We start from the raw sequence: 137,691 nt of genomic DNA on the forward strand, positions 1-137,691 counted from the left end.
TTTAATCTCCTTCTATGTATTCCCATCTCAAATCGAGCCGTTTCACCGTGTGACGTCACACGGCGCATGACGCCCCTCCCACGGTTGTTGATTGACAGTAGTGTTTCAACACAGCCCCGCCCAGGGAGCTGTCATCATAGTCCGTCATTGTTAATACACTGGAGAAGAATGGCGTCTAAGCGATTGTGTTGTTCTGTTCTTGGGTGTAATAACAAACACAGAAATCATTTTGATGTTCCTAAATTTCAACCGCTGAAGACGCAGTGGCTGAGTTTTGTTTACGATGGGAATATTCCCCACGATCAACGTAAATGCGTTCATGTTTGCGCAAATCATTTCTCAACAGACTGTTTTTTAAACGAGGGTCAGTATAAAGCTGGGTTTGCTAAGAAGCTGCTCCTGTAAAAGGAATCGGTACCAAAACTACTCGTGTTCCTGCTGCACCTCCTGAAGAAGTGAGTATAACGTTTTATTAACCTTTTACGATACATACTAATCTTTGCAAATCACTTGTATGCTTCACGATGAATGCGGCTAATGTTTACACTCAGGGTATATTACGGCATGTATTCTATGTAACGTACGACGTTCTCAGTATAATTCAGAATCCCACGTTTATAATGAACAACGCGTTATGGTTATTGTGTTATTAAAAACTATGTACGCAGGTGTTGCAGCTAACGAGCTAACACTAAGTAAAACATAAAACATTTTCGTACTGCACTAAACATAAACATACAAAAAATTCTTATATATCCTACAACTACTTCTAGAATCATTACTGACATGACAGGACATGTTTCAGTCACGATAGTTGTACCGGACACTGAGATAACGTTACGCATCACTGACAAGCCTACATTTACCAAAAAAAAGTTTTTCAACATAAATCTGTCAATGAACTAACTTATACAGTAAAGACTGTTGTAAACCTTGTTCTTCTTAAGTGTAGAAAAACTCAGAAGCGAAGAACAGGAGACTTGGCTTATCTTTTAAGCAGGATTCTTTATTTGCTGTAGTCTGCTTCGTCCAAAATCTTACCCAAGTCTAACTCAATATCTAAAAACACAGTGTTTTATCCTTCCAAAGGGGGAGGGATTTACATAAAAGGGGGGAGGCAATCTGAACAAAGCATGTAAATGTGAAGTACAGGAATCAGCACTTTATCGGAAGTTCCACAGCCCTGATCTCGTCAGAATAACAGGGTGATTCAAATGTAAATATCCTAATCCAATCAGCCAGACTCTTCACCGACTGGGACAGTGGCTCCGAGAGCCGTTAGAACAAAAGGTGAGAGTTTCAGTAATCTGCCCGACTGTATCACCCATCTTAATGGCCAGGAAGTGCATCCAGACAAAAGCTAATGTCCGACACCTGAATTGCTTGATTTACAATAGAGAGATCAGGACTGGCAATGAATCTCTTACTGATAATTCTGATATCATCATTTATACTTCAAATGCTAAATTCAGTCTACTAAACTTTCTCAGTGTATATACTATTGTATTGGAACCTAAAAATATTTAATAAATTTGTAACACTACAAGACATAGCGTTTGTATCCCACTACTCTACCCTGACAGTACATACAAAAATAGATCAAAGTGACATTACGTTAACCAACCATTCAGAAACGTCCTGTTCGAGCCTTAATGATCGAACTTCTTCGGTTCAAATTGATATGGCAACACTACAGATGTGTCCTCAGAGACTCCCTCTGCCACTCTTTCGCCAAAATATACCATCAACTGTTGTCAAGGCAACACTCCACGTGCGTTGTGTCAAAAACGCCCCAAAGAACAGAGGGGCGGAGTGAGCGAAGCTCATTATCATTTAAAGGCATATGAACTGAAACGGCGTGCTGAAAACAGAGCTGTTTTTGAGCAGGTAAAATTAGTGTTTTCTTAAAATACTAATGAGAATTTTTTATAAAAGTATATTACAAAGTTTTCATTTAGACCCTAAAGATTCATATTAAAGCTCCAGTAGGTCACTTTTGTAAACAAATATTTTTTAAAACTGTCATTATGTCCTGACAGTAGAATTTGAGACAGATAATCTGTGGAAAAAATCAAGCTCCTCTGGCTCCTCCCTGTGGTCCTATTGCCATTTGTGGAAATACACAGCTCCTGGTCAGAAACAACCAATCAGAGCCAGGAGGAATGTCTTAGCAGTGTCAATCACGCTCGTGTACACGCTGATCACCCCTCTCTTGCACAGCGCGAGCGCGTACCGTCGTTCGTGACTCTCCTGTTCGAACTTGTTCATCCAAATGAACGAATCTTTTTTCGAGTCATTTCGTTCATTCAACGAACGAAATGACTCAAAAAAGATTTGTTCATTTTGATGAACGAGTTCGAACATGATTACGAACATGCATCACAGAACAGAGCAAGGCGAGCATTTGTGCTTATAAAACTTAAAGTTTTTTATTTATTTTTGAAATGACCGATCGTTTCGCTAGATAAGACCCTTATTCATCGTCTGGTATCGTTTAAAGCCCTTTGAAGCTGCACTGAAACTGTCATTTGGTCCTTGAAACGTTTGTGTCCTATTGAAGTCCATTATGGAGAAAAAGCCTGGAATGTTTTCATCAAAAACCTTCATTTCTTTTCGACTGAAGAAAGAAAGACATGGACATCTTGGATGACATGGGGGTGAGTAAATTATCAGCAAAAGTTTTTTTTAAAAGTGAACTAATCCTTTAACGTTATCTTACTAACTATTTATAACTTATAGAAAGAGTGCAACGTTATAAAGTTACATGTATTGCAAAATACATAATGTTTGAGGACCAAGTTTGTAGTCAAAGTATGGGCAGGCCATAGTCAATGTAAAGCATATTGTTGATGTTTCGTCCCTATTAGTGAATGTTCCATAACTGTTTATAATCCGCCGTCATCGGTGGCCCTGCTTACTAGCCTGCGCATTCACGGCAGGCTTCGCTGTGGGGGAGGAGCTGTGGAGGGAGGGCTGTAGCGCAGCAGAGAGCAAGGGGGTTGGACCTGTAAGTTGTGCTTGTTCAAATTTTCAGGCTAAGTCAACATTTTCTCAAAACTCCCTACTGCAACTTTAACTTGTACAAAAATGGCATTATATGACCCCTTTAATTTAACCATATTTTTTTTTACAACAATTTTTTCCTTTACAACAATTCACAAATTTTGATTTAAAAAAGCTGTTCATATTAGCTCAAAATGAGAACAAATGACGATTTTTTTGCAATAAATAAAAAAAGCATCTCTTCCTGGAACATTTTGTTCTTGATTTTGTTTTTGGGGTGTACTAGAATATGTTTCCATGCTTGATTGTTAAAAAAATTCATTATATTTCACATGTTTTACATTATTACAGCAGCTCCGGAAAAACTATGTTAATACAAACAGTAATCAATCACAAAATCATGGATAATTTTCCTAAGGGGCGAACAGTCTTACAAAAACAAGAGCTTACAAAAGCTCAAGTAAACACTACATCAATACTGTACTGTTAGTTAGCAGGCTAGTGGAGGCAAAGCTTTGCCCTTCCTTATCAACTACATAAAAATGGAACTGTTAATAGAAAACACAACTACAAATAATAGGACATACTTATAAGTTGTAATCCGTAAACAACAGACTGTCCCGACAAAATGGAAATGGATACGTCTTTCAGGAGAAGCTTTTGTATGTATAGCCTGCATTGCACTCTCTTCTGAAAGCTGTTTTCGGTAAAATGTGCAGCGCACAGACAAACGTTGAGGTTATAATGTTCAGAAACAGTGTTAAAAATTAATTTGAACCTCCCAACCTGGGAAGAAGCTCGTTGTAGTCCACAGGAGTCCTTAAAAAGCAATTTCTGTACAAGAAAATATCTCTGTTTGCATTGAACTTTGAGCGTTGTAACTTTGCAGATGTTGTTTATGCTCAAACAGCAACATTACACACTAACTAAAGTTACAGCAACATTACACACTAACACAATAAAAAGTGAAATCATAATCAAGGACCCCTTTAAAGGAAAGTTCACCCAAAAATTTTAATTAATTTACTCACCTTAATCTTGTTCCAAACCCGCAATACTTTTTTCTTCAGTGGAACACATAAAAATATATTTTTGATTCCATACAATGAAAGTCATTTAATTTTTGTCCACACAATGAACATTGGTTTAAGTCTAGTTCTTTGGACCCCCTTGACATTAATTGTACAGACAAAAACAGCTGAAACGTTATTCGAAATATCTGTTTAAGATGTGCAAACAAATTTAAGAAGTCAGCCTGAAATATCCTCTATGCAAGTACTACACAAGCTTGATTTCATGCATCCCAATTAATGCATTAATATATATATATATATATATATATATATATATATATATATATATATATATATATATATATATATATATATATACCTTGGAAGCGATTTAAGTTTCTTTGGATAAAAGTGTCTGTCAAATGCAAAAATGTTGTGTAAATTATGTTTAGGGCCATAGGGCTTCACCTTTTTTTCCAAGAAATGTGACTGTCATTCAGTTCAAATATTTAAGCTAAGTGTTAAACCAGAGCAGCAATAAAAATGTTTGACATCCTTCCCCAAAAAGCAGAATAAACACTTGTGTCATGTATCTCTCCTCATCCTGATCTAGTAAAGCTAGAAGTAATAATTATTTTGTCATGACCATTTTGGTCCTGTGGTCTAAGGCTTGTGTTGTTCAAACTGCAGTACGGTTCTGAGTCACTCAGAGTGACAAACTATGTGATGATCTGCAGCTCCACTCGCCATCTCCTTCCATGTGCACAGTCCCATCTAACGACAGGCAATTAGGAAGAACCATCATCATCATCATTATCCAGCTAGATCCCTGTGCTAATTTAATCCGGCCACCCTCCAGTCTTATTTTAGAACATGACACAACCTCCTTCCTACTCAACCGGTAAGATTACATGTTGCTAATTGAATTTCTTTCCTTTATTTTTACCAGGTTTGTTTCCTATTATAGCTGTATAATGGAAAAAATACAACAGCATAAAAAAAGAACATATCCACAATAATGTGCAAACAGATGTTAAGTGTTTTGTAAGCACATCTGCCTTAGTGACTAAACTGCACGTTTGAAATGTGTCATGTGTGGCTCAATTCCCAGCATGCACTGCTGCATGACTGTAAAAACGCACTAGCAGTTATTAGATTATGTGTGAGTGTTTGCAAGGACACAACATTAATCAACATGTTTTCGAAAGCCTTGTTGCCAAGGGGGAAAAAAATAAGATAATTCTGCCAGCATCAAAAGAACATCACTTTTTGGAAAAAGCTCATCCTACGCATTTATTAACACAGTGCAGACACAAAAATGCAAGGTTCTTATTCTGTCCTTGGAAACACAGGATTAGGAAAACCACCTGTTGTACTAATAAATAGGGTTGCTAAAATGTTTGAGTGCGCTCTTATATCAAGTTGACATTACGCAGCATTAAGTGTGGTCGGATTTAAAATAACTCTGTCAGAACTGTGATTTGTTTCTCACATCACAGACATTGCCGACACTGATGTATGGATGGATGCAAAGTGAATGATAGAAATTTCAACCAACCTGTGGCACTCTGTCTCCTCCTCGCCTGCGGTAAGACTTATCTCTGACCATGTCAGGTAGCATTCATGCCAACTGGGCTTTTTTTTGAGGTTAGTAATGGGTGTGAATACAGCATCTATCTGAGTTGTCACGCGTAATTGATGCTAATTTGCTTATTGCACTGCAAATTTTAAGCACAAAAAGAACTATTCACATGGAAAGAAATCTTTTTTTTTTTTTTTAAGAGGAGAAGACTTGACCAAAAAAAATTTAAAGCATCTTTAAAGAGATAACATTACTCGCCCTCATGTCATTTTAAACCTGTATGACTTTATTTCTTCAGTAGAACATAAAAGATATTTAAATTAGGGCTGTTAAGAGATTATTTTTATAGGCTAATTACAGTTTTTCTCGGTCACTTTGGTGCATTTCTCAAATCATCCTTAATATTTGCAAAGTAGTATGTGCATTCTCAAAACAATTCATACAAACAGCACAACACATTGGATTACCTGCAAAGGCCTGTAACTTCCTCTAAATCTTTAGTTCATCTCTCAAAAGTAAGTATTTATGTCAATGAACATATCAGTGCCATCAGAATGAAAAGTCCTTGTGCCACTGTTTACAAACAAGATAGTCAAAATGCTTAGTCATGCTGTCAATAAAACACTGCACTCTGATAGTATTACCTGATGTAAACTATGACAACAGTTTGGAGTTACTGTACTGAAATGTACAAAGCTGCGTCACTTTTATATGTCATATATCCATTTCAAAAGTACAAATTCACACACCACTGTACGCGAGTTATTGACTGAAAGAGACTGGATAGGATTCAGTTACACTTTTACTAGTGGTCTGACAAAAAAAAAACATTAAAATATTAATGTTATATAGAAAAGAAAAGGAAATAAGGGCACAAAGGCGAAAATACAACATTAGAAAGGCAAACACAGGAAAGACCCCTTAGGCAGAACTTTGCTTTTGCATGCAATGTATATGCTTACCACTCCTTCACTAATGAAGAGAATGTACAGTAGCTCACACAATGAGAAACCAGTTCTCTGAAATAGCTCAAAGTTGCATCTCATGAACCTCAATTGGCAAGCATATACAGTGCTGCATGCAAAAGCAAAGTTCTGCACAAGATTCAGTCAAGATTCACCTGCACAATTCATCAATTCAAGGCACATTTACAAAAAGTCTAATAGAAATATGTACCAAAGCAATCGCAACTTGTTCAAAAGAATGAGAAACTGCTTTTATGATGTGCACAAGTGACTAGATAATGACTTGGAGGTTGAACAAGTAGTTTTGAGAATTTAATTTCTGAAAAATGCGCCAAAGCGACTGAGAAAAACTGTAATTACATGATATGCTGATTAATCAAAAAATTACCCCAAAAGATCATTTAAAGTTATTGTGTTAAATGAGAGAAGCATCAAATAGACATTCCAAAAAGTAGCTTAAACAAAATATTTAATTTAATTCAATATATAAACTTTTAAGCTACAACTCAGCTCAGGAATGGCATGAATGCATTTGCACTGCAATTACAATTAAATAATACCATGAGATTAACGGGTTTTAAAGGGGCATTAAAGAAACCGTTTACCCAAAAGTGAAAATTCTCACTCTCAAGTAGTTTAAAACCTGCATGACTTTCTTTCTTCTGTGGAACATAAAAGAAGATAAACTGAGAAATGTCTTAGTATTTTTCAGTTTGGTTACCAACATAGTTACCATTGAATCATTGCTTCACCCGATTTCATTCAAAATGCGGAATCATTCAGAAACCGAAACTTGATGCACAACAGTTCTGCTCTGGTTTTATGTCATTTTTATGGTCAATATTGAGCAAAAATAGACAATATTGTGATAAATATAACATGATATTAACTTCTTTATTGAACTGTTGTATAAAATCAATATCACATTTGCACTCCTGCATTACAACAAAAACAGTACTCATGTGATATTGCACATAATTCTCATGTGATATTACTTAACTACATCATATGATATAAATTTGATAAAAAACCCCACACAAGGACATTTTTGCACCAATATCTTGAATTTTAGGGCCCTTCTAACCGCATTCTACAGGCTCCATCACACAGTGAGCTGTCGCCCTGCATCATGTTCGTCAGCAATCAACTTTATTAAATGTAAGATGGTCTGGGCCATGGTGTGTGCGTTAAATGCATTAATCGTTACAACGTGTTAATTTTTTCCCCATAACTTATTGGTTAATTTAATGCGTTAAAGCTAAAGGTAAACTATGCCTTTAATTGCAGTATGTGAAAAGTAATCTAATAAAGATGGTAAAATACTCTTTGAAGCAATATGGCATCTAGTCTGTGTCTATGGTGTGTAAACTAGTGGCCAGACCCCTGACAGCTGGGATCGCAGAACCAACAGTGTGGGTGGATCACGTCAAACAGAGGGGGTCATGACGGGTCAGGAATTTCATGAACAATAGGAAGAGCTTATTCTGTCTGCGGGAGCCTGGCATGCTTTTGATCGAAATGTAAAATGAGGATGTGTTTAGTGCAACAATTGTTTGGTTGCACAGGTAGCATGCTGTTATTTTTATACCATAAATTTTATTGGTTATTTTAACCATTAGAAATACTCTCATGATGACTCGCGAGCAAAAGAAATTAAGTCAGTATTGTGAAAAAGAAAGTATGTCATGCAGATGAATCCGATCTCTGGGACAGATCTGAAAAATATGCACGGCAGCTATCAGCTCAATCACATGCGCTAGAGTTGTTCTTTTCTTTTACATGGCTCTCTGAAAACAGATTCATCCGCAACGAGGGACTGTATTCAACCCGCCCAGGACCTGACTTCTAAAACAAATGTTGACTAAAAAATAAATCCTGTAAATTGGATTAAGGTGTCATATCATGTAGGCAAATTTTATATGGCACCATAACATTTGCATTGCATTTATATATATATATATATATATATATATATATATATATTTATTTATTTATTTTAAGTTAATACATTTTAATTATAAATGTTATGGTACAGTTTTGAAAAAAAAAACTCACATAACTGGTTTATGATGAGAAACATTTACAGTAATAATGCAAACAAACTACATTCTCTGATGCACAGGAAGGATAAATGACATAGATAAGCTATCCTAATGCAAATCCTTTGCTCTTCATTATATTTCATTAGCGCTAAAATTCCTACAGTTTTAGACAGTAAGTGAAATAGGTTCAGAGAAATATATTGTCCAGCGAGTCAGTTTTATTCCAATTCAAATGACTTTGATGAAATGAAAGAATCTCTTTGCAGGGGCTGTATACAGAGCCCAACATGTGACATGGAGACAAAAATACATATATCGTGGCCACAAATTAAGAATTCATTCCCACAAATTAAGAATTTGTTCTCTCGTTTGAGTAAATCGAGTAAATGAACTAAAACAAGGAACGAATTATTACAACATGGCCATGGGTTTTGTGAAGGGAACTAATTATTATATTGTGCACATGATTTACTTAAAACGAGCGAACAAATTAGCAAAGACGTATAAGTAAGTCGTGGGAACGAATCGTGATATGCATATGTTTTTCCAGCATGCCATGTGTGGGGCTCCATACTTTCCCTATCAGTTTGCTGACAAGTTTCTTATTTATGAGGAGGAGAAGTTAAGCCTTCCCAGGGTACCCTTACCTATAAATGAGCTGCATTTCAGCAAACCCTAAACTGACCTGCATTTAAACACTGACCCCCAGAGGTCCTGCTGACCTCATTTACAGCACATTAGCATGTGTGAATTTCTATGCGATTGTATTGGTTTTATACCGTGGTGTTTGTCTATAGGGCTGACCGGTTGTTCATAATCATAAAGTGTATGTGTCAGTCAGTGTGAGAATGCATCACTTCTTTCTCACACGGCAGAGTCTGATCTGAGCTCCATTTGACATCCGCAGAATTCTTGGCATCTCTCAGCAGACACTATAATTTGAGCCACGCACGCTCTCTCTTTAAACCCCCCTCTCTCTCTCTCTCTCTCTCTGGTTTGATATCAACCAGGATTACCCACAACGCATCTGATACTTTTATCAACGGTGACAACAGTCATTTAGGCCACAACAGGTGCCACTCGGTATTAAAACCGATACCTTGGATAACTTGGATAATGTCAAGGACATGAAGGTTTCTCTGTCAAGAGAGAAGCCATTCTGGAAGGATTTTGGGAAATGTACTTGTCCTTCCAATGCTAGCCATCTAGAGCTAATACAAAGATGACAAACTGATCCCCACTGACAGTAAACAACACGTAGGTCAGGCTGCTGGAAAACTGCCTTTGTGTGACATTAGAAGTTAATAAACCTCTTCCAACCGACCGATGTATTCGTCAAGCCAGATGTAATCCTGTTAGTCCAGTCTGTAGCTGTCTGAAGTCTTGATGTAAAGATGTAATTCTGGTTTCGGATCTGTTTAAAAGAATGTAACGTGTGTGAGTTTCCCCTGTTGCTGAGGGTGAGAGTTCGGTCACTAGTGTAAAAATAACGCAGTTGCATTGATACTTTGTGAGCTGCTCTAAAGAGAGAAACATCCACAGCTCTGACTGTTAAATAAACTTAAATGGGTTACAAAAATGCGCATTAAAACAACTTTAGTTGTTTTAATAACCTCTAAGCAGGAGAAAACAAACATGCTCATTTACTGTTTACATGCACTTTTACAGAAAAGCATGAAATGCATGTTTGAGAGAGAGAGAGAGAGAGTTAGAGAGAGAGAGAGATGTGATTATCGCAATTAATCGATTTGACAGCACTAACAGGTACATTAACAGGTATATTATTCTGAAAGTGTTTGAACTTAAAATTATTTTTTTAATAGTATTTATGGTACTGTTTATGATATGATATAAGTGTACATGACAAAATAATGCTTAAATGTAATTGTAAAAAAACAATAATAATAATAATAAATGATATATGGGCCGCAAGTATGTTAGAGCCTATACAGCAACTATAGCATTTAAGCAACTAAAAATAAATTAATAAATGTTATTTAACATTATATTTGTAAGCCAAATTACATGCATCGAGTGATTTCAGAAGTATCAATACTTATAAATCAGTCTGATTAGTCACAGATGATGTTTGCCACGACAGCTTTAGGCCATTCAAGGAAAAATTTTATGTTTTATTAAATGTATTCAAAGTAGATACATGGCCAAATGTATGTTGTATGTTGAGTATGTTGGTCAATGTCAGCATGTTGATGTGAAAATCCAGTTCATTTGGGTAACAGGAGCTCAGTGCAAATACACGATATGGGAAGGATGGGGCGTGGAGAGAATACAACAGCTGTAGCGAGGATGGGATTGTTTTGGAGAGTAAGTTCAGAGTGCCAGGAGTCTGGCAAACATCTCTGATCACACCTTTTGTGTGGCCATCGAATCAGTTTCCTGGTATATCATCCAGCTTTGACACTGCCGGTCTGTAGCAGACATACTTTATATGACAGCTGCGAACACGGAAACATTCGCAAAACAAACTATCGTGGGTGTTGCTTGGGGTCCTGAAGGAAATAAACAAATAAATATATCTTTCATTGTTCAAATGACAGTGACTATTCAAAGCACTCCATCATCACATGAGCATTTACTAAAATGTCAACAATTTGCATTTCAATGAGATGCCGCTTCCTAGCAGCATAGCAACAAAGTTCCCACTGAGAAACTTGAATTATGAACTTGACACATGTGTATTCATGTTTAAACGGAATCACTCCCACTTGTGCACGTCTTCGTTACTGTGGAAAATACGCCGATAGTATCGGAGCACCAACAACTGTTCTGCCAGCTAATTTGGAGTTCCTTAGAGACTGACTTAGCCACCGGAGAGAGGGAGTGAAAGCGAGAAAGGTGATACTGGTTAAAGAGACACAGAGGAAGATAAAACTGATGTTCAATTACAGAAAAAGAGAAAGATGCTAGAGGTAAATTTACAGATATACAATACAGAAAGAATAGAGAATGAAAGACAGGTTCGGGGTGCTTTAAGAACAATTGACAAAGGCTTCTGGATAATAAATACATGAATAAAAGAATAGGTCATCTTTAAATATCTGATAAGCCCAGAGTAAAGCCTGAGGTTTGTAATTACATATGAGCAAGAGAACAGGCCTGCACATGTTTTATTCACTTCTTTGATATGATCTATATATATATATTACAGGTCACGTTTTCATATTCATTCCATTCTGAAGGTCTTACACTCAATATTGTTTATGGAAATTTAATAAATGGGGGGCGGTGCTGAAATTACATATAATCAGTTACTACCTAGCAATGTATACATTGTTGAAAATAAATTTATTTTACTATATATACACATGAATTATATTGTATATTTATATTCTTAAATCAATGTAATTATATTAAAACAATAATGTAATTATATATTTTTATACTAATAAAAATATCCCTTATAATTTATTAAGTTCTATTCATTTTTACAAAAAAAATTTTACATGTATAACACTCAAATACAAGATATCAATTAATATCTCATGTTGTACTCTTGCACGTGTGTTGATCATTTGAAACTCATGATAGAGGCAATTCAATTATAAAAATGTTCTTTCTATTCTTCAGCTGTGTATGAGACCATTGTGTTGGTGTAAATGAGAGACTCGGGCCACCTCTGGACCACCTCTTAGATGTCAGTGAATCATCATCTGAAATTGTCGTCATTGGCTCCGTGTAAAAGTGGCACTGAATGACCCAAGACCTCCTCCATTCTCTTCAACCAATTAGCCATCCAATAATAGCATACCCAGCGCCACGGCAACACATGCCACAGTTAGAGTTGAGGAGTGGGAGGGTAAGAACAAGGTGAGGTAAGCAGAATAAGCAGTCACATGTGAAACTAATATATTAGAAATTTGATGATTCGCATTCAGACTTTGCTTAACAGCAATGCTTAATCCGACCAACACTGCAGGATTCTCTATGAAGCTAAACTTTTCTGACGCACAAAGCTTGTAACAAACAGAGTCACACGGACACACTTGGAAGATGAGAACAGGAGCATCTTGTACACTTTTGTTAAAGTGTCCCTACTTTACAGGTCTGAGGTAGATTAATGTCGACATGTCAAGCGGTTTTAAGCACTAATGGTTTGGTATGAGTGTTTGCTCCCTTTCACTGCTGTTCTCACCATCAGCTCAATCTCCCCTCCATCAACCATCACACACACACACACACACAGCCATAGCAACCAGTCCCAAGGGAGGTCAGGTAAACACTGCACTCACCAGCACTCAGGAGAGAGAGAGCGAGAAATTGTGAAGAAAAGTCACGAAAAAGGCGGGCCAGTGAAAGTGTTATAATGGGTTACATAATGCATAATGACACTTTTTGGCCGAGCCATTATCATATATGAGCTAAAATGCTAGTATTTGACTTGTATATATGTAATGGCTGCTGAAGAAATGAAAAAGATTTGCATTTTCTTGCAGGTTACTTTTATTTAAAAAAAATAATAATAATAAATGATATATATATATATATATATATATATATATATATATATATATATATATATATATATATATATATATATATATATATATATATATATATATGGAAATGCATAATGATCATCCATGTGGAATATTTTACATTTATTTTCAAAAACAGAAATGCAAAGGAGTGTACTTTTTTGTGTGAAAATGGACAGCTGTTCATTTAATAGTGGGGTTAAGTGTTGACGTATATATGGTTCTGTTGTATGTTATGTAATGCAATGTTTAGAGCAAAGCAAAACACACAGGTACCCTTAAAAATATATTGTAATGTGACATGGCCATGTGCTGATGGGTTAAAAGCCTACAGTGTGGTACAAAAATCTGAGACCGCTATTAAAAATGGTTCTGTTTTATTAAGCATATTTATAATTAAATATAATATATAAAAACATTTATACAGTGCTAGGTGGATTACTCACAAATTGTATTCTATTACTCAATACAAATTACATGATGTAATTTATTACATTACACATTTTAGGTGATGTAATCGGAGTACATTTTGAAATATGTTTAGAATACTTTTGACCTAACTTGTTTATAACAACCTTATACAATATTGGGGGGGGGGGGGGGGGGGGGGTTTAGAAAATATAAGAAGTAACTGTAGTCTGATTATGAGTATGTTTAAAATATATTATAATCTGATTAAAAATATTTCATTTCTGGAATCTGATATTAAAAAACCATAATCCAGATTACATTTATAAATGGTAGATTACATATAATCAGTTACTACCCAGCACTAAATAATTGATTCTCATTACTATTTTTTTTTATCTTTTAAATTTTCCATCCTAAAAGGCCTAATGCTGGCCACAGCCACAAGTCATTTGACTACCACTGAAAACTGAGACCCACACAGCATTTGATCAAAAATGTTATTTCATTTTATATATTTTACAAACACACACACACACCGATGTTTTCTAATGTTTTGCTTAAAAAACATTTTGTTGAACGTGTTCTCAATCATTTGTACCCCACTAAATGCAAGACTGGAAGTTATTAGAGCACCAGTCTGAACCAGATTAAGGCTATTGCATTGTAAGTAATCATATTTGTAATCATAAATGACAAGGTAATTCTGCTCATATTAACAGCTCACTTGAATTTTCCATCAATTGATATCACAGTACATGGCACTGCTATATTAATTTCCTGTTAAGTACTATTAGATAAAAAACCTTAAGTAAATGTTTGCACTGCTGGTCATTGTGAGAAGTGCAGCAAATGGATTGAATTTATTGATACCCGACACCATGGTCTGTTACTGTCGTATATCATGTTTCAGTGGAGACAATCACACCGGTGAATGAAAATGCGGTTCCAAAACTGGGAGGCTAAAGTAAATGGGGATTAAATATATAGCGCTGATACCAGCTCAGCAAACTATGAGATACATCTTATTTACACAAGCCTCTGTTGATAAACGAAAGTGCTTTTTCCATGCAGAACAGACCAACACACCCACTAAGTTAATGTAATCTGTAAATGTAATGTAAACGTCATTGGCTCAGACTGTGTATAGAGAATCCCATTAGATAAGAGAAGTGCTCGAGATGCTAAAGGTTGGTTTTCCACATCTAATCAGCAAGCAGGTAACAGGAGAGGCCAAAGAACACGGAGCTTCCCTGTGTTAGTGTGTGTGTCCGTCTTTCACTGCTGAAATACACTATCATGTCCCCTACTTGTGCTTTCATGCGGAACAGCTTCCTGGGTCCCTGCAATACATGATCAATGTGTGTGTGTGTAAGGTCGGTGTAGGATTCAAACGCTGACGTGAAAGGGAAATTGAGAGAAGACTTCAGATCACAGCAGTCAATCTCAAATGTTCCCACATCCTTACTTACATTAGTATGCTAGGATGAATTACTTCTATTCAACCCTTAAAATATACTGTATATTATCATTTATTTACACTGTAAAAAATTGTATGATCAATAAGTTATGACAACATATGTTTTTAGATTGCTTTAACTCATCTTTTTTTATGTTATACAAGATTCAACTCATTTTTAAAGTCAGTATAATGTAATTTAAGTTGAAATGACTTAAACATCCAAGTAAAAAATTTAAGGCAGCAACTTTTTTTTTCAGTGCACTGTGGCTGAAAACTGTAATTTAAACCTTTTAACCAGTAAGTTTTATTATTTTGATTTTTTTTTTTAAAGGTATTGATGTAAAACAAAGATTCGTTCAAAAATGCAGATTCATCCAGTAATGAAACAAGCAAAGTATTTATGAGTGAGTCATTGAATCATTCTTAATTTTTTAAATAATTCAGATTCATTAAACATTGTAAACAGGCTGACATTTTGTCAGAACCTCTAGTAAATTACGTAATTTTGTTAAGTTGTTTGTTCAGAATCGTGGGAGAATCGTTATCTCTGTTTGAAACTATAAAATCGAGAGCCTCAATTTATCCAGAATTGAGCAGCTCTATGTTAATAACTCTCATTAGAGCATTAGTAAAACTTAGTAGAGTAAGTTGACATGTACTTGCAAAGATACTTATAATCAGTATAATGGCTGTTGGGGGAACATCAAAATAAAGTGTTAGCAGATATTAAGCAGACAAGAGATCTTAGATTTTTCCCACCTCTCAATTTAAAACACCAGCCCTTGAAATATTAATGCTAATTTGATAGCTGCTATTTTAAATATTCTTTTCATTTTAAATTAACTTTTCTCGCTCCTCAATTTCCAAGAATGTCACTCACTTCTGCAAAAGCCAGTGCAGTTTTTTTGTTCGGCTGCTTTGCAGTCATTGTCTATTACTTTGTTCTTTGTACACTATAGGCTACTTTTCCTTTCCAGTCTCACGAAATGTCTGACAGAAAATCACATAGCTTAGTAAGCAATCCCCTTACGTTCTCCACAAGGAAGAAAAACAAGAGCAGCGTAGTTCTGGAGAGCGTCTCATTAGGTGCTGAGCTCACACAAGTGCTGAGAGGTGCTCTTGCTCTTGCTCTGGTCTCCATGACAATGGCAGTGCTAACGTGCCGTTAGAGTGTCCAGCTAATGGAAGTTAATGAGACATTAAAACAAGCTGACATACGCTTCCGTGCAGCCACGGCAGAATCCGTGTGAAGGGTCTGGGAGAAAACCAGCTGAAGATGAGTTTTAACAGGCTTGGATTTTATTAAATCACAACAGCTTAATTGTTTTTGATATCACTTGCTATAAAGCAGAATTCCTGGCATGCCAGATCACCGCCAATATTAGTATCTGAGAGACTGAGGACTAGATTTACCACATTAATAATGGCAAGGCCCACATGGAAAACTCTAATTTACACAAAATTAAATTATCTCTTGTCTCAAAGCACATAACATTACCATAATAATGAATGTAAACAACTTACAGAGCTCTATTTGTACAGTAGTTGACAAGTTACTTATAGTTAGTAGAATGTCTAATGTGGACTATAAAAATAAAGTGTAACCAATGATCTTCATTCTGAAAGCTCTACAAATTCTCAATTTGACATTTGAGAATTCAATATTTATGCAATAGAACAGTTTTTATAACCTTTTTTGGAATCTAATGAAATTTGGCCTTCATGGTCAATGTAGTATGATATATATGAGAATATGGACCTCATACTCGAGGAGGAGTTTAATTAAAAGGCCTAAACATGTGCAAAAATATGAAAATTCTGTCAATAGTGGAGAAAGAGTTAAAATGATTATTCTAAGTTTCTTCAGTCAAATAAGTGTTCATCTTGAAATATTACCAACGACATAAAAGTAATTTCTTGTGTTTTCACATTTCACAGCAAAAAACAAAAAACAAAAAAAAAACGCTTGCACAGTACCACAACCTGAAGGGAGTGTTTTTATAATTGCATTAAATGCCCTTTTACTTAAGTATGAACTATCAATCAAATGGCAGAAGGCATATAGTAGATAGTAGTACAACAGATTTTTCAGCAATGTTTTGAATCAGTTGATAAAGGCCTTAAAGTTGTGCATCAAATATGATACAGTATGCATTATAAGCTTAATATTTAAAGATTCATTCTTAATTATATAATCTGAAGGGCTCTAACTAAGCCCACCGGTCACTTATGCCATGAATCAAACTGCAATGTTTTGTGTTACCATCCCATTGCAGTCTGTTTCCTGGAACTTTATGCTTTTATGCTGTGAATTTTAATTTAATTGCATATTTGACCTTCTTCAAAATGAATATAGGCTTTTTAACAGGTTAAGTGTACACAGCAATCGTATTCAAGGACAATTGCTGAGCAAAGATATTCTAAAACAGGTCTGTGAAAACAACATGTACCCTTGAATTTTCAGTCTGTATCCTAATTATATCTTTACTGGTAAAGCAGCAAGGTTATTGCACAAAGAGTTCACTAGGACATGTTTTGTACAGAAAATGGATAACAGATGCTAACCTCCTTCATTGTTCTATCTATGTGAGTTCAGCCTGACCAATGCTTGACCAGAACTGATGGTTACTTATTATTGGCTGATAGAGTATCTTTAGCAAGAATCAGATTTCAGCCACTTGTGGAGTTTTTAAAGCTAAATGGACCCAGGACAAAGGTTTGATACTCCCAAAGGAACCTGAGGACCTGCTTCAGACTGTCATTCAATCCTGTCCTCTGGATTGATCTTTTTTTAAGGGTGATTCTAGTCTTAATTTTGAAACAATGCTCTCTTTGGACAATTGGTTTGGAGAACGTCACCGTCTTTCACATTACAACCTCAGCAGCAGTTTCCGTGCAAAGACATCCCTCTTCACTATGTACCAAAATAGTTCCACTGAGGTTTATTTCTGGACACTGAAGCAGCAAAATCCACAGTAATCAAGAACATAAGACAGATTCCATCTACTTAAGAGCAGGGAGTTTTTGTGGATCGGACACCATGTGGGAAAACAAGAAGATATTTTGGAGATGTCAGTTTGCTCTTTAACTTTCACTTTCGGATGTAATTGCTGGAATGCCAGTATTAACCCTTTAAAATACATTTTGTGGGTTTATTGTTAAAAGAATGTTTAAATAATTTTCAGATAAAACATAAAAAATCAATAATAAAAAAATCACAGTAGTATTTCCAATGCAATAGAAATGAGCGAATGAATGAATTAATAAATAGTTTTTATGCAGGTATTCTCCACACAATAACAGTCCCATGACTTTCAAGAATGGATGGATGGATGGATGGATGATTGAAAAAATAAATGAATTTTTTTTTTGCAGTTATTCTCCACAATAACAGTCCTGTGACGTTTAAGGATGAATGAATGATTTACATAAGCAATAAAAAAAGAGGTATATTTTTCAGAATATTCATAAAAATCATTGATAAAAATATACATTTAAAACGTGTTTGTTTAACTGACTAAAAATAGCAATACATGTTTAGAACACCAATTATAACAGACTTTATTTTTTTTATTTTTGAGTGTGTCAATTCTCTGAAGATAACCTTAAAATAATATTACATGGAATATGATATCAGTCAGGTCACGGATGTCATTCACGTGACCTCTTACGTCATCCGCTCTTTTTCAAGTTGACTGCCGCCATCTTGAGTACCTGACAAGCATTAGCTATCTAGCTTGCTTCGATTTAGAGCTTCCTATGGATACAGTAAATGGCTACGAAAGACAATATTTCGCACCTAGATTACTATGAAAAGAAACGCTACTTTCAAAAAATATAATCGTTAGAGTGTGATCCCTTACGCGATACCTGATGCGTATAAGCTTCCAGCCTCTGACATTTGCCAAGCAGATTTTCTCTCTCAATTTTCTCTCTGTTTGTTTCACTTTAAACATAACCGACTTTGTTTATGTAAACCTTCTGTGTATTTGACAGTATTAGCGCAATAAGACTAGAAAGATAACTTGGTTCAGTAACCAGGCGTTGTTAGACAGGCTTATCGTTAGTGCATGTGCGCTTCGGGTGTCTGCGCTCAGAAAAGCGTACGTTAGAGCCGCGCATCAACACGTGAATGACTTGTTTAACCGGCAAGGCTTTAAAGCACATGCAAATAATTAACTTTTGTGAACTGCAGTGTCCTTTCCTCTGCGTTAACATTTGATGTGAATGTACGTCGCGTTTTAGCATATGCTGAGACGGAGGCGCCAGAAATGCAACTGATATAATGCACGATACTAACGTTACCACATTTCTTCAAAAGCAGATCGTGGAGATATTTTAATCGTCCACGATCATAAATCGTGATATGGCACACCCCCAAGCTAGCGTTAGCTCATTAACAACAATATATCTACATCCACTCACCACAGACAAAATGAATACTGCACAGATAGTTTGCACACACAAACCACTGTTATAACATAAAAGCAAGCAGATACTGCATGCATGGTTTGGCATGACTGAATGCGCGCAAAGTGCGCTCCCTTAATAATTCCTAAAAAGCTGATGTCAGTTCATCGCAATCTCACACATCTCTGTTATTATCAATGAAGCTGACTGCACAACAACTCTTTCATAATATATACGCTTTGTTTGTTATAATTAGAGGATTTGCAAGCATACAGAATTCAGCTATGAACAAAAAGTCCGTTTTGAGCAGTGAGTCTATCTTAAATGCTTCTGATTGGCCATTGCGTTCAAGAAATCAACATATCTGTGATTGGCTAAATCGCTCCACGCTGCAAACATGTTATAAAAATAAACTCTGCCCTGTAAATCGTTTCTATTTTTTAATGTACAAAAATGTAGGCTATTAGTTTTTATATGTTTTATTCATAGATATTTCTAGTTTGGGGGAGTTCCGTGAATCGTTTTATTCTCCGCAACCCGCACACTCAGAGTGAGTGCATTACCCGCACTCGCTTTCGGCCATCAAATCTAGTCCCGCGCCGCACTCTTTTGCGTTGGGAGTGCACGTTTCTAGATCAAGGGCCCGGCCCGAGGATAGTGACGGGAAATATCGGGTCGGGTCAAGTTCGGGCTCGGGCAGATAATATACTGTAAGCTCTAGTTCCTTTGCGACTGACGTTTCGATCTTGCCGAATCAGGTACTCAAAATGGCGGAAGACAAGTTTTAGAAGTGAGTGACGTCAGTTAGTGACATCATCTGATATTCATGAATAGAAAAGGAGTATTATTAAGACAATTAAAGGAAGACCACACTTTCCCCCCTAAATGACCTTTACATGATAAAAACAACTCTTCTAAAGAAGAGTTCTGATACTGTTTCAGATTACATCCCAGCTGTCTCCTCTTTCCCGCTCAGCTGTTTAAAATACTTCCCTATCTGGCCTGCATGGAAACTGCACTGAAAATGGGACACACCGCGTTTAAAAACAGCAAGCGAGTCTCAAATAGATATTGTCCCTTTCAAACCCACGCACAATCCAATACTCACTCTCTCTCTCTTAACAGCTGTCCAACATTGCAGGCAGCAGCTGTCTGAACTGACACACACTTAGCTAAGGTCAACATGGTGTTTTCCTCTTACACACACACACACACACACACACACACACACACACACACACACACACACACACACACACACACACACAGAGACACTATAATGGGAAATCCCATGGTGGGACAGACATCATTGACCCTTGTGAAAGCAAAGACACATGTTCTCATGTCCATAGACTTCCCACTCTTTCATTCGGCCATATTGCTTAAATGCTTAAAACAGATGATAGTAGATCACAGATCAAACTTACTGGTACTTTGTGTTTTATCACAATGTGCAAAGGGTCTATGTCTTTTGAAAACGATTCTTTGGTGACAAATTCGGAGTACAAACAGGATTACGTAGATTCAGATTAGTCAAATATTTTAATATAATGACCACTAAACTTGACATCCAATCTCTTATTCTAGTCTGACCTGATCAATCTTTCAATATTATTTTAGCAATAATATGCAGTTTACTGTTTATTATCCCTTGCAAAACTCTAAGATATAGCATAGTATCTGACAAATCATACCGATAGAGGTATATTACACCCATAGTAGTACAATACTTGCATTTATGATTTTTGAAGAAATTGTGGTCTTACCACCCGTTGGCCACAGGGGGCCTTGAATATTTTTATTATGTTGAACAGCTGTGATCTAAATATAAAGGGCCACATTCTACATTCAGGAAACAGAGAGAGAGGGAGTCTGTTTGTTTACACATTTCTTGATTCCCTCCAATCGGTTTCCTGAATAGAAGCCTTTACCTTGCACATTATCACATAGCACATTTCACTAGGAAACCACACAAGTTTTTTGTCTTGTTTTTTTACTTTGTAGTTTGGCTTTGACTAGGCTGTCAATTTAAAGTGTTCATATATTATAATTAATTATATAAAAATAATGTCAAAATTAATAATTAAAAATTAACAGATGTAGTTCCAAATGCAACTAATTCAAACAATCAAATAAATGGTTAAAAAAATGTATATCAAAAATCAATACATAAAAAAGACATTGGAAGCACTAAATTGCATGAATATATGAAATTAATTAGAATAATTAATCAGCATAAAATGTAATTAAATGTAGTTAATTAAATAAATGATCAAATAAAAGTCAGCTTACACATTTTTAGCAAATCAGAAATCTGACATCTGATACATTTTTGGAGTGCAGTGTTTTGGAGAGAACTTGTGTGGATGAAGTTAGCAAAAGCTAGCAAAACAGCAAAAATGACTTCCAACACCTTTAAAGCATCTTGAAGAGCAGTGGCGGCTGCTGGTCTCTCAAAGAGGGGAAGCTCATTTTCGGCCTATAGAATTGTCCATTTATTTAAACGTAAATTCTGCCCTGCGTTCCTTTTCAAGAAAATGCTCTGTGACCCTGTCGTACCAACTAGGCATCTTTTCCAGTGACTATTTATATTTTCATATTTAGCTAATGTTTCTGTGAACTCCCTGTAATTCCCCTTGTTGGATGATTCACTACTCTCATCATGTCCCCTAAATGACAGCACCTGCCGGCCAAGCAAGGCTGTCACATCAATAAGGCGGTTTAGGAAGGCCCTGTTTTTTTTTACTGTTTCATTATGTTTAGCCACTTGAATGCCAGCACCTTTATTGATTGCATGCTCAACCCTGATCCTGCCCATGCAACTTAATCTTGCACATGCACTCACATTTTCATGGCTCTTTTCATGTTTTTTATATGCCCTGTCAAAGTTAGACAGATCTTCAAACCCCACATTTGACCAAACAACACATCCGTGAGATGGTTTCATTAAAAGGCATGGCCAGCAGTACATTTTATTTGTCACAGCACTTCCAGTCAGCCAGCTAATTTTGTCATACCAGGAGAGCTGAAAGGACCTGTTATTTTTCCCTATTTTTTGCACTAAATCAATCTTAGGTGTTGATCTGCCCTTCTGTTTAATTTTAAGCTTTTCCTCGTAAGGAAGACTTTCAAATGACTTCGCCAAAATCAGGTCGACAATATTAGCACTGTCTGACATCGTGTGCAGTTTCACCCACGCTAGCCTTGCCTACTATATAAATGAATGAATGACGATCAAAAAAAATGTATTAAACTCGCTAAAACTCAAACAAGGGATGTGGTGTGTAACTGTGAAATATATAAATGAAAATTGGCAATTTCGCACGCAAATATCAAGAAATAGGTTGCAGCAGTTTGTCTTTTGACTACACGTGAGAAATCTGCGATGGGAGTGAGCGCGAATAGCTTCAGCGACTTCTTATAGTAAAAAATAGCTGTCAGTCAAAAGGAGATGCAGTCTTTCGACAGATCCTCCAATCATCACGCAGACGCCCGGACTCCAGGCCAGCCCACTGCTCTATTCACCCCAGAGACGCTGAGCGTCCGTGGGCGGGACATAATCGCAGCATTTATCCAATGACCGTCTAGTTTCGAAGCACTGAAAAAAACTGTTCTAAGCAGCCCCATTGAAGTCAATGGACGCTCAGCTTCAATGGGGAAATGCCATAGGGAAATGCACTGTGATGCTCAAGACTGTATGAGAAGGAAATTGAGTCAGCCGACCTGCTATACGTTGCTGATTCTGAACGAACTCGCCTTCGAGATTAACTTGTTCTAACGCATTTTTAGTCAATAAAATATTAACACAATAGTAAATATTTGACCATTATTTTTTTGACATTATACAGGGGAAGCTGAGCTTCCCTTGCAGTCTTGAAGAAATCGCCTCTGTTGAAGAGTAAGCAAGCAGGTAAATTAATAAACAAATAAATACATTAAATTGCCTGGTACCAGAAGCTGAAGGCACAAGTCTCTTCTCGCATCTGCTTCACCATTCACCGCAACTGAAATTTGAACATATTAACAGCTCAAGGGCTTCATGAAAACTGTGCACAGTACAGCTGCAGCTAATTCAAATATCACCAGCCATATGAATAAATCTCCAATAGACTTCTCACTTCACTGAAGTGGGATATGAAATGTACTTCTATTGCCATAGACATGATGATCAGCTTTGATGTATACATCAATGCATCTATAACCCAGTAAAAACATTTAATTCAACTGTTCGTTATGAGTTCAAATTAGCTGCATTGAGGATGAATCATATTTAAATAAGTCTCTAAATGAAGACTGAGGATCAGGTGTCTTACAGTAACTGCTTGATAGTGCTTCATAGTGCTCATTTTTGTGCGCAGTATGCGGTCAGCGAATGGACTGCGGGTGGGCGTGCCACCACAAACAACAACAAACATGTAATTCAGGTCTCTTTGTTCAGACCTTCAAAAAGATTTCCGCTGGCTTTGTTGTTTACTGTAGACAAGAGAAGGTGAGAAGTTGTGGTGACAATGACAGCAGTCAGCCTGCACACACCGAAGAGGATGCTTGATAAAGTAGTGACGGAACTGATGTGTGTGTATGTCCGGCCTGTGCACGGCTGGAAGATACACGGGTAAACAGGTTCTCAGTCGGGTCCTTGGTGTTGTAGTGACTCTCACAGCAGCAGCTGGTTCCGTGTATTGTTCTGGACGGAGGGAGAAAGCGTCACTGCCGACCGTGCGACATCTCTCTTGGGTTGTCCCCCACATGACCTGGAGAGACATCACCTTCCCCTCTCACACACCATTAATCTCAATACATCAGATCCTCTGCCAATGCTTCCAATTAGATGCCATTTCCATTTCCATGGCAACTCGATATAAATACAAAACAAGGAAGGATAGTTGAGGTCATATAGTGTCCCATACTGTCATGTTGCAGCAAGGAGAGTTGAGTAGAGGATCTTTTGCAGCATTTTAAGGGTGTGTTCACACTTGAAGTTCGGTTCGTTTGGTCCGGACCAAAAAACAACAACAATCCTTGTCCACTTAGCATTCACATTGGCATTTTAACACCCAACCTAAAGGCATAGGGATATGTTCACAACCTGATTCGTCGACTTTTATTACGTATATTTTGTGACAGAACTTAACGAACATCCAAAACAATGCTGTGTGCTGGGATAAATGCGCTTGTTGTATGTGCGTATCCTACATAATCATATGATGGTATTTTGACCAGCTTAGAACTCGTGAAGAGCTTAGAGAATGTGTAAAGAAAGAGTCAAAACAGCAGCAGGAATCCCTCTGTCACACACACACAAACAAAGATCTGCTGTGTGGTTATGATACCTGTACCGAACTTTGATTGGTAACATCGTGACTATGAAGAGAGAAAAAAAAAAACAGGTATGCTTGTATTGAGCATTCTTTAGGGTTGCATCTAGATGTCATGTCCCGTTTTTGGTTCGTTTACATTTCTTTGGTCCTTGTTGCGGTCATATCTCATTCGAACTACACCAGAGTTAGATCACCAGAGCACTTGTTTGGTGTGCACTGGTGTTCAGATGGCAGCATTCACACTTATTCAAATGAACTGCACTAAAGGGCCTTTCACACAGGACGCGGAATGCGCTGCGCTATGAAACCCCTTCATTTCAATGGCTTGCGCCGCGCGAAGCCGTTTTGTTGCTGCGTCGAGCAAAGCGCAAGCGCAGCGGTGCGCACCATTGACTTGCTCACGCGCACGCCGCGGTCAAAGTTCAAAATAGTTTAACTTTTGCCACTGCGCTCTGTGACGAACACCAGCGCGGCCAATAGAAACGGGACATCCAAACAATCACGGAAATCAAAATGGATGAACGGCTAGTATCGGAATTTCCTGAGCTCTATGAATGATACAAGTTTGAGGTCGTATAGGGACATCGGCAGAAAAGCTGTGTCATGGAGACATATCTCCATTCAAGTTGGCATGTCAGGTGTGTTTTAATATATATATAATTTGTTCCTTTGTGTCAGCTTTAATGTTTGAATAAATGTTTTATTGTAAAAAAGAACTGAGCTCATGATTCGTGTGTTGATTTCGATGTCATATGTATGTGTGTGTGTGTGTATATATATACTGTATATATATATATATATATATATATATATAGGCGGACCTTTAATTTTTGACGCGCTGAGAACGCCAGAGAGCCTGAGCACATACTAGTGTTCGCATTCTCTGTGTTTATTAGTTTACGATCTGTTTAATATACCTGTCTAATACAATTGTTATACATAGAACGTAGGCACGTCCCTATGACACCTAACGTTACACCTGTTCAATTTTCTCACGTGGGGGAGAGGTATAGTTTTCAAATGTGTTATTAAAAAAATATAAAACATTTTCCCAACTTATTTAGAGGATGAGTGTAAAAAGATACATAATTTACTGCTGACCGAAAGGAGGAACAATCAAAATAACTAACCTTATTATACTGACATAGAACTCCCGCTTAAAAGGTTTTTGAAAACTCTGCCTACTCGGCTCTGGCATAGCGCAGCGCAAATCGCGTTGTACCTGAAGGGCAATGCTGAACCCAGCGGCCAGCGCAGCGCATTCCGCGTCCTGTGTGAAAGCCCCTTAACAGAGCAGTCGCACCAGGGTTCATTTTAATCAAACCAAACATGCCAAGTGTAAACACACCCTTATTGAACAAAGATAATACTAACAGGTAAATCAAAGCAAAATGCAATGTAACAGTTTTGTTAAACAAGAAATTAACCGACAACTCAAGACAGAAAAACAGGGGAATATATATAGCAATGAGTAACCTACAAGACACCGGTGAAGAACATAATCAGTAACCAGTGAAACAATCAGTGACTAAGGATACTCAGGGCAACAGGAACTGAACACATGCAAAACAAGGAAATACAAGCAAAAAGTCCATGAAAACCGAAACTAAACCAAAACGTGACACATATTGTAAGCAACATTTTCAATTATTTACAATCTAATTTGTGCAAAGAAAATAACATTTCTATCACCATTTATTCACACTTGATCTGACTGTTAATTTATATTAATATTGTAATAAAATTTTAAAAAGTACAGATACAGGAAATGCTTTTAATAAGCAATGATGCATGAATTGAAAAAGTGGCAAAAGTGGCAGTAAACACATTTATAATGAAGATTTCCATTTCAAACTTTATCTTCATCAAAGAATAATGAAAAAAAATTATCGGTTTCCACAAAAATATTACAAAGCACGTTTTTTAAAATTATTAATAAGAAATGTTTCTTAAGCTCCTAATCAGCATGTGACACTGAAGACTGGAGTAATGATGCTCAAAATTCAGCTTTGCTATCATAGGAATGAATGAAATTAAAAAATTTAAAATTAAAATAGAAAGGTTATTTTAAATTGTAATAGTAAAAAAGTTTTTACTGTATTTTTAATTAAATAAATGCAGCATAAATGGTGAGCATAAGAAATTTATTTAAAAATCTTTTTTTTTAAATCAAACCAGCCCCAAATTTTTTAACGGATGGGTTTATATTAATCATTTTTGGTGCTAAATAGCGTGGCTATGCACCAGACCAGGGGCCTCATTTATAAAACTGTGCGTAGGATCCTTACTAAAAGTGAACGTGTGCCAGAAAGCTAAAAATGGCGTACGCAAAAAAATATTCAGACTTATAAAGCCGTGCGTACACCAGAACCTGCGCAGAATTCACTTTATAAATCCCAGTTAGCGGAAGATTGTGCGCACATGCGTCTCCATCCCGAAAAAACCATAAATGGAGCTTACAACGCCCTACTTACTATGCATATCCTCATCTGCATATCATTTGCATATGATTATTCATCCACATGATAACATGTTTAACGGTACAAGACAATAGGAAAATATGAAATGCGGCTGTGCCGTCACATTAGTAAAATTAATAAAAACTAGTAGCCTATCCTTGCCTTGTTTTTGAATAAATAAATCAAATAGTATAGAATACATTTCGGAGAAAGTTTTTCTTAATATTTTCCACTGGCCAAAGAGTATTTTTAATTGATTTATGTTTTTAATGGAAACAGACAGACCTTGTTGTGCATTATTTGCACGAAACCATTTTCTCAGACAATCTGCTATTATCATGATAAGCAATTATCTCTTTAGTTAAAACATTAAAACACAGCATGCAAGAGGAAAAGTGTTCGAAAGCATTGCATCCACAACAAATATTTCTATTTATTGAATATAAAAAATGTTGTAACTGCTCAGTAATGATTTCATGTAATTTAAGTGGTTAACTACATTAATCAGAATGGAATATTTAATCTAAATCTTTACAACAGAAGTAAAACAAAGTTTAAATCATTGTTTTATTTATTTAAACTGTTATTGCGAACATGAACTGTATTTATGATTAGGACTTATAATTAAGATTTACGGTTTTAGATGCGTTATGCTGTGCGGTCAGTTTCACTAAACAGCCAAATGCGCTCGCTGGCGCGGACATTTAACAAGGGATGGATGTTTGCTTCATGTGATAGGCTTGGTTTGTGAAATTATATTTGTATTATCTTTCTGTATATGTATAATTTTCTTTAGATTTTCTGTCAAAAAGTGACCAAAAAGACATTTAACTCCAGTTCACCATTGGTGTCGCCAAACTGCTCCATCTCCAAAATATTCGTACGCATGGGTCAGAGTTTGCGTGCAGGTGCGCAAATTTTCCCGTCAAGTTTGTTTTTATAAATCACAACTTGTGCGTCGTAAGTGGCGTACGCCTCTTTCAGGGCCTGTTTTGTGCGTACGCAATGGTTATAAGTGAGTTTATTTTCTTTAGCTTATTTTCTCAGGTACAGATCCTGTTTCATCCTCTATAGCAAAAATAGGCAAAAACAACTTGGCTCATAGATAAAGAGCTCTGTACGTGCATGCCGGGGGTCTTGTTACTGTACCTCACTTAGAGGCTCAACCCCATCATTAAACCCATAGGACCATTAAAGTAGTCTGATGAGAACAATGAAATAATCGAAGCCCTGTTGCCCTGCGGTTTTGGCAAAGGTCAACAGCTGTCTATCAGGAACGACTTAATGGCAATGTGTTTACAGGCATATCAGATGTATCCACTCACCCCAAATCTATCAATGGAAGACTGAGTGAGAAGTTCAGAGCTTTCAGGAGGCTATAAATCACACGTTGCTATCCATTTCTCTCAGGGTAATGGATTATGACCTCATAACTGTAGTAGGGCTGGGAGGTAAACCAAAACAAGCTATCACATGGAGATGACAGAGGTTTTCAGGGGAAGTGCCCGTGCTGGCAACTTTACACTTTCAGTTCAGTTGCACGTGTTAAAAGCAAAGTGTATAATTTCTACTCATAAATAATGTTCAAGCAGGTTTCCCAAAAACCAACCTTGGCTGCCTAAACAGATAGTACCATCCCAAACTCATGCCATTGGCATTAGTCAATGTTGCTGTGCTTTTGGTCTCCAACAAACTATATACAGTATTATGATAGTACCACTTTATGGTAGAATATACCCAAGAATGGTTTACTTACAGCTGTCTCTGCTGGGATAGAGGTATTTTAACATAAAAAAAGACATCACCTTTAAGTAAGAAAAGTAAAATCATTGTTGAAAAGAAGACCATGCGCTCAATGCTTTTCAATTGCTTTTGGTACTAGATGAGAAATTGTTGTCACAGAGTCAAGGGCGTAGGTTTGGTTTTAAGATTGGTGGGGGCTTTCCCAGAAGCTGAGGAATCAGGCAATTAATAGGATAATATTGAGTTTTTTTAGTCTATATTGACCTTAACAATACGTTAATGAATTCTGTAATGTTATGGTAACTATTAAAGACATGAAGGGAGTTTAACAGAGACTAACTTTACTCCGTTCATAGTGCAGAGCAATAGTGCAAATTAAAGGGATAGTTAAGGGGATAGTTCACCCAAAAATGAAAATTCTGTCTCACCCACAAGTTGTTTCAAACCCTTATGAATTTCCTCCTTCTACTGAACACAAAGGAATATATTTTGAAGAATGTTGGTAACCAGACAGTTGATGGACCCCATTGACTTCCATAGTAAGAAAAAAAATACTATGGAAGTCAATGGGGTCCATCAACTGTCTAATTACCAACATTGTTCAAAATAACTTCTTTTGTGGTCAGCAGAAGAAAGAAACTGTTGAAACAACTTAATGATGACAGAATTTTCATTTTTTAAGGAAACTATCCCGTTTACAGAAATTAAATTTTTCATTTCAAAAAAAGTATTTCGGAAATTGCCATTTTTGTGGGGACATTTTGTCTTTGTCCCTACAACAATGGCAATATACTAAAATCTTGTCCTTGTGGGTATTTTCTTTCTTTTATTTTTTTCCTTTTTTGGAAAACGGCTTATAAATCATACTAAGTGATGTTTTACTAAGTTTCAGTGCTCTTTGCGCGCACACACAGACACTAACGATTATGTTTGCCACCCGTCCCGCGATTGTCATGATACATATTGTAAAAACTGAGCTGTCCCGAATCATTATTTGACGCAATTTACCCCGTATTTTTGTGCACAGAACTGTAGATTACACCCTAGTTTACCGCATCTAGGTTTCCTTCAGAGGAGCTTTGCCGCTTCGCACAACCAAATGAAGCTACAGCCTCTCACAAGTTAGAAAGAAAACACAAAGCCAATCAGTTTAGCGATGTGTGTTAAGCAGGCGGGACCTAGATCTATTAACCGTTGTGTTTCAGGATTTGCGCATTTTTCTCTGAACACTCTTGTAAGAGATTTTAATCTGAGATGTTTTCCTGAATAAGAAATACATAAAACCCACAAGACCCAACCGGGCAACAGTGGTTATATATAAATATATTTCAATTTTTGATCGAAATTATTGCTAGGGACAAATCAGTGTCACTGGATATTGGTAGGGACACGTCCCTAGCGCCCCTACTAAATTCTACGCCCCTGCACAGAGTAGTGTTGCAGATAATATATTCTTAGGAGGTGTATCAAATACAGCAAAATCAAGTTAAGCAAGCAAGTTTATTTTTAAATGCCACAGTAGAAATTGTAATATAAGGTTAACTGAGACAGAGTGAGCAGTATTCGGTTGCTCGTGTGATTTTAGCATCAACAACCATGTGTTTGAGGTAAAACTAAAACTTTAAAAACAAGGTAATTACATTAGATAAAACTAACAATTACATTTTAGAGCATTTAATAGTCATAGTTAATTTGTCCATACCATTTAAAAGTTTTTTTTATGTTTTTGAAAGAATTCTTATTCTCATCAAGGCATCATTTATTTGATCAAAAATACAGTATATATGAAATGAAATATAAAATTCCTGTGTTGAATTTTCAACATAATTACTCCAGTCTTCAGTGTCACATGATCCTTCAGAAATCATTCTAATATACTGACTTGGTGTTCAAGTAATATTTCGTATTATTAACGTTGTGCTGCATAAAATTTTTAGACCATGATACATTATTTTCAGGATTCTTAATATAGAAGGTTCAAAAGAACAGCATTTATTTCAAATTAAAAGCCATTATAAATGTCTTTACTGTCATTTTTTTATCCATTTACTGCGTCCTGGGGGGATTTATTTAAAATACAAATAGTAGTGTATAGGCCTATTAATACATGTTTAATATAAAAAAAAAACATCTGTTAATGTATTTGTAAAATTAAAATGAACGGTTACTAACTTAACTTAGCAGTGCCACCCAGGCATTTCGGCTGTAAGCTAGAAATGCCCGCGACGCTGGCTAAGCACTTCATAAGCGTTCGGCTAAAATGGGACATATTCACGGAATACGATCGCTTGGCTCATTTTATGGAAACTACAAAGACACAAACAAATGGAAATGAACATGATCTCATACAAGCATTACTAACACTCATTACTCTATTTCAAAATAGGCCTCTCTTCTATCTCTTCACTGTACAGCTTGGGTTTTAGCACATGCCTCAGCAAATTGTATTGCGTTGTCTTGAGTTACATGGAGCACAAGTCGATGGAAAGAATACGAGATGAAGACATTTGATACAAAAGAGCCGCTCGGAAAGAAGTCTTGCGATCATGCCAATGGACCTGTGAACTCCACTGACTAAAGATGTAAAGAAATGTCTTTATGTGTGTGTGTGTGTGTGTGTGTGTGTGTGTGTGTGTGTGTGTGTGTGTGTGTGTGTGTGTGTGTGTGTGTGTGTGTGTGTGTGTGTGTGTGTGTGTGTGTGTGTGTGTGTGTGTGTGTGTGTGTGTGGAATTCTCATGGCAGGAATAATTTCACACCAACTCCTGGCCTGTCGTTTCTGACTTCCCCCCGGTCTCCCCCCCACCTCTCCCAGTTTCCGCTGAGGTCTTTTTTAAAAAGCTTTTTGCTTCCTAAAAGCACCGCAGACCGCATGGGAAATTCCTCTCCTTTTCCCTCCATACAGGGCTCTAACCGCGTCCAGTCAATAAAATGAAATCCTCTCTCTTTTTTTCCTCTCGACACACAGACTTTGTAAACACACTTCTCATTCATTCATTCATTCCACTGCGCACACACATAAAGACCATCTCATTGAAACATTATAAGACACCTTCCTCAAATATGGGTACAAGTTATAGGCTAGTCACATTCATTTTGTACAATTATAAGCAATAGGCACACATTTCATGTGGTCTATATAATGGATAAACATTTATCTAGGATTAATCTTTTAAAAAACATATCGAATGCCTGTATCACACCATAAAATTGTGATTTTGGCCTGTGCAACCTCTGAACCTAAAGTCTATGCAGCAATTAAAATCATAAAAGAACATTATAATTTGGACATAATCTGTTGAATTGACATTACAACCCTATTCATGGAAAGTTTTGTCATTTTTTTCAGCACACAGATACTTGAAAAGGAAGAATGTCCGTTCAAATCAGATCTGATTCTTTTTTTCGTTTCACAAACACCACATGACCTCATGCCCTGTCTTTAACCATTAGGTCACTCATTAGGTTCTTGGTGACTCTCTCACTCACATTCCTTCCTTTTTTGGGGTCCATAGATGCATATCCTTCGAACAACCCATCTACCTTTTTCTATATATCGTAATAACTTCTCATTTCGTTGTTCTAGGCTGCCCTCTTTGTTAACTTTCTTTCCGATAAAACACTATTGTTGTGTTGGTGTCAAGATTTCTGACCCATTTGACATTAAGGACAAGCTGTTGTTGTTGTTTTTGGTACTAGATGAGGAATTGTTGTCAGAGTAGTGTTGCAGTTTGTGTATCTCTGTAATAAGAGCCATTGCCTGAAAGCCAAAGCACTTAACAACCACACCACAACTGATACGTTCATAAAGCTTCCAGATATTTCGTAATGGGTTGAGGGAATATAACAACAACACATTTGGATTTGGATCCATGCCTTGTGGGCTTTAAATCCACCAGGATGGTTAGAAAATCTTAGCTTCGTGATCGGAGAAACCTGTTACGTGATACTGCATCAAGAACGGAGTTAACAGCAGACAGACTACATGAATATCCAAGACATTTGGATTTTTTCCGTGTAAACTTTTGCACTCCTCTTGCAACCTCTTCTTGACCTGTTCCCTCAAAAACAAAAGAGTGTTTAAAAAGATGCATCTGTACACAAAGAGAATACATTCTAAAATAAGTCAGCCTTTTAATACAATTTTAGCACACAAATGGATAAAATAAACTTCCCATTTTACAAATGTAAGTACAAAAAGTATTAGGAATTGTGTTGCACTGGCTCATTTTATTAAGTAAACTGTACTAGCAACAAAAATCTATTTCATCAAGTGTATATTCCACCAAGTCTCCCAGTATATACCTCCCACTTCAGCTATTGCTTTGGATGGATCGTTCGAGGCAGTGAAAATAATCTTCATTTATCAGACATTGCTATGCCTATCATAAACTCTCGAGATAGACCAACGCTACTTTTGCGTCATTGAAGGGTAACGCCCCTTTTTGGGGGAAAACAAATGGATTCCTCTGAGAACAGAACTCGCTCTGGATCTGCAAAGTTTCTTGATAGCAAAAATGGCAAAAACATACACACTCTCTTTGCCCGCTGAGGACCGTGAGCGATATTTAAAGAAGCTAATGGATACGGGGTTACAGAGGTGTCCCTTTGAAATGGTCGAAAACTGGATTAATAACCCCACGCAGTGGCCAAATATGGACTATTCAGACATCTACCACTATCTTCTCGTGGAATCACCAAGCAGCCTATTTTTTTGTCATTAACACACTCATGACAAACTACACAATGAGGCCATGTCACTTGGACCATATTTAACTTGATTTAAGCTATTTACATAGTTTTGTTGTCGACTAGCTATACTAGTTAGAAAGACGAAGTTGCTAGAGCTACGTGATTAGCTCTCACTAGACACGCTACCTTGGCTGTTAAATGATTTTACTGTTGAAATAGTGGCAGGCTAGGACTAAAGTGGACTTGGCTGGTTTCTGCTTGAGTCTAGAACGTGCTAGGACTTTGAAAGTTGTAAAAAGGTTTACAGTGTACGGCAAAATATGTAGCGTTGGTCTATATGATCCTAACAAATTAACGTTATATCTCTATTCTGCATTCACTTGCAAAACTTTTGAATTGCCCGAGAAAGTTTTATTCGGTCATAAAATTTCTACGAAAAATTTCCCCAGAGAAACTTTGGAGAATGAAATAAAGAACTGGTAGGAAATATATAGCCTATATCAACACAAAAGTTATGCAAGCAAACGCAAAAACTATTATAGCCTAATCTTTCCTGGCATCTCATCTTTTCCCATCACTTTAGGTTTGGTTTAATATATAATTTCACAAGCCATCTTGAACGAACAGAGGCATGGTCTGAGTTAATAGTGTATTTACCGGTGTTTAATTCTCGGAAGATGAAGAAAATATCCGTCAGATAAAAAATTTTTTTTTTTCATTTCTTCACCAAAATACAAACCGCCACAATGGAACATCCCTCATGGCCTCATTGTCTAGTTTGTCATACTGTGAGTGTGTTAATGACAAAAAAAATAGGCTACTTACTTGGTGATTCCACGAGATAGTGGTAACGTTAGATGTCTAGATGACGCTAAAGTAGCGTTGGTCTATAAAGTGGATGTCAGGAGGATTTTCAGTAAACAGTTACTCGAATTAAAATTTCTCTCTTTTTAATATACTGTTTTACACTGAAATACATCACAATTAATCAAAAACAACCTGGGACAACCTGTCACTCATATGAGATTGCAGCAATAGCAAACGACAACGATCCAATCAATCTTCAATGGACAAAATCACTGTCCTACTTTTTTTTGTACCAGTCCAGTTCGTCTGCTTAAAGGGATGTGTATTCAGACTGACATGGACAGCTGCACTACCTGGATGGCATACACAAGCATTAAATGACACAATGATTTGGCACACATGCATCATCACGTACACCTAGTCATCATCATGGACACCCTTATTAGAGAAAAAAAACAGGGCATATGCCAAGATTGGACAAAAGAATATGATGGGTACTTCTGTGCCAGAAAATGTCTATCAGTGGCATCCTAAGTCATCATGAGGGCAGTTGCAGAAAGGGATGGAAAGAGAGGGAAAGAGTTGGCATGGATAGACGTCAAGGCCTAACTAGGGCCTTGATGGTCCCAAGGCTTATTTCCTTCATTATCCCAATTACAGATCAATCCTTTCATCAAGAAGAAGGGCAGGGCACATTGGAAGCCCCCAAAGGAAACGGTTTGGGGCTGATCCAAGAACAAGCTTTCATTTCGCTCAGTTATATCATCTGGCTTATTTCAGCTAATAATTGTGTAATTATATCACATGTTTTAGGAGCTGTAATCGGTGGCCAAAATGACGAGGATCAAGTCTTGTGGTTTGACTGAGTGAGCAAGCCAAAAAACATTCACAAATGTGTGTGTGTGTGTGTGTGTGTGTGTGTGTGTGTGTGTGTGTGTGTGTGTGTGTGTGTGTGTGTGTGTGTGTGTGTGTGTGTGTGTGTGTGTGTTTCACCCATGCACCTGCTACAGCTGCTGTAAGAAAGATCTGCTGGTCCTGTTCATCCAGCCTGCATCGGCCACAGCAGAAAGAGTGTAGACCAGCAGGGGGGGAAAAAAGAGTCTAGACCAAATTAAGCTTTGTTTGGTTAACATAGTTCATTTAACCCCTGCTGGTAGGTGTTGTAATACAGAACCTGAAACAAAAAGACATATTTTTTCATTTAAAAAAAACGGGTTTTATGTATATTGGTGTATTATAAAAAAGATAATATTCGTTTTATACAAATACTAATATATTTGTTTTATAATACTTTCATATTATTTTTCATATTATATTATACTTGCATATAATACTGTTCAGAGGTTTGTGGTTGGTACGATATTTTTTTTATATTTTTGAAAGAAGTATCTTATGCTCACCATTTATTTGGTCAAATATACAGTAAAACAGCATTTTTTTATATTATTACAATTTAAATAGCTGTTTTACATCTTAATATATTTAAAAAATGTATTTATTCCTGTGATGGCAAAGCTTAATTTACAGCATCATTACTCCAGTCTTCAGTGTCACATGATCCCTCAGAAGTCATTATAATATGCTGATTTGGTGTTCAATGTTGATCAATGTTGAAAACAGTTCTGCTGCTTAATTTCTTTTCATTTTTTGTGGAAACGGTGATATTTAAAATATAAGCCTTTTTGTAACAATGTAAAAGTCTTTTCTGTCACTTTTGATTAATGCTTCCTTGCTATAGAAAGTATTTAAAGTATTAATTTCTTTTTAAACACAATATTAATTGTAATTATTAAAATATAAGTAAATTTCATAATGATGTAGTCTAATGATTACTGGATTCACCACAGCTATTAGTGTTTCGAAAAGAAGATATCAAATATCTGAAAAATAACAAGTAACCAGATTTTAATTTAAAAAATAATCTGCATGGGTCATTAAAAAAGTGAAATTGAAAGAGCTCTTTTGATTGACTCAAAGAAAAAAGCCCAATGGAGCTGATGTTATCTCTTGAATTCTGCTCAGTTGTCATTTGGTGGTGGTTGAGGAGATTCCCCCTTCCATGTAAAGCGCTTTGAGTGCCGAGAAAAACGCTTTATAAACGTAATGAATTATTATTATTATTTGTGACGAGTGAACCTGTTATATCTTTCAAACACATCATTTTATGCCTCTCGCCCTCTCGTTGTTGTTTATAGCATCCTAAGCTGAGACAGGAAACAGTTTTTGTGAACAGGATGCCCCCTAAACACCACACTCCCTCTCGGCAAATAACTTTAACACTTTGCCTTCCCGTAGCCAAACACAACCACCACACACACTTCCCTTCACACGGGCCTTTCCTTTGCAGAAAAATAAGGCATAGGAAAAGCATCCATGCGTGTAGACATAATTAACTCTATTGGTTCAGGTCCTGAATCACTTTACTATTAGGATTCTGTAAAAATAGAACGCAAACAACGACACTTAGGTCAGCAAACTATATCATTACCACGTACTGTTGTGATGACTGATGCTATATCCCGCTTTTGCTTGCAGACAGAAGGAAGTCTCTTGCTATAAGAACCTAGTAGGAAGTCCGTGTAAACGTGCAGTAATCCCTCACTTTATCGCCACAAGGAAATGATGGTGCTATTCTTTCACCTATTTCCCCATTTTAGACAGCAGTTTTACAGCATGAAGCATTTTTTCCACAAAAGGAAGTTCTTTGATTCCAGTAAAAAGGCCACTTACTCAGACTATCATTAAGAGCAAAGGATATGCACACACACTCACTCACTATTTATCTCTCTGATGGCTTTTTTCTCTTTCCCTCTCTCTCACACACAAACACACACTCTATTCATTGTCTTTCCCCTAAGGTAGAATGAAATAAGAGGTGAATGGGAGAGAATTGATGAAACCCAATCTGGAGAGAAGACCACCCACTCTCCTTTCACCATCGTCCCCAACGTATTCTAATTCAGGTCAATCCCTCTTTTTGCTCAGTAGGTATGAAATTACCAAACGCACAGATCCACACACACATACACGCACAAACAGCCCGAAGGGGTGGGGGTGTTGTAACAGGATGTTGTTTGAGCACCATATCCTGTTTTTTCCCTTTTCCCAAGGAGCAACGACACTGCAGGTGCAACGTGGTGATCACCCGACCGGTTCGGCCTCCCCTCCTTTTTTCCCCTCTTCCGAACTCATCTCCCTCCACCATGTGAACGCTCTTTATCAACAGAACAAATCTTCTGCTATTTCTAGCACAAACTCACACCGAATCTGTACACAAGGCCTTCATATGCACATGACAGTGACTAACCATCAGTAGCCTTGGTTCTGAAAGTATTTTTACCATTCATTTAGTCAAAAGCAGTGTTGTTATTGTTGACAACAACTAATTCATTTTTTAATTATTTAATTTATTTAACTGAAATAAATAAATAAACAAAACAATTACATATTAAGTATCAAAACGCAACTAGAGAAATTCTGTACATTTAATAATTATACCAGTTAGCGCTTTTGTTTTGGCAGCCCTATAAAATATATAAAAAAATTATTAAACTATAGAAAATCTGAAAAATAAAAAAAATAAAAATCGAACACGAAATTAACAAAGTGAAAACGAAATTAAACATAAAAGACAAACACAAAATAGAATTAAAAAATTAAAAATTACAATTACTCTGATCTATTAAAAAACAAAATCTTCAAAGAAGAGTTGTATCAAACAGCTGTGAGATGAATCACATTACCAACTTTGATTATAATGAACAAAAAAAAAACGTGAAAATAAAAGACAAGTCTGAGTGCTCAAATTCTTTTACAAAGGAATGAACTTCTCATGGCATGAATCATTGCGTATGAATTAATCGAACAAAGAAATTAATTAAACCAGGGTTCCAGACTGCGACCAAATTGGTCGCATATGCGACCATTTTTAGAGAATGTGCAAGTTAAAATGTTATGTGGTCGCATTTGTGCGAGTGGACGCTTGAGCAACAGAACGCCGTTGTATCAGCTGCTGCAGTCCGTAACTTATGTTCAAAATGAACGAGCAGGCTACATCATGAATCCATTTTCCAAACCGTGTTTTTGACTTATTCTGAACTACGGTAGGCCTATAATAAGTGTTTATATTCGGACTATTTTATCCCGGGGTCGTCTCGGCTGCGGAGTAACGGAGAGAAGTTCCGTCTACAATGTTCTTCCGCAAGACACGTGCAGTTTATTTATTGACGAACGTAGACGTCACGCGCATTTCACACTGATGGTGAAACGCGCCAATTACGAATTCCCGAATTAAGCCATATAAAAACGATAAAAATGGTCTCACGAAACACAGAGCCCCTTCCTCCTACGTCTTTTCAGCGGTTATATTTTCCTCTGTCGAGGGATTACTCTCAGGATCGCTCGACAGAGGAAAAGGAAATTATTATAAAATGCAGAAGGAGTGTGAGATTTCTGCTTTTTGTTACAACTATAAACTTTGATAACGAAAAATCTGTATCAGTTTATTATAATACTCTAATCTTTTAAAATGTAATGCATACATTTGAATGTTTAATGATTTTTAAAAGAAAGATGATAATAGATAGATAGATAGACAGACAGACAGACAGACAGACAGACAGACAGACAGATAGATAGATAGATAGATAGATAGAATATGATTCAAATGTAAATAGATAGATTGTATATAATTCAAATGTAAAATGCTTAAAATTACAGATTAAAATTACTGTCCAAAATCCATGAAAATCCTGAAATTTGGCAATGATAATTAATATATTACAGGTATTTCTGCTGCAACCCAGAAAGCCTTTGCTAGCCTTGGTCCATTAAAACCACTATTCATCAGCATGCATTGATTAATCCCATGGCATGTAGCAAAAAAAAAAAAAGGTGCGACCAAATCATATGCTGGTGCGACCAACTGAGAAAGTTGGTAGCACCAGTGCAACCAGTGGAAAAGTTAGTCTGGAGCCCTGTTAACTATACACAGTTATTGATACGTATAAAAACATTATACTTTAAGTTAATTACAAAATATTCAGATATACAAGTTTGAGAATGTAAGGGGACTGACTTGTCATTCTCAGTACTTCTTGTATTGAGTGGTTGCTGCTCAGCTCCGTCTTAGTACTTTACAATTATTTGCTATTAAAAACAACAACAAATAAAGCATATCATCACAGCTCATGGTAGGTCTATTATTAAAGGTTTATATATTATTGTTAGAAATAAATTCCTCTTTGGAGAAAATTAATGGGATAGTTCAGTCTGACTGTTACACTTTATCAGGTTGTGAATGCTTTTACGTACGTCTAATATGTAAATTAGTCATGCAAGTTTTTCCGTGACTGGCTGTTGCCTTATGTAAGGACCTTATATCATGTATCTTTTGTCCTATTAAGAATATCCGCTGAGTTTTTCTTTATAAATGTCCCATAAGCATAAGTCTCATAAGCCCCCTGGCCTCTCTCAACATGCTTTTCTGTTTGAGCGGTCTGGCATGAGAACCGGACAGTTTGATATAAAGGTCTGCAGAGACCTTGTGTCTCGGGTCAATAGGTCTTTTGTACGGCAATCAATTTACAGTGTCCTGCCTGAAAAGCAGCAACGGATGTAAAATGTGCATTAAAACCATCTTTTACTGGAGGCCCACTTTTAAAAAATATATATAAATTAAATTCAACATGAACAGGGTCCCAAAAAGCACCCTGCTCTGGATTACATAAACACATAAATATATATATATATATAAAAAAGAATATATATATGAGTTCAGCTCAGGTAGATGGCTTTAATGAACGCAAAATGCTTAAAGAAGACCACATCCCCCCACTTCCTCAAGAAAATTGAGGGGAGCAAAGAGGAGTGAGAGAGCTGCACTTCATTACAAATCATTCTCCAATGTTTAAGTGCAATCATAACAGTTTCCATGACATCATCAGCTGTCAGTATGGGAAGCCGGTCCTATATTTTGTTAAACCCAAACCAGGGCACAGAGAGGAAACCAGCCCCCTCACGCAACGAGAAGTCCCACTGAGAAACACACTCACAATGATGAATGTTATACACATGTTTAAAGGTGTGAGTGTGTGTACAAAGCCATGGAATAGCATTAATAATTATGAAAATTCAAAAACGGACCCTCACAGGTCACCACATACATTGCAAAAACCGACAATTAAACTTGGGGAGACGGTATATAGCCAAAATTTCCTGTCACTATAAAGATATCACACAATAGTTCTTTTTACAGGAAATTCAACACCAAAATGTTGAACATATTACACAACTATTAATGTCTAACATTTCCATACTTCGGCAACATAAATACTTAAAAAAATTGGACTTTTTCTAAAAAGTCAAAAAGTAGCTTGATATAGCTAGAAAAAAACATAAAATAGCATATAGTACACACACATTGTTTGTGGTATTTATGTGTGGTTTATATAAAACATTATTTGTATATACGACAAATAGCAGTGTTTCTTGGCAACTGCACATAACCTACTGTACCGTGTCTACTGCACTGTAAAAAAAATCTCAACTCATATTTTGTTTCTTTTTTGCTTGATCTTTTTTTGAGTTTTATAAAAAATATATAGTATATAAAGTATACGTACTCCCAAAAGTTGACAAAAAGTTTTTTTAATTTGTCATTCAAATACATTGGACAAATCAATTGAACAAACACAGTAAATTAAGTTTACATTAATGCATAAAATATAATCATGGTTGATTGTATTGTTGCGATTCACCGGTTTGACTCATGGCCGAAGACTTCTTATGTCTTCATCATGGTGTGTTGTGTCAAAAATAAAGCCTGACATCTGCAACACAAGTATATGAAACCAATGCGTTTTATTGCTGCTTTCTGAAATGCGTCAAATGCAATTCATAACACAAATTACAGTCAGTAACCTCAGTATTGTTGAAAAATGGGAACTATTGCGGACACTCTGTCATTCTGTCAAAATTATACCACAATATAAGAAGAATCTATACAGTATCACACTGCCCAGCCCTACTTCACACTCAACCAAACTAGTAAACATTACAATCAACTATGTTGATTATATACATAGAAAGAATGTAAAATATGCAAATATAATTTGCATATTGAATTGTTCTGTAAAATTGAAAACTGCTCACAGAATTCAAGAATTCTCAAATGTCCCCTTTCAACCACAGAACTGGTGTGCAGAGCATATTTTAACACTTCCTCTGGACGTCTGTTTAAGACCCCTCAAATCCGTGAATTCTCATAAGTAACAGGAAACAAGTTGATGTTTCAGTGCCAAGTGGGTAAGCAGAAAAAAAACTGTTTTAAACACACTTGACTGAATTTGTTTCTCATTATCTTCAAACTTAAAGGCTTTTAACTGGTTTCTCAATGTTTGTGCGAACCGCTCAGCTTGGTTAATTTCTTACTTCTAAACAAAGTCTTGATAATGGTCAAAATTCTATATAGAATTATAGGCTACAGACATGAGCAACATGGAAGGCTAAACTGACACCATGAATATTATTTATTCATGCAAACACTTATGTTTTCATTTTTAACAAATACTCTAAAAGTAGGTTTCTGCAGCGATGCCATAAAATAAAAATTGTGGATTCCTAAAAGAGCCTTTCAGTGAGTTCTTTAAAGAACTACAGGTGCTGGTCATATAATTAGAATATCATCAAAAAGTTGATTTATTTCAAGAATTCAACTTAACAGGTGAAACTAATATATTATATAGACTCATTACATGCAAAGTGAGATATTTCAAGACTTTATTTGTTATAATTTTGATGATTATGGCTTACAGCTTATGAAACCCACAAAATCAAAATCCCAGAAAATTAGAATATTACATGAAATCACACAGTAATTACACAGGAATACCATGGTCATTGAACCAGGTTTTGGTTCTTTTGGCAGTGTGGGCAGGTGCAAATCCTGCTGGAAAATGAAGGAAGCATGAAGTGCTCTGACAATGTCCTGGTAGACGGCTGCATTGACTCTGGATTTAATAAAGCACAATGGACCAAAGTCCTCTTTTCTGATGAGAGCAAATTTTGCATCTTATTTGGAAACCAAGGTCCTAGAGTCTGGAGGAAGAACGGAGAGCCACACAATCCAAGTTGCTTGAAGTCCAGTGTGAAGTTTCCAGTCTGTGTTGGTTTGGGGAGCCATGTCATCGGCTGGAGCTGGTCCACTGTGCTGTTCACTCAATACAGCCGTTTACCAGGACATTTTCAGAGCACTTCCTGCTTCCTTCAGCAGGCAAGCTTTATGGAGATGCTTCCTTCATTTTCCAGCAGGATTTGCACCTGCCCACACTGCCAAAAGAACAAAAACCTGGTTCAATGACCATGGTATTCCTGTGTAATTACTGTGTGATTTCATGTAATATTCTAATTTTCTGGGATTTTGATTCTGTGGGTTTCATAAGCTGTAAACCATAATCATCAAAATTATAACAAATAAAGTCTTGAAATATCTCACTTTGCATGTAATGAGTCTATATAATATATTCGTTTCACCTGTTAAGTTGAATTCTTGAAATAAATCAACTTTTTGATGATATTCTAATTATATGACCAGCACCTGTATGTTCTTAGTGTACATTTTAATAATCTAAAGAACCTTTTTTTTCCACTATAAAATAATCTTTTGTGCAATAGAAAGCTTCCACGCATGTTAATGGTTTTTTTATGAAACCATCCATGCCAGTAAAGTGTAGTAGGCGTAAAAACACACACAGTGCATCAAAGCAGGTGTCTGTAAACAGTGTCCCGTTATATCATGTCGCACACACAAGGGCCACAAAAGTTCATCTTTTCTCACTCCCTTTGCTTCCCATGGGTTTTTGGACAGACAGGCTTTAATTTCCGCATATTTTGTCTGTCGTCTCTGCTGTTTTGGGCTGTCTATATTATGTGTAATACGCTCAAGATCAATGAGTTCATGTGGGCGCTTTACCATATAGCTCACAATGCGACGTGACTGCAGCCTAAACCCCATTCTGCTAAAAAAAAAAAAAGTCTGTCAAAGCCCAAGCTTTTGATTAAACACAGAAGCCCAGCCATGCGTCAAATGTCTCGATTGAAGCCCATGTCTCTCAAAGTATTTTTCTTTATATAGGATGAGAAGAAAAACCCTTTATAAAGTGCAAAATCCTTTTTTATTGGGCCCTTTCATTAACTTCACAAAATCAGTCACTGCTATCTAAAATATGCACACAAATCAATTTAGCAGTAGACAAGCAAAAATACAATCTGTACATTCATTATCTCACACCAGTTCTTTAGAGATGTAAAAGGCTTTAAAAAATAAACCTTCAAAGGTTACACTGCCTGCCTTGTTTCTCATTGCTGCAGTCTTATTCATGAGAAAAAATTAAGTCAAAGCTCACGTTTCATTCCCAGAACCTGTTGAATAAGGGCAACTGTCCTCAGCTGCAGAGGAGCATTACAAAAATAAATAAATAAATAAATAATCGGGGGTAAAATGAGGATAAAAAAGGCTGACAAAAAAGGCCTCAACGTCCTCAAGCTAAAAACTCAATTTTGTCTTGTTACAAGAAAAAGCTGTTATAAAACTCACTGTGCATTTACTGCCGAGTTCAACACACTGCTGTAAACAAACATTTTCTACACAAAAGTAGAAGAGAAATGTAACTAACTAAAAGCAGCAGAGCTAGTTCACCCAAAATGTCATCATTTACTCGCCCTCATGCCATTCCAAACCTGTAGGACTTTCTTTGTTCTGCAGAACACAAAAGAAGATATTTTGAATGTTACCTTTACAACATTGCACTCCACTGTATGGACAAAAAGGACAAATACTTTTTCAAAATATCTTATGAAAATAAGCCATCCAGGTTCATGAACGTCAGGGTGAGTAAATGATGACAGAATTTTCATTTTTTGTTTGACTATCCCTTTAACTAAGTCCAATTCATTTGAGCAAATAATTTTGTTCGGTTTAAGTAAATCATGCGAATGATTCAGGCCCTATGTAAAACAGTATTGTTATTTTGAACTAAAATTCAGGTTTTTTACGGCATCGGAACAGGAACAGACATGTCCTCACATTTCCTTGAATTCTTTATCTGTGGAGATTCATTGGATCAGTCACATCAACGTGCACACAAAGCTTTGTGATAAATTAAAGCCATATTCTCATATTCTAGTAAGAGGAGATGAAATCATCGGATTCGGCTTTATTCTTTCTGAGAACACTTGGTTAAAGCAAAACCCAACAGAACGGAACGTCAGCAACGGCTCCCAGGGCACGTTTTTCATTGTATTGTGCAGGTGACATATTCATAAAACTTGAGTTTAGTCAGCATGTGGGTATCTTGATAGAGCTGGCTAATAGAGACACCTACATGGAAAGCTGTAACCCTTTAATTAACAATCAGACAAATACACAGCTTGAAACGCATTTTTTGACACCTACCGTGTGATACGTGGCTTGCCATTTTCCTGTCAAAGACCAGAGACAAAAAATAGACAAACCACAGCATAAAGGGTCAAACACAAAGCATAATAATTATATAAATCCTACTGAGGATATCACATGAAATAACTCTTCTGCATCTCTTTTGATGATGCACTGATTAATAAAGCGTATACAACCCGCCTTGAGAACAGATAAAGCTAATGAACATATAGGCTAACGTTAACGTTACACTCTTAAAAATAGATTCTTTATGGGCATAGCTTGAGCTTGAGGTAGCTACTTGGGGGGCCTGAGAGACCTGCTAAAACCAGCTTTTCCAGCAGGGGAGTCCAGACCGAGCCAGTCGTTTTGGTCAGTCAGAATTTTAATCATATTTTAGCTTTTCTACAGTAAACCTACAAATTTACAATCCGTATATTTTCACATATAACAATATTGAAGTGATTTTTTTACGGTGACTACAGATTGTCATGGCATAATGCCAACCAGCTAACGTTAGTAACGTTAACGTTACATCTCACGCGGATTAAAAAGGTAGCTCAATGCCGCTCTAAACTTAACACTTAAACACTTTGAAAAGCACTATAAACATAATATTTTAAAGTAGGCTTTTATTACGCAAATAAAAGATTGAAAAATTACTCACCCTCTTTAAAACTGATTGAACCTGTTGAGAAGTTATCGGCCAAAATAGATTTATCACGTGACGACTACTTACAATGGGGGAGACGTTGACAGTAAATATAATTTCCTTTTATGTTAATGTATTTAGTGTGGCGCTGTTTCTTTTATTCCAATAAAAAATTATTTATTAAATTATTCACAAAATAAAAATTCAAAATGTATTAAAATGGCTACATTGTATTATCCCTATTTACTTTTGAGTTGACAAATTATGTATTTGTAAAACTAGGCTATATTGTAGCATTTATTCGATTGCCCAATTGTCTGTATGAAGTTTGCATTAAAAGTGCTGCATGCATTTTTATATTTTTTTAATATAAAACTTCCCTACTATATTGCAGATTAAAACTGCTAATCAGAAAAGTTTAGTCTGTCAGTCATTTTGCATATGCCGATTTATCGCCATGGCTTTGGAGGGCGTGTTGACGGTTGAAACAGCTGAAGACGCTTGAACCATTAAGCAAATGTCAAAACTCAAAAGCCATATATTTTGCATCCGCAACCCTTGAAAAATAATTGGATGGGATTAGACAACCTTTTTTGAAGATGTAAATTGCCAGAGAGAGAGAGAGAGAGAGAGAGAGAGAGAGAGGGGGGGGGGGGGGGGGGGGGGGGTTCTCAGTCAAACTTCTTGTCACATTCAAAATTTCAATTCAATTCAAATTTATTTGTATAGCGCTTTTCACAATACACATTGTCTCAAAGCAGCTTTACAGAAATTGCATTTCGGAAATGTACATAGAAAAATACAGTTAGTTAATCAAGTATTAATTTATGGCATAACATATCGCCGGCTTTGAGTCGTCTCTTCACAGGCGTCGAGTCGTCTCTTCACAGGCGTTGGGGCATCTGAAGTCTCCGTGAGAGGCTGGATACAAACTGGAGCTGACGAACGCTATTTACCTCGGGACTAGCGTCCCGAGATAACAGCAGAAAGGCAGATGGGAAATAATTAGCATAGCTGATGTTCATAATGTTAATGCATTCGAACCGATTCAGCAGTATCAAAGGTTAAGCATTAAGTGAATGCTTGGTTAAAGAGATGCGTCTTTAATCTAGTTTTAAACTGGGACAGCGAGTCTGAGGCTCGTACAATATCAGGAAGGCTATTCCAGAGTTTAGGAGCTAAATGCGAGAACGCCCTCCCTCCTTTAGTGGACTTAGATATCCTAGGAATGACCAGAAGCCTCGAATTTAGTGATCTTAAAGAGCGCGATGGATTGTATGGCGATAGAAGGTCTGTTAAATACACAGGAGCTAAACCATTTAGGGCTTTATAGGTCAGTAGGAATACTTTGTAATTGATACGTAACTTAATAGGTAACCAGTGTAGAGATGATAAAATAGGTGTTATATGATCATATTTTCTTGATCTAGTAAGAACTCTAGCAGCTGCATTTTGCACTAACTGTAGCTTGTTAATTGAGGATGTAGGACAGCCAGCTAATAAAGCATTACAGTAATCTAGTCTCGAGGTCATGAAAGTATGAACTAACTTTTCTTCACATCAAATAAACGAATGGAAAAGATATTGGTGTGACAAGAGGGCATTATGGGATAGCAAGTCATAAAATCACAAAGCTCTAAATTGTTTGAGATGGTGAGAGAGACCCAAAGTGTTTAGAATAGTTATATTAATAAGAAATGTTTCTTGAGCAACAAATCAGTATATTAGAATGATTTCTTAAGGATCATGTGACACTGAAGACTGGAAAATGATGCTGATACACCTTTGCCATCACAATAAATGTAATTTTTAAATTTAGTAAATAAGAAAATTGTGATATTTCCTGATATAACTGATTAAATGCAGCCTTGGAAAGCATAATAAAAACTTCATTAAAAAAAATAGTTACCAGATTGTTGATGCATTAAAAAGGTGTATATTAACAATATATGTAACAGACAGTTGGCATCACTTAAATTGCTTTCTCTAATAAAAAATAAAAAAAACTTATACGAAGGATACTAATGGCACCGGTTTAATAGAAAGATCATTAAATGAACAAGTTATTAAAGTAAGAAGAAACTGATGAAAGGTAAACGAAATAAGGACAAATGATAAATTAAGAGAATTGTGTAGAAGACAGACATCTCTAATTCCACCTGCCATGCATGAAAAATATATTTCATAAGGATTGTGCTGAATGTTATCCCCACTGTCATCTCATGGTCATGTCCGAATATTAAAATGGCTGAGACATTAATTTGGATGAATGAGGCAGACGGAGTGGAGAAATTTGGGTGGCATCCAGCGCTCATCTTTGTGAGGAAGAACACTTGAGGACAGAAAAGTCTAGAAAAGTCATTAAACTGTAAGTCAGTTCTTGCGTGTTTCAGGAGTGCATTAACATGCCTGTTTTTGCATTTTTGGTGGGTCAATTTTAGGGAAACATGTCCAGGTCACATTTTACTCTAAAGCAATACACTTATATTTCACAAACAATATTAATTAATTTTAGGGTATTTTTGCATTGTGATATTTTCATGACAATTAACCCCACATCATCAACACCAGAGGAATGAACCATGGCTATTTATATGATCATTCAGATTATTCTCAAATGGTGATTTCATTGTGCAATCCACATTTTCTTGTATTGTATTACAGTAAAAATGCTGAAATTTTGTTCACGCAATAAATGGGAAAATAATGAAAACATCACAATGCAAAAAGCATTGTACATATAGTTTGAATATAATGTGATATTGATAGGGTTCACAACCCCACACACTGTGTCTGTGTGTGTGTGTGTGTGTGTGTGTGTGTGTGTGTGTGTGTGTGTGTGTGTGTGTGTGTGTGTGTGTGTGTGTGTGTGTGTGTGTGTGTGTGTGTGTGGTGTTCAAAAGTAATATATATTTTTGTTTTGACAATATAATTCTCTAATACACGAACTATATATACTGTGTAAATATAAATGTGTGTATCCTGTCAAAAGACCATGACTATATGTTGATATAATTCTATAGTACACAAATTATGCATACAGAAAAATTAAATTATAAACCAAGGAAATGGTTAATTTCTTCAGAAATTAAATCCTGACCATTTTAATGTAGTATATTAAAAAGAAGCAGCAAAGATATAAGAGAACTTTTATGTTTGAATCAAACAATATAACGATTACAGGCAAATCAGCAGTGTTATCCATTCTGTATACAGTGGTCACAAGACAAAAAAACAAACCAAAACAAAACACACACACACATTCATCATCTTCGCCTTACAGAAATTATACGAGAATAAAACCAGAAGCCCAGAAAGCAAAGCAACAGACTTCCTCCACTATCTGAAGCATGTGGAAAGCAAAGCATGTCTTAGTGACAAAGCAGCGTGGCTATTGTAGTTTTAATGTAGGTGGGGTTTTTTTGTTGTTGTTTTTTTGCTTTTTGTCTATAGAGAGGCACAAAATCAGACTTCCGAGTCACAGTGAGGCTTTGAAAGAAGTGTCAGCTATGTGTGTTCAGACTTTTATATAACGCTCACATGCACGCACGCACTTTCTCTCTCTCACTTTAATGCACACAAATGACCACACGCTCATACCTGCACACCACTTTAAAATTAAAAAGAAATTGTCAAGTTTCCAATGAGAAAAACAGCAGTTACAACACATACAGAAACTGCAGAACACCTCATTACTGTTAATACATATGCACTGTGTATAATAATAATAATAAAATAATAATAATAATATAATTTCCAGTTGGATTGCAATTGAAAAGAGTGAGAATTATTTGATTGGCTCAGAACAGAGAGGTCTAGATGTAGCCAAAAGACTTAGATACCTTTTGCCCAAAATTACCTTGGTATATAGAATAGCATATAAAGCACACACAAGCGTACACCCATTTAGTCACACACACACACACAGTTCATGGAGGGTATGTGAAAAGCAGTGTTTGCTACCAACCACTGCGGCTTTTCACTTCTGGCTGTTAACGTCTGATTGAGAGAGCGTTTATAAACTGATAAGCCTTCAGTGACAGATGCACAAATAAGTCTTTGCAAATCCAGGAAAACAAGAAAGATGCTCCATTCATACACTTTAATAACCATCACTCCTTACAGCCAACACAATATTATCCTCATATACTCATTTAACAAATTCAAGAAATATTTTTGAGTATATATACATATCTAGATAATAGATAAATATATCAATACCACTCTCTCTTTTCATTTTTTTTTATATATGTTTTTTGAAGAACCGGACGTCGTGGGGGTGGATAACATTGCTGAATACTTTGAGAATTACATTGAAGTGCCACTGGGGAAACTCAATAGACATCTATAACACACTCACCTGATGCTAAAACTGCTTTTTCTTTTTGGATTGAGAGGTAAAGCTGGAAGAGGACTGGGATTGAACAATAGATGAAGTTTGACTTGGGACTGTAAAACCTTTTAATGCACATGTATGCACATACATGCAGGCAAAGAATTCACACACACACACACGCTCTCGTTCACACACACACAGACACACACACGCATACATACATGCACACACACGCACTGAGATTCCTGTCCCATGCCCTACTTCGTGTGTTGCTAGGAAACACCCTGCCCACCCTCATTTTTGGTGCCCCCCCACCCCCCAGATCCTGTGCACTGCTGGCTGCTGAGGTGGGCGCGTCTTACAGGTGTTAGTCTTGCTATTGGTGCTTTTTCTGAAATTGTCCCATCTCCCCCCCCTCCCACGGCAACACAGTTTTGCCGAGAGGGACCGTCTCAGTCCCCAAGGATGCTCTTCACAAAGCTAGCGACGTCTGTGTCTTTGGAGTCATGGAGGGTGAAAAAGTGATGTTGCTGGGTGTGGAAAAGATTTGAAATATCAATATTGTGCTCACACAAAAAGAAAATTGCATTGTATATTTCGATGCAAAATGGCTGACAAATATATGTATAATTGTGAACTACTAGGTCTTTCTAAGTGCAAAATACACTATTTATAGTGGTTTCAGACTTTTGGACCCCACTGTATGTAAAAATGAAAAAATATATACACTACACTTAACGTACTGCAAGTGTTTTATGACAATGTTTGATGTTTTGAAAATCCCTGAATTTAAATACAAATATTTAAGTTTAAATATTAGAAAATGATTGCAATAGTTTTAGATAAATTACAGCAAGTTAAACTGCTGTCAATTACCAAACAGAATCATAAATACTTCACTACGAGCTAAAAGGGAGAAGGTACAAGTTTGCATTGAAAGCACAAGTCTGACATCTAAAGGACAAGCCAGGGAAGTGCTTGTTATTAAAAAGAAAGAAAGAAAGAAAAACTGTCCGCATCATACTCACCATTAGTTCTGCGTAAGTTGGCCGCTCTTTGGAATTCTTCCTTAAGCTGAAAAACAACCAGAGAAAATCAAAGCACATGCATGTTAGAAATGCGCAACAAATCATCACAAGTGCAGCAGGAGAACGCAAAAACCCCAATGCAGCACGCTGCGGCCTCAGTACTTCCTCTCACAATGTGAAAGAGAGGATGCAATCAGGGTTTCTACATCCTGTTCGCTTTCCTACTTCACAATGCAGAGTCAAGGTATGTATAGTGTGTGTGTGTGTGTGTGTGTGTGTGTGTGTGTGTGTGTGTGTGTGTGTGTGTGTGTGTGTGTGTGTGTGTACACGCTACAGGTTTACTGAGTGTTTTCACTTTCACGAAACTATGTGGTTTCAGCATTGTTCCAGAGAAATGCAATTCTACAGAATCTCGAGTCATGGTAATCCCACAAATACGAGCCACAAAGAAAACATCCTGTGTAATGTTATACACCATTTACATATGGTACTAATATCCATCTCAGATGATCCAATCATAAATGTATACATATCTAACAGTTCAGTGATTCAGTTACTTAATGAAACTATATTGCATTTATTAAAAACGCATGTTTTGGACACAGTTTAGTGCCTTGAAAATAACATGGTGCAAAGGTTTGTTTATTTTTGCAGGAAGTGTTTTATGCTTAAAAAGGCATTACAACAGTAATATTGTGAAAAATTATTGCAGGCTTTCTATTTTAATACATTTTAAAATGTAATTTATTCCTTTGTTGGCAAAGGTGAACTTCACCATATTTTGCTGAATTTTACATTCAGCCAATTTTCGGGTTATGGTCGGGTTAAGGTCACTATTCGGGTTTATGAAACATTAGGAATAACCCGTTTACATGCGTGAGCAGAGAGAGTTACTCCTGTATACATGGAATTGCAATATCCCGACGTAGACGGCGACGCACGGTTAGCGTCTGGACGTACGGACAACCTTAAGACGCAATATGTGTCATTTCCGATTCTTCTTCCTGTATCCAAAGACAACAACAACAGCGCGCGGGTAATGAATAGTTCGGGGCAGATAGCGATCGCCTTTGTTTGCGCTTTGGTGCTGGTACTGACCTGGCTCCAAATGTATGCTGTGCTGCGTCTCGCCATGTTTACTTCCGGTATACTGCACGCGGGTTTTTGTATGCACCGTGAAGTTCCTCTACTCAAAAGACCAAGATTCCTTGCGAATGGAACATGCGCAGAACACAAATCATTATGGGGATATACCGATACGCGTTTACATGACCATAAATTCGGGTTAGAAAAGGGGTACCCCAGGTATCATATCCCGGTTTTTAAAATCCGGGATATGAGCATATTCGGGTTTTTGACGGTGTTTACATGGCCGTGCGTGACTGGGTTATTGCTAATATCCCGGTTTTGAACGGGTTATTGGCTGCATGTAAACGTAGTCAATGATGTACTAAAAAACAGAAAAGTTTTTCCTTTGCGAAAAGTTTTGCATACAGACGACACAGTTGTCAAAACGGTCGCGTTCACACGGATCTGCAAAAACGAGTAAAAACGCTGTATTCTGCTGCCAGGCCAGTAGTTGGTGATGTCACTTTGTACAGAATCACTACACGACTAAAGACTGAACACGTAATACACATGCGCATAGGCATGATGTCACCGTTTTCACAAATTCGTGTTTTTGTAGTTTAAACGGTGAAGATAACGGCATCATTTTCAAAAACATACACATTTTGAAACCAGTTTTCAAAAGTTTGTTTTCATGCCCCCAAAACCCTGTTGTCGTGTAAATGGACGGCCAAAACACATACAAATTTTTACGTTTTTAGTTGAAAACAGTGTTGCATAAATCACCCCCCAAAATGATTATTTTTGAAATTAATCTTTCTAAACAATAAGGATGGCCTGGAACCAATTAATAGTATAAAAAAAAAATTTCCTTCAACTACTTGTGTATTTGTGGTTGGCCCTGTGAAAGTTGACATAGCTTATTGTTGAGCTTTGATGTGCAAGTTAGCAAATGTGTGTAACAGCTCGCCCACCATTGTGACGTGAACTCCACAAACTCGGTTGAGAAGCGGTCTGCAGGCAGCTGGGGCGACGGCTCTTCCACCACCTGCTTGAGCTGCTGAAACGGCGTTCCCCATGAGTCATAGGGAAACCGCAGAATGGCCAGCTCGATCTGACAGGATGAAAAAACGGACACATCACAACACAACCATCACAAACCACAATATGCCATGCTACACAGACACAGCGGAACTTTTTTAATTTTTATGTAACAATCGGTAAATAATAGAGAAAGATGCTTTTTATGGGTAATTTATTTTTTGTGAGGTAAAATTGAATCATCATTAAAGTCAGCATTAAACAGAAGTTGCGATAGTCTTTTCTTCCCTGTTGTGAAAGATGAAGAAAACTAAATTAGGGCGGGACTTGATTTTGTCCATCAGTAGATGATTGGATAGTTGTTGTTTGCTATTGCTGTGATCTCATGCAAGTGTCCCGGACTCAAACCGAAAAAAACACATCAGAGAAGAAAAGAGATGTTGCAAGAGGAGGGGAAGTTATTTAGATGAAAGAATCTGAGGGCATGTGAATAAAAAAAAAAAGATGATGTACACAGATAAATCATTCATAATAAATACTGAAATATTGCAATGATTTCATGGTGACTTTAAAGCTCAAGCAAAACACTGGCATTCACATAAACTTCAATATATTTTACATGTGGTTTATGTCCATAAAGTCTGAGGAAAGTTGTTTTAATACCTAATCATTTACACATGGGCCTATTATTAATTTTTAAATCAAAATTGAATATGTTAAAGTGTAAACTATAAAAAGAAATAAAAATGAAGAAGAAACTAAATATTTGAACAATTAATTGATAGGCCTAATGTTCATGAAGTTTGAATACACATTAATGATCTAGTAAGCATTAATAAACATTGCATAATGTCAATAATAAAAACATTTTATGAAGTTTTACTAATTAAGCAACAAATGTTAAAAGTATATGAGGTCACTCAGACAGACATACCATTGTGATTCCTAAACTCCAGATATCAGACTTGACATTGTAGCCTTTTTGATTGGTCTCTGGGTTGATTCTCTCAGGCTGTGAATGAAAGAAAAAATACAGATTAATCTGATTGTGGGCAAAAGAGGAAGTGTGGTTTGATAAGAGGAGGTAGAGATAAGAAAGCCCGAGAAAAAGTAATAAAATATACTTATAATTTTTGCTTTGTACTATATTCCTTCTCTTTATGGCACGTCTTATGACACGTTTTTTTTAGATGCATAACATTCACACCTTTATACAGAACCACATGAACAGACTCGGCGAACTGAAGTCTGAGGTGTGTGAAGAACTCTAGATCCGCACTGTCTCATTCTTCAAATACATCTGTGTCTCAATGTGTGCTTTTTTTTTTTTTTGAATGGCTGAATTTAACAGCTCATACTTAATTCATTACTGAATGGAAACTTGTTTCTGCCATACAATACTGGGTATTGGTGACTTTATATCGCACAATTTTATATCTCACGATCACAATTGTGAGACAAATTTACAAATAAAAAAGGTAATTACAACTTTCTATCAATTCAGAATTTTTTGCAATTCTGAGTTTATACCTCAAAATTCTGAGAAAAACAGTCAGAACTAGGACGGTATGGATTTTTTCTAACCGCGGTTGAAAAGCAAGAAATTCCCACGGTATAGCGGTAAACTGCTTTAAATTGAATTTCGTTTTGTATAAATTGTATCTCAATTTTAATCACTGTTTCATCAACCAATTACCTGGAATTAATAAATAAGAAGCAAATAAAGCAGACATAATCAGGACGTGGAGGCGCCGGTGCGATCTCTTGCATTGCTCGTGAACTGAAGCTCGTCTCATAAATGAACCAAAACCCAGCGTAGACTACTTGTCCCACAGACATGAAAAATAAATAGAAACCTTGAAATGTCTACTTTTAAACAAAATTCAAAACGAAATGATAAAATTGTACAGTAGCCTAGTCAGGTAAGGTCAGGATTGCCGATGTGCGTTTTATTTAGGCTATTTATTTATTTTTATCCCTGTGCGCCAATCGGAGACGGAGTTCACTGCTGATATTCTGGGGATACAACTAAAGTTTTATACTAGTGACTTTAGCCTTTAAATATCTTTGCTGCATTGGATCAGTCTCCTTTCTAGAACAACCAAGAGCTTTCTAGCCTCGTGGCAGCAGCGCCTTGCATCGCCCATAGACCTTAAAATAGTCAGCGGATGGCGGCGGGTGCAGTTTTGTAAATTGGTCAAAAAACACTGGTGCGGATGGATGGCGCTCCCCAACTCACAAAAGGTCAGATTTGCTCCATCTTTTGATAAGTTTTGTTTCGAAAACCTTGAATCCATGTAAGACACAACATCATTAGACATAATCCATGTCATTAGAATCAATGAATCCATGTCATTAGACACAACGTGCACACATGCAGGCCAATGTTTTTTTTTTTGTGGTGATGACGGTGATGAGCTTAGACCCGCGGTAGGCGTCACGTGACCACGGTATTGCTGTAACTGTCACAGCCTTAGTCAGAACTGACAGATATAAACTCAATTTAAAAAATATATAATTTCAGCTTTTACCTCACAATTATGATTTTTTTTTTCAAAATTATGAGATATTAACTATAAAGTCAATTACCTTGTTTCAATATTTATGGCAAACAGTCAAAAACGCTTCACGCTTTTTTTGTTTCGCAAAAAAATTCTGCAGTTTAACTGCAGTTTTAGACTTAAAATCAAAATTGACCATTTAACTTTCTTAAAATGATTTAACAAATATTTATAAATGTATAATGAATATACTAACAAATGTACATTTATATATTTATTATAAAAAGATCACACAGACAAAATAATAAAATATATAAATATTATTATGAATATACATAATATAAACTAATATATAATATTAATAAGAAATAATAATTTATCAATGTTGATAATACAATTTTTTGTATACTGTCGTTAATTGACTATAAAGATGTGCATAAAAAAAATAGAAGTCACAGCATAAGACGATAAAATATGTATTTTCTCTTTTGTTTTGCTTACCGCCATGTATGGCTTGCAGCCGGCATCCATTGTCTTCGCCACCGAATCCACGAGGTACCCACTGATGCCAAAATCACACATTTTCACCTGACCCTGCATGTTTATCAGGACGTTAGAGGGTTTCACATCTGTAAAAAAAAAAAAAAACAGGAAAATCAGTTGCTGGCATCATTAAAGGTTCTCTAAGGAATGTCACATGCTTTTTAGGCCAAAACCTTTTTTGTCACATACAGCAAACATCTCCTCACTATCCGTTAGCCGCCTGTCCCCTGAACACACTGTAAAAAAAACGCAGTCTCTGCAGACACCCCAGGCTTCAAAAACGGCAACAAAAACAAACTGGGCTAACCCGCACGAAAACAAACTGTTCCAGCCAATAACCAACAAGAAGGATTTGGGGGGTTAGTGCGCGGATGAGGAGGAGTCTAGCTAGCCTCCGTTTTGTTTGAAAATACTTCAAACGTCAACAAGAAGTGACGTCACCCAACATCGCTTAGAGCACTTTTAAAAAGCAAATATACGATATTGTACTTTAGTCCCAGCTTACCTCTGTGTATCACTGACAGGTTGCTGTGGAGATGCTCCAATGCTTTTACGATCTGCAACGGGAATTAAAAGAAGGGGGTTATTACAGAACTGCACAGGAATTACACAGCGTTTAAATGATCTCAAATGTTCAAGTGGGAATGCAAAAAAAAATGATAATCACAACGGGGCAAAATTGCGATGTTTGAAGAAAAAAAAAAACACAGATAAGTCACATTTTATTATTACATTAATAAATGTAAAATAGCAGTGCATAATTTATAGAAGTGTTTGTTCATAAAAATATTTATTATAAATGCTAAGCCTATATACATTTACGAAACAAAAGTGAAAGTGTGTGTGGAGAATAGGGCTGTCGATTTAACGTGTTTATTTAATTAATAAGTTATGGAAAAACAACAAGTTAAATGATTTAATGCACTCGCCCGAGACCTACGAAGGTCATCTAACATTTCATACAATTGATTGGTGACGAACATGATACAGGGCAACAACTCACTGTGTGATGTAGCCTATAAAATGCAGTTAGAGTGGCCCAAAAATTCAAGATACCAGGGGAAAAATGCCTCTGTATGAGTTTGTCTCATATTTAGATCATAGGATAAAGTTAAGCAATATCACATGAGTGCCATTTTTGTCCCGAATAGCACAAGTGCAAATGTGATATTGTTTATACAACAGTTCAATAAAGTAGTTCATATTTTGTTATATTGTCTGTTTTTGCTCAATTTAGTAATCGAAAATAATATCTATTAAGCCACAGCAGAACTGTTGTGCGTCTCACACAGTGGTGTTTAGTTTCTAAATAAATCTGTTTTGAGTGAATCAATTGGGTGAACCAACAATTCAATTGTCCATTCATAAAGAGAGCCATTTACTTCATTACTGAATGAATCGGCCTTTTGAACAAATTAATTGAATGTATTGCTTACTCGTTAAGAAATTTATCGCCACCTACTGGCAGTTATAGTTTCTTTTTTAGAGTATGATTTTATTGAAAAAAATTATTTAAATTTTGGGGATAGTTTGTCCAGAAATTTACATTTACTCACCCTCTTGTCATTTTAAACCTGTATGACTTACTTTCTTTGCGGAACATAAAGGAAGATATTTTGAAGAATGTTGGTAACTGTTTTGGTCCATAAATATATCTAAATAACAATTCAGGTGCAGATTCTGAAAACAGAATGATGGCTGTTGTAGCCTAAAAATTTGTGTTACAAATTCTATGTTGAATAATAATAAAAGGTTTTTAAAGCTATTTTTGTATTAGCTTTTTGTATTTCTTATTTTTGTAATGTCTATTTAATGCTTTTCTTATTCAACACAATAATGACTATATAATTATTAATTATAATATTAATTATCATTTGGGGGTAATTACTCATCAAAATTCAATTAATTAAACAGAACATGTAATCACTTTTTTTTTTAAATGTATCGTTTAAATGCCCTAATGGATATGTGACTGTAATGTGGACATCGTTCTGTAGTTTGCAGTTCTGTAAACATTCTCCTCTAGTTCAGGGCAACGGGTCTTGTGTCTACGATTAGCTCCTTAAGTCTAAATTTCATTAAAAAGTGAAGTATGCAGGTCCTGTGACACTAGTGGCACCTATGCTAGAACGGATTTGTTTATCATGCGCATGTGTGTGCGCATTTATGCGTGCTGTTTAGCATGCTTGACGTTAATAGCATTATAGGTCACTTCAGAATATAAGTCGCGGTACGTTTCAGATGATAATAAAAGCAACTTATAGTCAAGAAAACACAGTAGACATGAATTCAAATATGCAAACCAAAGAGCAATAGCTTGCCAATGAGAGATGCAGGAAATCAGATGATACTTACAGAGACTGTGATCTTGCCCAGGATGTCCTCTGGGATGTTCATGCCCTTCTCATGCACCTGCTTATAGAACTTATCCAGAGAGGTGTCCATCAGCTCCATGCAGATCCACACATCACCCTGACAACACAACGAGCCAATCAGGTTACAACTGGGGTTTGAGACATAACAACAACCTTACATAAAAATGAGACAGCAGGAAATGACTGAAACACATTCCCATTGTACGACTTCCTGTGGGATTTTTATTGGGGGTCAATGTTTATAAGGACATCGATTCAGATAACTGGACTTGCTCTGCCTCTCGTTTGTACAATAACTACTTTGTGCTGTAGTATTAAAAAAGCTGCAAATGTTAACAGGTAAATGACTGCATTTGGTGTGTTCAGCGTTTAATGTACGTGTTGTCGTACCTCTCTGAAAAGGGCTCCATAGAAGGTAACGGTGTAAAAGCAGTCTACTGTTCTCATTGAGATATCCAGATCCATTAGCAGCCGTTTCTGCTCCTGCGTGTTTACTGTGGCCCGGATCCGCTGCGGGAAACAAGTGGGTGATGATGGCATTTATTATGTTAATTTCAAATGAATGCTGTTCTTCTGAAATTTATACTTATCAAAGAATCTAGAAACTGTTTTCAACATTGATAATAGTAAAATAATATAAATATATTTGAGCATCCAAAAGCATATTTAGAATGATTTCTGAAGGATCATGATATTGAAGACTGGAATAATGGCTGCTGAAAACTAGAAATATAATGCGTCACAATATTACGGTCTTTGCCATTTTGAACAAATAAATGCTGCCTCAATGAACAAATGAGACTTCTCACAACAATCACTTTTCTAGCGGAAGTGCACTTAAGGTGTTGCTTAATGTTTCAATGAAAATGAAAATATCAAGGAGCACTTTAAAAAAAGAAAAAGGTTAACTTGAAGATTAACAAAGTGTTTAACTTGTATTTTATGAAATTTGTATTTATATAAAAAAATGTTTTATATATATGTATATATATATATATATACAAAATATAAATATAAAAAGAAAATGTAAAAAAAATGATATATACAAATATAAAATGAAAAATGTAATATTAATATTATTTAGCTTTCCTAAATAAATTTTATATATAAATAAAAAATGAAGAATATAATATCAAAAATATTATAAAAATGATAGTAATGATGGAATGACTGAGATATTATTTTAAAAGGCTAATAAACGCACATCTAAATGGGGCAAGTTGCCAGGTTGCTTAGCACTCAGCTAGAAAACTACTTTAAATTTGTTCGTATTAATTGTTGAAATATTTTAATAATTTTAATCAATGCAAGGTAAATGCTACAAATAGGAAAGCTAAATCTTGGCTACTATGATAATGTCAAAAGTGGGTTTAGCTAGCATGGGCCTGTGTGAACTCACCTTTACTGCCATTATTACACCACTGGGGACGTGTCTCATCTTGTCCACCACTCCATACGCCCCTCGCCCCAACTCTCCAATCTGCTCCAAATCATCTGCCTTCACCACAAAGTTCTGCTCAGAACACAAACACGAGTGTTAAAAATATTACACCAAATTTTGGTACATTACCAAAACTGATGCACACAGAATGGCAGATAAAAGGAAACCAAGAAAAAAGAGAGACAAAAAGAGAGACAGACAGTAAAACTAACAGACTGAAGCCTATTTATTCCAAACAGACAAACAAAGACGTTGAAAAAGAAAATGGCACAAATGTGCATAAGCTGATTGCTTCCTATGAGGTATGAAGAAAGGAAAATGTTATCTCCAGGAATGCATGCTTCCAATCCCTGTCCTATCACTAGCAATCACAACAAACGCCTTAAACCTGGATGCAACAAACTTGGTTCTTCAAATATTCTTCACAAAAGCTCCTACACCCCAACCTGACTTTATCAAAAAAAGGATGTTACTAACTCTTGGGTTGCAAGACTAAAAGCCTCAATCTTTGCCAATGGAAAATTCCACTTATTTGATGAGTTTAAAATAAATATTTTTATAGCCTGAGAGGCAGTAAAGTGCATTCCAGGCTGCCTACAATCAGACGTATTCAAAAGGGCTGTAATGTGCACTGGGCCATTCTTTACAACCCGCAGGTCTTTCACCAAGCCAAGCTTTCGTATCAAGCTCGGGACAGGGTTACATCACCATAAAAGCAATGCAAAATATGACATTTAAAAAGATAAGTCTAATCCCCTTAGCACGGGAATGCAAATTACAAGTCACAATGCTTTGCATACAGGTGACCCAAGGACAGTTCATCTCATAGTGCTTTATAATACAGACGAGGAAAATACAATTTTCCATAGAGGCTTTTTTTTTCCCCACAATGCACAGATTTATAAACAACAGATTTTCTGAAAAAAAAAATTACCAAAATGAAAAGGGAAAAAACATCAAAAATAAAAGACAGAAGACAAACAGGGTTAATTCAATTAAAAAAAGTAAAAGATGAAGATACAGTTACATAAGATTTTCCATCTTAATTAAAGAAAGGATGATGAAACGCACCTTATCTCCAATGGTAACGCAGGCTTTGGAGTCCAGGTCTCTTGGGGGTCTGTGGAACAAAGAAATCCCATTGAGTGTCCTTGTCTGACACGGTAATTGACTCACTAACTGAAGCCAGCCTTAATTATAAAATCTATTGTACTTGCACACCCAGAGTGAACCTCAAAAAAACACAGAAAAAAAAACCTCAGTTTTTAGCACAGTTTATGAATATAAATGTGACATCAATAACAGTGTAATTATCTTTCAATTTAATCAGTGAACTGAAATCTGCACAAAATCTTACGTAGGAGCAGGTGGGGTTTTCTCAAACGCCTCTTTTGGAAGCTTGAGTGGTGGCTTCTTTTTACCTGCAGAGGGAAGAAAAAAAAGAAAAGAAAAAAAATCATCATTATTATGCCCAAGTCATTAAAGACCTTCTGAATTGCATTTATCAGAAAAGTTCCTTTTAAGAGAGAAAAAAAAACTTTATGCGAGATAAAAAGGCCTGTCTAAACAAAAGAGGCATTCTGAAACTGTTCTGAGGGATATAGAGCCCTTTCCTTTATTTCTGCTCCCCATGGAACTCCGAGAATCCCTATCGGATGAGCACTTACGGTCAGACAGCGCAAGCGGCTCCAGATCCTTGCTGAGTAAATGCGAAAGAGCGAGAGAGTGCGGGGAGAGAGAGTGCAAGTGTGAAAGAGGGAGGCGAGATGGCAGGGTCAGGTGCATTCTCTCCATCTGGAGCAGATCGGAGGCGCTACCGTCACGGGTGTTACCCATCGTGAGTGACACCAGAGCGGGGCAATCCTCATACCGGATGGCACATGAACTGTCCACACCCACCTGACTAACTGATTCCAGTCTGCTAAATGCAAACAATAAGTAAAACGTCCCATGAGGGTGTTACTACAATTCATATCAACAGTTTGTCTGAATATTAATGCAGTACTCCGGTAACAAATCAGTGATTAAAAGAAAAAAAATTAACAATCTCAGTCTCTGGTACTGACTGATTACTGAGCTGCTTTCAAACACTCACATACATGTGTCTGCGCACACTCTGAAAAAGTTCAAATGCTTCCAGTTCTGATGAGCCATTTGAAAACTTTGAAAAGCTTTACTTTTATTTTTTAATAAAATTTTCATTTTAATTAAAAAGTACACAATGGAAGTTTTTAATAAACAAATTGCATGCGTCCTGCAAAAGAACATTGTGGCCGGAAACTTCTCTCTGTTTATGTATATGACGAGTCACAGGTACTGTCTGGGCTACTCCTGCTCAGTCTAAAATAGTCTGAATATAAACAATTATGATAGGCAATAAGACGGAAGATGGATTCATGATGTACATACTCATATAAAATTTGTACATGTTGAACAATAAAAAGTTACAGTAGAAAAAGTAGCTTTAAAATTAATCAATATACATTAAGCTACATACCATTGGTTTCATTTTTTGAATATGTATAATAATATTTAGCTTTGCAAATAAAGTTCAAAGTATATTAGTTTTTGCTTTTGCATCAAAATTGGTAGTGAGAAATTTGATACACTGATAGCATTGACTGAAAATACGATTCTGTGACAGAGTTTACTACTACAGAGTCATTGAAGTTATGCGGAAATATGTAATTACTGTGCCATTACTACAAAAATGTATAGCTAAAATAATGAACAAATGTAAAAATAAATGAAATAAAAAATATTATATTACACATACATTTATACACAAACACATATATAAATAAATTAAATATAACAGTAAAAAATAAAATAATAAATACAATATAACAAAGAAGTAAAATTAAATAAAAATAAATCAAACATACATTTCAAATTAAAATTAAATAACAGAAAATTAAATTAAATAAAACTAATAAAATAAAATACGTTTCCAGAACACTTTTCAAAACTGCAATTGGTCAGACAAACAGATAGTCCAACCCCAAACTCTCATCATTGGTTGAGCCAATGTTGTGTCACGCTGCTCAAACTGAGCAAAGTTTGAAGGCCTGACAGAGCCATGATGTTTACAGTTTTTAGGATAATCAATACAAAAATGTCTTAATTGTAGTTGACCGTTGCATATTAAACTGAAATAGGAGAAAGTATTTTAACAACACACACACACAAAAAAAGAAGAAATCCACAAATCAGCTTTAACAAATATTCAAAGGTCTACACCGATGACTAGATGAGAAAGGTGCGGCTTCAGAATAGTCCCGACCACACCATGAGCCCACAGACAGGAAACAAATGCAGACACTTCCCATAGTGTCACAATTATACACAAAATATCAGCAGCTATTTTGCTAGTGCAGCGTGAGAAGAGGGTTGTGTCCTGTTGTGTGCCCGTTACACCATTGTTAACAGTAGAAAGGTTTTTCTTAACCTCTCCCACCTGCTTTTACATGCACAACAATAGCAACAGAAAGCTGACACTCAAAAAAAAAAAAAAAACTAAGACTCACCAAGCACTCCGATCCCTTTTAAAGTGAAGGGTACAAAACCACAAAATGATCGTGTGCCTCCTGCAGAAAGTACATCACTGATCACGACCGCCAAAATAACTATGCCCCAACTGGAAATCACTCCCTAGCAACACTCAAGCAATTTTCCATGGTGAAAGCCCTAATCCTTAAAATCACACATGCTGACACATCACAGGCCGACACCCGATAGCTTTCTTCAGACTGATCACATCAGCGATGTAGGGAAAAGGCTGTTCTCAGTTACTGGACCTCCGTGTGACTTTTGGTAACTTTATGAAACTGTTGCATAAGCATTAAAAACAGCCACTTCAAATATAACAAGTGCCCTTCCATGTCACAACGCTCCCAGTCAAAGGTTCCTAGTTCCTGGTATCGAGTACTGAAATTAAAGCCATAAAGCAAACGGAAGTCATTCGTTTTTATCAAGAGTTGGCAATTAATGAGGGTGGCAGCATGAACGAACGTTGGCGACGTGACAAAGTTGAGCAAAGTAAAATGGTAAACAGTCTAGCATTAAAGCGATTTGACAACCTACAGCAATCTGATGTAGAGAGAATGTAAAGGGAGATGCAGAGGCGGCTCTATCTGCAGGAACATGTACAGACGTGTTCAACAGACTGGAGAAACTCTTTCATCCATGCTCAAGCCATCATGAAAATTACCAGCAGCATCATTGAGAACAACTAAACACGCATGCAGAATTGTAGATACACACATATTGCATTTACTTTGGTTGCATCAACCAACTGTAAATAAATTCTGCTCTTGAAGTGGTTGTCAATTATTGCTTGCATTACAGAGATAAATAAGGCTTCTTTTTCAACAGAACCGCTGTACATTGAACTAACATACCATGTGAAGTTCGAACTAGGGCTGGTCAACACATTGACTATTCATTACAGTATATTTTATATGATTTTGCTAGCAATATTAAATTAAGCAATTGCAAATTGCAATCGTGTTATTGTGCATAAACAATTTGTTTATTGTGCAGCAAAAAAAAAAGTTGGATTCATTGAATTGAATCAAAACTCCGATTGAACAATTCAACACTAAGTAATGATTTCATATTGTATGAAGAAAAATAAATAAAACAAACACTGCCATTTGTTCCTATATACCAGCAGCATATTTTTAAATTTGAATTAAATTTACTTACATTTACTTGCATTAAACACATACAAGTAAATGTATATAGATGTATTGAATATAATCCTTGCGAATTGGTGCATACCATACGTCCCCATTTGATACTGCACAGAATGCTATATTTTAAAGCGAAATGAAGGAGAAGCAATTAGCGATTAGGAGGAAACTGCAGCTTGGCCGCGCTGTGATCTAAACTAAACACTATTAACTATTGTAAAAAGGGGGAGGAGCTGTTCGATATGTCCCGCCCTGTCTTCCTGTTTCAGTGGAAATAACATCAACACATTGAATAATGCTGTGCTTTTCAAGGCACTTCAGTCTGCCTTTAATAGACTTGGTTAACATAACAACAGTGATATAAAAAAGCTGGCATTTTTTCATTCATTTTTAGCTACAACAAGCCCTAGTCAAATCCCAAAGTTGACCTGAAAACCACTGTTCACATAGCAGTAAACAAAAACACACACGCATGACTGACAGCACACAATATCAGTACACGAAGTACTTGCATAGGGAAAACAAGATAGTGAGAAGAGGCAAAAAAAGATCAATAGATTATATAATCATGGTGTATTGGCAGGAAACAAGGGTAGTGTTCAAAAAGTACAGAAAGTAAATTAAGTTCTTAAGGCAATTTCTGCACACCTAGTTTTGCAACAGTTATATTTTTAAACCGTTTGAATAAGACAACTAATGTTGACAATGTTATGTTGAACAAGAAGACACACATTTATTTATTTTTTCCTTAAACTCAGCCTTCTAATGTAATGAAAAGCACACGGTGTACAGGCATGTCAGACATGTATAGAAACCTTCAAAACCCATTTGAATAAATCAAACGCCTAATTCCTGTTTCATTCGCAACACAGAGGGTTATGACTCAGGTGACTGTAAGCAATGCGAATCGGGGACAATCTGCCGTGTTTCCCTACTATGGTGTAACATGAACTTGACTGACCCGAGACCCTCTTGATGTAGCTTGCTTGACTGGTTGTAATCTGCAGTCTGCAGTCAACAAAACCCCAAGTCATTCCAATTCTACAGAATTTCAACAATCCCAAGGGTTTTACTTGAATTTCAGGGACCCGGAGGAGGGCCAGTGAATTAGAAAGAGAGAGATGAAAATAACTTCTCTTGGGCTGCCGGCTGTTTGTCCCCTCTGACCGCACTGGCAGTTTGTAAGACACACTATACTTCCAAAGATGGCAGACCCATTGGGTTCCAGCAGCTGGGGACACTGCTTTAGAACGAATGTCGTCACTGCATCCTCTGCTGTCCTGACAGAGACAGTCCAGGAATGACATGTCATCTTCAGAGACAGATAATGCAATCATGAATCATGTTCAGTCTCTTGTACGTTATGTGTGCACGAATCGATGCACGAGCAGTAAGTGGCTGCAGTTCACTTAACGTCCACCGGTGTCGCTAATAACAAGGGTTTCTGAATTCTACATATAGCCCCTTTAAAGGTGCAGTGAGTGATTTTTAGTGGCATCTAGTAGGTGAGGTTACGAATTGCAAGTAACAAAAGTTATGGTGGCCGACAGGAAAAGATGTCATCGTCTGAGACAGCAGAGAGTAGCCAATTAAGCAATGAGGTTTCTTTACACAGATAAATTAAGAAATGAGGTTTACTTTATTATTCAGTACAATGATAAGTTATTGTGAATATTATTGTTACTTGTTCATCATTGTGTGTTCATCGTGTTCATCAGTGTTTTATTTGCTGACTTTAGCTAGCTTCTTTGCTCGAAGAACAACATAGTGACGAAACACGCTCTGTAGTAGTTTGTCCATTTAGGGCTACTGTAGAAAGAACATGTCAGCGCAAAATGTCTATGTCAATGTAAGGGGACCCGTGGTGTAGATAGAAATGGCTCATTCTAAGGTAATAAAAAAATAACGGTTCATTATGTACGGTCTTTATTCACCACTGAAAACAGTTATGTATATTATATTGCATTTCTGTCTACAGATCATCCTAAATATTAGGCTACACAATGAACCTTTAAAGGTTGCATAAAAGGTCAAATAAAATGTACAATTCTAGTAGTTGGCCTTTAATAACAACATGAGAAGGAAGTGGATTCTTGAATCCACTGCCACTTCAAACATTAGCGCATAGAAAATGCTGTTAAAAAGAAAATAAACCAACAAAGATTTTAATTCAATCAATTTCATTTATTTTTTGGATGTGTGCTGAAAACCTCAAAATAGTGACTTCACAGTACTGAAAAACACAATGTTAAAAACACATTTCTATGTAAAATATGGATTTGAATGGCAGGGACCACAGCGTGAGCTGGAGTGGAAAGTGCACAAGCTAAATTGGGAGCACTACTAAATGCTTTAACGTAGATCATACAGCTGTGTGTAATTGCTGTGTGAGCCCTGAGAAACTGCTTGTTGAGAAATGTTTTCCACAGTGCATAACTTTTTACTGATATATTACTGTAACTGTGAATGTTATAAATTCAAAGTCAAGCGGGTAATTCCATTTAACAAAACAGTTTGCCTTAACAGCATGCACCGCGCCATTACACTTGTACACTTCTAGACACTTGTCTGAACAAAAGTGTGCATATGCATCAACCAGATAGATGCAGCTTGGGATAGAAGACCAGCTTAAGAGAGCAACATTGGCTTAATCAAACCTGTTTGAAAACAGTTCTTTTTGTAGGTACATTTGTTGATGTTCGCACCATATAAATTTACCTTTAACTGCAATGTAATTATATATATTTTGCATTCATATTCTGACAGTGCACAGACATATGAAAAGCAAATGACATGAATCTCTTTCCCCGCCACAGTAAAAAAAAAAAAAAATTACAAAAATGCCAGACACTGGCAGCGTTTTTGATCATTTTCACCAAAATTTCAGGGCCCTCAGAATATTATGTTGTATGAATACAAAATTCTCTTTTAAACCTCAGCTTTTAAACAAAAAAAACCCTGCTTTATTCTAGCTTCGTTATTTTTTTTCAATCAACACTTGGATGTGGGTAAGTTTCATTAAAAAGGAACATTTTGAACAAAAGCTGAGAAAATTGTGGGGGTTTTTTTCTTTTCTTTCAAAGACTACTACGTGCAAGCTATGCTTTTATCACTTGTTTCTGCTCTTTATTATCTGTGTTTTGATCAGGGTATTTAGTTCTCTTTCAGAAGTTGCGTAATAGCGCCCTCTACCGTATAAGTGAAAAAAACGAACACTGGAAAATTCCGTCAATGGCGAAGAAGCGTCGTCTCACAAATGATGGAAAATTCTGTCAAAGAATTTTTTTTTACATTTTAATTTTCTTTAGTGAGTAATGTTGCTGTTCCAGCATGAAAGGTCTGCAAAGTTAAAGCATTCAGCCACTCCTAAGGGAGTAATTCTCTATATCAGTAAGCAGCACTGTTCATGAACTCCCTGAAAAGCCTCAATTGTAGTCTAGAGTTATCTTCAGGGAAAGTACACATCACAATATTCCTCATTTAAATAATTCCCGCCCTGACAGGTACTGACAATGTGGTGGCAGACGCATTGTCTAGAGCTCCTTGCTAGAGTTCTCAACGGGCCTGAAAATTACAACCCGACCCGGCCCGTGTTAACGACCCGGCCCGTGTATTCACCTGCGGCAAGTTTACTTTTCACCAACTCCATCTTCTTCTCCAGGCTAAAGGAGTACACGCAGCGGCGTGAGGTCTGCCCCCGCGATGCATGTTGCACGCAGCAGCCAGACTTTCTTTACGGTAAACAGCAGCGATGATTAATAAAAAAAAAAAATTTTCACTGAGCGGAAAAGATTAAGCCCGAGGTCCGACCCGAGTCATTTGCTTTTATTTTCGACCCAAACCCGCGGGTCCTGTCAGGTTTGTCGGGCCGACCCGGCCCGTTGAGAACTCTACTCCTTGCTCTTCCTAACTGTTTATTAACAAGGTTTTGTTTTACTCTCCTTTACTCTCTTAAATTGCTTCTACAGGGTGCGTAGTTGCTGAGGACATTGGGAGTAATACGGTTGGTGTTTTACAGTATGGGGGGTTATCGTGTGAAGGGTTAGGCTGGGTTTCATAAATGGAAACCCTTTTCTATGGGGGAAGATGTTATGAACCCAGTATGGGTTATATTTGTGGGTTGTTTGTTTTTCCTTTGTTTGGTTTGCAGGATGGAGTTAGGGTGAGTGACGTCATTGATGACTGAGGAGTTACACCTGTGTTGGAGCTGATGCCGGCAATTAAAGCAGTTCCCTTCAGCTGTGACGGGGGCGAGCTCTCCCATCCTCGTGCTCTTTGCGTACCTGATTCAGTTTGTTTGTTTGTTTTCTTTTCGTCTCTTTCCTATTTAATTATTCTTACTTTAATAAATGTTATTTCTTTTGATCATTATCCAACGTGTTGTTGTCTCCTTGGCTTGCGAGCCGGCTGTGACAAATGGGGACTCATCCTTTAACGTTTGAAAATTCCTGTTGTATTTCGAGATGATTTGGAAGCACTTTGTTTTTTTGCGTTCCGTTATTTTGTAAGGAAATTCGGCGTGTTGATTAACCGAATGTAAAACTGGAAGAGATTGTTTGTTTAGCACTATTGTTTGGGATGTTTTATACGTCATACTTTGAAGGAAATACGCGTTGGATTTGTTTGTTTTGACGACGGAATGTATGTTCTACGCTGTTTTTTAGGAGGTAAGTGATTTAGCAAATCCTGTTGTGGGAGGAATATTGAATAGTAGTTTTGTTCCATTGTTACTGTAGCTGCTCGTTCCCTTTTTGAACAAGTGGGTGCAATGTAATTTTTTTTATTTTGGTGTGGTGACCGTGAGTAGAGCAAAAAAGGCATTTGCCTTGTGAGGCCTAGTTGAGCATTAACAAAACAATCGAAGCGGTTGATAATTTCACAACACATTCACAACATTGATCCAGCCGACCAATCAGAGCACACTGCACTTTTCGGAAGGAGGGGCTTCAGAGAGACAGGAACTAAACAGTGTTGCTGGCAGACTGGGAAGAAGTTGAACGATTTATCGGTTTTGCTAGCATCAGTTATCGGCAAAAATCGATGCCGATAGTTGTTCTGGGTTGCATCCTTTGCTGGAGAGGATGCGCTGTCATTACACAGTACGAGAGCAGCCTCTACAGGCGAAAATAAAAACTATCACTCTTGCGATCAGTTGCATGGATACAGCGTTCTCTTTTGGCTCGCGCAGTCTTCACTCGGACGTGCGCTTCAATCTATCGCCGTTGCGAAGACCCTCTATTAATTCCGAGGAAATCACAAAATAAAATGCACACAAACGTGTTCCTGCTTGATATAGACTGTAACCGCTGATGAACATATTCAGTTTTGATGAGAGAAAAAAAAAACTATACGAGTGCTGATTAGAACCCGTAACCTCTGACACGCTTGGCAAAAGATCTACCACTAGACCATTTAAAAACTCAAACCAAATTTGCCGATCGATTAATTGTTTTCTCTTGTTTATTGGTTAGTTAGGGAGTAAGGGAAGGTTGTTGTATTTTCTTTGGGGATATTTTTTTCATTTGTTAGGTAAGTTACATTTAATTCCTTTTTAGGTAGAATCCCCTTTTGGTTTGTTATTTTGGCTTGAACCCCTCCTGAAGATTCACGCTTTCTGCTTTTCTATTTCTGTGTAAATAAAAAAAGCTTATTCTTGACAATATTTTGTTTTGTGGTACTTTTTGTGTGATCTGGGACAGGAGAAGGGATATTTCAATTCAGTTTTTTTTTTTTTATCGGCATTCCTAACCCTAGACGGGGAGGTCGTGACAATTTTTTTAACGGGTTGAGCAGAGAGGCTGAACAGTTTGACAAGTTTGTGCCCAGCACATTTCAAACCAAACTGACGCCCGTGAGCCCTGGTATCGGTATCGGCTCGGATACTGCCTTTCTTGGCCGGATCGGGTATATCGGTCAGACGAGGCCGAACCAAATCCGATATTATGCGTATACTATTCTGTGTTATTATTAAGCCCCACATAAGCATTATAAAGCACCATAAAGTTTTCGTGCACTATATTATAAGTGTTCTGAAGCCATTCTATAGTATAATGTGAGATAGAAATTAATATTTAAGTCATTAAATTCAAGTTGTCAGACAATCTCCATTCAGCATTCAAACAGCACATCGCGTTCGGTTGCGACAGTCAACATGATGAAACTCTCTCCAAGATAATTCAATGTTACTATCATTATATTTGATCTGTAGATAAAGCTCTATGGTTTCGCATAAAATTACTATCTTGCTGGACTGTTGCTGTACCTTAATCATGTTCCTTTCTACCGTGTGTCTGTTAGATCACAACACTGGAGAGCACTATAAATTGTTCTTCACGCGCAACTGAAATTTAAAACTGTTCAAAGAAAAGGCAGAATAAACTATTGCATAGACAGATACTGTATAATACACTATGCATCGATATGTTTTTCCTTTGTGCTTTGAACTTTTCATTGCGGACTCGAAGAGCTGTGCGCTGTGACTGTGTAGCTTCAAGCGCATCATTCTGCGCATAAGCACTTTGTGCCGCACTGTATTTCTGTATATTCTGTATATATTTCTGTCATTTCTGTATTATAACCATCTTTCATAATCATATCATAATACTTTTGTGCAATGAAAGATTATTAATAGCCTTTCTTGTTCTGTCCTATCAGATTGTATACAATAATTGTGCACTCGTGATTTATCTAGACTAAATATTACTGCTGAATTATCCACTAATCTAGTTTATAATAGAATTTGTGTCAGATTATCATATATTTTTTTGATTTGTTGTTTTTCTTTATAATGAAGTTGTCTGTATTAAGTAGATTGTGTTTAACACACAAAAGAGTGCTTATCAGTTCAACTGAGTTATAGAAATTCTACTTAATTTAAAAAAAAATGATCTGGTACCGGATTGTATCGGTCGATACTCTGAATGTTTGGTATCGGATCGGTTCAGAAAAAATGGTATCGCTGCATCCCTACTTTAAAGTTCTCTTTACATTAGTTAAAGCACTATGAACTAACATGAATGATCAAGGCATAATTAATATTTTTATATATTTAAAAAGTACAGTACATTTTCATGGTTCAGTACGGATTTCGAATTTTTGTAATAAAGTTACAGCACTGTTTTATGTGTTATGTTTATTTTCATTCAGCATCCATTTTAAAAACTATTAGTCGATTAATCGCTTATCGGCCAGCATGGTCCAACTTATCGTTATCGGTAACATCCACCATCGGTCGACCTCTAGAAGAGAGGTGCTGCAACAATGCAAAATGTGTGAAAATTTTTGTTTTTTGAACATTCAAGTATGAAAACCTTTCTGGAATACTCCAAAAACAAAATCAAGACTTAGAAAAAGAGAATGAAATTGTATTTTTTTTTCGATTATATTCTTATCCAAGCATAGGAAGATACTAGGAGGCGTACCAATTCAAAGATGCATGATAGGGTTGGCACTGCAGAATTCGAGCAAGGCAAAGGGCTACCAGAGGGTGGAGTCCTCAACCTGTTACTCAATATCTATCCTGACATCTTCCACAACACACTGCCGCAGTTACACTAAGTGCTCTGTCTCTATGTGATGTAAAATCTTTTATTCAGCACTTAGCATAATTGATTGTGACATACACCATTTTGAAAACCAAACAGATATGTTAACAACAAATGTGGACATTAGAAACCTGCACAGAAACTATATTAGGTACTTCCCTCACCATTTTTTTAAAGATGCCACCATTTTAAATGGCTGTAGCTTACGGCAAATTATTCCACAGTATAAAGAAATGCATATTGAATGTTACAAGCTTTATTATGAAATCTGAAAGGTTTTAATAAAATCATAATTTGCAGGAGAATTTTGCACCACAATTTCATTTGCAGCAAGAGAATATTATTTTCTGCATGCAAGAGAGTTTTACACAACATGTGGGGTCAAGTAAGGGCTGCCTTAATATCTAACACATTTTGGCTTCATTGGATGACAACAGAGAGCAATTCACTGCCCCCTTCAGAGAAGGGTCCTCCCTTGGGTGTTCTATACTAAATCTTTATTTAAAAAAGGATACATGATGTATTCACTCTCTACCATAGCATCATCACCAGGAACTTCCAGACATTTCTGCACAAATTCTCTATAAAATATAGACGAGAACACAAATTCCAAACAAATCAAATAAATAAGTTATGTCCTACAATGGCGAACAGCAGAAATCAAACAATGTTTTTAGTTAGGTTTTGTTGGCTGTATGAGACTAAATAAGCTAGATCAACATTAGAATAACATACAGATCATATTCTAACATATCATCATGTTGAACTAAATAACATTGATTAGTTCTATGTACATTTGCTCATCTGTCTAATAAAGTACATGCAACACTCGCGTCTCTGTCAAGTCGAAGTTAGTCGCGGACGTGGAGCTCTCGGCATCTCGAAAGATGCTGATCTTCGTTTAATTCCTTTTTTGTCTCAAAGTCTGCTTGCCATGGTCCATAATGTTTGAACAAAACAACAACAGTGTGAGCGTCCTGCTAGGCATATCGGGCATAACCCAGTTGGCCACGTCTGTCGCCATGGTTACTATGGCAGTGCGAGGTCAAACCTGGCGGAAACCGAGGGTAACGCGGATATGACGTCATTGACTGGCGACTCCTCACCCCTGCTCACACGACCCGTTTCCTTGGTTAAAATCGCATTTTTCTCACGATTTACAAATAGTTGGAAATATTTGGGATATTGTTAGTAATCAACTAAACAAAATATTGGCCTAGTGGTTTTTGGATATTTTACTGCAAAATTCTTACATATTGTATCTTTAATTAGTTTTTGTTTTTTTGTTTTTTACTTCCTGACCCCAGACTTTTGAACAGTAGTGTATTCTTATATGTGTAAATATGAATTTATAAGCATCTGATTTTTAACTGCATCACATCTTGCTGGAAAAAAAGTAAATACTGCAAAAAAAAGGACAATAATACATGGTTACATAATGACATCCAAATGACATCCATCTAAATAAGAATTAAATACATTTTGGGTTGCTTTAAAACACAATTACACTATTGCCCCATATGAGGCATCTAAGGAGGTAGATGTCGTCTTTTTTTAGAAATGTATTTCACACCCTGATCACAATAAGCTAAATGCAGTCCTTTCTTGGAAAGCAACACTGTTGGTAATGCTATGGTAAGAGACACCCAGGCTGCCTTCAAGAGAAAACCTTAAAAGTGGTCAATTATTCAGAAGTCTGCAATAAGATGGATCAATGTCAGAATGCAGTTCATGCGACCGAGCATAGAGATAGAGAGAGAGCGAGAGAGAGAGCGAGAGAGAGAGCGAGAGAGAGAGCGAGAGAGAGAGCGAGAGAGCAAAACGACAGAGAGAGAGAGGGGCCTCTAGACAGGGCCTCCCAGAGAACCAATAGAGTCATCATACTGGTCACTCCCAAGCCATTCAGCAGGAGGACACTCCCAGGCTTGGCATTAACCCCTTTAAACACAGCTTAGTTGCTTATAAAACGCATGCAATGTATTGCTTACACTTAACTGTTGAGACTGCGACCTAAACCTGCCCACTTGGAGGCTGTGATTTGCATGCAAGTACAGTGTGGATTCCATGCCCTGAATTGCAGCATGCATGCATTCTGGAGAGAGACAGTGGTGCATGTCCGTACTCCCCACACACACAGCCATAAGGTGAAAGGTCTGAGCGGGATCAGCAACACAATGCTTGAAACAATCCTCATACTATTGCATCAAAACAACACAGCAAGGCTGGACGGTCACCAACAATTGACCTGTCGTAAATAGGGGATTTAGTATCTCTGTGGTCTATTAGCATGACAAACGTGACAATTGCACATGACTGCAACACGCAGGCCTTGTGCATGGAGGGGACATCGATTCACTGTGCACCACTGGGGCCAGTGCAAACTCAATGAACCAGGGCCCAACAAGCACAAGATAGACCCCCACCGACATAATTGGAACTGCTCTTCCAACCAATCGCTTCCACCCAGAAAAAAATTGGCCAACTTATAAAACGTTTACGTGCATCCCCTTAAAAGTACTGTTTGTATTAAATCAACTTTGCAATCAGATTTTCTGTTTTCCTTCTTAGATATACACCTTTAAGGTATTTGCACACATAAAACTGCTATCTGTGTCACAGATCTGTGTAACAAAAGTATAAAGCATGCATATGCATGGACGAAAACTGACAAGCATAGATTCTTTATAATCTGCACATATTAAGAAAGAAGCAACTTTTTTTCCCACCAAACATGAACTGCATTTAAAGGGATAGTTCACCAAAAAAAAACTGAAAGTTCTTTTTTCATCTGTGGAACAAAAGGGAAAAATTTTTTTTGTCCATTCAATGAAAGTCAATGGGGTCCGAAACAACATTCTGAAATCTATTCGGGAACACAAAATGCACACAGGTTTGGAAGGGCAAATCATTTTTGCATGAAATATCCCTTTACAGATTCCCCATTCAACATATTTAAGTTTAAACTAGATATGATTCCATAAACTAGTATTCCTTAAACATTGCCCTTCACAATCCATTACCTGAACCCTTCCAGTTCCTCATGCACAGGTAAAGGCTGTGTTTGTTTGCATGACGGAGGGGTTGGTTCATAAGGATTTAGTTCCTCAAATGTTCCTCAGGTGTGTCACTGTTATACAACACAATTACTGCTCTTTCACTGCTGCCAAAATCACCTCATTAGGGCGTCAGACTCAAACATTCTTGAACCACGCCTACTAATATATGATTGATGAGTGTTCTGTTCACAGAATTTAAATGATCATGCGCTGCAATCTGCCTCTCGACTGCAGTCACTGCATGGGTCGGAACGGACCAAGTATAACAGCTGCCTGGCCGTAGCTTTAATTTGGGCTTGTACATGTAGCATGTACGTCGATTCGGCCCAGGGTGTGAGAAACCTCACACACGGGCTCTATACAGTGCTTCTGTGAAAGAGCAAGGACATTAGATATGTTGCAAAGGCTTCATGGAGTGTAATTAAGGGGTCTAGGAGTGCAGGTGTTTTTGTCAGAATTATTATTATTATACTTTTTTTTTACCTTAAAAGAGTGCACATTCCAAAATGTAAATAGTAGAAAAGTCTGAAACATGCACCAGTACTATAGAGCTCTATACACTGAAGGTTTTTGTTATACACATTAATTTGCCTTGGGTCTAGAGATACAATGTAAATAGCTGGGAAATTTTCTGCCATTCTGAATAAATAAATAAATAAATGCAAACAAGTCTGAATTATATCTGGTACAATCGACGTTTGCATGCCATTTCTTTGACCAAATGACAACAACTGCATAATAATAAGCCAGTAATTTTCCAGAAGTTACTAGCCAAGCTTAACAATGGTTTACTGCCACAAAACTTGGTGGGTCATTTTAAGAGCCTAGTCTAATGCAGCATGCAAAGATTCATGCAGTATGGTGCTATAAGTGGAAAACATGAAATGCATGCAACAAATTTAATGATTGTGCATGAATTGGTTTTAACAAGTCGTTTTATAAATTGTGTGACTTTAATTACAACACTGTCTGTCGCTAAATATCAAGTAACCTTCCTTATAAGATAGGAAGCGCTGTTTTTCCACAGCATTTTGCTTATGGGTTTGTGAATATTTTTGCATGGAGACTTGTGAAGCACATCTGAACTCTGTTCCTTAAACTGATTGCAGCAAAACAAAACTATATTTAGCTCCTTATTTTTGCAGCCTCTACCTATGCATTAATGCTGGAACAAAGCTTGCATGACAGAGCGTCCGAATAATTTTCCATTACGCGCAACTAATAAAAATTGTTGCATGCTCAACAAGGCATTCGACTAGGCTGTCAGGTCCCTGTTTCCCCATTGCACTTGCACACTCAGCCGTCGGCCAAAGTTTCGTGTTACCTAATGCACCTCGCATGCATCAACGACAGAAGTTGTACGAACGAATCTAATCTGCAGAACGAAACCGAGGCCGTCGTGACGTCACAATCGAACATTGTTCGAGAAAATCGCCTCGTGCGCGTGAATAAGTCGGGTGCGGACAGCGTTGTCGTTGCACAATCACTTTTGCATTGCTGGCTAGGCAGTTCCTCAACGCGGAAAGAAGGCGTTTCTTTTAATAATCGTGGTAGAACAAGAATGCAAATAGCGCCTGTGCGAGTATCTAAGGAGAGCATTGCCTTCCCAGTAAATCTGCAAAAGGGCAGATCATTAAAACATGCTTTGCAACTGACCCTCGCGAGCCATCTAACTTTTAATGCATTGGCCACGAAGAAGCTGCAGCCGTGCACTTTGCAAGCCATGCAACGCTACCTGCATTTCCGAGGTTTTGCACGGTTCGGTTCAGTAAAAAAAAGTACCTACCTCCTTTTGGCACGGACATCTCCCCTTTTGGGTTGGGGGAAGGGGACGCACAAAAGACTTTGCCTTCCTTGTCGCTCCCTCCTTCCATCTATCCCTCGCAGTGAGGCTTCAAGCGGGCTTGCTTGCAACAAAGGTGCAAAATACAAGCCCCGATCTTCATGCACTCGGAGCCTTTGGCCGTCGGGTAACTTGTTCTCCGTGCAAATGCTGGCCTTTCAATTGCACGCAACGAAAACGGGGAGATTTCTGCAACCGCTCTGCAACGAAACCTCGGCAGGCACTTACATGATGGGCCAAGGCCAGCAGCTGAAAGCTCCTAACTTGGATCAGTGTGAGCCCCTGCTAACACACGCTCTTCCTGCCTGACGACGCCGGGGATCATGGGACTGGTAGTTTGCACGTAATTGCTGTGCGCCGGGGAAAAAGGAGGAGCAGGCCAGATGCTAATGTTATTCTTTCAGGCTAACAGACATAATGGTATTTCAGACAGATAAGCAGGGTGTCAGTGAAGTACTTGAGGAATTGAATAATGAATTACTTTATTATGCAAGTGTAGGCTAATTCTTTTTCGTTCAGAATCGTAAATAATTCAACACAAGTTATTGTTCATATTCTAATTTTATTTATAAACTATTTCAGTAGCCTAATTTTTGTCTTAGGACAATCGCTACAAGAAATAAATTTCAGATGTTACACATTAGAAATCTATTTAATCCAATAATTTTTTTGCCATTAATTGTGGTATTGTATTTTGTCTCATCCCTTTGAAATTGTACAGTACATTGGTACACTCCGTTTTTAAGGTGCTTTATAAATAAACTTTTATTTGATTGATTTTGATTCCGACAGATTGTTGTTTTGACTCACTCAAAAGAACCGATTCATTAGAGTCGTTCTTTTGTTAATTGAACTACTCTACATTCATCGTTGTTGATTCAGTAAAAATAATTTCGTAGTAATTGGACTACAGTTGTCGCTGATGGCCTACTCGAGAATTTCCCTCTACTGTACTTTTTTACGCATTTCAATTAATAGTAAAATCCCATCTAATTAAATTGAATAATCCTTACATATTATATTATTCATTAAGAATTTTAAATGAGTAAAAAAAATAAACTTAATAAAACATTTTGTATAAATCTCAATAGAACAAGGGAATGGACAATTTAGTTAATGTGATTCGTATTCATAAATTAAAAGAATAATGAAAATGTTTAAATTTGTCTTTGAGATTTAAACAAAATGTTATATTGAGCTATAGTTTTTTTACTCATTTAAAATGGTTAATTTGTAATATAAATAATATATAAGGATTATTCCATTCAATTTGATGGGCAAAGGCTTAAGTACATAGGCTATACATCTCTGCAGATAAGTGCATTTAAGAAGAACTGAAGACCATGGCCATGTGTCTGTCTTTCTCTTCTTTCTTTTACCCTCATAATCAATGATGGACTCAAAGTTCATGAATAAGCATCATTATTTTATTGTGTGGTTTGCACAGGAGTATGAATAGCCTACTGAACATACACATGATCCCAACATGCAAGGAAACTGATCTAAATAATGTCTGCAGGGCATAAAGATAAGAAGATACAGAGAAACAACTAACTAAGAATTTTAGATATTAAATAACCTGCACAACCGTGTTACATTTCAAGACATTACAAGTTTGAAAGAGATGTGATATTTCTCATTATATTTACAGTAGCACCTTGGAAATTAATAATTATACATAATGTTATTATGGCAAAATTATGGTCAGTCATAATAATATTATTTACTATATACAATATGAATGAGGAATAAAACAATCTGATTTAGATTTTTTTCACTTTCTCTTTCTTTGACCAATGAGTCCAGTTTGGACAAATTATGTTGATTATACATGATTATACATGCATGATTTAGGGATTCTGCCTAATTGAGTTGAAAATTACCTGCGATATGAGTAATATTTGGGACACAAAGTGTGTCACAGCCTATATTAAAGTAATAATTTTGTCAAAAATCAAAATGCCATCACAATTGGCTACATTTTTATTTCCTTTCTTTCGTGAAACGCAAAAAGAGATTCATAAGAATTTCCAAGCTGCTCTTCTCAATGCCAGTGAATGGTGACCACAGCTACAAGGTACAATTTCCAACTTATAATTCAATTTGTTCTTCACACAGTACTCATATTAACTGCTTTTAATGTGGTTTTATGGTGTTTTTGTCATTTTGCTTGAGCTCCTTGTCCCCCTCCACTTTAATTGAATAAGAGAGCTCTGTTAACAACATTCTTCAAAACATTTTCTTTTGTATTTGATTGAAAAAAAGAAAGTCATAAGATTTGGAATGACAAAGGTGAGTAAATAATGACATTTATCATTTAGAATTTTCTTTTTTGTGTGAACCTTTCTTTTAATTTTGTACGTGTGGACTATTTTTTACAATACACTTTACAGTACACTTTTCCACTGAAGTAAACCTCTAAATACATTATAAGGACAGTGGAGATGCACTTCATTAGTCTCATTCGCATTAGAGACACTAAACGTTTTCTTCCCCGCATGACCTTCTAAATCGTGCATGTGTATCCTACTCCATTGTGCCTGTCACATTAGTTCTTAGTTGCTAGAGTCTGGTAAATAGGCTTTACAATGATGTGCAAGTACAGCGATCCATCCACCAGGTACTCAGATGATTTATACTGCAGGTCCACGTCAGCCAGGAAGTCCCCCACCTCCTCAGTGCTTTGGTGGAAACCGAAGATATGCCTCACCACAAGCTTGCCCTTCTGCTTTGTAAAGATGAGCACAGTCTTTTGAAAGCTTACACCAGCAAAATCTGCGCTGGAAGTAGCAGGTGTGATGATGATACGAGGCCGGGCGATTCCACTTCCTCCGTCGGGCCGCGGTGGCTGCATGGCGCCCTGCTCGGTGTACATGGGCCGCATGCTGAGAGGGAGCCAGCGGGGCGAGAACAGGGCGTTCCACGTCACCCGCTTACTGGAGTCAAATCCGCTCGGACCCAACTGGGTCTGGAAACTGGAGCTGCGGTCGTCCCGTGCCGGGTTGCTTATGGCCCACTGAGAGCCCCACATGGATGAGAGATAGTTGCGGGGCACGAAGAGGCTGCAGTTCACGTCGAAGAACTTGGCCAGCTGGAGGGGTGAAGCTGAGTGGAACTGGTATGACAGATAGAGTAGATCACGCACTGACTCGTGGTAGCGCGTCATGACCGGCGACTGTCGCTGCAAGCGAAAGAGCTCGCGTGGAGGGATCATGGCGTAACGCACCAGGCGAAGGGCGTTCTCTGCTGTAAGGCTATCCGGGTCATTCTTGGTGATCCAGATTTCAAGCGCCTCAAACAGTTCCAGTTCGTTCTTCAATACTAAATCAGAGCGCTGCAGGAAGGTCATTAGCAGATCAACACTAACCGACGGCCATTCTGCACTCTGGAGAACCGATGACAGATTCCAGGACAAAAACTGAAGGCAGCTGTCTCTCAGCGGCGTGTCGCCCACCGTCACGGCGTACTCGTACCAACCCACCACGTGACCGCCCAGAGAATCGCTGGCCAGGTTCTGGCTCATGTACTGGGTTAGTCCTTGCTGGAGGCTGGAGATGCCGTACTTGGTAGCCAGTCTGTGCAGCGGTGTGGCCTGGTCCAAGTGTAACGAGAGTTCACCGCAATACAGATATCTGCAAAACAGAAGAGTATTAGTCAATCCAACAGTGTGTTTTATAGGAATTTTACATTTCAGTTCAGTGCCTGAGCTTCAATTGATCGAGAAGCAGAAACGTAATTGTAATTTATAATTAGTAATGGTATTTGTTATATGTACAGTATATATATTACATAATTTTTAAACCTTAATTTTATTTCATATTTAATATGTAACTTGAATTATTTTTTATAAACTTTGCTCACAACATTGTGGTGAATATTTTGGCTGTATTAGTCATTTTGGCTCTAGGTTTAAGAAATATTTGTCATAAATTACAAAACATTTATTTCCTTTCCTTTATAGAAAACAAAAGGAGATATGCATAGCAGAACATTTGATAAACTTATATTTATCTTTATTAACAAATTATTTTTATAAAGCTAAAGCTGAAAACATTTTGGTTGTATTAATTGTTTTGGCTGTGTTTTGAGAAATATTGGTTGAGAAAAACTGTATGTGTATCAAGGAATAAATATCCATGCTTATTCAAAATTATTGAATTGCAATTTTTTCTTCCCGTCATTCTTATTCTATTTCCAATTCAGCTTCCTGTGGGGTGTGTCCAATTCAATTCATATGTACTATCATGAATTGAATGAGATCCAACCTTTTCTTTTCTTTTTTTTGTGCAAAACAATTTTGCCAAACAATATCATTTGGCGTCTAGTGGCTCTGTGAGCCAAACTGGTTTGTTACCTGATAAAATAATATAATTTTCTATCATAAAAATATAAATCTCTTTAATAATAATGCATTTCTCTTGTTGATGGGGCTTTTTGCTCTATACCATTGTAGTTTAATGTTGTCACTCTGTCTCCAACACAAATTTGTCTTGTTTTCCTCAGATTATATCTTTGTTGTCTTATCCTTTGGATCGCTATAAAGGAAATAATACCCCAAACAAAAAACTTCAGCTCATATTAAAATAAATGTGTAGGTGGCATGTGCTCTTGTAACGAAAACATCTTCTCATGCTAGCTTCACTTCACCATTGTAACTTCGCCCCGTTTGGCCCTTCTCATTTTAAAGTGCTTTACATAAGAGCCGAGAGTTCATTTTTATATATTGCTGTTGTGTTTCATTGATCTTATCTCCTATTGGGTCTAAGCTGCTGACAGCAGGAAGATGGCCGTTCCACCATTGGCCATTACAGAGAGTCTTGGACATGTGTGGGATGGGAATGTTTAATTTGTCATGTCCTAACATGTTTTGGGATGATACAGCACTGCAGGCTTTTTCCTAAAATGTAAATTTTGCATGTGTTTGATAAAGTCTCGTTGCTTTTTTAAAAAACATGTTTATGATGCTTTAGCTTTTCTAATTTCTGTTTTACCTAAATAATAATAATAGAACAAAATATTTTTTTTATTGAAACACAAAGAGACATTTTAATGCTCATTCAAGCTTGGTTAATAGAGACAACGGCAGTGAAATTATTATTATTTTTTTAATCAATTTTCAAGCTTGGCAGTCATTGTCTTGTTATATACTAAACCAAATAAAAAAATTCTCATTTTGTGTTCCACAAGGGAAAAAACAGATGGATGGATGGATAAATAGATGAGATGAGAGTGAGAGACCTTAAAAGGAGATGTCAACTTTCTCTAACTCAATGCTTCTCACCTGATGAATTTATCGAACACAGCAGTGCATTCTGCCGTTTCTCGCAGCACTAGCGTGCTACTATTTCGGTTTCTCAGTATCTCTTCAAACACTCGACTCTGCAGCGAAAGCACCAGCGTGTGGGCTTGGATCACCTTGACCTCATCCGCATTCACCGTTTCCACACGTAGGGAAATGTCACTGTTATTCCCCAGCACTAGAAGGCCCTCCAGCCGAGCCACCAACCCCTGTGAGTGACTGATCACTTCTGTGGTGCTTTCTTCCAGTCTCTCTGCCCTCAAACCTGCAGAGCGACGGGGAAGAAGTGGAATTATTCATGTCCGGTGACTGGTGATGGGTGTCTCAGTATGCGTGTCTAGATAATCCAAGGGAGAGAGATACTGGGCGCGGAATAGAGGATCAAATAACTTTTACTAGACAACAGGAACACAGAACCAGCACTTACAACATAACGTTTTTGCAAGACAAAGAAGAGAGGCAAACTAAGGGCTTAAATACAGAAGGGAGATCATTAACAGAACAGAAAACAGGTGTAACTCAATTAACAACTATTAAGACTAACTAGCAAAGGAAACACATAAACGGGAACAGCAACCAAACAGGATCCGTTTACACAACAAAGATGCTAAAAACGGAAAAGTTTCGACAACATTGTCAAAATGGTCCCGTTCACACGGATCCGTGAAAACAACTAAAAATGCTGTGTTATTCTTCCAAACCAGTAGTTGGCGATGCCACTTTGCAAATAAACACTACGCGCCTATAGACTGAACACGTAATACGCAAGTGCATGACATCACCATTTTCACAAATTTGCATTTTTGTAGTTTACAGAAAGACGATAACAATATTGTTTTCAAAAACGTGCACTTTGAAACCCGTTTTCAAAGGTATTGGTACATATTATTACAATTTCAAATAACTGTTTTCCATTTTAACATATATTAAAATGTAATTTATTCCTGTGAGTGCAAATATGATTTTTTTTTTTTTTTTTTAACAGACATTACTCCAGTCTTTAGTGTCACATTATCCTTCAGAAATGCTGATTTGGTGCAAGAGGGAAATTTTTGTTATTAAGAATGTTCAAACCATTAGTGAACCTTAATTTCTTTTGTGGAAACAGTGATACATTTTTAAATATTCTTCCATGAATAGAAAGTTCAAAAGAACAGTATTTATATGATAAAATCACATACTAAATATAATTTATTATAAACTTTAAATATATATAATCTTAATGATTATCTTAAACATTTATTCATTTTATGTAATTGTTTTATGTTATATTTTCAGAACTCTCTGCTTCCTTGTTTAAAGGAAATATTTCTGCACATCTCACCTCAGAATTTGAACTTGCATGTTTCTGTGTTTATTTGCAGCGTTTCCTGTTTTCCATTGTTTATTTTTCACATAGAACTGTCTTAACCTTCTTGTTTTTCCAAGAAGGTTTTTCTAGAAGGGAACTAGTGTTTTTAAAAAGAATGTGTTTTCATGGCTCTGCACCCTCAAATGATCATCCAACTTCAGTTGTGACCGGGTGTCATTGCAGAGTTCTCGGAAATGCCATCAGCCATTTGTGTTCTCGATTTGTTTGTGTTGTGCGTGTGAACAAAGCACGTATAGCGCCCTGGTTTCCTATTACTTGTTACAACATAAAGTAAAAGCCATTATGAATCATAAAACAGGTTCGTAATGAAATGCAACATAATAACAGAAATCAAAGGAAAGTCTAAATCCTATAATGATTTTTTCATCAGATTATAACAATTGAATTGTCTTTTATTAGCCAGACATGATTTGGTAAGTCATTGTATTTGATAGAAAATAATTGGATACTATTTTTCATGCTAAAACATGCTTTCATCCTTCTCGTATTTAAAAAAAAAAAAGCATGATCTTGATCAATTGAAGATCATCTTTTTCCACAACTATGCTAAAATGTCTATTAACATGCAAGTTTGCAAAGTGCAGATTTCACAATCCAGACTATTTATTTTCTGTCATCCAGCAGATGATACCCGGAGTTCTGGATACCTCCATCCACAAATCCAATACTTCTGGCACTGTTTCCGAACATTGCGTCTATTATCTGTGAGAAAGTGAGAAGTCACCTTACCTCCATGGACAGGTTGCACATGAGACCCGGTGGCCAACAGCAAGAAGAGCAGGTGGGCAAACAACAAATAAGCCATCTTTTCTTGTCCGATAGTGGATTTGATCTCTTTCTATCTTTCCTGTCTCTATTCTATATTTTTTGTCTGTTTTCTTTCTCTTTTCAACCCTCTACTCTTCCTTGATTTAATTGTCTTTCTTCGGTTTCCTCCTCCTCCTCCTCCTCTTCAGTAGATGATGGATGGTCTGTCGGCCCCCTTTATGAGGCATATAGACTATGGTGCATAACTAGTATGTAGGTTACTGGTTGTTTTGGGTTAGTTCCACCCTCACAATATCCTATCGATCAGTGGAACCTGTGGGGGGTGGGGAGTTCGTTTTGGTGGGAAGGAACGCCAGTTGCCATGACAACGGCTTTGATTTTGACTTTTCTCTTTTTTAATGTTGTATGACATAGATCCAGAGGAGGCCTCAGCTGTTCGGGCAGACCAAGCGTGGAATTCTAATCACGGACTGTAATTGTGACTGAGAGTTGCAAGTGTGTTTATGCAAATCTGCATGCATAAATGAATGCATGCTTTTAGGAACTACGTAGAACTAGATTTTAGAAAAAAATGTAAGTAAAACTGTACTTGCCTGTAGAAAATTCACCTCTATGAGGCCAGAGAGTTACTATGGTTGCTTACTGGCTAAGAGCTGAATGTGATTTTAACAAGTACAACATGTACCTGAATCAACATCTTTGTTGGTTCTGGTACAACATTACAATCAACCAATCATATTTGAGGGACAAATTTATGTCAAGTTTATGCTTACAACTAGGGTTAGGTGCTTCTACTTCAGTGTAGTTATATGGGAAATTATTTTCCCTCTGATTTTAGGGATAACTTCTGGTATAGGTTTAGGTTTAGCAATAAATGTTAAGATAGGAATGTTGTTCCAGGATCAACAAAATATGTCTTGGCAAAATCACGGTGACGCCTGGCGGCTTTTTAAAAAACGTATCTGTCTATGCAGGATTAAAAAAAAAATGTTTGAAGCAGATGTCATAACAATTCGGTTCAAACGATCAGTTCATTCATGAATCTGTAAGATCTTACCTTCATGCTGTGGAAATACAAACCAGAAGACAGAATGGGTGGGCCTACATAAGGTCTATAAAGAACCTTTTGTTCATTGAAAAGGTATCATGGCTGTTCTTCATGGAACCAAGGATTCCAATAGAACCTAAAAATATAAGTTAAATGGATAGTTTGCAATAAAATGAGAATTTGGTCATCATTTGCCCACCCTTTATGGAGTCATTACTGCAAGTATTTCTTTCTTTTGTGGAACACAAAAGACTATACTTTGAAAAATCTGGGTTTTTTTGTACGTACAATGAAAAACTTTCATTGTATTATGGAAGCTTGTTCACGTAATAATAATAAAAAAAAAGGTAAATCAGTTAGTAGTCCGCAATTGCGGGCTTACAATTACAGTCAAAGACTCAGAATTGCAAGTTATACACTGAGAATTGCAAGATGTCAGAATGGTGAGTTATAAACTTGCAATTGTGAGAAAAATTTTGCGTTTTCATAAGTTTATTTCTTTATTTGTCTCACAATTCCAAGTGTACAGCTCGCAATTCTGACTTTTTTCCTTTCCGAAATGTTTTATATCTATAAATTTGGAATTGCCAGTTATAAAGTTCAAATTGTGAGATATAAAGTCGCAATTAACTTCTTCATTTTTTATTCTGTAGCAGAAACAAGCTTCCATTTTGTATGGACAAAATCTGTTGAAACATTCATTAAAATAAGACAAAGGAAACTCAAACAGGTTTGGGACAGGTTTGGGAGTGAGTAATTGACAGATTTTTTTCATTTTTGATGAGCAATTTTTTTTAAATTGCATAACTTGATTAGCACAACAAACTGCTCAATTTGAGATATTATTCATGCCTGTTTCACAAACATATGTCATTTTAATTCTTAGGGTTAAGGGTTTGTATGAGAAGTTGTAACTGGACTGTCTAAACATGGCACCCAGAAGTATGTGACACCCTGTACACTGTATTTTACTGTTAAGCATTGCGCCAGTCACTCAGCCAGACTGAACATGTTGTTTCTATACATGCTGTCCACACTCAGGATCAAAAGAAGATTGAGTCTATTTCTCTCTCAGTATGTAAGGACATCCACTCCTGCTGCAGAGTCCTCTAGTTAGAGGTTATGTCACTTGTTTACTGCCAGTCAAAGGAGTGGGAGAAATGTGCTGAGAGAGCCTGAACCTTGGCTGTGTGACAAGGCAAAAGCAGGAAGAGATATGTGTGTGTTTGTGTAAATGTACGGATGTGTGCCGTGCGTGTGTGAGATGAACCTCAGAGTAAAATTTGAGTAAATCATTTACTTAGGAGAAACCCTAAAGCTATATCAGGCCGATTGTGACCCTGATCTAGACTGATAGTGATGAATGGATTCCTCTTAAGGCTACATCATACAGCATTCGGTTGGCTGAATATAAAAATTGATTTGATTTGAACTAGGACAATGCACAGTCAAACTTTAACAGACCCGAAAAGACAGCAGTCAATTCAATGTCAATACAGAGAGCATTTATATCCATATTTATATTCATGTGCTTCATTTCAAGTACGTATTCAGCACTTAATGTGCAGTGTGTGTGTGTGTGTGTGTGTGTGTGTGTGTGCGTGTGTGTGTGTGTGTGTGTGTGTGTGTGTGTGTGTGTGTGTGTGTGTGTGTGTGTGTGTGTGTGTGTGTGTGTGTGTGTGTGTGTGTGTGTGTGTGTGTGTGTGTGTGTGTGTGTGTGTGTGTGTGTGTGTGTGTGTGTGTGTGTGTATTTTAAAATGTTATTTATTCCTGTGATGGAAAAGCAGAATTTTTAACGAAGCATTACACAAGTCTTTGTCTTTTTTTTTTGGATTCTTTTATAAATAGAAAGTCTTTACTGTCCCTTTTGATCAATGTAATGCACCTTTGCTGAATACAACTATTAATTTCTTTTTAAGAATGCACGATAATGTACAGTCATTTCATAATGACCAGCTGATTATACCGGCTTACTAAATGTCTGTATTGTTTCATTGTTGACCTGTCCTAGGAACAGTCAATATTATTGTAGAGTGTTAGATCAGTAACTATGAGTGATGCAGTGACTCATAGACAGTGTAATAAAGCAGTAAGCTGTCATCTTCTGGCTAAAGAGGCAGTCAATGGCAAGTATATAGGCCATATTATCAAGTCCACACTAATTTTGGAAAATTGAAGTATAAATACTGAAGTAGTTTATTCTTGTAAAGCATACTGCAATATTTATTTATTCTTTTTTTTACAACTTCGAAAAATGTGCATACTGTAGAGGTACGTGTTTTGACTATTTAGCAGCAGAAATCATACCTTTAAACTTTACATTTTTTAGATTTACATGTTTAGAGCATTGACAACTGACGACATCATTTAAATGTGACCAAACAGCCATTTTGTTTGTTATACACAGATAATTTATACTCCTGAATTTAAACCACTCAGTAAAAAAGAAAGCCATGGGTAGCCTGCTGGTATATTGATCATTGTTGATGACAATGTCAAAACCAGTGACACAGTGACCCAGCAAGCCCAATTCGATTCCTCTCACTATCTAATAATAGGGCTCCATGTTTGACCCACTTGGCACCTCAGTGTATCTTCTACTGCATTTCAGCTGTATATTGTGTTGTCTCTGTCATGAATAAAATGGTTTCATTTTTATTTTCCTTTGAATTGAGTTAATTGTTTTGGTTTAACATTAGGTTGCCATACTGTGGTATCTGTCAGGAGTTATCAAACAACAAAGCATTTGACTAAACTTGAATGGGTATTGTCACTAGAGGGCAGTATTGTTACAAACGAAATACTTATAAAGCTTATATGCAAAATGCTCCTGATTACATATAAATGTGAGTACACTTTACTATACCATTCTATTTGTTAACAGTAGTTAACACAAACTTACATTGAAAACTTATTCTGAAGCATTTATTAAGGTAACACTTTATTTTGATTGTCCAGTCCACCTTTGACATAAGTAGCTTTTCTGTTATTAATCTTAAATTAATGTTAATTTCAAAATTCAATAATACATTATTGAAATCAAAAGTTGCATTAATATCATTTAATGTACATGAGCAAGCATAAACTAAAAATGAAAAGTTTTATCTGTAATTAAGATTAACATAGATGAATAAACACTATAACAAATGACTCATTGTTAATGTATTAACAAGCCCCATTTTTTTTACATTAACTAAGCCCCCCCCCCCTCTCTATCCATCAATTACTCATTTGCTTCAGTTCACTTATTCATGTGTTTTTCCTTTTATCTTGTTTCTCTCCCTTCATCTCCCCTACATGCCTCAGAAATTACAGGTACTAATTAAATTCACATTCATGCTAGCCTCCGTGAACCCCGCTCGCAGCAATCACATTATGTGCTGTTATGAATTAATGTGTTTAGATTGAACCAAAGGACTCTTCACTTTAAGTGCTTTATGGGTTTGTGTTGACAGTTTTTCTCCACTCTTCAAAATAGTTCATAAAAGCATAGGGAATCAATCTAGAGTGGACATAACCCCGTTCTACATCACAGCAGTGTTTATTGGCTCTCGTGTAAAGTGTACCCCCTCCTACACATTGTGCTATGGAAGTTGAGATTTTTGTAGGCCAAATTTTGTAGGCCACAGAGACTGACCACTTCCCAGAGCTGTCTTTTGAATTCATATAGCCTACATAATCAAAATGGACTTCATTTTGGAATATAGTGTTTATTGTGAATGTTTTTTTTTTGTTTTTTTTCATGTGCTCTTGTAAACTTTAATCAAAATAACTTCCTCTCCCTCTTGCAGCGACATCTCTTCACACAACCTGTCACTCAAAAGAGATCATAGCAATAGCAAAAAACAACGATCCAATCAATTCTCAATGGACAAAATCAGTTCCTGTCCTACTTTTTTTCTTGTTCTAAAAGCAGTTTCACTCAGATATACGTCACCTGTCTGGGGAAGTTACTTTTAAAAGGACTGTGTTTTAGTATTGCACTCCCTGAAAAAGTAACTAATTTTGTTTCTTAGTTACTATTTATGGAAAGTAATTTGTTATACTTTTGTGTTACTTTTTCTCCCGTGGGCTGGGCTTGCTTGTTTGTTTTTTAATAACAAAAAGACATGGCAAAGACATTGGCTAATAAAGTGAGATTGAATACATTGTGCTATTTAACATATTTAATGATTGCATGTTTACGTAATATTTAGTATATCGTTTTTATTCATTTTGAGGAATACTGAATCTGTTTGTGTGCAAGTGAGATGAGTAAATGCCTGCTCACATTTAGTCTAGAACTACAATAACCATGATGTTTACACACAACGCCACTGCATTTACTTCTGATTGCTCTCAACATTATGACAGGAGAGCTGTCAGTCAATAAATGAGAAAACAGTATTTGAAACAGTTTTTCCATAGTTTTGTATAGGTGTGTGTATGTTCTCAGAATTTGGACATTCTGTAGTGATCAACCAGCTTTATATGGAGGAGATATAGATATTTATAGCAAAGATTGTTCTCGATTATCACACCTATACAATATTAATGCATACTGCTGACACCATAACCAATGACAGAGAGTTTACTCAGCTCGTTTTCTGCATGGCCAGTCCTCTGCTGTGTTATAAGGCCAGTTCAGAGAACATACATCAAAATGAACACTGAGTATTTACGAGAGAGAGAGAGAGAGAGAGAGAGAGAGAGAGAGAGAGAGAGAGAGAGAGAGAGAGAGAGAGAGAGAGAGAGAGAGAGAGAGAGAGAGAGAGAGAGAGAGAGAGAGAGAGAGAGAGAGAGAGAGAGAGAGAGAGAGAGAGAGAGAGAGAGAGCATCCGTGCATCCCTTTCTCTCCTTCTTTGTCCAGATGGTGGTGTACATGTACTTTTTGTTCCATCTATCTGGAGACGTGATGTATCTGGCTGATGAGGGAAGCTAGTTGATCTAGAAAACATTTAGATTTCTAATAGGAAATTATGGATTTTGGTAGTACATATTCAAAAAAAAATGCCTAAGATTGTGTGACTTTGTGAGCAGTGTTTTTAACGCAAACTCAAACTATTAATATAGTTGTGTTCATTAAAATAAAGCTGATATCAAAGAAAATACAAATATTGGTTGCGCTTTATTTTCACAGTACGTGCACTTCCAGTGTACTTATCACAAAACTACTGAGTACACTGTAAAAAAGTACTATCAACTTGGATGTTTAAGTCATTTCAACTTAAATTACATTGAACTGACTTAAACAAATGAGAATCTTGTCTATAACTTATATAAAAAAAGTTGAAAATTGCTTAATTTATTTTGATGAGCAATGTAAAAACATATGTTGTCATAACTTATTGATCATATAATTTTTTTACAATGTAGTGTAAGGTGACTACATGGTTTAAGTTAAGGTTTAAATGATGGTTCAGGGTTATATAGTTATTGTCATTACTAGAATTAGTACATATAGGTTCATGCAAAACAGGAATGTAAATTAAAGTGCAACCCAAATATCAGATGAAAAACTTTGAAGATGAAAAAATGAGAAATGTTGTCGTGACAACTGACTGAAATAAAATATGTCCATGTACTGAAATTACTCAAACTGAAATAGATATAAATTAAAGTTAAATAGAATATTAAAGTTAAATAGAATATTAAAGTTAAATAGAATATAAAAATATAAAAAAGAATAAATTGACAGAAGCACATTAAGTTAATACTGAAACTAAAATGAAAATGAAAATTGAAAACATAAAAATAAAGCTAGTACAAAATACCAAATTTGTATATAAATAATATTAAAATAAATGATCCCAAAAACTTACATTGAAAGATTTATTAGGTAACACTTTATTTTACAGTGTCATTGTTACATATCTTAGTTACTATAGTTATAACTATAGCTTAAATGATGCATAATAACATGCAACTAATCCTAAACCAGACCAAACCCTAATCCTAACCCTAGTAAGTACATGTAGTTAATATTTCTCAGTACTTAAATGTATAATTACAGTGTAACAAAGACACCTTAAAATAAAGTGTAACCATTTATTATTTAGAGACCAGAACAGTGGACTCTTTTGACTTTTTCCGGTAGGCAACCTCCCAGTACACCACATCACCCACATAAAGACCACCCTGCACACCCTATAGCATCGTGACAGTGAGTTTTGTGCAGGCAAGCGCCATTCACATTTACTTCTGTAAATGTACAAATCTACATATTGATTCAAATGGTAAAAGCTTAAAGAGGACCACAGAGTCTATTTAGGCCCAAGTTAAAATTACATTTAGATCACAGCCAGAGGAATCCTATAAAGATCACACACACACACACACACAGCAGATAAGAGCTCCCGTGGGTCTGAAGGCATCGCTGCAGTGTAAAACAATACACCCTCTTCCTCGTGTGTCTCTGCTACTGACCTCTCTCTGAAAGATGGACCTCTTTATGTCTGTCTCAATGCTTCACTCATTTACCAAAATTCTCCCTGTGGAAATCAGCCCTGCTTAACCCCTCCCTCCATCTCTCTCTCTCTTTCTATCTCTCTCTTTAGCTCCTTCCATAACCTCCTCCCGAACTCAGTGTGTGGTTGCAGTGATGTGTGTGTCTTCCTCTTCCTCGCTGTCCTCCTCAAGGACTGCCTGGCTGGGCATCGGGTGTTAAAAGTGGGACTCCTGCTCGAGAGTCCACGGATGGGGACCTGCAGCCATTTGTGAGGGTAAGAAAAGCTATCAGCCTTTATTTAGGAGAATCTTTACGTATTTTTATTTAAGAGAGTGCTAAGTGAATTTATCTAAGTGAGGAGTGAGCATCAATTGCATTTACAGTTATAGTAAGTTTTTGCTGTATTAAATAGTGAATACAGGTAAAGTGGAGCATTTCAATTTTTTTAATATTGCTGTATTTTAAATAAATATATTTTTTATAGTGTAATAAAGATCTTTAGCTACTTGGTATGATCGTGTAAGGGCTAAACATGTGCAATCATATTTTAAAACGATGTCAGAGACAAATTAGCATGAAAGTGTCACACAATACTGTTTGACTGGTACATAAAGAATGCAAAGTCTTTTAAAGTTACAATATATATATACATATATACATATATACATATATACACACACACACACACACACACATATATATATATATATATATACTGCCAGTACAATGCCAGCTTTTAAAAAAGTGTTAACTGATTTGTTCTGCACATAACTCAGTTATTTGATGTGTGGTGTCCTCTTGTGTTTTGTCATCTTAATATTTTCTCAAGATATCCATATATATAACTCTGGAAGTCATAAAGATAGCTTTAAAATGTTATGGTATTGTTTTTGAGCGCTATGTAATCAAAAGACTGTGAATTTCAAGACTGTTGAAATGTTTCTCTATTCCTCATCCTTAGCCCTCTGTTTCTGTATCCTTCATCCTTCCTAAACAATGAAACACTCTTTTCCCTGCATACCCTGATATGGATGGTATTGCTATACCATTGTCCTTGAGCTTATAACTATTGTCTCAGGTGTACCAGCCGAATATGAATAATTGAGCGTGTTCATTAGAGCAGAAAGTCCACGGAGAGAGATCTGAAACCTTACACATTGACTCCCTGTACATCAACAGTGGCCATTTATATACTTCTGCAAAATGAGGTGATTTCACATGTAAACAGAGCCACAGTTTATTATTTAAAAAAACCAAAAAAAAAACCAAATCATTATTGTCTGCAGATCAGATGCGCTGATTTTTTTGAACAAGAATGTGTGGGTATAGGCAGGACGCAATGGGAACTAGTGCAGTAATGGAAACATTGCTGTTGTCATTCACATAGTTTAGGATATGCTATAAGCTGCAATGTCATGCTTTGAGCTTAAACAGCTTGTACAAGTTATTACATATGAATATTTTTGAGACCCTACTGGTAGTCTCTGGATGGGAACTTTGGAAATCCCTGTTCCTGGAATTAAGCTCTCATTGCATATGAGGAAACAATGTAAGGCCAGTTCAAATTCACGTAAAAATCCCAGCAATTTGATTTCTTTATTTGTGAATATCAGCATGATTTAATGCATTTCTTTTCTTTCTTTTTTTGGCCAGTATATCTAATTTCACAATCCTACCGTGTCTTATGAGTCTTGAGAGCATTAAAAATAAAGGTTACAAAGGGCTTTTTCACAGTGATGCCTTAGAAGAACCATTTATGGTTCCCCAGTTCTAAAAAGACCCATTTTTTTTCTTGGTGTGAAGAACATTTTAAAAGCATTTTTCCAATAAATAACCTTTGGTGCGCTGGAAAGGTTCAACGGATGTCAAAGGTTCTTCATGGAATCAACAATGCAAATAATTCATTCATTCATTCATTCAAATCAGTTAAAATTTTTATTTAATGAATCAATTCAAAACTGAAATTGACTTCACCATTTAACTATATAAATAGTGATATCGCCAAAAGTCTGAAGAATATTAAAGATGTGATTTATTTTTGTTATATCGCCCAGCCCTTAAAATTCTTCTTATAAAGAGGGTTGGCTTTGAAAAAGAGGATAATAATCACAAAAGATTTCCCCAAGGAAATATGGATATATTACAAACTTTCGTTAACAGGAATATCTAATGCATGAGAACAAGGTTCCTCTCCATAAAAATCGAAACCTCTTGAGAAAACAATATGGTGTGATACCCATATTTATTGGATTTTATCACATTCTTGAAACCACCAAAATCATCACCCCATCATTCTGAGAGAGCCAATGAGCATTTGAACAGCTTTGTAATCATAATCACTTGGGATATCTCAACTGATGTCCAGTTACCACATGCTTTACTGGAAAAACATATTGGTGCTGCCAGTGAACCTGACATTTTTACATAGTCAAATTCACAGAACAAGCAGCATATCATATAAACACACTCAAAGAGACCCATATAAACACACACATGCTCCTCCTCATTGCTTGTGGATCTCTTAAATGAGCGATGATTTGTTTGTAGATATATTTTCAGAAGGGAGAACAACATCAGTAGTAAAGTACTTAAGAGAAAACCTCTCTTCTGTAGCCTAGCACACGCTCACCTGTAGTTAAAGATTATCAGTTATCAGCTTCTGTATCAAAACAACTATAGAGTGAAGGGTCACCAAGAGCCATAAAAGTCTCATGAGGTAGCTAACTGTCTAAAATAATGGGATTATGCTCCTCTGGAAGTGGAAATTAAAAGATCCTTCTTGCATTTTACCAGTGAGATCGTACAAATGAAGTATCTGTGGATCATTATTAATTCAGAAATGCATTGTGAAACTTCTCAAATCTACCATTGTCTGCATTTGACAAGCTCAACCATTCAACCCTGGTATTGTAAGAAAAAAATTATTTGAATATTTTTATTATCTTCAAAATATGTATACTTTTATAGAAATATAAGTTCACTAAAAAACTGCATTTGGTCCCAAACTATCAAATCATTTTTAGTTCTGTTCTGACAGATGTACTTTTTAAATGTCATGTTATCATTAGGAAATCATTAGGAAATAACACAGGGATCATTAGGAAATAACAAAAGTGGATAAACAACATTTAAACAAAATCTTATTTCAATGACCAGTTATTTTCAGATATTTTTAAAGCTGTTTCAAGAATATTTTTACACCACATATTTTTGTGAATATGTATTTATGGGTTATACCCCTTTTGAATAATTTCTATGGGTATTAAATGTTTTCCCAAAACATTCTGTCATATAAACAACATCGATTTTATGGATTTCACTAAATTAAATGATGATAAATGCACATGAATGAAAGAAATTGAAAATGGGAAAAACGGGGTCACAAAGACTCTGGTCTCCACATAAATCCCCAATAGGGCAAAGACAGAAGTAATTATAAGGTGACGGAAGACCAATCATTCCTGCCTTCTCCAATTCTCACCCACAGTGTGAATTTGCCCACCGAAGCAGGACAGTTGATGAAGCAGCAACATCATGGCAGGCAATCATGTTCCACAACATAAACCCTCTCATATTGTTTGCCAGGAGGAAAAAAGAATGGCTTTTATATCTGCAGTTCAATTCCAATGACAACACAAAACAATGCACACTGCAAAGGCAAAATGCACAGTTTGACCTTTTTTTCTTTCTTCTTTTTTACAGGGAAGACACCAAAGCACATTAGGGAAGTGGTTCGTAAAACTCAATGATGTCATGCGATAAAAGAAAATATACAGAGAAAAGCGATTATTTCTGCTCTGTACACTGGGTCTGAAAGCAGATAAACATGTTTGGCACAGAGCTGATCACCTCATCCTCCCAGGAGGGGGCAGTTATGGGAGTAATCAAAGTTAAACACAGGTAGAAAGTGGAAAGATAAGACAAGTAAATGAGGAAGAGTGTTGTGCAGTCATTCCATCTGTCCTAATTGACTGTTTTTAACCTATGAGGGCAAGCTGTCTCTGTCATTAACACAATGACCCGGTGAGAGGACCAGAGCATATTAAAATCCCATGCTCCATCATTCTGCACTGCAGACTCTGTAACAAAACACGTTCAGCAAACAAAAAGGTTCATTTCACATTGATTTCAGTTGTTGCTCAAAGTGACGAAGGTTTTAGGTCATTTTCAGACACTAGTGAGAGGTTTTAAGGTTTCCTTGTTCTCTTTCCTTTCAAAAGAGGAACTCCGAGGCCATGATTGACTGGCACAATGGCACAGCGCCCGGCCAGCGGGAGGATGAGCGCAGCGCTCAGGAGAGGTCAGAGTGTGTGCTGGCTTACATCCCTGTCATCTACTACAGTGCTCTGTTGTGTGTTGGAGTGCCAGGTAGAGATGTGCATTTTAATACCTATATAAATAGGGGTCGGTTAGGATCACGGTTGTACACCTTCGAGAATTGAATTGAGAAAGCATTTTAAGTTAAGAATCAAGGTCAAAATCAAGATGCGATTTTTGATTGAATTTAAAGAAAGTATGGCAGACACTGCAGTAGTTTGAAATAAAACGTATTTTTCTGAATGAATTATGCCAAAACATGTGCAGCATTTAAAATGGATTTTGATCGTAATTTAAATATGTTAATTCATTGATCTGGGAAGTAAAGCTAAGTGTCTTATAACATGTAGCCAAACACCATGATTTAGCTCATGAAATGAAGGTTTTTAATTTCTTTTATCTTTAATTTTCTAAATTCCCCAATCCTGTCATTCTATAGTAATCAACATTGGAAGAGAATTAAAAAAAGTTCATCAAAGTTGTCCTAAGACAAGAACGGGTATTGTTCAAAATTCATGTACAACTTTGATGAAAGGTTTTGATCCACTTCAAATGTTGACTACTGTAATTCAAAATTCAATTCAGCATTCTGTGGGACGTAGTTGATTCAAACTCCAAATTTATGGAGTATTTAGATTAAGATAAGATTAAAATAAGATTTTATTTGAATATTGACCATGGCGCATACATTGTTCCATTCATAATATAAGAAGACGGTCTTCTTCACCTTTAGTCGTTTGATGGAGGAGGGACATGGTAGATTTATTCAGTGAGACACACATCAGACCAGACAAGAAATCATTAAGCATCCACAAACATTTTTCTACACCAATCCCAGAACAGACTGACAGTTGCTTAAGGACAAGAAAGGTGATAAATCAATCAGTACGAATAACAATTAATTAGCGACTCATTTGAAAGCTACCAGTAAACTACTACTAAAAACCAGATCAGGGTTACGGACAGATGCTTAGTATTCACAGCAGCCAATTTAAATTTACCAGATGGCCAATGATATGAGATCTCTAGTAAATCCAAATATGAGAATTCTGTCAATATTTACTCACCCTCTTGTTGTTCCAAACCAGTATGACACAAAAGAAGACTTTGAATGGTCCAAAACATCATTGTATGGATGTAAAAAAAAAGAGAGATTTTTCAAAATGTTCCACTGAAAGTCATACAGGTTTGGAATGACATGAGCGTGTGTAAATGATGACAGAATTTTAACCTTAAAGGGACAGTTAACACAAAAAATAAAAATTCTCTCATTATATATTTGTATTTGCTTTTTGTTTATCATGCTTTTCTAGTGTGTTTTGACATGGCCACTAAACTGTAAGGAAAGTTTGATGGAAAAATTACATCGTACAGGTTTGGAACAACATGATAGTATTTTAATTTTATTTGATTCAGTTCCATCTCTGAGTTAAATTCTCACTATTTTTACCAGATTTGTTCTGCTAATGGAGATTTTTTTTCTATAAATAGTTCTATTACATAAAGAAAAAGAAAAACACTTAAAATACACTTATCTCCTGTCTTGTCTACAAGCAAAAGCAGTACATATCCATTTGAGCTTAATCTCTTCTTTGTGGAAAATCAGGGCAAAGGTTTCAGGGGGCCGCCATGTTCTGTAAATATGACCCCTATAATCTTTTACTTCCCATCAATCCTGCTGTGTCTACTCCCTCCATGCCTTTGATTCCAATCTCCATCTTTTGTTTCTCCCTTCTCTGGCCTCCTTCCCTCACTGTTTATGCCTTGTCTATCCTTGTCTACCTCAATTCTTGTTTCTAATTCCAGTTGTCACCTTTTCCCAGTGAACATCCTGACATTGGTGGCTCTTTACCGGCTGGCAGTTCGTACCCAGAAGGCACTCTACGTGTATCTTCTTGCTCTAACCGGCTCGGACATCCTCAGCCAGTTGTTCATCATCTTCGTGGGTTTCCTGCTGGAAACGGCCGTGTTTCACAGAGACGTCCCAGTGCTGCTGCTGCGCTCGGTCAGTATGATGGAGTTTTCCGCCAATCACGCGTCCATATGGGCCACCGTACCCCTCACAGTTGACCGCTACGTTGCTTTGTGCCACCCACTACTCCACCGACAGATCAGCTACCCGGCACGTGCCCGGAGGATCATCGCGGCGGTGTTTACTTTGGCACTGGCATCCGGCGTGCCATTCTTCTGGTGGTCGGACATGTGGAGGGTCAGCCACGCTCCCAACAACTTGGACACCGCCCTGGTTTGGACCCACGTGACTATTATTTACTTTCTTCCGTGCTGCATCTTCCTCGTGCTGAACTCCTTGATCATTCTGAGGCTACGGAAGAGACAACGGCAACAGATGTGCCAAGACGAGAGTGGGCAACAGCTGGCACTGCCAGGCAAGCTGGGTAAATCCACAGCTATGCTTTTAGCAGTGACTTCTGTGTTTGCTATACTGTGGGCACCTCGTACTGGAGTGGTGCTCTACCATCTTTACGTGTCATCGGTGCACAACGATTGGCGGGTACATCTAGCATACGACTTAGCCAACATGTTAGCCATGCTAAACACTGCTGTGAATTTCTTTCTGTACTGTTTTGTCAGCAAACCCTTTAGAGCGGCAGTGAGGGACGTCCTGTTGTTCAGGGGGTTGCACCCACGCCGGCCCCTTCATCAGCAGCGCAGCGCTGCCAATGCCTCCACCTCCTCTATTTCCAGCACCAAACGTTCCCAGCGAGAGGTCACCCCTCTCTCTCCCAAAAGGGCAGACATCAAGATGTAGTGTTGCCATAAAGCATAGTTCACTTGAAAATGAAAATTCTGTCATCATTTACTCACACCGTTCATGACTTTTCTTTTATGTCCATATTTTTTTTACAAAAAACCCCCACTGAAACATTCTTTGGAATATCTTCTTTTGTGTTCTGAAGATGAAAGAAAGTCATTCAGGTTTGGAATGGCAGTTTACTTTAGTAAATGATGACAGCATTTTAATTTTGGGGTCAACTGGATTTCGGCCGTGAAATTTTGCAGAGCAACGATATGTGACCGCACCTTTAGTGTGTAACACTGTGTGATTGGCGTCACCAAAAAGAATAGCAAAAATAGCGACTTGTTTCCCACATAATAACATATCCAGATAAACAGTCTAGCATCCATTCACGCTAATGTGCACCACAGGTACTGTTCATCGTCTTATCTGACCTCTGGTTAATGGCCCAAGAGATCACATTTTATGGGCATTAAACAAAAGACCAATAATGTTAACTTTGTCTTGATGATAAAACAAGTAAGGTTTGCAGGACATCACATCTACCAATCGAGACATAGTGTGTTTTGCACTGATCTGCATATCTGTGTTATTTATTGTCCTGTCCTCTGCGGGGGCATGTAAACTTAATACAGTATTTATGAAACGAAGATATTTGGCTCATCAAATGAATATTATGTTTTGTCATTTTCCATAAATGGGTAACATTTAAAGGAATAGGTGGAAATATGAATATTCTGTCATCTTTTAGACACCTTTGGGTTGTGTTACCTAACTGTATGACTTACTTTCTTCTGTGAAACTCAGGTAGAGGAAAACTATTTTCCATATAATGAAACTAATCAAGATCAAGCACAACAATAACAAAAAAAGCAAAGTATCATAAACCTGTTTCATATGACTCATGCTGTATAATCCAGGTTGTCTGAAGCTGTATAAAATAGCTTTGTGTGAGAAAAAGAATGGAATTTCATTAATTATATGAAAATGCCCTATGTTTCTTTGAATTTGTTTACAAATATCAAAATACGCTGGACATTTCAAAATTACACTTTTGGTAGAAAGAAAGTCATACAGGTTTACAAGGATGAGTAAATTTTGTCAGTTTTTTTTTAAATATTTTTGGGTGAACTATTCCATTTAAATGTATTTTGATATTGCAAAAATATGTCATATATTGTGTTTTTATAAATGTTGCTCATATTGTAGATGAATGAAGTTCTTTACAATAGTGTTTCATTAACGCTCTTTCTTTTATTCTCACTCATTAATATATTAACTTTTAAAAAAAGATATAGCGCTGTCACTGAGGCAGTACCCAAAGGTACAAAAGCGAAATTGTACTAATATGTACCATTTAGGGGTAAGTAAGGTACGAAGATGTATCTTTTTTTCTGATAGTGTACTTTAAAACAGTTTTAGATTTAGAGCCATCTTAAAAATGAAATCCAATCAAGACATCATAATCATTATACACTTAGTTATTTTCCATATGAGAAACAAACGTGATAAGCATTACATTTTCTCATCAAACACAAGACGACGTACTGTACATAAGGTTGCATACTGTTCGGATCGAGACCTTTCTTGCAGCTGTAGGTTATTTTGCATGACTAAGTTCAACCCTTTCAGAGCCCGTCCAGTGAAGCAGAGCACGATGGTTGACCTTTTTAACCCCGGTGTGCAAAGTGCAGTTGCTGGATTAGCTGTGCATTCATTGAATGGCGACTGGATGAGGCTTTAAAAGGGGCTTCGACGTGGGAACACAACGAGTGAAGACACCGCTGTACAAACAGACCGCCGATCCGAGGAGCTCAAGGTCTGCTGAACAAAGCCAGTCCTGAGCTTCTGTGCACGTACCCATGCAGCAACAGATAAAATTTCAATTTGTTAAAATAAACCAGAATCGATTAAATGACTCTGTAATTTGTTATCTGATCAGATATCGTGCAGGACTTGCCAGTGTGTGCTTAAAGAGAACAGATTTAGATTCACTTAGATAGACATGCTCAATCTAAATGCAGAGTAAAATGGGATACAATGACCAAAGTCTTGATGTTTTCACTTACACACCTGCTGACTGTATATAAAATGTATAGTTTAATTTGAGTTTCTGATGGAAGAGGCTAACAAACGATAGCATGCACTGCTCTATCCAAATGTGTTTTGAATCTCTTTAATGAGTCTGACTAATGGTTTAATGAAGTTTAGTCTTGGCAAAAATTTACATTAAAAGCTTTGATTTATTTGTCTGGTAAAATACAGAGGAAAGTTTTAAACTTTTTGGTCTGGGGGGAAAACTCACTTGTTATCTGCAGCTTTGGTTACGAACTCTTCTCTTGTCCTTTTAGTGCACTTGTGTTTCTCAGCACCCAGTGTTGCATCCTGTTTCTCTCTCTCTCATTTTCTCTTTCTAGCTATCTCTCTCTCTCTCTCTCCCTTCTCAATCGTGAGAGGGTGCCTCTGGCCATGCAGATGTTATCAGATGTTGACTCTTTGAAAAAAGTCTCCCGCTGCATCACAAACACAGATGCCTGAGAAGAAAGCATATCTATCGTTAAAGCCTTAATATGAGCAGACGGCTGACAGCGCAAGAAAGAGTCTGAATATTTAAGACAGTAAATCACCTGCTCTCTGTTTGATTTGTTGCGTCTTAAGCAGCTGCAGATCAGGGTTTTGTCCTTGCTTTGTATCTTTTTCCAATTTACCTACATTCTCTGGTCAGATAAACATGGAATGACATTCACAACCCTGTACACTGAAAAAAAAGTGTTTACTTTGAAACTATTTACACTTAGAAATGCTAGTAAATTTCACAAATAATTTAAAAGAAACAGCAAGTAACAAATTGAATAAAATGTGAAATTCTGTAGAAAGACTAAAATAGTATTTATTCACAACTTCAAAATAATTTACAGTGTATGTTAAATTGTGTGGTTGGATTTTTTTTCCATTGGAAATTGACTGGATTATGAAAAGTGGGAGTTTTATGCAGTCAGATGCAAGGGGTCAAATTTGGCAAAGTTAGTGTACATATAAAAGTAGCAGTGTATTCTGTTAAATAAATTAGGTCAAAAATATCTGTGTTCCCTTAAGCAAGAATGGCAGATGGCGTCCTTTCTAAATTTACATTTTGATGATTGTTTCTTTCGATTAATGTGCACTACGTCATGTACTATAAAACCAAGAATGTATCAAGAAAAGGTGCTGATTGTGATTGACTTGATTTTAAATGATATACAGTAGATAAATTAATGACATAAATAAGAGTTGATTCCAAATAAGTTGCAATGAAAACTGTTTTGTTGGTGATGTCTGCCACATGAGAACTACCTTCCTGTTTCATCAAGTGATATCATTTTGCCATAAAATTATTTCATATATGAAATATGACTTAGATTTGTATCACTAAACGTGTTTCTGTATGATGTGGCGTAACTTCTAAACTACAAATATCCCGACAAACTGGCATGTGGCGCTTGCATGATGCTTTCCCTTAAAGGAGTTGCTTTGTTGTTCATGTTTTATATTGCAAGCTTTCCTTTGGTTGTGTAATTGAATATGTGCACTGATAAACTGTTGTTGCATTTTGATCGGAAATTAAATGTATATGAGGATCTATTTATGTGTCTTGAATCCTTTAAAAAATAAATGCACTCAAGCCTGAAGCTCTGTTGCATTTCAGTGATTAAAACATTCAGATAATGTGATCCATGGTTTCTTTGAATTTCTTCTTTTTCTTTTTTTTTTCTTTGCTGTCAAACTAGGAAAGAAAACACACTGTGCGATAACTAATATCCTGTTATGTGAGCAGAGCACATTCAGGAAAAGAAACAATGAGTCTGCTTTCTACTTCGAGTATATCATAATTTTAATCTTAAAGAAATGGACAAAGTCCTCCATATGGATATATTTTATATATGGATATAACACAATAGCACCAGAAGCAGATAAAGGTGTAAATCTAAGATGAGCGAGAGTGAAAGAGGATCATGATGTGACCTTGAGCACGGCTTTTGACCCAAGGTTGCTCGCATGCTGTCCTGTCACTGCTTGAATTAACAGAATGAGAATTGCATTAAAAAAATGATGCTCAGACTAGAGTATGTGGCAGATATCAAACAAATGAAGAAAATGTAAGTAGTCAATACTAGTCAAGCAAGCACAGGATAAAGGATATAGATCATGATTACCTAATGATTTTCCACTAGGTGGCAATGTGCACACACATTTAGAAATATAATTCCCACAGGATTACATTTTGAACCTGGATTAAATTTTGAACCTGTTACATTTCTGCTTGTAAATGTGGAATTTAGATAACATTAGGCTAATATATACCGGTATTTGTAATATCAATATCGATATTACGCAGAATCAATGTGTTTTGAACACATTTTAAGAGATTTGGCATACATTTAAATGGGCAAGACATAATTTGTGATTTAATTTTGCCCCGATTATGTTTAAAGTTCAGATTGTACCTTCATCTTTGTTCAGGCCCAGAAGAAACCAAAGAAAAAGAAACAAAGTCGTTGGTTTTACCTGAGTAGGGCTGGTGTTGGGGTACTAGAGCAAAACTATGCAGCATTGAGGCCTCAAATTACCAGAGTCTGCTACTAATGTCAGTAACGGCTCTTGTAATGTGTTATGGTAGATTAGATAGATAGATAGATAGATAGATAGATAGATAGATAGATAGATAGATAGATAGATAGATAGATAGATAGATAGATAGATAGATAGATAGATAGATTACCAGAGTCTGCTACTAATGTTAGTAACGGCTCTTGTAATTTGCTATGGTAGATTAGATAGATAGATAGATTGATTGATTGATTGATTGATTGATTGATTGATTGATTGATTGATTGATTGATTGATTGATTGATTGATTGATTGATTGATTGATTGATAGATAGATAGATAGATAGATTGATTGATTGATTGATTGATTGATTGATTGATTGATTGATATATAGATAGATAGATAGATAGATAGATAGATAGATAGATTGATTGATTGATTGATTGATTGATTGATTGATTGATTGATTGATTATGTGGAGCTTTCAAAGTCCTTACTCTCCACCGTAAAGTGCTTAATCTACGATACCTTCTCCCCTCCCCCCACCGTTTTTCCCATAGACAGTTTCCAGGTAGTGAAAACAGGCGCGTTCCCGACGGTGAGTGCTGGGAGCTCGAGAGGGACGCGCAAGATTGAGTGTGCGTGCGTGCGCGCAAGTGAAACTGAGAGTTTGGCGGCTCAAAGCTATCAAAACTCGCCGAGTGTTTGCCCTCGACTATCCTTGAAGCTTTTTGAAGGTTTGTTTGCCTGTAATACAAAGGAAACATTGTTTTCTCCATGGTTTAATACCTAACCGCTGCTCTCTGGCACATTTTGGCGTCGCGATGTCTTATTTATTTTCATGCACTTGCTTGAACAGGTAAATTGTGCTCATACACCAAATATAGTCAGAGAAACGACATAGTATCTACGCCTGACTGCAAAAGGTGAGTTTATTGGATTGTGCATGTTTGTGATATTGTAAACACATTTCCACTTTTACAAAATGTTTGGGTTTTGTGATTTTTATATTATTGTGTTTATTGTGGCTTATTGATATTAATTAGATATGTGTTTTTGGGCGTCAATCAGTTTCATGGAGTCTACGGGAATATTTTGTGTTTATAAATGTGTTGGAAATTTATCACGATTATTTAAAGACGTTTTGTGTTTGGGGTTGTTTTGCAATGTTTTACTACGGTGTTAAGGATTTGAATCAGCTCAGTGAATCATTATTTCTCAAATATTCCCGACCCCGTTTTATCTATTTTGAGTAATGAAGAGAATCTTTGTTCACCTGTTCAGGTGAGACGCCCAGTCAGTCACAAACACGAATGCCGTACTGTGCTGCGCTCTGATTGGTGCGTTGGAAATTATTGAATGATGTGATTGGTTCAAACGGCTGTATGTCAAAAATTATTAAATTAAATAACATGGATTTGTAAATGCTAAAAAGCAAAAATGCATTTAAACCTTATGCCTAAATGTCTTTTAGTATATGTTTCTTATCATACTGTGGATGTTACACTTGTTTCTTAATCTGTTGAATTCTGTAACAAAAAATGGTTAAAGTAGCTTTTGTTTTGACACAGCCCTTGATAGTTTTTGTAAATATCTCAAAAGTAGGCAGAAAATTGCTTGCCTTGTGTATATTTTAATTAGTACAGTACATAAATAATATGCAAATGTGGAAATCATTCAAAATGCTTTTCTAAAACAATAATTTGCTATGTTTTGCCATAGGCTATTAAATAAAATTGTCAATTAAAATGCAACTATGAGTAGATAACATGTTAATAAGTCTTCCCGTAGTTTCTTTGCTCATCATGACGTTGTTAGCTTTGTCATATGACACGTAGAATGTTTTTAATCTTTATGTGACTTAACAGTCTGTCTAGATTACTTATAACAGTATAATTGGCTACTGAAAATATAAATGCTTGTCCTCACTGCCGCTATTCCAAACTATGGTGGGAAATCTAATTTTGAATTTCAAATAATAGAATACATGTTGAATGTTTAATTGGCACATTTTAGACATTTATAGTAGAATATATGATACTATATTTTGAACACTGTTTGTTCAAAAACTTCAATCCTCTGCTGGAGCTACAATTCAGTTATGCATTATACCTGTGATAATGTTGTGATTTACAGAGAAAACCAGAGTTCTTCAAGGGAAAGAGTCAAACAAATATACATTTATGTTATACAAGTAGACCTTATCAATCTGATATTAAAACGACTGGCTTCAGTTAAGCACAAACTGTACTGTAGCGGTTCCTGCAGTATAAGTGTAATGTGATCAAAAATCAGTGTAATGTGATCAAACAGACACAACCTGTTAAAAAGGAACCGACTCATCACTACTAGTAACGGTCTCAGTTCTGGTTGTAATGAGATTTGTTCATTGCCTTAATCAAGTCTAATTCGATTCTTTGTGGTTAATATTTGCGAAAAACATTGTGTTTTTTATATACTGATTTTACTATATAAGGGCTATTAAGGAATTAAAAACTAAGCTATACACCAAATACTAAGATTCATGTGTTTTGGGTACTGAGTTTTCTGATTGAATTAATTTGATATCCTTTATTAAGGAAGCTATGACCATTTTATAGTCTGTTGTTTTTTGTGTGTGTTTTTTTTTTTCAAACAAAACATTTGAGGTCCCATTTCATTCTAATTCATCCTGGATTAAGCCGTTAAATGGTAATACATGCATTTCACATGATAACCTTTCCAAAACCACATGTTTCCCATGTGCAAAGTATGTTTTTCACATGTGAAATTCGTGTGGTTTTTCTAGGGCCTTACATTTTTCTCTACCTGAATCACTCTCTTTGAGATTTTCAAAGTGGAACTAAGACAATCAATATTCTTTGAAAGACTAATAAATCATTAACACACAGGTGTGGAAATTGCTGCTCTTAATGATTTATCTCTGCTCATAAAATGCAGTCACACATGATCAAGGGTGTCTAATCCTGCTCCTGGAGGACCACTGCCCAGCAGATTTCAGCTCCAACACCAATTAAACATCTGGGCCCGTATTCCTAAAGAATCTTAATGCAAAAAGTAGCTCCTAGTGACAAAATTCTAAGAAAATTCTTAGAAATGTGGGCGTTTACTCCTAAAATTAAAGAAAAAATCCTAGTAAAGAAAAAAGTAATTCAGAAAGCATCTTAACCCTTAAAAGAGGTCTTAAGGTCAAAATTGTTAGGAGCACGGACGAGGACTTTTAAGAGGCTTAAGAGTTTTTTTTAGCAGAGGAGAAAATGGCAGAAAGACGAAGAGGGAGAAGAAATGCATTGCAGACAATAGATGACAGTGAGTTAATAAGACACTATAGATTAGATCATGCAGGGATCATGTTTGTGACCGATTTTATTAGACACAATAACATCTCTGACACAGCGCAGGAATGGCATAGTGCCAGAAATGAAATCACTACTGTACATTAAGATAGTTGGCAGCTGGGAAAATGCATCAACGCAGCAGTGATGATTTGGGTCTGTCACAAACTTCTGTAAGCAGAGGGATCACAAACAATTAAAGCACTTTCAGAACCTCTTATTGTGTCGCAGTTCATTTAGTTTCCACTGGACATTCCCAGATTGCAGGCTCAAAAAAATGCATTTATGAATATAGCAGGCTTCCGCACAAGGAGGAGGAATGAACCGTAAATAATTTATTATTAACCGCTATAAGCGTCTGCTTCTGTGCTGTGACACCCGGCCTGATTTTCCTTTAAGGATGGCCTTGTGTTCATCCACTAACTGGGCTCACAGTAAACACTGTTCCTCTGTCCAGTTGAGCTTTCTTGTCCTTTTTGTTTTTTATTCCATGTTTGTTACATTAAAACCAACATTCAAACCACCACTTAAATAGACAGTGGAACAATTTTTATAATTCTAATCCAATCAAATACCTTATAGGAAATTAACAGTATGGTAAATAAAAAAAGGATTTATATACACAAATATAATGTGTGTGTGTGTGTGTGTATGAGAATGGTCAAGTAGGAAAAATTACGCATGTAATTTCAAAGTGAAGGCTTAGAATAGACCCTAATCACTCTTTTTTTCCCTTCTTGGACAACAAACCCATCACAGTCTTCAAAAGATTGTGTCATACATAGCAACGGGGTCAGCCCCGCCTCCTCACTAAGATAAAAGTTTTTGTCTTTTCCTTACTCAGAGTTGCTCTCAGATCGGTCCCGAATCACTCTTAAGCTAAGACTCCTACGTAAAAGTTTTTAAGCTAAATTAAGATTTTTCTAAAAGGATTCTTAGATTCTTTAGGAATACGGGCCCTGATCCAGCTAATCAAGGTCTTACTAAGCATACAAACCTTCCAGTCAGGTGCGCTGGGGCTAAACTCTGCAGGACAGTGGCCCTCCAGGACCCCTGTATGAGAATTGGAATTGTTACAAATCTATAACTAAAAAATACCCTAGTTTACTGTATATACACTACCATTCAAAAGTTTAAAGTCAGTATGATTTTTTTAAAATGTAAAAAAAAAGAAATCTCTTATATTTGCCAAGTCTGCATTTATTTGATCAAAAATACAGTAAAAACAGTAATATTGTTAAATATTAGAATTTAAATTGATTGTTTTCTTTTTTTAATATGTTTTAAAATGTAATTTATTCCTGTGATGGAAAAGCTGAATTTTCACTATCATTACTCCGGTCTTTATTCGTTTGAAATGGAAACTTATCTAACATAGTCTTTACTGTCACTTTTGGTCAAATGAAATGTGTCCTTGCTGAGTAAAAATGTTAATTTCTTTTAAAACAATCCTTACTGACCCCAAAAGTTTGAATGGGGTCATAATTAAATCATCATATAAGTTATACAATCCTGGTGCCTATATTCATAGCAATGTCTGAAGTAATTTTGCTTGCTCAAAGTCTAGTGAGACCACACCTTTAGAGAGCCAACCCAAATGTCCAGGGTGGGCCACATTTGTGGAGCACGAACCTGTGAGTAACGTTTAAACGGCTGTGATACGATTTTGACGTTGTCACTCCCTCCCTTGGTATGTAAGGGGAGGATTTTGAGTCGGTGTCACTCACTATCTTGTTGTAACTCTTAATGCTTCATGCTTGCACGCTCATTCTTTCTTTTCTCTCTTGTCTGATCGTAGGTGCTGGAAACCATGGATCACCTCACCTCCAAATCCCAACGTTTTCATCTACTGCTCCTCATTGCTCTATGCATTCTTCCTGGATCACTGGCGCAGACTTCGGTCCCCAAGGGCTGTGCCGCTGATGTGGACTCCTTGTATTTCAATCTGTGTGACCTGAGTGCTGTCTGGGGTGTGGTAGTGGAGGCATTTGCAGCTGCTGGTTTGGTGGCCACCATGATTCTTCTGATCGTGCTGCTAGCCAGCCTTCCCTTTATCACTGACAGGAATTGGCGCAGTTCGCTGGGGCTTCACGTCGTGTTCCTCATCTTCACGTTTGGACTGTTCGCCCTCACGTTCGCCTTCATCGTCGGGAAGAACTTCGCCACATGCGCTTCACGCCGCTTTCTGTTCGGGGTGTTGTTCGCCGGCTGCTTCTCGTGCCTTCTCATGCAAGCCGTGAGGTTGAACATACTAGCCAGGAGGAACTCGGGGCCCAGAGGTTGGGTTTGGTGTTTGGGTGCTCTGGGACTCTGGCTGGTGGAAGTTGTCATCAACACAGAATGGCTAATTATTACAATTGTACGATACCCAACCAACATTACCGGAACCCTTGCTCCTGCCACTGCTGTTCCCTGTAACATTGAAAACCAGGATTTTGTCATGGCGCTCATATATGTTCTGAGTCTACTCTTGGCAGTCGTAGTGGCATCCTTACCCATATTGGCAGGTAAGCACAAGCGTTGGCGCAAAGATGGAGCCCTCATCCTGGTCGCAGGACTGTTTTCGGTGGGCATCTGGGTGGCGTGGATTGTCATGTATGTATACGGAAACTCAAAGAATGGTGGGCCAACATGGGATGACCCCACACTGGCTATAGCACTGGTGTCAAATGCATGGGTGTTTCTGCTGTTCCACACCGTGCCGGCGGTGTGCAGTCTGAGTGAGGTAGATGACGATCCCGCTGTTGAGGAAGAGCTGTACCCCAGCAGAGGTTACGAGAACATTCTAAAGGAACAGAGCACACAGAGTATATATATGGAGAATAAGGCCTTCTCTATGGATGAGCCTCACACAGGTAAATGCAATCTTTAGAGCTTTTACTTTGTATTCCTCTTAACTTTATCATCTTTGCTTTGAAGTCAATAAACTTTACAAGCTAGTTTTTATTAAGGATCCATCATATGTCTGTGATAATATCACTATTAGGAAATATTGTTTTTATCAGCATCGGTTGATTAGGCTGATATTGGAACATGATAACATAAGGACTTTTTCCTATGCCAGATATAAAATGTTCTACTGTACATCTATTTATTATTATTTATAATATTTATTTATTGAGGTTTTATTTTTTGTTCTGTAATCAGGTAAAATATTGTGTATTTTTCCGTTCTTTAAAATGTTATTGGCTATCTGCATCTGCTAAAATGTGTATACACTTCCATTTAAAATGTTGGGGTTAAAAGCAAGTAATAAATGTAACATTTTAAAATAACTTTTTACTCTTAATACATTTTAATATATAATGTAACTTTATTCATGTGATGGCAAAGCTGTATTTGCAGCATCATTACTCCAGTCTTCAGTGTCACATGACCCTTCAGAAATCATTCTAATATGCTGATTTGGTGCTCAAGTAACATTTCTTATCTATGTTGAAAACAGTTGTGCTGCTTAATATTTTTTTGGAGACTGTGATAGGATTCTTTGATGAATAGAAAATTAAAGTGGTGGTGATTTGAATTAGAAATCTTTAGTGCCATTATAAATGTCTTTACTGTCCTTTTAATAAATTGAATGATCAAATGTGACAGTAAAGACATTTATAATAATTTTATTTGTGATCAGATTATTTAATTTTTCTAATAGCAATTTGCAATTTGACAGATGCAATCCTTTTAAATTCAGTAGAAGAATACTGATAGCAAGCTATACAGTAAACAAGACAAACGCATCATCGTGGATTTACTATATTTGGCCTGTATAAGAAAACTGACTATAGCAGAACGTTTACACCCACAAGCACTGAGAGTGTAAAGTATACTTGTTGCATTATGGGTTATATTCTGACGTAGTCAAAACAAAACATCTGAAATCAGGCCTTTAAAGCTAAAAGTGTCTGTTCAGGTTTCACATATATCGTAGGCCTAAGGTGGCACTTATACGTATTAGAACTGTTAAGCCGAACATCATGAAAATCATCCCGTTGATCATTCCAAGTATTTTAAAGGATGGATTCTCAATTCCCAACTCTAATTATTACTGTTTATGGATCTGACACTTCTTTGACGTTGTGTACAGGCATGTAACCTTACACCTCTAGTTTATGCGGTTTCAAAAGTTCCATGCAGTGATTACAAACTACAACAAATTACAAACAAATTCTGCCTACCGAATTATATAATTCAGAAACCCAATATGTCTGTGTGTGTTGACAAACTAAGAAGAGAGAGAACGTTTGACATTGAGAGAGGACAAAGCTGCAGAACATGCTGGAACAGGACTGAATTTCACAATAACTGCTGCTTACACCGCAGAATTTGATATGCTGATGTTTGAATCTACTCTAATATCTGATGGTACCGCACTGAACATGCTGTTCATCCGTCCTCTCTCCCTCTTTCTCCTCCTCTCTGTCTGTCTCCTCATTCTCTGTCTGTTTCTCTCTTTGTCTTTGCACCTGTTTGTTTCCTCTGGCCAAACATGCAAATATCTTTTCTGCCTTTTTGATGTCCATGAATTTGAACCCTTGGTAGCTGAGAGTTTCCATGCAGAGCTGTCTCTCAAACCTTTCTATTATAAATCAACAATATCCAACTGTTTACTCAACAAATAACGGATTCACAATGCAGTTGCATACTGTATATTCAATAATATATCAATGACGTACCACAGGTAGAACATTTCCTCATGTTCATCAATATTTGCATATCGTTTGTGGTTTTGTGAAGTAAAAGAAATGCGTCAGTTTGTGTTGAACGAAGTGTTTGGAAAGTTCAGGAGTCATATCTCACTAGTAAATGAATACCCAGAGCAAAATGGAAGACCTCTCCCACCCTGTCATGAGTCAATCTGAGAACACACATAGACCCTGAAGCATGTGTTTACATTAGCATGTCTCCACGGAGACTGAGGTGTGGCAACAGTATCATCAGTATTTCACGGAGCAAGAGGACATTTCTGCCCCACTGAATCAGGGCAACCTTATCAAACCATAGTGCGTCATGCACAAGTCTGGTGTTTAAGATAACTTGATGTTTGTTCAGAGGATATAAAAGAAAGGTTTATATCTCGAGGTTATTTTATTGTTGTGCTTGTACTCCAAAATAAGTGAATAAAGTGTGTTTAAATTCTACATAATATAAAAAGTCTGTATGCGTATATATACACAAACACACACCAAGGCTATTTGATCAAAAATTGATCAAATTAACAATGCAGTATTATTACAATATAAAATAACTGTTTTATACTTGAATAGATTTTAAAATATAATTTATGCCTCTGATGGCAAAGCATCATAACTCCAGTCTTCAGTCTCATATGATCCTTCAGAAATCATTCTAATATGCTGATTTGGTGCATTTCTTATTATTATCAATGTTGGAAACTGTTGTGCTGCTTAATATTTTTCTGGAGACACAAAAGAATAGCATTTAGCTGAAATATTTAGTAACATCATAACTTTTGGTCAGTTTAATTAATCGTTGCTAAATAAAAGTCTTCATAAAGAAAAAAACGTATTGACCCTGAACTTTTGAACAGTAGTGTACATTCAAATATTACATAATATGATAAATATGTATTCTAAAGAGTGTCATTTCAACATCAGTCATAACAAATGTGAAATAAACTATTACACTAATATTCTGAGGGAAACAGGTTATCTATTCACATTTATTGCATAGCTTTGCCATTTTTGCCTCCTGAAGTATTTGTATAAGGCATGTCATGAAAAGTTGTATTCAAGTCCAAACATTTAACATCTTTAAATATTGTGTTCTCAGGTAATAAGCCTGTGTCCCCATACGGCGGCTATAACGGCCAACTCCGAAGTATATATCAGCCGACAGAACTGGCCATCATGACCAAAGGAATGGGGAATGTGAGTGCACTTATTTTACTATTGATTTGACTATGCAACCACCGAGTCTTGTGGTCCCTGTTCACAAACAAAAAATAAAAGAGAGCTATAAATACAAAAGTCCACATCTTCTTTCAATGTCGTAGATCTGAATGTTTTTGTGCATTTGTGTGTTCACCTGCCATATCTATTTGGATTGTGTTTTCGGCTGTAGCCACAGGGGGAATCGTTTGACAATATAATTCCACGAGCATCCATAGGCACTCCAACCAGAGACCAAAGCAGTCACGCCAACCCCTCAACACAACTTGATGATATGAGAAAAATATATTCAAATGTACGTGGGGAGCATTACTAATGCTGTGTTTTTTTGCTTTGGGTCTCTTCAGTCTGTCGCCTTTCAATTTCACCCGCCTTCTTTTTCAAAATGCATGGATGTTAACCTATTGACAATTTATCCGAATTTTGTTTCTGTTTGTACTAATCCGATTGACTGGAAAGTGTCCTTCAGCTTTGTAAGGCTGATGTGTATATATAAATATATTTTTTTAAAATTATATGTACCATTCATATGTGGCTAACTCAATTGAAGGATGTTTTTGTGACCTCAGCTGGCCTGTAAACATCAAAAGTTTGTCAAGCTGTTAAACCTTTCAAATTACCGATTTTTAAAGGGTTTGATATTGAAGCTCTTTATCAACCACATAAAACATCCTTCAACTTGAACTTTCTTCTCAAATTTCTGGGTCTTCCCTCGCACTTTATCATCTCTCTCAATTACACATGTCCGTGGGGAATTCTTCTCTCTGTCTTGTCAGTCATTCTTTCAAGATCTGCTTTCATTCCTAGAATGCACTTGGTGACTGTAGCCTTCTGTCTGGGATGGAGGAATTTAAAGGCCATTTTAAGACTTTTTTTTGTTTGTGTTTATTTGTGTTGTTAATTATTATTTTCATTTTTTATGAAGGTATGAGGGGTGGATGAAGAGATCAAATCTATTGAACTAAAGTGTATGTTTCCTGGCTTTTCCTTTTTTTCTTTTCTTTTTTAAAATCATTTAATTACCATTTTTCTCGCCTCTGTCACATGAGGCATCTATGTATGTATTCTCTTGGTCTGGTTAGTCGCCATATTGAATTTAACATGGGCGCAAACAAGGCTGTGAAGGATAGACGCAGTCTTTACTATGCCAAGCACTAAAGGTCCAAGATCATATAATTTTCTCAACTTCCAAAACCGTTTTATGGAGTTTTCGGGTATATTTACATGACAACGATGTACTAAAAATGGAAAAGTTTTTCCTTTGTTTTTTTTATGCGTACAGACAACAACGTTTTCAAAATGATCCCATTCACACGGTTCCACGAAATGCCCCCAAAATGCAAATTTTATGCCCCCAAAATGCCATTGTTGTGTAAATGAACAGCCAAAAAGTTTTCAGTTGAAAATGGTGTTGTGTAAATAGCCCCTTTGTCTATTAAAAGTTTTATTAAGGCATTTCGTCAGCTGAACAATGTATGTTGTCAAACAACAGTACACTCCATTGAACGCACTGTTCTTCTATCCCTCACAGCCTTGTTTACATTCCTATTAAAACTTAAATATGGCGCTAGCCTGATTAAGGTCTATTGCAACTTATTTCATCTTTCTGTCAAAAAAATCACAGTTAAAATTAACCTTACACACAAATTATATTATGTATTTTTATTTTATTTTATTTTTTTACAATATTTGTTTTTAAATTTAATATTAAATTAATATTTTCATGTGTATCCCAGAGATGTAATCTAATGTTTCCTCTATCTCTCTGTAGGGAAATTTCAGCAGAAGACCCCAGTGATCCTTTCACGCCAGCTGTTTTTTCCCCCCTGGTGTTTCTAAATTATGCATTTTTTATGCAATATAAATGCATTTTTTTCTTCTTTCCATCGCAGTGGTCGACTGCATAGACCAACTTGTGTAACTGAGCAACATTTTGTTGGTTTGCTCTACTGAAAGACAATGTGTTGGGTTATCTCAACCTGATTGAACCGTTGAAGATGTGGAATTGTACAGTTTGGCTTGTTTGTGCATGGGACACATTTAAAAAGATTAGTTATACCAATGATTGAATAGACTATTGCAATGTGTTTACTAAGAAAGCACAGATGAGCAAAGGACTGTAAAATAAATGTGTGCTGGTTTTCTGTCTCTCATCCTGTAAATGGAGTTCTGAGATGCTGCTTCTATCACTGAAAATATTGGACACCATACATATGCATAAACCCTAATTTACATATAAAAATATTAACAATGTGCAAGCATAATAATTTTGGGTGCAGCAACCAGACTTATGACTATTTTATTTTTTTCCCTACTATGTATTTATTGTCAATGTACAAAGTAGCATTGCACTCAATCTGATAAGAATATCTTTGTAATGGTTCTGTTGATTAATGTACAGTATATATTAAAATGTCACTGAATGAGAAATTCAGGATTGAAAGGATATTTATTAACTCATCTTGCTGTAGTTACAAACACCTTACCATGTGAAAAACTAAACTTTTGAAATTCTGAAATGTCATTGTGAGACTGATTGCGCATATGACCTGGTCACACAGGGACATCATTAGGATAACTTCCCGAAGGGAAGTTAGTTGAATGGAAAATTCTCTAAACTGTAACCAGTCATTACATTTACATAGATGCTGCTGATAAGTTTCTCAATATGTCAGCCTGAGCTACAGGGTTCCAGATGGAGTGACCAAAGAATGGAAGATATAGTTGAAGTTCACACTGTTTTTTTGTTTTTTTATTATAACTGTATTATACAAATGATCTATGTACAATTATTTATCTAACCCTTTCATACATATTGTCTCAAAGCAGCTTTACATTGATAAACAGGAAAATAATGATTCAATGATGCAAACAGAGTTAAATTCTACTGTAAAGCAGCTCTAAATAGAAAATGGTGTAATTGTACAGTGTTAATCAGTTCTGTTTAATAATTGTGGTGGTAAATAAACGCTGGTGCGACTACAGCGGGCACTGAGGCGGATCCGAGGCCTATACTGTTCAAAAGTATAGGGTCAGAAAGAAGAAATTAATCCTTTGTTTAAAAAAAAAAAGAAATTTAAGAAATGAATACCTTAATTCAGCAAGGATGCATTAAATTAATCAAACGTGACATTAAAAACATTTATAATCTATTTAAAATAAATGCTGTAATGTTGAACTTTCTTTTCATCATTCAATTTCACAATAAAAAAGAACAGACTTTGTATTGTGTGCAGGTGTAGAAAATAGCAGGTTGTTTTTTGGGAAGCAATGCTTAACAATTGAGTGTAGCTTTGGGTGACTCCCTCGTCCAGTACTGAAGACTTAGGTTAAAAAATTAGGTTTCAAATCAAGCTTCAAAGACATTAATTAGACATTCATTTATTTGCAGCTAAAAAAAATAGTCAGCAGTAGCTAAAGTATTTGCATATATTACTAGTGGTTTTCTATTCCAGAAAATATTCTCCTATATGCATATTATCAGTGGTTATATATTCCAATAAATGTTCACCTATATACGCAAGTGTACCACAAAATAAACGTTCACCGCAAATGTACCACCAAAATATCATGTATGCAAATGTACCGCAAAATTATTTTATACATTGAGCTTATCAATGCATCTCTGCCTCCACACAATGAAAGTCAATGAGGTCCAATTTTTTTAGACCTCAGTATTGTTTAAAACGTCATCTTGCGTTCTAATATACAGGTTTGGAATGAGTAAATGACTTTTTTCCATTTTGAACTTGCCCTTTAAATTTCCTTCCCTGCATCCTGTTCATCATATTCAACAATTTACCAGCATCTGTCTTACATTTCATTCTGTTGAGATTCACCCAAGCTAAAAACACCTCTCGGTTGTATGGTTTAAAACGTGATTTAGGATGCGTCTGCAGTTTCTCGACTGTCTCCGGTCCCCTTCATTGGTGTAGACAAGTTCACCCCGGCTGCCTTCTTGGATTTCTTCCCTGCAGCCCGTCCTGACCGTGTATCAAATGTTAAGCGCTGCCGGTAAAATCTAGATGCTGAATCTATAGGTAATATGATAAGCATTTTCTCCTCACATTGAGAGCACAATGTGCTGGGTATTTCAGGAAAAAACACATAAAAACATGTCCTTGAGACACAAGCATCTTTTCTCCAATGACATTGAATATAATGTTTGCAGCTGTTTGTTATTCTATTCCAAAAAGACATTTGACACATTCAATGAATGAGTAGGTGTTGTGGACCTATCAGTTTTCCTCATTTTCACCCACTTGGCTAAATCATGTAATGAATCTTATGTAAACTTGTTCACAATTTGGCAGCAATCATTTCACAAGACAAGTTGATTTCAATTTGCCACCTGTCAGAGTCAGACATCTTTAAGACTGTCAAAGTTTAGATGCACATAATTTTTCGATAAGAAGATCTATTTTCTGGTTAAGACTTCATTCCAATAACAAGGATGTAATAATCAGATAATCATGTCTTGGTCATAACCTGCCCCAGAGCAGGTTGGAGCATAATTTATGGTGATGAACTGCTAAAAGCCGAGCCACTTTCATGGTGCCTAAAAGCCAGGGTTGAGGCAAACTTAACTGAAACACACAGTACCTGGCTAGCCACCTAAACCGTCTTCATAGGCCACAGGTCAGCACTTTAATATGATAGCCTACTCAAATTATGACCATTTTTGGATATTAATCATAATTTGGTTGTAACTGCAAACTCGCTGTGTTGTATCAAATGATCAACCTAGAATAGTTGTGTAACATAAAAGGGTGATATATTATTTGCCTGTACTGAGCAATGGCTGAAATCCTCACTTATGGGCATTTTCTGTATAAACTTGAACTAAACTCCAGGTGAAACTGAAAGTTTTTACAGAGATCCATGAGTTATCTAGTTAATGGAGTCACCACAGAGCTTATTCTGACTCAAACAATTTCTTATATTCTGTATTATACAATCTTCATTCTTTAGAACTTCAAAAGACTGACCCTTTGTCATTTTTGTATAAAGTTCAAATGGTAGGCCTATAGAAAAACAAAGGCTTAAAATGTAACCTCACTGGGCCTGTAATGTTTGCAAAGTGTCTTTGACGTTATAGTTAAAGCAATTGTTCAGTAAACCAGAACTAATTCATCTGCAAACTCCCGTTCACCTCACAGTTCATCAAACACACCCAGTGACTCATTTATAAAGTGCTGCCTTCAAGCTGAAAGAACATAGATGAATAGAAGCTGCTACACTGTATTTGTAAATGTTTTTAAAGTGATATTTATGTCAGCGGCTACTGCTAAATTAGTCTCTGGTCAACATTGGCTGAATGTATGTGGTGACTGACCATGTGTGTTGCATTGAAAAAGTATCTTAAAGTGTCCAATACTCATTTAGGGGCTTTAAAAATCACACCTAAAGTATGCATGAGATGAAGTCCTTTCACTCGATCTACCTTCTAAATGCATATTATTGATCTTCCACCGAAAAGTCATATGTCTAACCAAATTGTGTCACAGATTTAAAGTACTACCCACTGGGACTCTGACAGTTAATAGGCTAATTTATTGCAAATTAAATTTGAACAATAACTGTGAACCAAAATTTGTTGTGAAACAAACCACATAAAAAAGAACACAAATAATTCATTTGAACTACAAATGAAGGTATACAAACTACTTTTTCTGAATTTTGAGCACCTCTTTTATTGATTTGTTGAAAAATCAGTAGCAATACGCTGTAAAAAAAAACAAAAAAAAAACAGTTGCTGCCTTTATTTTTTTAATCACCTTGGATGTTTAGGTAATGTCAACTTGAATTACATTAAACTGACTTAAAAAACAAGTTGAATCTTATATAACTTATAAAAAAAGTTGAAAATTGCTTAACTTATTTTGATGAGTCAAAGCAATATAAAAACGCATGTTGTAATACCTTATTGATCATATCATTTTTTACAGTGAAAGAACAAAATAAAAAAGAAACATTTTGTGCCCTATAAATCAGATTATTTGTCTCTGGAAAGGAGCCTCGAACAGATTTTAGAGAGAATTCCAAAATTCCCACAAGAGTTGACTGGCTTTGGTCTTAATTGGACCGTTCTCATGACTCCTGTATTGTTTTCCTTGTTGCCCTTGTGGGATCCCTGCTGGGATTTAATTTGTTGTACCTTGTGAGTCGTGACTTTTCATTACACACAACAGCCTCACAACACATGAAGCTGCTGCACAATTATTAGCAATTACTTCATTAGCTCACACTCTACATAGCAAATCATGACTTTACAAAAAGTGCTTTCCCAGAAAAGTCAATGTCTTTTTTTATATAGTTCAATTTATTTGCAAAAGAAATAAATACATCAATAGCACCATCCATGTTCATTTCATTCCGCTGTTGGACAAGATAGAAAAGCAGTGCAGCCTGTCACAAAGGTGTCATTCTGTGACCGTCTCAGTGAGCCTGTGAGGAAAAGAGAGGAACAGTGGCATCTTTGTGTGAGCTGGACAAAGCTGGACCTGTGTGAAAGCAGGTTAATGTTCCTCTACAGGTTTGGAAGCCAAGGACATCTGAAGGACCCTCACACACACTCATCCAAACCCGCCTTTGGATTCTGCTCTCGCTCTCTAACACCTCCAGTGAGAGACACAATGCAGACACGCAACAAAACCGTATACAAAGCAAGTAAAAAAACTCCAACATGCAGTATTTGAACAGAGGGCAGTACAAAAAGTTCCAATTCATAAGAAAATATCTCAATATAACAGAGGTGTGTGCTGTATAATGGCCCTACTATGTGTTCAAGTGGGGTGTGGAGAGCTATAAATAACACACTTACACAACAATAACACAATTGTTCAGACAATTTTCAACTTCTCAGAATTGCTAAAGAACTGTTGACACATGGGGAAGTGTGTGTGGGTGGAAGAAAGTGTAATGACAGTGAAACAGGACGCCATGCACAAGAAAGATAGTCCCAGAGGATTCCAGGTGTTTGTCCAGTGTGTTGTCTCACATCAGCAGGTGAATTAGTCCTAAAAGAGTAAAGGACAGAACTTTGTTAATAAAGATAATAAAAACAAACGTGCGCAGGTTGTACACAAGCTGAGCTGAACTAAATAGTTCCACAATGATTACTTTATCTTTTCATGACACCATCGCTGTAAAGGTGCCTTGTGTAATGTCCGCCAAAAAATCAATTCATACTCCACATTGGGGTATGGGGGCAGTATACCTCCAGAAAGTGAGTTGGTCTACTCTAGAGTAACAAACGAGAAACGGCAAAGTCTCTATGCTCCGCCCCTACCTTCACAACGCCCCTAGAGCCATAGCCGAAGCCGAGCCAACTCCTAATAGAGGACGTTTTGACTCCAGAGGAACGTTGGTTGATTTCAAGTGATTTTTAAATATGACATCTTCAAGCTACTCCCCTTCACCTTTACCAGTGAATATGTTCATATTCGTTTGTTCATATTACATTTTTATTGTTAGTTTGAATTACATTAATTTGACAGACAGCATTCGCTGATGTTGACCAAGCTAGCGCCATTCAGAGCTGCACACACGCAATTGACACTTTCACACGCTCTCACGCCACACATCAATTTTGTCACGCACAGAAAAATCGCAAAGCAAAGAGGACACGGAGACCGACAGACTAGACAGAGCAGGTTAGTTATGATATAAACAAATCTCAGCTCTCAGATTCTGTCAATTTTATTACGCAATTCAAAAATAAATACCGTTTTGGTGCTTTTAAATGTTACACGACAGATCCCTAGCGCACGTGAACCGATCATCTCTACTAGCTAATAGTAAAAAAACACAACACTGTTGAAAGATACAGTAGGCTACAACTTGCCAAACTGTATTCCTCATACATAATATCGACCAATCATTTTATTTATCAGCGTGCAGAGGTCAATAACATAGCTGGAGAACAAATATGTCAGATTTACCTCAGGTAATTTGGGGTTCATTATCATCGAAGACATTTCAAGCTTCTTAGCTAATGTTACATTTTATCAACAGCTTGGTAGAGACGGGCTCTGGTAGATAACAGGTGAAAACCAGATCGGATCTGTGGGTAGAGCTAACTATCAAACGCTTACAGATACGGTTGCCATCGCTAACATTAGCACTTTTATTTGTGATTCCGGGCGCGTTTTTTTCCCTGCAGCGGTGGTTGTGGTGGTGGTAAGCGTCTCTCGCCAAGGGCTTCAGACATTCTTCCGCTCTCTTCCCTGAACTGAAATGTAGTAGTGGGCTGTACTTTCCACACGATTGACATCAGGTTCAAGTACGCCCACAAGCCTTGCGAGTTATTTTTGTATTGCAGTTTGGCTGGTGGTTATGTTGCCCGCATACCGCCTCCCATGGTCGAAACTGGTATTATGACACCTGTCGGGCCGTGGCTAGTAATTTAGCATGCTAATTCAGGTTGATATCTCTGCAGCACTATAACTTGTCATTTTTTTAATAACATCATCGCCCTTATTTCTTCTCATTCTTTTGATGCGTGTAGCTCATTTTTTGGATATTTTTACATCAATTCTCACACATGGCACCTTTAAATACTACTTACGGGTAACTCAGCAAATGGTGCCGTTTGTGTTCTTATATTGTGCACTTATATATTGTGAATGTCTGTATGACATTCACTTAATATTATATGACAGATTTAACTCTGTAACTCTGTTTAACTCAAAATGTAATGTCTTAAAAATATTTATGCATATACACAGTGTATGTATGCTGTATATACTGTTATGTATAGGCTATATACTGCATATATAGTGAAATAATATATAATTACTCTTTCTGACTGCATAAAAAAGTGATATCATAAAAATAGTTTGACCATACACACACAATAGGTTATATAATTTTTTTTTTAAATCTATTCAAAATGTAATTTATTGAAAACATTTATATTTGTTGAAATGAAAATTTGATAATATTCATTCACGATATGTGCCTTTGTTTGTGCCAAGAACAATATTTTTGTATAAAAAATAAATATGAATCAATATGAACATTTTACAGTTTTCTTTTTACAATCGTTAGGACACATTTCTCAATACACTTTTTCAAAACTTCGCAGCTCGGCACAGCACATTCACATTCAAAATGCACTAAAACTACCAAAACGCTTCATCAACCCATTCTTTCATAACACTAGCAAAGGATGTCAGCCAACAAACACACTTTGTCACCCATAAATGAACACTAACAGGTAGCATTATACAATGTTTTCTTCTGTAAAACAAGGACACCTGTTTAGAATTCACTGCAATATATGTTACTGGAATGAATCAGACATGATGCAGTATGCTTCAATATATTTTATGTGGAGGGACATTTGATCATGTGAATGGTGGTCATAAACCTTCCACCTCCATGAAGAAACTAATTCCTCTAAGGGGTTGATGAATGGAGAGTAAGGTGGGAAGAAAAGGGACACAATCCTGGGATGGGCAGCAAACCACTCTGTGTTTGCACGGGAGTGGTGAAATGCCACAGTGTCCCATACAATTATAAATGTTCCACAACCATTCCATAAAAAAGGAGGCCAAAAAAAGGAACATAAGGAGACGCCCAATTAGAGGTTTGCAGGGCTCTCAAGTTTTATCAAAAGTTTAGAGTGAGATTTAGGGGAGGAGACACCCAAATATTTGCAGCAGCCAACCAAATTCGCTTCAATTTTTGCTAGCAGTTCAATTTTGCCTATTGTTCATAACTGACCAGCACAAATGGAAATTATAACAATTGTTAAATCTGATAAAAAGACAAATTCATCCAAATAAAATAAATATATAATTATATTTAAAAAAATACAAATTTATTGAAAAATTAAATTAAGTTTGACCCCAAACAAGCCAAATGAACATCAGTGCTCAATGTACATAACATTATGTCATAACAACTTGCCCTGAGCATGTATGACAAGACCCAAACCGATCACGTTTACATGGGTCATCGGATGCCCATTTTCCACAAGTTGGTATGATTCTTTTGGGTCTTCATGTAAAGTCTGTAACATACTTTGGTTAAAATTTCTCAATGGTTGGGTAAAACAACTCCCTTTTTACCTCTTCAAAAACAGCTCTGTTCACAGTGACCCGTTTCGGTGCATGTCTCTTTAAATGATAATGAGCAACAACTTTTTGGCTTTTTGAGGATTAAAAAAAAGTGAATGGATTTTTTTCATTGCATGGTGATTGTGTCCACACACTGCAAAGACACATTATTTGTAAATACCATATAAAAGTGTATTTTGCATACGATGACCCCATTTAAAAGCAGTTGGAGAGTTTTTGAATGCATCAAAAATAATTTTCACACGAATTTGGCTATACTCCTCAACATCAGCTCCCACTGTCTTTGATCACAGGCAAGAGATATCGTCCAGGAATCGTAAAATCAAAATGCTAAAAAAAATAAAAAATAAATGAAGATGTCCGCAAACCGCATTCATCAGATCGTGCTCTTTCAACTTCCACTCCGTGTGTGCGCGTGTTGTCTAGTAATGAACGATGCAGCGGGAACACATAATTTAGCCGAAAACAACTAATTCTAATTTCTGATTGGCTGGTAGCTAGGATTTAATTCTGTATAAGTCGAGACAGATGCTTAGAACTCGGCAGAGAACTTCCCTCCGTTTGCCTGCGCCTCGTCCATTAATTGTATAGCGGGACAAGTTCCCTTACTCCTCAGGGTGAGAAATACAAGGTGTGGCGTGTGAGCGTGTGAACGGGTTGAAATGCGTGTTGAGAGCCCTGGGTTTGTGTAACAGCAGTCCACCAGTGTATACTGCTGCACACATTGTGATATTGGCACCCCTCTGAGCCGGGACATCCACCGTGGCTCTCTTCCCAATCACGTTCCTTTCTCGTCGCCGTGTTTTGGCTAAGTTGACACCAGCCTCTTTCACAAAGATGAATATGTGGGGGATGTTTGCCTGCCTTCATATCCATGACTCTCTCAAATAAATCCGCATGGCAACATAACAGTTAGGCTATTACAGAAGTATAAATTATACCTAAAAGATTTGTCTCTGTGTATGTTTGGTTTTGTTTAAAAACAGTTCTGTATTTTATTGTCATCTTACCTGGACAAGGGCGTAGATTTGGTTTGAACATCGGGGGGGTTGAAGTTTGGGTATGCCTCCTGATATTGTGATCATGGTATAAATAATGGGGGGGTTGTAATGCATAGATTTAAATATTGGGGGAGTTATATCCCCCCCATCCCCCCCACAAATTACGCCCCTGTACCTGGACATTATGGTTCCTGAACTTGTTCAGAGTTCCTCTCTAAAGTCAGTGTACAACTGTTTCATCCTAACCTGATGTTTTTTCAGGACTCTTGAAATAGTTGTTATTCTTACACTGTGAATATTTGCAAAAGTAACGTTCTCTGCCAACACTCTGTCTCGAATCTCTGTGAGTTTTTGGCCAGTTTCTGATGACCATTTCAACGATTGCAGTTTCCTGCACATCAGTGAACATCCTAACTCTCCCTCATGTGTGAGGTAACCGTTGAGTCCTAAGCAGAAATGCAAAAGCAATTACACACAAGGTTTGGAGGCTTTGCTCTACGTGCTCTATCGAGACTCTCATCGAAGGCCTCATCGACACGACAGCCATCAGCACTGATCCTCAACAAACCTGTCTCCATTCCGGTGTAATGACTCTTATCTTAAACCAGATGGAACTGGATAATTCTCTGATTGTTCCAAAATAATCTGACTTCTGACCTGTAATGCTGCCTGAATCATAATCATACACTGTTTGTCATTTAGCCAGAGGAGAACTGGCCCCCGACTGAGCATGGGTTCTCCCAAGGTTTTAATCTCCATTCTGCCACCTGATGGAGTTTTGGTTCCTTGCCACTGTCGCCTTTTTCCACCTTTGTTGCCATTGGCTTGCTTAACATTTAATTTAATATTCAACAATAATATTGATCTGCCTGCATTGACACTATTATACAAGAACTGAACTGAGCTGGACAATGACATCACGTTTTACTCCAGAGCGGCTATATACAAATTAACTAAATTAAAGCTGCAGTCCGTAACTTTTTTGGGTTAAAAATTATCCAAAAATAAATCTGAGCAAGTACATAACCAGCCAATATTCAAAACCATCTGCTTGCCTTAGCTCGATTCAAAACGGTAAACTTTTAGTAATGTTTTTAATTAGAGTGGTACTGGTGGATTTTCGCTGGAAATTCGAGCATGTCTTTGCGTCATTACGTCACATCAGGGGCCGGTTGTATAAACATATCCATTACGTTAAGACAGTGTCTTAAGATCTAGTGTGACCCACTAGCAGTTAGTCTGGGGATGTCAGTTTTACTTTTCGGTATTAAATTAGGCTAATCTACGTTTTTATGTAACTGATTTAAAAAAGCTATGAGCAGTCTTAAAGAAAAAAAATTGGTGTCTAACTTGTAAGACTAGTCTTAGCGGTTATGCAACCGGCCCCTGTACACACAAAGGTGTCTCAGCTAGTAGGCTATATTGCGAGTGAGGATGTTGGAGGTGGAGATTTATAGCCTTTTCTCACAGCACTTGATATAATTAAACATCAATTTGATGGCGGATCCAGAAAGGTTCAAAGGACAATCACCAGTGACAACTGGAGATTCACCCGTTGTAAAATGCAAAAGACTTCAGAGTGGCTACAGAAAAAAAGAGACTGCAACCGGGCCCATGTGAAAACAACGATAAATATCAGAAGGGCATTAAAGGTAGTCACGCAATGCTGATGTTGTTAACATTAACAATTTGAGAACAAAGTATAATTTGCACGGTTTGACATGATATGATAACCGATCGGTAGATTTAAACAGCACGATTTACTACAATGCTTTTTTAGTTGGTCAGAACAAAAGTGGATGTTACTTGTTCAGATGACATTTTCCAGTGAAAATTTTTAAGTTGGTCATACTTCCAAAAAGTAGAATCTGTGATTCCGAATGACAGTATCCACACCGCCCAGTGACTGACAGCCGCACATTCTCCTCAAAACATTGGATTCATCCACACTGTGCCGTGCCAAGGCACAAACCACGTAAAGTTGATAATTACGCAAATTACTGCAATTGCAGATTTCTAACAGAGATGGCGACAAAGAGGATAATCTACGGACTGCAGCTTTAATAACTTTTTTTAAAACAAAAATGAAACATCACTGAAATTACTTAAGCTGGACTCTGACACTATTTTTTTAATAACTTTTTTGCCTTATTTTCCTGCTATCTCCGTAAAGCTGCTTTGAAACAATCTGTATTGTAAAAAGCGCTAAATAAATAAATGTGACTTGACAATTTACTTCTTTACTTTAATGTGCAGCTCAGTCAGATGCCCTTGCAGAATTCAACTTACCTGTTGGTTTGCCGAAAAACTCTAACAATAGATGCCATTGATAAGTGTGGCAGATTTAGCTGCACTCTCAGACCAGCCCCTCTCATTGAGAGACCATGATTTACAGTATTACATGATCAATTACAGTAGCTCTGATCTCATCTGAGACTACAGCTCTTGATCTTCCTCTTATTTTTCTCCCACCACGCATACATATTCGTATTCATATTCGTTTTCCTCTCCCAGCCACTCTTCTTCCTCTTTCAGCCACTTCTCTATCTCTGACTGGGTCCATGTTAACAATACAAAACGTCTCAGGTTACGACTGTAACCCTAGTTCCCTGAGAAGGGAACGAGACGATGCGTCGATGGCGCTTTGGGAACGCCTTTGCGTGACTGAGTCTGAAGCACTACTGTCAACTAGTCCAATGGAATGAATGAAGCGTCACGGGCGGGTGACGTCATGACCAGGAAGATATAAAAGCACATCCGGTGCAATGCTCGCGTTAGCTTATAGAGCCGAAGCAAAGTCGATCGCAGGGATGCAGGAAGTATGGCAGGGAGACGCATCGTCTCGTTCCCTTCTCAGGGAACTAGGGTTACAGTCGTAACCTGAGACGTTCCCTTTCGAGGGAACTCGCGATGCGTCGATGACGCTTTGGGAACGATAATACCCAATACGCCATAATTACAAAATGCCAGATGATAAAACTGTCGTCAAATTAAGTAAAAAGCGCCTGGGATCCTGGGGCAGCTTCCAGGTCCAGGCTATAAAACCTCACAAATGTTAGCGGCGAGGACCAACCCGCCGCATCACAAACCTCCTGAAGGGAAACTCCTGATAAGAGGGCTTTAGAGGCCGCCATACTTCGGGTAGAGTGAGCTCTGACCACCAAAGGGCATGGCTGGCCAGAGGACTCATATGCAAGAGAAATAGCCTCGACTATCCACTTACTGATTGTCTGTTTAGAAGCAGGAAGACCTTTCTTCGCACTGGACACAAGAGATTCAGTTTTTCCTGGTCCGAAGATGTAAACGGAGGAGGACAGAATGCCTGCAGTACAATAGGCCTTGGAATATTGGTTGGCACCTTAGGGACGTAACCCTGCTTAGGGTATAAGAACGCCTTAACCATACCCGGTGCAAATTCCAAAACAGGTGGGAGAAACAGAAAGAGCCTGAAGGTCTCCGACTCTTTTTAGGGACGAAATGTCTAACAGAAAGATAGTCTTGAACGTCAGAAATTTTTCTGAAACTAACTCTAAGGGCTCGAAGGGAGCCCTAGACAAGCCTTCCAAAACTATCGCCAGATCCCATGCCGGCACCCTAGTTCGAACTGCAGGCCTCAAGGTGCCACGAAGGAAACGAATAATCAGGGGCTCTCGACCCAAAGATGTAAAACCCACAGGGGCGTGGAAAGCCGCAATGGCCGCCACATAAACCTTTAAGGTAGAAGGACATAAACCTGACGTGAAACGAGACTGGAGAAACTCAAGTACTGTGTTGACTGAACAGTTAACTGGATCTCGCTGCTGTTGGTGACACCAAGATGTGAAAACTTTCCACTTAAGTATATATAATTTCCTCGTGGCTGGAGCTCTGGAGCTAAGAATGGTCTCAACGGCCTCAGTCGAGAGACCACTCTCTAAAAGTTGTGCCCCCTCAGAGGCCAAACCCATAGGTTCCAAATCTCTGGTCGGGGGTGAAATATTGTGCCCCCTGCCTGAGACAGAAGGTCTCTCCTGACAGGTATCTCGAAAGGAGGGCCGTCGAGGAGATGAAGTAGGTCCGCAAACCAAATTCGAATCGGCCAGCGTGGAGCTACTTATAATAGACTTACTCCGTCCTCGCGGACTCTCTCCAGAACTCCTGGGAGCAGAGCAACAGGGGGAAATGCGTACAGACGTAGCCTCGGCCATGTCTGTACCATAGCGTCCAACCCCAAGGGGGCTGGTTGCGTGATGGAGAACCAAAGTGGACAGTGCGTCGTATGCTGAGACGCAAACAGATCCACTTCTGCTTGGCCGTAAAATTCCCAAATGAGCTCCACCGCCTCGGGGTGGAGTCTCCATTCCCCTGGCCTCAGCCCCTGCCTCGACAGGGTGTCTGCTCCTATATTCTGGTACCCTGGGATATACACTGCCCTCAGGGAGAGTATCTTCCCGAGGGACCACAAGAGGATCTGGTGCGCCAGTTTGCAGAGTGGACGCGAACGCAGACCCCCCTGTCGATTTAAATAAGAGACCACCGATGTGTTGTCTGTACGGACGAGCACATGATGGCCCCTCAGATCTGGGAGGAAATGTCTCAACGCATTGAAGACGGCCATCATCTCCAGGCAATTTATATGCCAAGAGAGATGATGGTTCCTCCACAGACCCTGAGCTGAGCAGCCTTCCACTACCGCTAACCAGCCGGTGAGAGAAGCGTCTGTCGAGATAGCAACTCGATGGCACAGAGCTCCCAACACCGGATCCTGGGACAGGAACCAATGTTTCCTCCATATAATCAAGGCGCGGATGCACCGCCGCGTGATCTCGAACATATGAAGTGGGTTTCCCCTCGGGGAGAACCCTCTGGTCCTGAGCCACCACTGCAAAGGTCTCATGTACAGCAGGCCAAAGGGGATCACATTGGACGCCGCTGCCATGAGGCCTAACAGTCTCTCGAACTGTTTCGCAGTGCGTGACTGGCCTAGCTTCAACTCTTTTGTGGCTGTGATGATAGCAGCTACACGGACGGGCGATAGTGTGGCCCGCATCGTGACTGAATCCCATACCGCACCAAGGAAAGTGGTTCTCTGTAGTGGAGAAAGCACACTCTTCTTGGCATTGAGTCTCAACCCCAATTTCTTCATATGAGCGAGAACGACATCTCGATGCCGAACCGCTGACTGCTCTGATTCCGCCAGAATCAGCCATACGTCGATATAGCTCAGAATGAGTATGCCCTGCAGCCTGAGCGGGGCCAGAGCTGCATCTACGCACTTCGTGAACGTGCGGGGTGACAGAGCTAGACCGAATGGAAGCACCCGATATTGGTATTCTTTGCCCCTGAAAGAAAACCTCAAGAACTTCCTGTGTTGAGGGAGGATGGAGACATGGAAGTAAGCGTCCTTCAAATCTATCGTGACAAACCAGTCCTCGGATCTGATTTGAGTCACTATCTGTTTGAGTGTGAGCATCTTGAATTTCAATTTCATAACTGCACGATTCAGCAAACGGAGATCTAAAATTGGATGCAACCCCCCATCCTTTTTTGGAACAATGAAGTATCGGCTGTAAAACCCTGATTCTCTGTCGGTGAAGTACACCTGTTCTATAGCTCCTTTTGCTAAGAGAGACTCTACTTCTTGCTCCATTAGCAGAGCCTGCTCGGGATGTACTACCGTAAGTAACACCACGTTGTAACGAGGCGGAGGAGAACCGAATTGGATTCTGTAACCTTTCTCTATTATCTGCAGGACCCAAGGATATATATTCGCCAGATTCTTCCACTCTGTTAGAAAATCTACTAAGGGCACCAGTCTCTCGAGACTGGCCTCTGGTGTTAAAGGAACAACCACTTTGGCGACCTGAAGCATATTGGCAGGAAACAACCGAACTGACTGTTTTTGAACCCCTCTCAGAGGGTTCACGTCCGACGCAATGTCGAGTCGACACTGCGCCGAACTTTCGCTGGATACCACTGCGCCCCGAAGCACCAAGGGTGGCGGGGTTGGCAGACCGGTCCCATGAGGACCCCGAAATGGAGCGGGCACCGTATTCTGAGGTGTACACCGCTCCACCCTGGTTGGGGCTGTCCTCGATGGTCTGAAGTACACAGCGTCAGGACCTTTTCTGAGCCGAAGCCTTCCTAGCCGTAAGTACGGTCCTCAGATCCGGCTTAGACTTAGCCGACTTCGGCTGAGAGTGTTGGCTCGGTCCCCAAGATTTATTCGGGGGAGCACGAGACGCAACACTTATTTTCTGTTGCACACGGTGCGAGGAGCTTGGCTGGGGATGCTCACGCCCAGCATCCCCAGGGGGATGGACTCGGCGAGGAAGGAATTTTTTAAAAGCCTCAGATTGTTTTTTATTTTCTTGAAATCTTTCAACAACCCAATTCACCGAGTCACCGAAAAGAATAGACGGAGACATAGGGCCATCTAAAAGAAAAGCCCGATCTTTATCTTTAATATCTGCAAGATTTAACCAAAGATTTCTCTCAGTAGCTATGAGGGCTGCCATAGACCGGCCAATAGCACGGGCGGTCTCCTTCGTAGCTCTGAGAGAAAGATCTGTAGCCCGACGAAGTTCTCGAATTTCGTCTGAACTAACTCCCTCACTCCTATCGATATCCCCCACCGGATCTGCCTGATAGGCTTGGAGCACTGCCATCGAGTGCAGACAGGCTCCAGCTTGACCTGCTGCCGTATAAGCCTTACCCACTAAATAGTTTTTTAGTGGTTTATTCGGCAACACGGGATTCATCAGGGACGATGCTGACCCCGGAGATAGATAGCTCGCGAGCGTCTGTTCCGCTGGGGGCATCGACCCATAACCAAAATCTTTCAGCCCCCTTATATTTGAATATGTGTGAACATGGGGACTAAAAAGACGTGATGAATATGGTTTATTCCATGATCTACATAGCTCTACATCTACATAGCTCACTATGTAGATCAGGAAAGAATGGAAGGGCCCGTGATTGAGATGAAACATTAGATGTGAAAAACGCTCGTCTTATTTGCTTTTAGGACGAGAATCTCTTATTTCTGCTGGCCAGTCAATACTTAATTTATCTACAGCACGAGTTATCACCTCAATAAGCTCCTCATATGCTGGGGAGAGGGATGGCGAATCCTCTCCCCTTATTGTTTCTTTGTTAGTGTTTGTGTCACTCTCACCGATGCTCAGTTACTCTACCTCTTCAGAGCTAGAGCACCGAAGTATCGGGCTCTCTTCCCGGGCGGAAGAAGCCGCAGTGCGGGCTTCCGACACCGGCAAGAGAGCAATGGATCCCTCGGGTAAAGGAGGAGATAAGGCAGAGCCCGTCTCCAACCCCGCCGAGAGATCCATTTGCGAACCCCAAGTGAGCCTTCTCCGAGCTGCCTCGGCAGCCGCGGGTTCAGAACCCCGAGGTTCGCGAGCCTGTCCATCATCCTCAAATGTGGACAGACGGGAGCGGAGCATGCGGAGCGGGAGACGCTCACAATGCTGACAAACAGCCCCGTCGAAGGCTGACATTGCATGCTCCACTCCCAAACAAACTACACAAAGCTCATGTGTATCTCCACCCGTGATATAGCGAGGCCAAGGAGAAGCACAGGCTTTAAATAGTTGTTTCGCCATAATAACAATATAAATGAGAGACAGACAACAATAAATATAACAGACAGTTTTGACACAGAGCGCTTTGCTGAGGCACAAAAGCAAATGCGAGCATTGCACCGGATGTGCTTTTATATCTTCCTGGTCAGGACGTCACCCGCCCGTGACGCTTCATTCATTCCATTGGACTAGTTGACAGTAGTGCTTCAGACTCAGTCACGCAAAGGCGTTCCCAAAGCGTCATCGACGCATCGCGAGTTCCCTTGAAAGGGATCTATTCTGAAGTTAGCTCCTTTTGGTAATAAAATTGAACGAGTTACACCTGTGTAGGTGTTCATCTACAATGAGAATCAGCTGTGGTTGGTCAAATTGTTTTTATAGTATTTCATTTTTAGATTCAAAATATATTTATTACAATATTACCGTAGAAATGTAGCAAATTACTGTCTTATTCCGTTTTGCATTATGTTATTGTTTTGAACTTAAGTTTAACAGTTTTGAATGTGCGAATTGGCCTGTAGGTATACAGGTAGGCGGTTGTTGTGTGGAAGTGAGAAAATAATTCATTTAATTTGAAAGACATAGTAAGTGAATGCATTTTGTAAATTATCAACAGTTTAGCCACATAGACTTCTGTTGTGCTCACTGTGTGAAGAGTTATGAAAATGTGACCTAAGTATGTGTCCTAAGGATTATTTAAAAAAAACTGTAATACAGAGCACACTTTTGCACAATGAAATACCTGACAATAATGCATAATTTGTGTTCTCATGGCTGTTCTAGCACAGGCAGTTACACAGAGCAGGGAGGCATTACTGAGGGTCAGGAATGTGCAGACCTTGACAGAAAATATGCCAGGGCTTATTGTGCTGCAAAAAGCATTTCTGTCGCTGGGATTAACGTATTTAAAATGTCCCAGTCTGGTTCGGGTCTAAATGAAAGAGACTCTTTTATGCATTTGTATGTGTGACTCTCTGTTAGGTAAATCTTCTAATGCCTTGTTGTTTTCACATTTCACTGAGTTTGTAACATGTCCAACGTATTTGTAGAATCGAGTGTGTGTGTGTGTGTGTGTGTGTGTGTGTGTGTGTGTGTGTGTGTGTGTGTGTGTGTGTGTGTGTGTGTGTGTGTGTGTGTGTGTGTGTGTGTGTGTGTGTGTGTGTGTGTGTGTGTGTGTGTGTGTGTGTGTGTGGGTGTGTGTGTGTGTGTGTGTGTGGGTGTGTGTGTGTGTGTGTGGGTGTGTGTGTGTGTGTGTGCACGTGAATGCGAGGTTACTTATCGAAATATATGTGAAAGCATGTTCAAGGACCTTTCCTCTTCTCGAAACTGAGGACATACTCGCATGGCATGCATTTACTGATTCACAGTCAGAGGAGCCGTCACAAGTGTTCTGTCCAGACAGCAGCTCATCGCTTTCAAAATATCCTCACTGTTTTACATACTTTATTTCATGACTCAGTGATATGATATCCATTACCTATAAAAGGGCAAGAATAAATGTCACATGCAAATATATTTCTCTTAACAAGCAGTTGTATTCGTACATGTAAAACATATCAGAAACTTTTTAATTGAATGATGCAGGGATTTTATAATTTATCTTTTAGCTGCTTTAAGGGATAGTTACACAAAAATGAAAGTTGTGTCATCATTTAGGCTACCATCATGTCGTTCCCTGTATGAAAATCTTACATCTGTGCATGGAAGATATAGCCTACATATATTTACATACATATAAATACAGTGTATAATAAGATCTTCCAACATGGGCACACCTGTTCATACAATCACTAAAAATGTTCTATTCAAGCCACGCCAATCTCTGTTCTGATAATGTTTTTCATCATACCTGTGGTTTTTCAGACCCCAGTTTACATACCTGTCTCCTTGCTAACGGTGTCACTGAGGACAGGCGTGTATGTTATAATAGTATTGCACAATTTTTAAGGTTAACTTGTCAGGCCAGTTGCCTTTAATGAATATTTTTGATATCAGTGTGTTCACACCTGACAAAACATGAGTAAACTTGTCTTATGATGTCTTAATTCCACCCTTTTAGGGTAAAATATTCTCATCTAATCATGACATGCCTTGTTTTTCCAGACTTAATCATAGGAAAACCAAGCCTTGTTTTTCTCCAAAGAGTCAAACTGTTTTGTTCATGGGAACTTAAATGATTCTGAGTCATCAGTATCGGTTATCTGAAAGATGTAAATATCAAATTAGCTGATAAATATATAAATATTGTTTTATTATGAACTAAAACAAAGGGTTAAGTCATTAGCCCATATATACTGAAAATAAAGATTTTCCATGCATGCATTCATATTTTATGTACAGTAGGTCTCATGGGTGCTGTGTGTTCGGTTTCTATGGGCGTGCCAAAACATACAGTCCTGTGGGAATGGCCGGATGATTACATGCATCACAAATATTTTACAACCTGGCTGACCATAAAAGTGCCATCTAGCCTATACTTTAAAGCTACTTTTAATACATTTACTTTAAAGCTATTTTCTTGGTCTGTCATATAACGGGTACTTTAATGTCTATAATTTAATATTAATGAAAATGTAGGGACAACTGATCATAAAAAGTTGACCATCAAAATGAAATAAAGGCAGACTTGAACAAAAAACAGCTTGATCGCAATGCTGTTTGTGACTCACACTCACGGCATTAATACAAATAAGCCTAACACACAAACATTCACTATTTACATTAATAAAATAAAATTAATATAGTATTTCTTTCACTCTAACATGTAAAATGTTATAATTATATAACATCGTTATTATTATTAGTAGTAGTGTAGTAGTAGTAGTAGTAGTAGTAGTCATAGTAGTAGTGCATTTATTTTTATTTTAAATCTTATCACAACGTCAAGAGCGTGTGGCAATGGTGCCACTGCCCTCACAGATTTTCCATGACTTGTGTTGGATTATAGTCAATTTCTGCCATCTAATGGATATACTTGGTTGTGCAGCTTGTTTGCTCTCTGTATAAACCCCGCCTCCGAAAATCTCTCTCAACTTCTAATTGGTTCAAGGAATTTTCTCTCTTCAGTCTGATTCGCTGCATGGTTTCGTCATTGTCGTCACTCACGACAGAGGTCACACATGATTAAAAAATGGACGCGTCCTGTTGAAACGCTACCTGCTGTTTGAGTTTAAAATGAATGTTTTAATTATTTCAGTTATTTTTAAGCGAAAACACTGAATCGTATGGAAAATATGGAGCTTCCTGAAGAGACTGTGTGAGCTGCCATCTACTCCTGCGATGTCTTCACATGCTTCTTTACAAAGGGTGGGTTTAAAATTCTCTAAAAACAAAGGCCTGTGTCATTGTATCTCAGCTATAATGTGATCAAATACAAATCAGATAAAATTGCAAACAGCAAAATACACCGAGGTCCGAGTCTCTCTTGTTTATTTATTTAATGATTGACATGTTACAAAGAGTCATAATCCAAATTTGGTAACTTTCCCTTGAATTTTCATGAGAAATAATATTGAAGAACCACCATATATACATTTTATTAAATAATATTTTATCATACACTTGATACACTTACAATTTAAAAGTATTTTTTTTCTTCAAATTAAATAAAAGATAAAAATATAATTCATATTTTTTATCGTACACTTAATCATCTTTTTACAGTTATACACATCATCTTGTGACACTGAGGTAATGTCTGATGAAAATTCAGTTTTGCATCAGAAATAAATTATATAAGTATATTAAAATAGAAAACCATTATTTTAAATAGTAATAATATTTCACAATATTACTATTGAGTTTTTTTTGAGCAAATAAATGCAGGCTTGATGAGCATAAGAGACTTATTTCAAAAACATAAAAAATACAGTAGTTTCCAAATATTTGACTGATACTGTGTGTGTGTGTGTGTGTGTGTGTGTGTGTGTGTGTGTTTGTGTATTATATATATACATATATATATTATTTCATACTATTTATGTTTTCCTTGTGGAAAAACTATAGCATTTTAAAAAGTTGAAGTTTAAAAAAAAAGGTTCACAGGAAGAAAATGCTGTTCAACTAAACACATGGTCTCTGCCCCGCATATAAATTCCCACATAAACTGCATCAATCTATTTGTAACACTTTTTCTACAGCTGTGCATCTGCTACATGGCTCTCTTCAAGACCAGACCCTGTCACTGGACTGTGCTCTCTCAGAACAGAGCTTTGCACTACACTGCCTGTGAACTCCAGTGTTCAAGCCCAGACTCTTCCTCTTCTGTCAGCAGTGTAAACCAGACACCGACTGCCTCAGAACCTGCGGATGAGGGCCCTCCATCTCCACCCACCCACTGCTGCATGAGCGGCTGTCATAACTGTGTGTGGATCGAACACGCTGAAAAACTGCTGAAGTATTACAGCAATGGTGGAGAGAGAGCTCTGGCGGCCATTGAGGAGAATGTTCTTGATGACAACCTAAAGGCTTATCTTAAAATTGAGATCAAGTTACTGAAGAAGCCTTGATGACAGTGGACTTGGGGGGGATATTTATTGAGTGTTCAAAGTGTTTCATAGCCTCAACTATTTGCACTATATAGGCTATGTTTATTGCACAATGGCAATAAATCCTAATCTTAGGACCATACGCCTTTAATGACAACTAAGCCCTCCCCAAACTCTCATTATCAAAATCCATGTGGATGTTTTGCTTTTGAAGTTTTTGTAATGTTTATACAATAGACTCTTCAGAAAATATAGTGCATTTTATTATAATTGAAATATATATATAAGTGTGTTGTGAAAAATATTACAGAACTGACAGATGTCAGACTACACCCATGATAATAACTTATCTTAAGAAGCATGTTTTTAATATGTTCACGTCTACTGAAAAAAGATTTGCTAAAGATGAATTGCTAAAGATGTTACGTATTTATATATAGCTATGTTTTATAATTTCACAGGTATTTTTAATATAATATTAGGAGAAAGTTCACAATTTCTTATTTATCATTATCAATTATCTGTAAGATTATTAATATTTGTGAAAGAAGTCTCATGCTCACCAAGACTGATAATTTGAAAATTACTGTAAAAAGTAAGAGTAATGTTGTGATAAATTATTACAATTTAAAATTGCTTTTTTAATATATTTTAAAATGGAATTTATTCCTTTGGTGGCAAAGCTGGATTTACAGCATCATTACTCCAGTCTTCAGTGTCACATGATCCTTCAGAAATCATTCTCAAAGAAATATTCAGATGACCCAATTTCCCAGACCATTCATTCAGTTCGTGAAACAAAGACGCTTAACACATTTCACCTTTTTTCTCAAACATTCCCATTTTTTTTCAGCAAAAATCAAAAATGTCTTCATTTTGCACAGGTTTAACCATGTTCTTATTCAGAAAACACAAGTACACACTATAAATACCGCAAGTGTCACACTGTGAACTTAAGTATACATTTATCCATGTGTAAACATGCAGCAAAACCGATGACACCAATCAGAAACTCAGAATAATATTAATAGGGCCGCCTGTGATTATGTGCTTTGAAAAATGTATCCTAGTGGTGGGAGACAAGGAGAAAGCGGAGGGGAAAAGTAAGGGGAACACGGGGCAAAGGACATTTGTTCCTGATGAAATGCAACGCATTGTAGTTGACCAATGTTCTGGTTCATAAGGAAAGTTGGTCTATAGGCTAATCTGCAGGGTTTTTATACTTATACATACAGTATAATATATTTATTTATTTTTGCAGAACTGAGAGACGATTGCCTAGGGGAGGGAGAGAAAGTCTTGTCAGAAGACTAAAAAACAGTTATAATGTAGGATGGCAAATATGGTCACCAATACTGTTGCTGAATTTATTTTTTATTGTAATAAAATTTGTATTGTAGATTCAGTCAAAAATAGGCCGAAGATCACCAGAGTGTAAACGATCTCATCATCATTGAGTCACTGTGGGGAACAACACAGTGCTTTCAACTTAACCAGATCTTAGCCTACAGAACCTCAAGGCTTTTGCGAAAAAATTGGACTTTACCAATCAGGACAGTCCAGGGATGACACAATATTAAAAACCAAGGTACAGTATATGTAAACAAAATAATTTGTGTAGGTTAAGTTGTCTTGCGTAGTATATGCATGTCTTTTTTTGTCAAAATGTTTTCTTGGAGAAGGACTAAAGAGAGGTTACAAAATTTTTTGGTCAAATTTATGGTCAACTTTAAGGGGTTAGTGAGTCTGTCTATAGAATCACATCT

At 37.2% G+C, this 137,691-nt stretch overlaps 4 protein-coding genes across 14 annotated transcripts; 2 read left to right on the forward strand and 2 right to left on the reverse strand.

Annotated features, from left to right (window-relative positions):
• Window positions 1-49,714: 49,714 nt before the first annotated feature.
• map2k6 (mitogen-activated protein kinase kinase 6) lies at window positions 49,715-77,277 on the reverse strand. 3 transcript variants are annotated; one of them, XM_077200354.1, is made up of 12 exons: window positions 76,898-77,277; window positions 61,175-61,238; window positions 60,889-60,937; window positions 59,776-59,889; window positions 58,767-58,886; window positions 58,357-58,473; window positions 56,507-56,558; window positions 55,960-56,087; window positions 53,892-53,969; window positions 52,891-53,030; window positions 50,849-50,894; window positions 49,715-50,350 (listed from the first exon to the last, which is right to left on the reverse strand). In XM_077200354.1, the coding sequence occupies exons 1-12, from the start codon at window positions 76,983-76,985 to the stop codon at window positions 50,273-50,275; spliced, it is 1,074 nt and encodes a 357-aa protein (XP_077056469.1). In that variant the 5' UTR covers window positions 76,986-77,277; the 3' UTR covers window positions 49,715-50,272. The 3 variants fall into 3 exon arrangements, with proteins under 3 accessions (XP_077056469.1, XP_077056470.1, XP_077056471.1); XM_077200355.1 differs by lacking the exon at window positions 76,898-77,277 and adding an exon at window positions 63,345-63,913; XM_077200356.1 differs by lacking the exon at window positions 76,898-77,277 and adding an exon at window positions 61,432-61,668 and having other exon boundaries at window positions 61,175-61,242.
• A 1,082-nt stretch (window positions 77,278-78,359) lies between these two features.
• btbd17a (BTB (POZ) domain containing 17a) lies at window positions 78,360-84,559 on the reverse strand. The gene is made up of 3 exons (XM_077200420.1): window positions 84,355-84,559; window positions 82,236-82,518; window positions 78,360-80,586 (listed from the first exon to the last, which is right to left on the reverse strand). The coding sequence occupies exons 1-3, from the start codon at window positions 84,428-84,430 to the stop codon at window positions 79,503-79,505; spliced, it is 1,443 nt and encodes a 480-aa protein (XP_077056535.1). The 5' UTR covers window positions 84,431-84,559; the 3' UTR covers window positions 78,360-79,502.
• A 7,447-nt stretch (window positions 84,560-92,006) lies between these two features.
• On the forward strand, window positions 92,007-102,564 carry gpr142 (G protein-coupled receptor 142). 2 transcript variants are annotated; one of them, XM_077200433.1, is made up of 4 exons: window positions 92,007-92,142; window positions 95,571-95,978; window positions 96,089-96,236; window positions 98,009-102,564. In XM_077200433.1, exons 3-4 carry the CDS (start codon window positions 96,104-96,106, stop codon window positions 98,953-98,955), a joined length of 1,080 nt encoding a protein of 359 aa, XP_077056548.1. In that variant the 5' UTR covers window positions 92,007-92,142; window positions 95,571-95,978; window positions 96,089-96,103; the 3' UTR covers window positions 98,956-102,564. The 2 variants fall into 2 exon arrangements, with proteins under 2 accessions (XP_077056548.1, XP_077056547.1); XM_077200432.1 differs by lacking the exon at window positions 95,571-95,978 and having other exon boundaries at window positions 92,032-92,142.
• Window positions 102,565-104,104: 1,540 nt separating this feature from the next.
• gprc5c (G protein-coupled receptor, class C, group 5, member C) lies at window positions 104,105-115,950 on the forward strand. 8 transcript variants are annotated; one of them, XM_077200424.1, is made up of 8 exons: window positions 104,136-104,268; window positions 104,391-104,457; window positions 106,472-106,560; window positions 107,835-107,874; window positions 108,665-109,721; window positions 112,654-112,751; window positions 112,945-113,067; window positions 114,544-115,950. In XM_077200424.1, exons 5-8 carry the CDS (start codon window positions 108,677-108,679, stop codon window positions 114,568-114,570), a joined length of 1,293 nt encoding a protein of 430 aa, XP_077056539.1. In that variant the 5' UTR covers window positions 104,136-104,268; window positions 104,391-104,457; window positions 106,472-106,560; window positions 107,835-107,874; window positions 108,665-108,676; the 3' UTR covers window positions 114,571-115,950. The 8 variants fall into 8 exon arrangements, with proteins under 8 accessions (XP_077056542.1, XP_077056538.1, XP_077056541.1 ...); XM_077200427.1 differs by lacking the exons at window positions 106,472-106,560; window positions 107,835-107,874 and adding an exon at window positions 113,698-113,740 and having other exon boundaries at window positions 104,105-104,268; XM_077200425.1 differs by lacking the exon at window positions 104,136-104,268 and having other exon boundaries at window positions 104,361-104,457.
• The last annotated feature ends 21,741 nt before the right edge of the window (window positions 115,951-137,691 follow it).

This window comes from Siphateles boraxobius, unplaced genomic scaffold (genome assembly GCF_051911475.1).
Source record: "Siphateles boraxobius isolate OS27281-9 unplaced genomic scaffold, OSU_SipBor_1 46, whole genome shotgun sequence".
NCBI classification, from domain to species: Eukaryota; Metazoa; Chordata; class Actinopteri; order Cypriniformes; family Leuciscidae; genus Siphateles; species Siphateles boraxobius.

Bases quoted from the DNA above. Each gene is read 5' to 3' on its own strand.
- gprc5c (XM_077200421.1), top strand. The intron at 108,501-108,664 runs GTGAGTAACGTT...GTCTGATCGTAG, and splicing joins CATTTGTGGAGCACGAACCT to GTGCTGGAAACCATGGATCA. The intron at 112,752-112,944 runs GTGAGTGCACTT...TTTCGGCTGTAG, and splicing joins TGACCAAAGGAATGGGGAAT to CCACAGGGGGAATCGTTTGA.
- map2k6 (XM_077200356.1), bottom strand. From the start codon at position 61,653: ATGGGTAACACCCGTGACGGTAGCGCCTCCGATCTGCTCCAGATGGAG. The intron at 60,938-61,174 runs GTAAGATTTTGT...TTTGTTCCACAG, and splicing joins AAAACCCCACCTGCTCCTAC to ACCCCCAAGAGACCTGGACT. The intron at 50,895-52,890 runs GTGGGCGAGCTG...GTTGTTTTTCAG, and splicing joins GTGGAGTTCACGTCACAATG to CTTAAGGAAGAATTCCAAAG.
- gpr142 (XM_077200433.1), top strand. From the start codon at position 96,104: ATGATTGACTGGCACAATGGCACAGCGCCCGGCCAGCGGGAGGATGAG. The intron at 96,237-98,008 runs GTAGAGATGTGC...ACCTTTTCCCAG, and splicing joins GTTGTGTGTTGGAGTGCCAG to TGAACATCCTGACATTGGTG.
- btbd17a (XM_077200420.1), bottom strand. From the start codon at position 84,430: ATGGCTTATTTGTTGTTTGCCCACCTGCTCTTCTTGCTGTTGGCCACC. The intron at 82,519-84,354 runs GTAAGGTGACTT...GTCGCTCTGCAG, and splicing joins TGTGCAACCTGTCCATGGAG to GTTTGAGGGCAGAGAGACTG. The intron at 80,587-82,235 runs GTGAGAAGCATT...TCTGTTTTGCAG, and splicing joins GTGTTCGATAAATTCATCAG to ATATCTGTATTGCGGTGAAC.